The sequence below is a fragment of the Manis pentadactyla genome, chromosome 11 (assembly GCF_030020395.1).
Source record: "Manis pentadactyla isolate mManPen7 chromosome 11, mManPen7.hap1, whole genome shotgun sequence".
In the NCBI taxonomy this organism is placed as follows: Eukaryota; Metazoa; Chordata; class Mammalia; order Pholidota; family Manidae; genus Manis; species Manis pentadactyla.
The window spans coordinates 60541764-60664182 of record NC_080029.1 but is presented as its reverse complement, the minus strand read 5'-3'; the positions used below and the strand labels follow the sequence as shown (position 1 = coordinate 60664182).

At 37.1% G+C, this 122419-nt stretch overlaps 1 protein-coding gene across 2 annotated transcripts; it reads right to left on the bottom strand.

The window, feature by feature from the left end:
- Positions 1-44825: 44825 nt before the first annotated feature.
- Positions 44826-116758, bottom strand: SEC23A (SEC23 homolog A, COPII coat complex component). 2 transcript variants are annotated; one of them, XM_036881265.2, is made up of 20 exons: positions 116591-116758; positions 111876-112117; positions 110387-110444; positions 110087-110173; positions 100716-100952; positions 97860-97939; positions 96931-97075; positions 91221-91379; positions 90056-90171; positions 80156-80279; positions 78553-78633; positions 77485-77574; positions 76158-76264; positions 64700-64853; positions 58993-59070; positions 56484-56645; positions 54964-55050; positions 53609-53764; positions 51943-52008; positions 44826-46223 (listed from the first exon to the last, which is right to left on the bottom strand). In XM_036881265.2, exons 2-20 carry the CDS (start codon positions 112094-112096, stop codon positions 46134-46136), a joined length of 2298 nt encoding a protein of 765 aa, XP_036737160.2. In that variant the 5' UTR covers positions 112097-112117; positions 116591-116758; the 3' UTR covers positions 44826-46133. The 2 variants fall into 2 exon arrangements, with proteins under 2 accessions (XP_036737160.2, XP_036737158.2); XM_036881263.2 differs by having other exon boundaries at positions 116599-116757.
- Positions 116759-122419: the final 5661 nt, after the last annotated feature.

Sequence of the window (122419 nt, the reverse complement as noted above, 5' to 3'; positions counted from 1 at the left end):
AAAAGACACAGAGTAATAGAATGGATAAAAAAGCAAGATCCATCCATATGCTGCTTACAAGAGACTCACCTCAAACCCAAAGACGCACACAGACTTAAAGTCAAGGGATGGAAAAAGATATTTCAAGCAAACAACAGAGAGAAGAAAGCAGGTGTTGCAATTCTGGTATCAGACAAAACAGACTTCAAAATAAAGTAACAAAAGACAAAGAAGGACATTACATAATGATAAAGGGCTCAGTCCATCAAGAGGATATAACCATTATAAATATATATGCACCCAATACAGGAGCACCAACATACCTGAAACAAATATTAATAGAACTAAAGGAGGAAATAGAATGCAATGCATTCATTCTAGGAGACTTCAACACACCACTCACTCCAAAGGACAGATCCACCAGACAGAAAATAAGTAAGGACACAGAGGCACTGAACAACACATTAGAACAGATGGACCTAATAGACATCTACAGAACTCTACATCCAAAAGCAACAGGATACACATTCTTCTCAAGTGCACATGGAACATTCTCCAGAATAGACCACATACAAGGACACAAAAAGAGCCTCAGTAAATTCCAAAAGATTGAAACCCTACCAACCAACTTTTCAGACCACAAAGGCATTAAACTAGAAATAAACTGTTCAAAGAAAGCAAAAAGGCTCACAAACACATGGAGGCTAAACAACACGCTCTTAAATAATCAATGGATCAATGACCAAATCAAAATGGAGATCCAGCAATATATGGAAACAAATGACAACAATAACACTAAGCCCCAACTTCTGTGGGACACAGCAAAAGCAGTCTTAAGAGGAAAGTATATAGCAATCCAAGCATATTTAAAAAAGGAAGAGCAATCCCAAATGAACGGTCTAATGTCACAACAATCGAAATTGGAAAAAGAAGAACAAATGAGGCCTAAGGTCAGCAGAAGGAGGGACATAATAAAGATCAGAGAAGAAATAAATAAAATTGAGAAGAATAAAACAATAGAAAAAATCAATGAAACCAAGAGCTGGTTCTTCGAGAAAATAAACAAAATAGATAAGCCTCTAGACAGACTTATTAAGAGGAAAAGAGAGTCAACACAAATCAACAGTATCAGAAATGAGAAAGGAAAAATCACGACGGACCCCGAAGAAATACAAAGAATTATTAGAGAATACTATGAAAACCTATATGCTAACAAGCTGGGAAACCTAGGAGAAATGGACAACTTCCTAGAAAAATACAACCTTCCAAGACTGACCCAAAAAGAAACAGAAAATCTAAACAGACCAATTACCAGCAACGAAATTGAAGCGGTAATCAAAAAACTACCAAAGAACAAAACCCCCGGGCCAGATGGATTTACCTCGGAATTTTATCTGACATACAGGGAAGACATAATACCCATTGTCCTTAAAGTTTTCCAAGAAATAGAAGAGGAGGGGATACTCCCAAACTCATTCTATGAAGCTAACATCACCCAAATACCAAAACCAGGCAAAGACACCACCAAAAAAGAAAACTACAGACCAATATCCATGATGAACGTAGACGCAAAAATACTCAACAAAATTTTAGCAAACCGAATTCAAAAATACATCAAAACCATTGTACACCATGACCAAGTAGGATTCATCCCAGGGATGCAAGGATGGCACAACATTCGAAAGTCCATCAATATCATCCACCACATCAACAAAAAGAAAGACAAAAACTACATGATCATCTCCATACATGCTGAAAAAGCATTTGACAAAGTTCAACATCCATTCATGATAAAAACTCTCAGCAAAATGGGAATAGAGGGCATCTACCTCAACATAATAAAGGCCATCTATGAAAAACCAACAGCCAACATTATATTGAATAGCGAGAAGCTGAAAGCATTTCCGCTGAGATCGGGAACTAGACAGGGATGCCCACTCTCCCCACTGTTATTTAACATAGTACTGGAGGTCCTAGCCACGGCAATCAGACAAAACAAAAAAATACAAGGAATCCAGATTGGCAAAGAAGAAGTCAAACTGTCACTATTTGCAGATGACATGATACTGTACATAAAAAACCCTAAAGACTCCACCCCAGAACTACTAGAACTGATATCGGAATACAGAAAAGTTGCAGGATACAAAATCAACACACAGAAATCTGTGGCTTTCCTATATACCAACAATGAACCAACAGAAAGAGAAATCAGGAAAACAACTCCATTCACAATTGCATCAAAAAAAATAAAATACCTAGGAATAAACCTAACCAAAGAAGTGAAAGACTTATATTCTGAAAACTACAAGTCACTCTTAAAAGAAATTAAAGGGGACACTAACAGATGGAAACGCATCCCATGCTCATGGCTAGGAAGAATTAATATCATCAAAATGGCCATCCTGCCCAAAGCAATATACAGATTTGATGCAATCCCTATGAAACTACCAGCAACATTCTTCAATGAACTGGAACAAATAATCCAAAAATTCATATGGAACCACCAAAGACCCTGAATAGCCAAAGCAATCCTGAGAAAGAAGAGTAAAGTAGGGGGGATCTCACTCCCCAACTTCAAGCTCTATTATAAAGCCATAGTAATCAAGACAATTTGGTACTGGCACAAGAACAGAGCCATAGACCAATGGAACAGACCAGAGAATCCAGACATTAACCCAGACATATATGGTCAACTCATATTTGATAAAGGAGCCATGCACATACAATGGCGAAATGACAGTCTCTTCAACAGATGGTGCTGGCAAAACTGGACAGCTACATGTAGGAGAATGAAACTGGACCATTCTCTAACCCCATATACAAAAGTAAACTCAAAATGGATCAAAGACCTGAATGTAAGTCATGAAACCATTAAACTCTTGGACGAAAACATAGGCACAAACCTCTTAGACATTAACATGAGTGACCTCTTCTTGAACATATCTCCCCGGGCAAGGAAAACAACAGCAAATATCAACAAGTGGGACTATATTAAGCTGAAAAGCTTCTGTACAGCAAAAGACACCATCAATAGAACAAAAAGGAACCCTACAGTATGGGAGAATATCTTTGAAAATGACACATCCGATAAAGGCTTGACGTCCAGAATATATAAAGAGCTCACACGCCTCAACAAACAAAAAACAAATAACCCAATTAAAAAATGGGCAAAGGAACTGAACAGACGGTTCTCCAAAAAAGAAATACAGATGGCCAACAGACACATGAAAAGATGCTCCACATCGCTAATTATCAGAGAAATGCAAATTAAAACTACAATGAGGTATCACCTCACACCAGTAAGGATGGCTGCCATCCAAAAGACAAACAACAACAAATGTTGGCGAGGCTGTGGAGAAAGGGGAACCCTCCTACACTGCTGGTGGGAATGTAAACTTGTTCAACCATTGTGGAAAGCAGTATGGAGGTACATCAAAATGCTCAAAACAGACATACCATTTGACCCAGGAATTGCACTCCTAGGAATTTACCCTAAGAATGCAGCAATCAAGTATGAGAAAGACCAATGTACCCCTATGTTTATCGCAGCACTATTTACAATAGCCAAGAATTGGAAGCAACCTAAATGTCCATCGATAGATGAATGGATAAAGAAGATGTGGTACATATACACAATGGAATACTACTCAGCCATAAGAAAAGGGCAAATCCAACCATTTGCAGCAACATGGATGGAGCTGGAGGGTATTTTGCTCAGTGAAACAAGCCAAGCAGAGAAAGAGAAATACCAAATGATTTCACTCATCTGTGGAATATAAGAACAAAGGAAAAACTGAAGGAACAAAACAGCAGCAGAATCACAGAACTCAAGAATGGACTAACAGGTACCAAAGGGAAAGGGACTGGGGAGGATGGGTGGGTAGGGAGGGATAAGGGGGGGAGAAGTAGGGTGGTATTAAGATTAGCATCCATAGCGGGGTGGGAGAAAGGGGAGGGCTGTACAACACAGAGAAGACAAGTAGTGATTCTACAACAGGTTGCTACGCTGATGGACAGTGACTGTAAAGGAGTATATAGGGGGGACCTGGTATAGGGGAGAGCCTAGTAAACATAGTATTCGTCATGTAAGTGTAGATTAATGATTTAAAAAAAAATGCAGTTCTTATGTGGTGAACTCCAATGAGTTCTACACAATGATATAAAGGACATATAAAAGTGTAGGCAAAGGGTCTGTTTGTGTTTATACAGAGGATCAAAGCCTAATTTGGCTACCCCGAAAATGAACTAAGATACGATATGAAAAAGAACTTCCAACATCAGCACTCTCGGGAAGACTCATGACAGAAGATGATCAGAAAAAAAAAAAAAAAAAACTTCAACAAAGATCCACGCACTGTCACAGGTGTAGATGCACTCATCCCACCAGTTCCTGGACTTGCCATGGGAAAGATGAAGGAGATATCTAAGCTGGCCTGTGCATGCAGTAAAACAAAAATTGGACTGGATCTATACTGTTGGAACTCAACCAAGAATTAGGAGAAGTGCAAATTGTAGCACTCCAAAATCTTACAACCACAGACTATTTATCGTTAAAAGAACATATGGGATATGAACAGTCCCCAGGAATGGGGTGTTCTAGTTTATCTGAATTCTCTCACACTGTTTAAGTTCAGTCGGACAATATCCACCATATCATAGATAAGTTTTCACAAATGCCTAAGGTGCCTAACTGGTTTTCTTGGTTTCACTGGAGATGGCTGGTAATTACAGGTATGCTTTGGATAGGTAACTATATTCCTATTATGTTAATGTGTGTGCACAATTTAATTAGTCGTTTAAAACCTATCCATGCTGAAGTTACTCTACAAGAAGATATGTCAAAGAAATAATCAATCTTCCCAGGTTTTCTTCTGCCTGCTACTTCTGTAGCTTTTCTTCTTCCTACCTAATCACAACCTTTAAATAGAACTCATGCCACATGTCGAATTTACCGAGTATCATAATTCTTCCAAGTGGTAAAGACACCTCAAGACAAATGCTGGGCATAGAAGCCACAGGGCATAAATATGCAAAGAAGTAAAAAGCTAACCTTTTCAAACAATAAGGCTTCTCTCTCACTTACCAACTTAACATTTCCCTGTATGGCCCCGGAAGATGACTGGTTAGCCAGAGACGGGTAAGATTCCTCAAGGGAGGAACAACCTAAGACAGGCACAGTCGCAGGGGGCCATCTGGTGAGAAAATGGGGAGCAGCAGAGGTGAGGCTTAGAACCTCACCCCTCATGTTCTGAGAGAAATCTTCTGCATACATGGATGTTTACTGCCCTCGTCTAGCGCGGATTAACACATAGTCTACAGGCACACACCTGATCATCTACATTTGCTCTCTTACAACAGTAAACTCTGTTTTCTACCTTTATGTCGTATCTACCTACCACTTCAGCATTTTATTAAAAATAATAATAATAGAGAAATGTGGTATCCACATATAAATCAGGTTTAAAAATCAAATGAATATTCATATTTGAACTGACTGTGTATAGTTCATAATGCATTAACAAAACCGAAAGCTTCTGTGATGACTGCCCTTGCACTGTTCACCATGTAACTTATTCACTATGTAAGAATTTGTACTCCATGTAAGAATTTGTTCGTTATGCATCAGAAGATTGGAGACTGACGAAAATTGGGCTTGGGGTGGATTAATGATTGTGCATTGAGTATTGACCCCCCTATACAGAGATTTGTTGTGGTTAACAACTATTTGATCAATAAATATGAGAGATGCCCTCACAATATATATATATATATATATATATATATATATATATATATATATATATATATATATAACACACTTCCAATTGTAAAATAAATAAGTAACCGGGATGTAATGTATAGCATAAGGAATATAGTCAAAATATTGTAACAACTTGGTATGGTGATACCTGGTACCTAGAAATATCATGTATATAAATGTTGAGTCGCTGTGTTGTACACCTGAAACTAATGTAATGCAATGCTGTTGTCAACTACCCTTCAATTAAAAAAAAAAAAAAAAAAGTGTTTGAAGACAAATTTCACTGACCAACAGAATAGGCCTCAAAGAAGGTAAAAACGAGGAAGTAATAACATAGAAGGAAGAGCTCCAAAAATGATGCAAAGATTTAAATATTGTAGGAATAGATTAAGAAGGAAAACTAAACTAAAGCAACATCAAAACATTCCTAATTTTTTTTTTTACAATAATCTAGAAATTAAAACCAGATTGCATTAAGAAAACCTGGGTAGTTGAAGACAATGAGCAGTAAGAAGGTGCAAGGTAGGTTAAACTACTCTGGCATGGTAATCAAAATGTGGGTTTGTTCTTTAATGGTTAGAGAAATGTAAGTTAAAGAATGTTTTTGGAAATTTTGAAAATTAAGTCCACTAGCAGAATTTACATGTGAATATCTCTAGAAGTAGATAAAAGAAATGAAACCCATAGTTCAAAACAATGGAAATGCAAAGAAATAGGAAAACAAAACATGAAACAGTACAAGTAAAAACATATGTATTAAAGTCAAAGGGTTGCAGATTAAGCCCCAAACTGCTATTCAAAAGCCCCATCTAAAATAAAGTGACATAAATGGGGAAAAAAAAGTTAATGGAAAGGAAAATGTATGGAAGACAAAGTCAAACTAAAAAAAAGCAGCTATGAAAATACTAATATCAGAGGCGGAGCCAACATGGCGGCATGAGTAGGACAGTGGGAATCTCCTCCCAAAAACATATATACTTTTGAAAATACAACAAACACAACTAGCCCTAAAAGAGAGACCAGAAGACGCAGGACAGTGGCCAGACTGCAGCTACACCAGCGAGAACCCAGCGACTGGTGAAAGGGGTGAGATACAAGCCCCGGCCCGGCGGGACCCAAGCGCCCCTCCCCCCAGCTCCCGGCGGGAGAAGAATAGGCAGAGCGGGAGGGAGACGGAGCCCAGGACTGCCGAACACCCAGCCCCAGCCATCCGGGCCAGAGCGCAGACACAGTACGTGCCCAGGGGGCCCTGGATACTGGGGGAACAGGGAGTAAGACCTCTGAGTGGGTGCCGAAGCTGATGCCCCTGTGACAAAGAAAAGCGGGGGCTTTTTGAAAGTCTTAAAGGGACAGGGACTTAACAGCTTGACGGAAACAACCCAGGTCACAGTACAGCAGCTGGAAATTACAGGGAAAACCGGGTGCACTAACCCCCTGGGCAACAGCTCTGAGACCCCTCACGGAGGCAAACAGTCAAGCAGCCCCCCCCATCCATTACCCCACCGGGCGCTGCGAAAGCAGAGAAGCAGCCTGAGACAAATTCCGCCCACAGAAAAGGAAATTTCTCCCTTCTGGCCAGGCAAGACACAAAGACCCACTCTACACGCAATTACCCAACACAAGCCACTAGGGGTCGCAGTTGTCCCAGTAAAGAAAGGCCAGTAGCAAGTGAAAATTTTGGCCCTCCCAGCTGACAGTCAATAGCACCTGTCAACATGAAAAGGCAAAAAAATATGATCCAGACAAGACTAACCCAGACAGCTTCGGCATCTGCTACATCTTCCCCTGAGAAGGGATCTGGGGAGATAGATTTAGCCAGTCTTCCTGAAAAAGAATTCAAAACAAAAGTCATAACCATGCTGATGGACTTGCAGAGAAATATGCAAGAACTAGGAAGGAGAATTCAGAAATAAAACAAGCTCTGGAAGGACTTCAAAACAGAATGGACGAGATGCAAGAGACCATTAATGGACTAGAAAACAGAGAACAGGAACACAGAGAAGCTGATGCAGAGAGAGATAAAAGGATCTCCAGGAATGAAAGAATTTTAAGAGAGCTGAGTGACCAATTGAAAAGGAACAATATAAGAATCATAGGTATTCCAGAAGAAGTAGAGAGAGAAAAGGGGATAGAAAATGTCTTTGAAGAAATAATTGCTGAAAATTTCCCCAAACTAGGGGAAGAAATGGCCTCTCAGACCACAGAGGTACACAGAACTCCCATGACAAGGGATCCAAGGAGGGCAACACCAAGACACATAATAATTAAAATGGCAAAGATCAAAGACAAGGACAAAGTATTACAGACAGCCAGAGAGAAAAAAAAGGGTACCTACAAAGGAAAACCCATCAGGCTATCATCAGACTTCTCAACAGAAACCCTACAGGCCAGAAGAGAATGGCATGATATACTTAATGCAATGAAACAGAAGGGCCTCGAACCAAGACTACTGTATCCAGCACGAATATCATTTAAATATGAAGGAGGGATTAAACAATTCCCAGACAAGCAAAAGTTGAGGGAATTTGCCTCCCACAAACCACCTCTACAGGGCATCCTACAGGGACTGCTCTAGATGGGAGCACTCCTAAAAAGAGCACAGAACAAAACACCCAACATATGAAGAAGGGAGGAGGAGGAATAAGAAGGGAGAGAAATAAAGAATCATCAGACTGTGTTTATAATAGCTCAAAAAGCGAGTTAAGTTAGACAGTAAGATAGTAAAGAAGCTAACCCTAAACCTTTGGTAACCACAAACTTAAAGCCTGCAATGGCAATAAATTCATACCTTTCAATAATCACCCTAAATGTAAATGGACTGAATGCACCAATCAAAAGACACAGAGTAATAGAATGGATAAAAAAGCAAGATCCATCCATATGCTGCTTACAAGAGACTCACCTCAAACCCAAAGACGCACACAGACTTAAAGTCAAGGGATGGAAAAAGATATTTCAAGCAAACAACAGAGAGAAGAAAGCAGGTGTTGCAATTCTGGTATCAGACAAAACAGACTTCAAAATAAAGTAACAAAAGACAAAGAAGGACATTACATAATGATAAAGGGCTCAGTCCATCAAGAGGATATAACCATTATAAATATATATGCACCCAATACAGGAGCACCAACATACCTGAAACAAATATTAATAGAACTAAAGGAGGAAATAGAATGCAATGCATTCATTCTAGGAGACTTCAACACACCACTCACTCCAAAGGACAGATCCACCAGACAGAAAATAAGTAAGGACACAGAGGCACTGAACAACACATTAGAACAGATGGACCTAATAGACATCTACAGAACTCTACATCCAAAAGCAACAGGATACACATTCTTCTCAAGTGCACATGGAACATTCTCCAGAATAGACCACATACAAGGACACAAAAAGAGCCTCAGTAAATTCCAAAAGATTGAAACCCTACCAACCAACTTTTCAGACCACAAAGGCATTAAACTAGAAATAAACTGTTCAAAGAAAGCAAAAAGGCTCACAAACACATGGAGGCTAAACAACACGCTCTTAAATAATCAATGGATCAATGACCAAATCAAAATGGAGATCCAGCAATATATGGAAACAAATGACAACAATAACACTAAGCCCCAACTTCTGTGGGACACAGCAAAAGCAGTCTTAAGAGGAAAGTATATAGCAATCCAAGCATATTTAAAAAAGGAAGAGCAATCCCAAATGAACGGTCTAATGTCACAACAATCGAAATTGGAAAAAGAAGAACAAATGAGGCCTAAGGTCAGCAGAAGGAGGGACATAATAAAGATCAGAGAAGAAATAAATAAAATTGAGAAGAATAAAACAATAGAAAAAATCAATGAAACCAAGAGCTGGTTCTTCGAGAAAATAAACAAAATAGATAAGCCTCTAGACAGACTTATTAAGAGGAAAAGAGAGTCAACACAAATCAACAGTATCAGAAATGAGAAAGGAAAAATCACGACGGACCCCGAAGAAATACAAAGAATTATTAGAGAATACTATGAAAACCTATATGCTAACAAGCTGGGAAACCTAGGAGAAATGGACAACTTCCTAGAAAAATACAACCTTCCAAGACTGACCCAAAAAGAAACAGAAAATCTAAACAGACCAATTACCAGCAACGAAATTGAAGCGGTAATCAAAAAACTACCAAAGAACAAAACCCCCGGGCCAGATGGATTTACCTCGGAATTTTATCTGACATACAGGGAAGACATAATACCCATTGTCCTTAAAGTTTTCCAAGAAATAGAAGAGGAGGGGATACTCCCAAACTCATTCTATGAAGCTAACATCACCCAAATACCAAAACCAGGCAAAGACACCACCAAAAAAGAAAACTACAGACCAATATCCATGATGAACGTAGACGCAAAAATACTCAACAAAATTTTAGCAAACCGAATTCAAAAATACATCAAAACCATTGTACACCATGACCAAGTAGGATTCATCCCAGGGATGCAAGGATGGCACAACATTCGAAAGTCCATCAATATCATCCACCACATCAACAAAAAGAAAGACAAAAACTACATGATCATCTCCATACATGCTGAAAAAGCATTTGACAAAGTTCAACATCCATTCATGATAAAAACTCTCAGCAAAATGGGAATAGAGGGCATCTACCTCAACATAATAAAGGCCATCTATGAAAAACCAACAGCCAACATTATATTGAATAGCGAGAAGCTGAAAGCATTTCCGCTGAGATCGGGAACTAGACAGGGATGCCCACTCTCCCCACTGTTATTTAACATAGTACTGGAGGTCCTAGCCACGGCAATCAGACAAAACAAAAAAATACAAGGAATCCAGATTGGCAAAGAAGAAGTCAAACTGTCACTATTTGCAGATGACATGATACTGTACATAAAAAACCCTAAAGACTCCACCCCAGAACTACTAGAACTGATATCGGAATACAGAAAAGTTGCAGGATACAAAATCAACACACAGAAATCTGTGGCTTTCCTATATACCAACAATGAACCAACAGAAAGAGAAATCAGGAAAACAACTCCATTCACAATTGCATCAAAAAAAATAAAATACCTAGGAATAAACCTAACCAAAGAAGTGAAAGACTTATATTCTGAAAACTACAAGTCACTCTTAAAAGAAATTAAAGGGGACACTAACAGATGGAAACGCATCCCATGCTCATGGCTAGGAAGAATTAATATCATCAAAATGGCCATCCTGCCCAAAGCAATATACAGATTTGATGCAATCCCTATGAAACTACCAGCAACATTCTTCAATGAACTGGAACAAATAATCCAAAAATTCATATGGAACCACCAAAGACCCTGAATAGCCAAAGCAATCCTGAGAAAGAAGAGTAAAGTAGGGGGGATCTCACTCCCCAACTTCAAGCTCTATTATAAAGCCATAGTAATCAAGACAATTTGGTACTGGCACAAGAACAGAGCCATAGACCAATGGAACAGACCAGAGAATCCAGACATTAACCCAGACATATATGGTCAACTCATATTTGATAAAGGAGCCATGCACATACAATGGCGAAATGACAGTCTCTTCAACAGATGGTGCTGGCAAAACTGGACAGCTACATGTAGGAGAATGAAACTGGACCATTCTCTAACCCCATATACAAAAGTAAACTCAAAATGGATCAAAGACCTGAATGTAAGTCATGAAACCATTAAACTCTTGGACGAAAACATAGGCACAAACCTCTTAGACATTAACATGAGTGACCTCTTCTTGAACATATCTCCCCGGGCAAGGAAAACAACAGCAAATATCAACAAGTGGGACTATATTAAGCTGAAAAGCTTCTGTACAGCAAAAGACACCATCAATAGAACAAAAAGGAACCCTACAGTATGGGAGAATATCTTTGAAAATGACACATCCGATAAAGGCTTGACGTCCAGAATATATAAAGAGCTCACACGCCTCAACAAACAAAAAACAAATAACCCAATTAAAAAATGGGCAAAGGAACTGAACAGACGGTTCTCCAAAAAAGAAATACAGATGGCCAACAGACACATGAAAAGATGCTCCACATCGCTAATTATCAGAGAAATGCAAATTAAAACTACAATGAGGTATCACCTCACACCAGTAAGGATGGCTGCCATCCAAAAGACAAACAACAACAAATGTTGGCGAGGCTGTGGAGAAAGGGGAACCCTCCTACACTGCTGGTGGGAATGTAAACTTGTTCAACCATTGTGGAAAGCAGTATGGAGGTACATCAAAATGCTCAAAACAGACATACCATTTGACCCAGGAATTGCACTCCTAGGAATTTACCCTAAGAATGCAGCAATCAAGTATGAGAAAGACCAATGTACCCCTATGTTTATCGCAGCACTATTTACAATAGCCAAGAATTGGAAGCAACCTAAATGTCCATCGATAGATGAATGGATAAAGAAGATGTGGTACATATACACAATGGAATACTACTCAGCCATAAGAAAAGGGCAAATCCAACCATTTGCAGCAACATGGATGGAGCTGGAGGGTATTTTGCTCAGTGAAACAAGCCAAGCAGAGAAAGAGAAATACCAAATGATTTCACTCATCTGTGGAATATAAGAACAAAGGAAAAACTGAAGGAACAAAACAGCAGCAGAATCACAGAACTCAAGAATGGACTAACAGGTACCAAAGGGAAAGGGACTGGGGAGGATGGGTGGGTAGGGAGGGATAAGGGGGGGAGAAGTAGGGTGGTATTAAGATTAGCATCCATAGCGGGGTGGGAGAAAGGGGAGGGCTGTACAACACAGAGAAGACAAGTAGTGATTCTACAACAGGTTGCTACGCTGATGGACAGTGACTGTAAAGGAGTATATAGGGGGGACCTGGTATAGGGGAGAGCCTAGTAAACATAGTATTCGTCATGTAAGTGTAGATTAATGATTTAAAAAAAAATGCAGTTCTTATGTGGTGAACTCCAATGAGTTCTACACAATGATATAAAGGACATATAAAAGTGTAGGCAAAGGGTCTGTTTGTGTTTATACAGAGGATCAAAGCCTAATTTGGCTACCCCGAAAATGAACTAAGATACGATATGAAAAAGAACTTCCAACATCAGCACTCTCGGGAAGACTCATGACAGAAGATGATCAGAAAAAAAAAAAAAAAAAACTTCAACAAAGATCCACGCACTGTCACAGGTGTAGATGCACTCATCCCACCAGTTCCTGGACTTGCCATGGGAAAGATGAAGGAGATATCTAAGCTGGCCTGTGCATGCAGTAAAACAAAAATTGGACTGGATCTATACTGTTGGAACTCAACCAAGAATTAGGAGAAGTGCAAATTGTAGCACTCCAAAATCTTACAACCACAGACTATTTATCGTTAAAAGAACATATGGGATATGAACAGTCCCCAGGAATGGGGTGTTCTAGTTTATCTGAATTCTCTCACACTGTTTAAGTTCAGTCGGACAATATCCACCATATCATAGATAAGTTTTCACAAATGCCTAAGGTGCCTAACTGGTTTTCTTGGTTTCACTGGAGATGGCTGGTAATTACAGGTATGCTTTGGATAGGTAACTATATTCCTATTATGTTAATGTGTGTGCACAATTTAATTAGTCGTTTAAAACCTATCCATGCTGAAGTTACTCTACAAGAAGATATGTCAAAGAAATAATCAATCTTCCCAGGTTTTCTTCTGCCTGCTACTTCTGTAGCTTTTCTTCTTCCTACCTAATCACAACCTTTAAATAGAACTCATGCCACATGTCGAATTTACCGAGTATCATAATTCTTCCAAGTGGTAAAGACACCTCAAGACAAATGCTGGGCATAGAAGCCACAGGGCATAAATATGCAAAGAAGTAAAAAGCTAACCTTTTCAAACAATAAGGCTTCTCTCTCACTTACCAACTTAACATTTCCCTGTATGGCCCCGGAAGATGACTGGTTAGCCAGAGACGGGTAAGATTCCTCAAGGGAGGAACAACCTAAGACAGGCACAGTCGCAGGGGGCCATCTGGTGAGAAAATGGGGAGCAGCAGAGGTGAGGCTTAGAACCTCACCCCTCATGTTCTGAGAGAAATCTTCTGCATACATGGATGTTTACTGCCCTCGTCTAGCGCGGATTAACACATAGTCTACAGGCACACACCTGATCATCTACATTTGCTCTCTTACAACAGTAAACTCTGTTTTCTACCTTTATGTCGTATCTACCTACCACTTCAGCATTTTATTAAAAATAATAATAATAGAGAAATGTGGTATCCACATATAAATCAGGTTTAAAAATCAAATGAATATTCATATTTGAACTGACTGTGTATAGTTCATAATGCATTAACAAAACCGAAAGCTTCTGTGATGACTGCCCTTGCACTGTTCACCATGTAACTTATTCACTATGTAAGAATTTGTACTCCATGTAAGAATTTGTTCGTTATGCATCAGAAGATTGGAGACTGACGAAAATTGGGCTTGGGGTGGATTAATGATTGTGCATTGAGTATTGACCCCCCTATACAGAGATTTGTTGTGGTTAACAACTATTTGATCAATAAATATGAGAGATGCCCTCACAATATATATATATATATATATATATATATATATATATATATATATATATATATATATATAAACACACTTCCAATTGTAAAATAAATAAGTAACCGGGATGTAATGTATAGCATAAGGAATATAGTCAAAATATTGTAACAACTTGGTATGGTGATACCTGGTACCTAGAAATATCATGTATATAAATGTTGAGTCGCTGTGTTGTACACCTGAAACTAATGTAATGCAATGCTGTTGTCAACTACCCTTCAATTAAAAAAAAAAAAAAAAAAGTGTTTGAAGACAAATTTCACTGACCAACAGAATAGGCCTCAAAGAAGGTAAAAACGAGGAAGTAATAACATAGAAGGAAGAGCTCCAAAAATGATGCAAAGATTTAAATATTGTAGGAATAGATTAAGAAGGAAAACTAAACTAAAGCAACATCAAAACATTCCTAATTTTTTTTTTTACAATAATCTAGAAATTAAAACCAGATTGCATTAAGAAAACCTGGGTAGTTGAAGACAATGAGCAGTAAGAAGGTGCAAGGTAGGTTAAACTACTCTGGCATGGTAATCAAAATGTGGGTTTGTTCTTTAATGGTTAGAGAAATGTAAGTTAAAGAATGTTTTTGGAAATTTTGAAAATTAAGTCCACTAGCAGAATTTACATGTGAATATCTCTAGAAGTAGATAAAAGAAATGAAACCCATAGTTCAAAACAATGGAAATGCAAAGAAATAGGAAAACAAAACATGAAACAGTACAAGTAAAAACATATGTATTAAAGTCAAAGGGTTGCAGATTAAGCCCCAAACTGCTATTCAAAAGCCCCATCTAAAATAAAGTGACATAAATGGGGAAAAAAAAGTTAATGGAAAGGAAAATGTATGGAAGACAAAGTCAAACTAAAAAAAAGCAGCTATGAAAATACTAATATCAGAGGCGGAGCCAACATGGCGGCATGAGTAGGACAGTGGGAATCTCCTCCCAAAAACATATATACTTTTGAAAATACAACAAACACAACTAGCCCTAAAAGAGAGACCAGAAGACGCAGGACAGTGGCCAGACTGCAGCTACACCAGCGAGAACCCAGCGACTGGTGAAAGGGGTGAGATACAAGCCCCGGCCCGGCGGGACCCAAGCGCCCCTCCCCCCAGCTCCCGGCGGGAGAAGAATAGGCAGAGCGGGAGGGAGACGGAGCCCAGGACTGCCGAACACCCAGCCCCAGCCATCCGGGCCAGAGCGCAGACACAGTACGTGCCCAGGGGGCCCTGGATACTGGGGGAACAGGGAGTAAGACCTCTGAGTGGGTGCCGAAGCTGATGCCCCTGTGACAAAGAAAAGCGGGGGCTTTTTGAAAGTCTTAAAGGGACAGGGACTTAACAGCTTGACGGAAACAACCCAGGTCACAGTACAGCAGCTGGAAATTACAGGGAAAACCGGGTGCACTAACCCCCTGGGCAACAGCTCTGAGACCCCTCACGGAGGCAAACAGTCAAGCAGCCCCCCCCATCCATTACCCCACCGGGCGCTGCGAAAGCAGAGAAGCAGCCTGAGACAAATTCCGCCCACAGAAAAGGAAATTTCTCCCTTCTGGCCAGGCAAGACACAAAGACCCACTCTACACGCAATTACCCAACACAAGCCACTAGGGGTCGCAGTTGTCCCAGTAAAGAAAGGCCAGTAGCAAGTGAAAATTTTGGCCCTCCCAGCTGACAGTCAATAGCACCTGTCAACATGAAAAGGCAAAAAAATATGATCCAGACAAGACTAACCCAGACAGCTTCGGCATCTGCTACATCTTCCCCTGAGAAGGGATCTGGGGAGATAGATTTAGCCAGTCTTCCTGAAAAAGAATTCAAAACAAAAGTCATAACCATGCTGATGGACTTGCAGAGAAATATGCAAGAACTAGGAAGGAGAATTCAGAAATAAAACAAGCTCTGGAAGGACTTCAAAACAGAATGGACGAGATGCAAGAGACCATTAATGGACTAGAAAACAGAGAACAGGAACACAGAGAAGCTGATGCAGAGAGAGATAAAAGGATCTCCAGGAATGAAAGAATTTTAAGAGAGCTGAGTGACCAATTGAAAAGGAACAATATAAGAATCATAGGTATTCCAGAAGAAGTAGAGAGAGAAAAGGGGATAGAAAATGTCTTTGAAGAAATAATTGCTGAAAATTTCCCCAAACTAGGGGAAGAAATGGCCTCTCAGACCACAGAGGTACACAGAACTCCCATGACAAGGGATCCAAGGAGGGCAACACCAAGACACATAATAATTAAAATGGCAAAGATCAAAGACAAGGACAAAGTATTACAGACAGCCAGAGAGAAAAAAAAGGGTACCTACAAAGGAAAACCCATCAGGCTATCATCAGACTTCTCAACAGAAACCCTACAGGCCAGAAGAGAATGGCATGATATACTTAATGCAATGAAACAGAAGGGCCTCGAACCAAGACTACTGTATCCAGCACGAATATCATTTAAATATGAAGGAGGGATTAAACAATTCCCAGACAAGCAAAAGTTGAGGGAATTTGCCTCCCACAAACCACCTCTACAGGGCATCCTACAGGGACTGCTCTAGATGGGAGCACTCCTAAAAAGAGCACAGAACAAAACACCCAACATATGAAGAAGGGAGGAGGAGGAATAAGAAGGGAGAGAAATAAAGAATCATCAGACTGTGTTTATAATAGCTCAAAAAGCGAGTTAAGTTAGACAGTAAGATAGTAAAGAAGCTAACCCTAAACCTTTGGTAACCACAAACTTAAAGCCTGCAATGGCAATAAATTCATACCTTTCAATAATCACCCTAAATGTAAATGGACTGAATGCACCAATCAAAAGACACAGAGTAATAGAATGGATAAAAAAGCAAGATCCATCCATATGCTGCTTACAAGAGACTCACCTCAAACCCAAAGACGCACACAGACTTAAAGTCAAGGGATGGAAAAAGATATTTCAAGCAAACAACAGAGAGAAGAAAGCAGGTGTTGCAATTCTGGTATCAGACAAAACAGACTTCAAAATAAAGTAACAAAAGACAAAGAAGGACATTACATAATGATAAAGGGCTCAGTCCATCAAGAGGATATAACCATTATAAATATATATGCACCCAATACAGGAGCACCAACATACCTGAAACAAATATTAATAGAACTAAAGGAGGAAATAGAATGCAATGCATTCATTCTAGGAGACTTCAACACACCACTCACTCCAAAGGACAGATCCACCAGACAGAAAATAAGTAAGGACACAGAGGCACTGAACAACACATTAGAACAGATGGACCTAATAGACATCTACAGAACTCTACATCCAAAAGCAACAGGATACACATTCTTCTCAAGTGCACATGGAACATTCTCCAGAATAGACCACATACAAGGACACAAAAAGAGCCTCAGTAAATTCCAAAAGATTGAAACCCTACCAACCAACTTTTCAGACCACAAAGGCATTAAACTAGAAATAAACTGTTCAAAGAAAGCAAAAAGGCTCACAAACACATGGAGGCTAAACAACACGCTCTTAAATAATCAATGGATCAATGACCAAATCAAAATGGAGATCCAGCAATATATGGAAACAAATGACAACAATAACACTAAGCCCCAACTTCTGTGGGACACAGCAAAAGCAGTCTTAAGAGGAAAGTATATAGCAATCCAAGCATATTTAAAAAAGGAAGAGCAATCCCAAATGAACGGTCTAATGTCACAACAATCGAAATTGGAAAAAGAAGAACAAATGAGGCCTAAGGTCAGCAGAAGGAGGGACATAATAAAGATCAGAGAAGAAATAAATAAAATTGAGAAGAATAAAACAATAGAAAAAATCAATGAAACCAAGAGCTGGTTCTTCGAGAAAATAAACAAAATAGATAAGCCTCTAGACAGACTTATTAAGAGGAAAAGAGAGTCAACACAAATCAACAGTATCAGAAATGAGAAAGGAAAAATCACGACGGACCCCGAAGAAATACAAAGAATTATTAGAGAATACTATGAAAACCTATATGCTAACAAGCTGGGAAACCTAGGAGAAATGGACAACTTCCTAGAAAAATACAACCTTCCAAGACTGACCCAAAAAGAAACAGAAAATCTAAACAGACCAATTACCAGCAACGAAATTGAAGCGGTAATCAAAAAACTACCAAAGAACAAAACCCCCGGGCCAGATGGATTTACCTCGGAATTTTATCTGACATACAGGGAAGACATAATACCCATTGTCCTTAAAGTTTTCCAAGAAATAGAAGAGGAGGGGATACTCCCAAACTCATTCTATGAAGCTAACATCACCCAAATACCAAAACCAGGCAAAGACACCACCAAAAAAGAAAACTACAGACCAATATCCATGATGAACGTAGACGCAAAAATACTCAACAAAATTTTAGCAAACCGAATTCAAAAATACATCAAAACCATTGTACACCATGACCAAGTAGGATTCATCCCAGGGATGCAAGGATGGCACAACATTCGAAAGTCCATCAATATCATCCACCACATCAACAAAAAGAAAGACAAAAACCACATGATCATCTCCATACATGCTGAAAAAGCATTTGACAAAGTTCAACATCCATTCATGATAAAAACTCTCGGCAAAATGGGAATAGAGGGCATCTACCTCAACATAATAAAGGCCATCTATGAAAAACCAACAGCCAACATTATATTGAATAGCGAGAAGGTGAAAGCATTTCCGCTGAGATCGGGAACTAGACAGGGATGCCCACTCTCCCCACTGTTATTTAACATAGTACTGGAGGTCCTAGCCACGGCAATCAGACAAAACAAAAAAATACAAGGAATCCAGATTGGCAAAGAAGAAGTCAAACTGTCACTATTTGCAGATGACATGATACTGTACATAAAAACCCTAAAGACTCCACCCCAGAACTACTAGAACTGATATCGGAATACAGCAAAGTTGCAGGATACAAAATCAACACACAGAAATCTGTGGCTTTCCTATATACCAACAATGAACCAACAGAAAGAGAAATCAGGAAAACAACTCCATTCACAATTGCATCAAAAAAAATAAAATACCTAGGAATAAACCTAACCAAAGAAGTGAAAGACTTATATTCTGAAAACTACAAGTCACTCTTAAAAGAAATTAAAGGGGACACTAACAGATGGAAACGCATCCCATGCTCATGGCTAGGAAGAATTAATATCGTCAAAATGGCCATCCTGCCCAAAGCAATATACAGATTTGATGCAATCCCTACGAAACTACCAGCAACATTCTTCAATGAACTGGAACAAATAATCCAAAAATTCATATGGAACCACCAAAGACCCCGAATAGCCAAAGCAATCCTGAGAAAGAAGAGTAAAGTAGGGGGGATCTCACTCCCCAACTTCAAGCTCTATTATAAAGCCATAGTAATCAAGACAATTTGGTACTGGCACAAGAACAGAGCCATAGACCAATGGAACAGACCAGAGAATCCAGACATTAACCCAGACATATATGGTCAACTCATATTTGATAAAGGAGCCATGCACATACAATGGCGAAATGACAGTCTCTTCAACAGATGGTGCTGGCAAAACTGGACAGCTACATGTAGGAGAATGAAACTGGACCGTTCTCTAACCCCATATACAAAAGTAAACTCAAAATGGATCAAAGACCTGAATGTAAGTCATGAAACCATTAAACTCTTGGACGAAAACATAGGCACAAACCTCTTAGACATAAACATGAGTGACCTCTTCTTGAACATATCTCCCCGGGCAAGGAAAACAACAGCAAATATCAACAAGTGGGACTATATTAAGCTGAAAAGCTTCTGAACAGCAAAAGACACCATCAATAGAACAAAAAGGAACCCTACAGTATGTGAGAATATCTTTGAAAATGACACATCCGATAAAGGCTTGACGTCCAGAATATATAAAGAGCTCACACGCCTCAACAAACAAAAAAACAAATAACCCAATTAAAAAATGGGCAAAGGAACTGAACAGACGGTTCTCCAAAAAAGAAATACAGATGGCCAACAGACACATGAAAAGATGCTCCACATCACTAATTATCAGAGAAATGCAAATTAAAACTACAATGAGGTATCACCTCACACAAGTAAGGATGGCTGCCATCCAAAAGACAAACAACAACAAATCTTGGCGAGGCTGTGGAGAAAGGGGAACCCTCCTACACTGCTGGTGGGAATGTAAACTTGTTCAACCATTGTGGAAAGCAGTATGGAGGTACATCAAAACGCTCAAAACAGACTTACCATTTGACCCAGGAATTGCACTCCTAGGAATTTACCCTAAGAATGCAGCAATCAAGTATGAGAAAGACCAATGTACCCCTATGTTTATCGCAGCACTATTTACAATAGCCAAGAATTGGAAGCAACCTAAATGTCCATCGATAGATGAATGGATAAAGAAGATGTGGTACATATACACAATGGAATACTACTCAGCCATAAGAAAAGGGCAAATCCTATCATTTGCAGCAACATGGATGGAGATGGAGGGTATTATGCTCAGTGAAACAAGCCAAGCAAAGAAAGAGAAATACCAAATGATTTCACTCATCTGTGGAATATAAGAACAAAGGAAAAACTGAAGGAACAAAACAGCAGCAGAATCACAGAACTCAAGAATGGACTAACAGTTACCAAAGGGAAAGGGACTGGGAAGGATGGGTGGGTAGGGAGGGATAAGGGGGGGCAGAAAAAGAGGGGTATTAAGATTAGCATCCATAGCGGGGTGGGAGAAAGGGGAGGGCTGTACAACACAGAGAAGACAAGTAGTGATTCTACCACAGTTTGCTACGCTGATGGACAGTGACTGTAAAGGAGTATATAGGGGGGACCTGGTATAGGGGAGAGCCTAGTAAACAAAGTATTCGTCATGTAAGTGTAGATTAATGATTAAAAAACAAAAAAAAGCAGTTCCTATGTGGTGACCTCTAATGAGTTCTACACAATGATATAAAGGGCATATAAAAGTGTAGGCAAAGGGTCTGTTTGTTTTTATACAGAGGATCAAAGCCTAATTTGGCTACCCCGAAAATGAACTAAGATACGATATGAAAAAGAACTTCCAACATCAGCACTCTCGGGAAGACTCATGACAGAAGATGATCAGCAAAAAAAAAAAAACTCCAACAAAGATCCACGCACTGTCACAGGTGTAGATGCACTCATCCCACCAGCTCCTGGACTTGCCATGGGAATGAAGAAGGAGATATCTAAGCTGGCCTGTGCATACAGTAAAACAAAAATTGGACTGGATCTATACTGTTGGAACTCAACCAAGAATTTGGAGAAGTGCAAATTGTAGCACTCTAAAATCTTACAACCACAGACTATTTTTCGTTTAAAGAACATATGGGATATGAACAGTCCCCAGGAATGGGGTGTTCTAGTTTATCTGAATTCTCTCACACTGTTTAAGTTCAGTCGGACAATATCCACCATATCATAGATAAGTTTTCACAAATGCCTAAGGTACCTAACTGGTTTTCTTGGTTTCACTGGAGATGGCTGGTAATTACAGGTATGCTTTGGTTAGGTAACTATATTCCTATTACGTTAATGTGTGTGCACAATTTAATTAGTAGTTTAAAACCTATCCATGCTGAAGTTACTCTACAAGAAGATATGTCAAAGAAATAATCAATCTTCCCAGGTTTTCTTCTGCCTGCTACTTCTGTAGCTTTTCTTCTTCCTACCTAATCACAACCTTTAAATAGAACTCGTGCCACATGTCGAATTTACCGAGTATCATAATTCTTCCAAGTGGTAAAGACACCTCAAGACAAATGCTGGGCATAGAAGCCACAGGGCATAAATATGCAAAGAAGTAAAAAGCTAACCTTTTCAAACAATAAGGCTTCTCTCTCACTTACCAACTTAACATTTCCCTGTATGGCCCCGGAAGATGACTGGTTAGCCAGAGACGGGTAAGATTCCTCAAGGGAGGAACAACCTAAGACAGGCACAGTCGCAGGGGGCCATCTGGTGAGAAAATGGGGAGCAGCAGAGGTGAGGCTTAGAACCTCCCCCCTCATGTTCTGAGAGAAATCTTCTGCATACGTGGATGTTTATTGCCCTCGTCTAGCTCGGATTAACACATAGTCTACAGGCACACACCTGATCATCTACATTTGCTCTCTTACAACACTAAACTCTGTTTTCTACCTTTATCTCGTATCTACCTACCACTTCAGCATTTTATTAAAAATAATAATAATAGAGAAATGTTGTATCCACATATAAATCAAGTTTAAAGATCAAATGAATATTCATATTTCAACTGACTGTGTATAGTTCATAATGCATGAACAAAACCGAAAGCTTCTGTGATGACTTCCCTTGCACTGTTCACCATGTAACTTATTCACTATGTAAGAATTTGTACTCCATGTAAGAATTTGTTCGTTATGCATCAGAAGATTGGAGACTGACGAAAATTAGGCTTGGGGTTGATTAATGATTGTGCATTGAGTATTGACCCCCCTATACAGAAATTTATTGTGGTTAACAACTATTTGATCAATAAATATGAGAGATGCCCTCACAAAATATATATATATATATATATAAACACACTTCCAATTGTAAAATAAATAAGTAACCGGGATGTAATGTATAGCATAAGGAATATAGTCAAAATATTGTCACAACTTGGTATGGTGATACCTGGTACCTAGAATTATCATGTATATAAATGTTGAATCACTGTATTGTACACCTGAAACTAATGTAATGCAATACTGTTGTCAACTACCCTTCAAAAAAAAAAAAGTACTAATATCAAATTAAGAGGAATTTAAGTTCAAAAGCATTACACAGGGCAAAGAGGGTCATTTTATATTAGTAAGTAATATGGTCCTTCATGCCAGCATAATAGTCAAGTTGTTTTATGCTGTTCTAGGATGTACTGAAATACATACAGGAAATACATCCTTAGAAATACAAGAATACATTACCAGCAACTCGGTGGGAGAAGGGGACTTTGATGCAGTCTCTATCATGACAAAGCAAGTAGGTAAAAAATATACAAAGATCATATTTCAAAAAATAGATAAGATCAACTTAATGGATATATATATCAAATTGTGTAATCTCAAAACCAAACACCACCTCCTAAGAACTCCTAAGTAAAAGAAAGCTATCATTAGGATCAATTTAGAAATAACCAAAGGATATGACATCACCAGAGGCACTCAGAGGAAAATATTCAGAAACACTTTAAATATTAAGCAAGAAAGCATCAAAATAAATGAGCTGAGCACTTGTAAGAAAGCAATACAGCAAGTTAGGACAAACACAAGGAAAAAAGCAATAAAAGAAGAAACTGATGAATAAGAAAACAAAAATATTAGAATTGTTAAATAATCCCAAAGATGGTTTTCTGAAAGAACCAGTAAAATGGACAAAATTCGGTAGAATCTAATTAGCAAGCAAAAACAGGAAGTACTTGTAGAGGATCCAGAAGCAGTTAATTTAAATATAGAAAATTAAAAGCTTTGAAAATCTGATCAACAAAATACAGTTGAACATCAGTTAGTTTAGCAAAAATTATAAAAACCTGCAATAACGAGTGCCACCAACATGTGCTGAGCACCTGAGTCTGGACTTACGAGAGCTGCTTCAGTTTTGAGGTTGAGCAAGACTGGAGGCTTCACGAAGCTCAAGTTGCTTTTATTTTCGTCTGTTCCCAACAGAAAGTCAGTGCAAAGGGTGTCTAAGATGGAGGTGGGTGGATGCAGCTCCCCATCACCTCTCTTGCTTTTCATGGTGGCACACTGGAATTTTAGCTCGCCAGGCCAGAGAAGCTGAGAATGCAGGGATCCTTGATTTTTTAATACCCCCTGACACTTTTAATACTAAAATCCATAACCAACTTTTGCTACTCAAGAAGCCAAGTTGCCTGTGCCTCAGGTCCAGATTCCATGCGTGAGCCTCCGGTGGCACAGCTCTGGGCCACCGCCCTCATCTGCTTGCAGGAGCTACATGTTTTTCATCTCTGTCCACTCACGGCATGTCTGTACCAAGGCTTGGCCGTGATCTTTCACAGAGCAACACCCACTACCCTGATAGTTCTATTCATGTGCTTACTCATTCAACAAATATTTGATAGCTTTTTATGTACCAAGCAAAGTAATAAACACTGGGAATACAAAAACGCTGAGGAAAAAGAACTGCCCTCAAAAGAGACAGCACATTCTAGTGAGAAAGACAGAGACAGGTAAAGAAATGTATCATACTAAGTGCGTACAGGTAGCTATGGAAGCAAACCACATGGAGGAAGGCTTCACTGAAAGGTGTCTGAAAGAATAAGTATGAAGTATTTGTCTCTGTGTCGGGCTTATTTCACTTAGCATAACACCCTCCAGGTTCATTTACATTGTCATAAATGGCAGGATTTCTGTCTTTTATAAGGTTGAATGATAATCTTGTGTATGTGTGTGTAATATATATTGTGTTTTTTCATGTATAATATACATATATGTACATGTATTATATATTTTATAAGTATATACATAATTGCAATAATACTGTATTGTATACTTGAATTTTGCTAAGGGGACATACCTCAATTTAAATCTTCTCATTACACACACCCAAACACAAAATGCTAACTATGTAGAGACGATAGATGAGTCATTTAGCTTGATTGTGGTAATCTTTTCACGATCTCTCTATTTCGCTGTATATATATATATATATATACATACACACACACACAGATATATATATATATAAAATCAAGTTGCACAACTTGAACATGTACAATTTTTATATCTCAAGGATATCTCAATTAAGTTGTTAAAGAATATATGTGAACTTTCTAGCTAAAGTGAGATAACTCTGAGCAGAGGCTGCCTGTCTCCTCCCTTCCCACACCCATCTCCAGTCCTACCACTTCCACTATTCTCCTCCGAGCAGCCTTCTTGGCTGGATGGCCACAGGTCCCTCCCAGCTGCCCTCCGTGTCTGTCACATCCAGACTCACCACCCTTCAGACTTTTCCACTTGATCATACACCACCATGTGTACATCTCCCTCAGGAGCCTCACTGCTTTTAAGATAAAATCTGACTTGATTTGGAGCCAAGATGGCAGCGTGAGTAGAGCAGCAGAAATCTCCTCCCAAAACCACATATATCTATGAAAATATAACAAAGACAACTCTTCCTAGAATAAAGACCAGAAGACACAGGACACCATCCAGAACACATCCACACCTGAGAGAACCCAGTGCCTCATAAAGCGGGAATCCACCATTTTGGAGCAGCAGCCCGAGCCAGGCCACGCCCACAGCAACAGCGGAGATCAACTCCATAGCAGCCGGGCAGGAAGCAGAAGCCCTGTCTGCGCGCAGCTGCCCAGCACAAGCTACTAGAGGTCGCTGTTCTCCCAGGAGAGGAGGGCCACAAACCAACAAGAAGGGAAGTTCTTCCAGCCGTCAATCGTTCCAGCTCTGCAAACTATTCCTATCACCATGAAAAGGCAAAACAACAGGCAGACAAAGATCACAGAGACAACACCAGAGAAGGAGACAGATCTAACCAGTCTTCCTGACAAAGAATTCAAAATAAGAATCATAAACATGCTGACAGAGATGCAGAGAAATAGGCAAGAGATATGGGATGAAGTCCAGAGGGAGATTACAGATGCCAGAAAGGAGCTTACAGAAATGAAACAAACTCTGGAAGGGTTTATAAGCAGAATGGATAGGATGCAAGACGCCATTGATGGAATTGAAACCAGACAACAGGAACGCAGAGAAGCTGACATAGAGAGAGATAAAAGGATCTACAGGAATGAAACAATGTTAAGAGAACTGTGTGACCAATCCAAAAGGAACAATATCCATATTATAGAGGTACCAGAAGAAGAACAGAGAGGAAAAGGGATGGAAAGTATCTTGGAAGAAATAATTGCTGAAAACTTCCCCAAACTGGGGGAGGAAATAATCGAACAGACCATGGAAATACACAGAACCCCCAACAGACAGGATCCAAGGAGGACAACACCAAGACACATAATAATTAAAATGGCAAAGATCAAGGACAAGGAAAGAGTTTAAAAGGCAGCTAGAGAGAAAAAGGTCACCTATAAAGGAAAACCCATCAGGCTAACACCAGACTTCTCGACAGAAACCTTACAGGCCAGAAGAGAATGGCATGATATATTAAATGCAATGAAACAGAAGGGCCTTGAACCAAGGATACTGTATCCAGCACGACTATCATTCAAATATGATGGTGGGATTAAACAATTCCCAGACAAACAAAAGCTGAGGGAATTTGCTTCCCACAAACCACCTCTACAGGACATCTTACAGGGACTGCTCTAGATGGGAGCACTCCTAGGAAGAGCACAGAACAAAACACCCAATATATGAAGAATCGAGGAGGAGGAATAAGAAGGGAGAGAAGAAAAGAATCTCCAGACAGTGTATATAACAGCTCAATAAGTGAGCTAAGTTAGGCAGTAAGATACTAAAGAGGCTAACCTTGAACCTTTGGTAACCACGAATTTAAAGCCTGCAATGGTAATAAGTACATATCTTTCAATAGTCACCCTAAATGTTAATGGACTGAAAGCACCAATCAAAAGACACAGAGTAACAGAATGGATAAAAAAGCAAGACCCATCTATATGCTGCTTACAAGAAACTCACCTCAAACCCAAAGACATGCACAGACTAAAAGTCAAGGGATGGAAAAACATATCTCAGGCAAACAACAGCGAGAAGAAAGCAGGGGTTGCAGTACTAATATCAGACAAAATAGACTTCAAAACAAAGAAAGTAACAAGAGATAAAGAAGGACACTACATAATGATAAAGGGCTCAGTCCAACAAGACGATATAACCATTCTAAATATATATGCACCCAACACAGGAGCCCCAGCATATGTGAAACAAATACTAACAGAACTAAAGGGGGAAATAGAATGCAATGCATTCATTCTAGGAGACTTCAACACACCACTCACCCCAAAGGATAGATCCACCGGGCAGAAAAAAAGTAAGGACACAGAAGCACTGAACAACACAGTAGAGCAGATGGACCTAATAGACATCAATAGAACTCTACATCCAAAAGCAACAGGATATACATTCTTCTCAAGTGCACATGGAACATTCTCCAGAAGAGACCACATACTAGGCCACAAAAACAGCCTCAGAAAATACCAAATATTGAAATCTTACCAACCAACTTTTCAGACCACAAAGGCATAAAACTAGAAATAAACTGTACAAAGAAAGCAAAAATGTTCAAAAACACATGGAGGCTAAACATCACGCTCCTAAATAATCAATGGATCAATGACCAAATCAAAATGGAGATCCAGCAATATATGGAAACAAACGACAACAACAACACTAAGCCCCAACTTCTGTGGGACACAGCAAAAGCAGTCTTAAGAGGAAAGTATATTGAAATCCAAGCATATTTAAAAAAGGAAGAACAATCCCAAATGAATGGTCTAATGTCACAATTATCAAAATTGGAAAAAGAAGAACAAATGAGGCCTAAGGTCAGAAGAAGGAGGGACATAATAAAGATCAGAGAAGAAATAAATAAAATTGAGAAGAATAAAACAATAGAAAAAATCAATGAAACCAAGAGCTGGTTCTTCGAGAAAATAAACAAAATAGATAAGCCTCTAGACAGACTTATTAAGAGGAAAAGAGAGTCAACACAAATCAACAGTATCAGAAATGAGAAAGGAAAAATCACGACGGACCCCGAAGAAATACAAAGAATTATTAGAGAATACTATGAAAACCTATATGCTAACAAGCTGGGAAACCTAGGAGAAATGGACAACTTCCTAGAAAAATACAACCTTCCAAGACTGACCCAAAAAGAAACAGAAAATCTAAACAGACCAATTACCAGCAATGAAATTGAAGCGGTAATCAAAAAACTACCAAAGATCAAAACCCCCGGGCCAGATGGATTTACCTCGGAATTTTATCTGACATACAGGGAAGACATAATACCCATTGTCCTTAAAGTTTTCCAAGAAATAGAAGAGGAGGGGATACTCCCAAACTCATTCTATGAAGCTAACATCACCCAAATACCAAAACCAGGCAAAGACACCACCAAAAAAGAAAACTACAGACCAATATCCATGATGAACGTAGACGCAAAAATACTCAACAAAATATTAGCAAACAAAATTCAAAAATACATCAAAAGGATCATACACCATGACCAAGTGGGATTCATCCCAGGGATGCAAGGATGGTACAACATTTGAAAGTCCATCAACATCATCCACCACATCAACAAAAAGAAAGACGAAAACCACATGATCATCTCCATAGATGCTGAAAAAGCATTTGACAAAGTTCAACATCCATTAATGATAAAAACTCTCAGCAAAATGGGAATAGAGGGCAAGTACCTCAACATAATAAAGGTCATCTATGAAAAACCCACAGCCAACATTATATTGAACAGCGAGACACTGAAAGCATTTCCTCTGAGATCGGGAACTAGACAGGGATGCCCACTGTTCCCACTGTTATTTAACATAGTACTGGAGGTCCTAGCCACGGCAATCAGACAAAACAAAAAAATACAAGGAATCCAGATTGGCAAAGAAGAAGTTAAACTGTCACTATTTGCAGATGACATGATACTGTACATAAAAAACCCTAAAGACTCCACCCCAAAACTACTAGAACTGATATCGGAATACAGCAAAGTTGCAGGATACAAAATCAACACACAGAAATCTGTGGCTTTCCTATATACCAACAATGAACCAACAGAAAGAGAAATCAGGAAAACAACTCCATTCACAATTGCATCAAAAAAAATAAAATACCTAGGAATAAACCTAACCAAAGAAGTGAAAGACTTATACTCTGAAAACTACAAGTCACTCTTAAAAGAAATTAAAGGGGACACTAACAGATGGAAACTCATCCCATGCTCGTGGCTAGGAAGAATTAATATCGTCAAAATGGCCATCCTGCCCAAAGCAATATACAGATTTGATGCAATCCCTATGAAACTACCAGCAACATTCTTCAATGAACTAGAACAAATATTTCAAAAATTCATATGGAAACACCAAAGACCCCAAATAGCCAAAGCAATCCTGAGAAAGAAGAATAAAGTAGGGGGGATCTCACTCCCCAACTTCAAGCTCTATTATAAAGCCATAGTAATCAAGACAATTTGGTACTGGCACAAGAACAGAGCCATAGACCAATGGAACAGACCAGAGAATCCAGACATTAACCCAGACATATATGGTCAACTCACATTTGATAAAGGAGCCATGCACATACAATGGCGAAATGACAGTCTCTTCAACAGATGGTGCTGGCAAAACTGGACAGCTACATGTAGGAGAATGAAACTGGACCATTGTCTAACCCCATATACAAAAGTAAACTCAAAATGGATCAAAGACCTGAATGTAAGTCATGAAACCATTAAACTCTTGGAAGAAAACATAGGCACAAACCTCTTAGACATAAACATGAGTGACCTCTTCTTGAACAAATCTCCCCAGGCAAGGAAAACAACAGCAGAAATAAACAGGTAGGACTATATTAGTCTGAGAAGCTTCTGTACAGCAAAAGACACCATCAATAGAACAAAAAGGAACCCTACAGTATGGGAGAATATCTTTGAAAATGACACATCCGATAAAGGCTTGACGTCCAGAATATATAAAGAGCTCACACGCCTCAACAAACAAAAAAACGAATGACCCAATTAAAAAATGGGCAGAGGAACTGAACAGACAGTTCTCCAAAACAGAAATACAGATGGCCAACAGACACATGAAAAGATACTCCACATCGCTAATTATCAGAGAAATGCAAATTAAAACTACAATGAGGTATCACCTCACACAAGTAAGGATGGCTGCCATCCAAAAGACAAACAACAACAAATGTTGGCGAGGCTGTGGAGAAAGGGGAACCCTCCTACACTGCTGGTGGGAATGTAAATTAGTTCAACCATTGTGGAAAGCAGTATGGAGGTACATCAAAATGCTCAAAACAGACTTACCATTTGACCCAGGAATTGCACTCCTAGGAATTTACCCTAAGAATGCAGCAATCAAGGATGAGAAAGACCAGTGCACCCCTATGTTTATCGCAGCACTATTTACAATAGCCAAGAATTGGAAGCAACCTAAATGTCCATCGATAGATGAATGGATAAAGAAGATGTGGTACATATACACAATGGAATACTACTCAGCCATAAGAAAAGGGCAAATCCTACCATTTGCAGCAACATGGATGGAGCTGGAGGGTATTATGCTCAGTGAAACAAGCCAAGCGGAGAAAGAGAAATACCAAATGATTTCACTCATCTGTGGAATATAAGAACAAAGGAAAAACTGAAGGAACAAAACAGCAGCAGAATCACAGAACTCAAGAATGGACTAACAGGTACCAAAGGGAAAGGGACTGGGGAGGATGGTGGGTAGGGAGGGATAAGGGGGGCGGAGAAGAAGGGGGGTATTAAGATTAGCATGCATGGAGGGGTGGTAGAAAGGGGAGGGCTGTACATCACAGAGAAGGCAAGTAGTGATTCTACAACATTTGCTATGCTGATGGACAGTGACTGTAAAGGGGTTTATAGGGGGGACCTGGTATAGGGGAGAGCCTTGTGAACATAATATTCATCATGTAAGTGTAGATTAATGACAACAACAACAACAAAAAAAGGCAGTTCCTGTGTGGAGACCTCCAGTGAGTTCTACACAATGGTATAAAGGGCATATAAAAGTGTAGGCAAAGGGTCTGTTTGTGTTTATACAGAGGATCAAAGCCTAATTGGGCTACCCTGAAAATGAACTAAGATACGATATGAAAAAGAATTCCAACATCAGCACTCTATGGAAGACTCATGCCAGAAGATGATCATCAAAAAACCCCAACAAAGATCCATGCACTGCTACAGCTGTAGATGCACTCATCCCACCAGTTCCTGGACTTGCCATGGGAATGATGAAGGAGATATCTAAGCTGGCCTGTGCAGACAGTAAAACAGCAAATTTGACTGGATCTATACTGTTGGAACTCAACCAAGAATTAGGAGAAGTGCAAATTGTAGCGCTCCAAAATCTTACAACTACAGACTATTTACTGTTAAAAGAACATATGGGATGTGAACAGTCCCCAGGAATGGGTTGTTTTAATTTGTCTGATTTCTCTCAGACTGTTCAAGTTCAGTTGGACAATATCCACCATATCATAGATAAGTTTTCACAAATGCCTAAGGTGCCTAACTGGTTTTCTTAGTTTCACTGGAGATGGCTGATAATTACAGGTATGCTTTGGTTATGTAACTGTACTCCTATTATGTTAATGTGTGTGCGCAATTTAATTAGTAGTTTAAAACCAATACATGCTGAAGTTACTCTACAAGAAGTTATGTCAAAGAAATAATCAATCTTCCCATGTTTTCTGCTGCCTGCTACTTCTATAGCTTTTCTTCTTCCTTCCTAATTACAACCCTTAAATAGAATTCGTGCCTCATATCAAATTTACCGAGTATCATAATTCTTCCAAGTGGTAAAGATTCCTCGGGACAAATGCTGGGCATAGAAGCCACAGGGCATAAATATGCAAAGAAGTAAAAAGCTAACCTTTTCAAACAACAAGGCTTCTCTCTCACTTACCAACTTTACATTTCCCTGTATGGCCCCGGAAGATGACTGGGTAGCCAGAGACGGGTAAGATTCCTCAAGGGAGGAACAACCTAAGACAGGCACAGTCACAGGGGGGCCATCAGGTGAGAAATTGGGGATCAACATAGATGAGGCTTAGAACCTCACCCCCCCTGTTCTGAGAGAAATCTTCTGCATACGTGGATGTTTTATTGCCCTTGTCTAGCTCGGATTAACACATAGTCTACAGGCACACACCTGATCATCTACATTTGCTCTCTTACAACACTAAACTATGTTTTCTACCTTTATCTTGTATCTACCTACCACTTCAGCATTTTATTAAAAATAATAATAATAAAGGGAGATTTGTGGGATCCACATATAAATCAAGTATAAAAATCAAATGAGTATTCATATTTGAACTGTTTATATTCATAATGAATGAGCAAAACCAAAAGTTTCTGTGATGACTGCCCTTGTACTGCTCACCATGTAACTTATTCAATATGTAAGAATTTGTTCTCCATGTAAGAACTTGTTCATTATGCTTCAGAAGATTGGAGACTGACGAAAATTAGGCTTGGGGTGGATTAATGATTGTGCATTGAGCATTGACTCCCCTATACAGAATTTTATTGTTGTTAACAACTATTTGATCAATAAATATGAGAGATGCCCTCACAACAACAACAACAACAAAAAAAAGGTACACATTTCCAATTGTAAAATAAATAAGTAACTGGGATGTAATGTATAGCATAAGGAATATAGTCAAAATATGGTAACAACTTGGTATGGTGATAGCTGGTACCTAGAATTATCATGTGTATAAATGTTGAATCACTGTGTTGTACACCTGAAACTAATGTAATGTAATACTGTGTGTCAACTACCTTTCAATAAAAAATAATTATCTACAAAAAAAAATAAATAAATTCAAGGAACAACAAAGAAGAAATATTATTAGACATCAACCAATCTCAATATGTTGATATTTGGATTTTGATTCACACGAACTATTTAAAAATTATAACATTTGTGAAACAATTGCTAATATGAATAACAGTGTCTAAATATTTGGTATTATTTAAGAATTATTGTTAAATTTTCAGGTGTGTAATGGTATTGTTTTTATGTTTTTATAAAGAGTTGTTTCATTTTATAAATATATGTTGACTTATTTATGGATTAAAAAAAAAAATCTGACTTAACCTTGCTTCCATGACCCTTGGAGATCTGAATGAACCCCATCCTAGAGTACCAACTGGGAGAAGCAGATGTTACTCAATTGAAATGACCCCCTAGGCCCTTGCAAGTGAATTGCCTGTTAGATTTTCTTGCAGGTACCAACATTCTCTTTGCAACACATGACCAATATGATACCAGGACCTGGGAATGTGCTCTGTACTTTCAGTGATGTAACAATGCTGGTGGTAATGACGTGCTGGAAACAGCTTGTGTCTCCATTAAGAATAAGGAAATCAAGAGCCTCAGAAGACAGGGAGTGGAAAGTAGGAGACAGGTAGCAGCAAAAGGGAGATTTAGGATCTAAGTGTGAGGCCCTACTTCTCAATCCAACATCAAAATGCTTTGTGAAGGAGACAAGTAGTAGAGATTTCAGGTTAAGTGTAAAATCCCCGATCAAAAGGAGCTTGACTCTCTGTTGGTGTCCAGAGTTCTCTTCTAACAGGCAACCAGAGTTAAGTAGAGAGTGGTGTGGGGCAGGCAGGCAGAAGAGAACGCTGACTCACCCCCACTCAGGTGTACTTGGATGAGGGCAGGGAGCTGCAAAGAGCCACAAGAGGTTTCAAAACCCTTAATTAAAGGTGAAGAAGGTACTTGAAAATCAGCACACTAGGCCTGGAGGGGTAATGGACAGCCCATACAGCCAGGGGCCAGCATGCACGGGCTGAGTTTGGGAAGCGCAGCAGGACCGGTGTGAGCAGGTGTGGGAGCCTGGTCAGCAGGGGAACATGGCTGGGCTCTCCTGGAGCTTCACCAGGTGGAGCAGCCCACGAGTTACAGGAGCGGCAGACTGTCGGGGAGAGACTGATTGACAAACACCAAACAGCATAGCCTTCCAGCCAGGAGCCAGTGATGACCAAATGACCCTGTGTGGGCTGGTAAACTGACCACTGCACACAGAGGGCAAGGAGACAGAGGAAAGAGGAAGGCCACTCCAGATCGGTAGGTGGCAGGTTTCACAAGGGAACTTACTTCTGAGTCTTGTCATCCCAGGCTGCAGGATGGGTAGATTCCTGTGCCCACTCTCCAGGTGCACTCAGTCATGTATGCAGATGGTCTCAACAACACCTTCCTTTCTCAAGGCTATATCCTCAAGACAGCAACTCATGTGGGCATTGGGGGCCGGAAGTACCTTCCAAGGGCCAGGGAGCCTCCTGTTACGGGTACAGCTTGCAGGTCACCTGCAGCCACGTCCTCTGGTTGACCTCCTCCAACACCCTTCCCGATCTCAGAACCATGTACCCCAGGGAATTTCAATCACTCTCAGGGAAAAGAGGAATTTTAATCACATTGAGGGAAGAGAATAGAAAAGAGCATGGATTCTGGAGCAAACCACCTGGACTTGTACACCAAGTCCACTACTCAGTAGCTATATGATCCTGAGTTAGTTATTTAACTCCTTTTTGCATTAGTTTCCTCATTGGCAAAATGGTAGTAATAATAGTGCGTATCTCAGAGGTTCACCTTAGCACACATAACAGTGCCTGGCACAGAATGAACAATTCATGTTACCAATTACTATTTAATAATTTATTGAATTGTTTGTACTCTGTGGAGCATCCGTGTACTATCTGTACAGTACAGTCTGTGGGCTTTAATACCTCCCAGACTGGCAAGCTTTCATAAAGTGTTGAAGCCTTAGTTTCTGCATCTGTAAAAGGCAGATAATAATGCAGGGTGCCTAATAGATAATGAAGACTCAGAGAAGGGTAAGGCTTCCCATGGCAATGGCAGCCAACACTTACAGGGCAGTTAACAAGTGCTAGGCAGTGTTCTAAGCACATCACAAGCACTCAGTCATCCAATCTTCACACAACCCTATGAGGTAGGTACTATGATTAGGCCCATCCCACAGCTGAGGAAGCAGGGCCCTAGAAGTTAGAAAATGTGCCCAAAGCTGGGTACTGGCAACACTGCGATTTGAGCCCATGAAGTGTCCCAGGGTCCATGCTCCTCAACGCTTCACTCTGCCACCCTCTGCTCTCTGCATTTGTGCTTAAAAGTCAACATTGGGGGATGTTTTTTCCTTAAAAAATACAGGGCATCTCTGTTTTCCTCTCCTTGATAGGTGAAATAAACTTCATTATGATTCTTGAAAAAAAAGAAAAGAAAACATCTCTGTAAACTCCGTGAATGACTTCTACTGGAATAGCAAATGGTCAAACTTGATGCTTAAAAAAACTGAAATACCCCCCTGTTTCTAACATTTACCAAAGCTGTTTATCCCCATAGAAGATCTACAATTATATAATTCACTCAAGCATGGAAACTGAACAAGAGTGAGAGTATTTTTAACATTTTAGAATCTTCCACTAAATATAACTTTCTGACACAAATTTCCCTGTTTATGGTTATTGTGCTTCTGCTAAATAATGAGTATCATTGTATTTTAAATTTGTATTTCGGCTGTGACCAAAATGGAGCTGTGGCAAAAATATTAAACATTCTATAAGAAATTATAGGTAAAAGATGTGGGCACATCTGGAGATGCTAGGGTTATGTGCAACATCAAAATCTTGTTTCAGCCTCTTGTGCTATCAAGTCCAAAATTGCTACTTTTAAAAGAATTGATTTGCAGAGCAAATTTTTTAAGTTTCACGTATTTATAATTTTCTTCTTTGAACTCAGATTTTGCAAGCTTTTCATGCATGGTGTGGAGCTAAAGTCAAACTTTCCAATTTTGTACCCTTTCAACAAGCTATTTTTTTTTTGCTTTTGGGGCCCAATTATTTCAGACAGGAGAAGGGGTTAGCTTTCAAAAAGCAAACACTAGAGCTACGTGTGTTGATAGAAAAAAATCATGTAAATGAGAAAAATTTCCAGTTTTGTAGCAGCTACTGCCCCCACGAGGTCAAAAAGTGTTAGTGCCTTCAAGCTACATTTATCTCTTGATTGAAATTTAATTTATCCTTAGCATTTTCTAACATGCTTCTGAAATGCTTTCTTGTTATTTTTGCTATATTATTCTTTATTTTCTTCCTTTAGTCTTTCTCATCCTTGTTCACTGAAGGCTTAGTCATATAAAAAACCAGAGTGAGTTAAAATGTTCACTCAATTCAAAAGCTAGTTCAGCAATTCTACAAATAAGTAGAAAGTAAAAATAATTCAGAGAAATGTAGTTACACATCTCTTAACAGAAAAGAAGAGCATAGTATAATTTTTGTCTCTTGGTGAGTTTTGTTTCACAATTCTAAAATTTAATAGTAAAGAAGACTTGGCTAGAAATTAAAGGATATTAATTTTGTTAAATCACAAAATTCAGAAATAAAGGACAAATATATGAGCCATCTAACACATAGAAAATCTTTCACTGATTATTTGAAACAAAATCATAATTTTCTTTCCAGAGAGAATAAATGATTAAATACCTTCTGCCTCCCTCCCTGCAGATACCTGGTAGGTTAGTTCTATTTCTAACTTTCTAAAGTCATCATCCACTGATATTTTTAGCACAAGGCACTGCCCTGTAAGTCACAGACTATCCACACTTATCTAACCTACATACTATTGCATAAAAAGTGATTGAATGATAATATGTCTGAGCTCTTTTTTAGCTACAACTGCCAAGAAACACTGATGTTACACACAGGGACAGAGCTGTCCAATGGAGTGTCCACTTTTAGCTCAGACTCCAAGCCAGGAGGGACTCTAATCACCAAAACACCTTTCCAGAGGCTTCAGCCCATAGAGGATCCTCACCCAGCAGAGCAGACCCAGCACGCAGAGAAGAACATAACCACACAGCATTCTGCAGAAACTGCTGCAATAGTCACCATTTTCATTAACAAGAAAAGCAGGCAGATAGTCTTGTCCTGCATTTTAGACTCAAGCATAGCCTTTCACTAGAATTAGCTAATGAAGATTGGCTCTTAGGGTTTACTTTGAGCAGTTTATAAGTAAATCCTGTGACTCAGAATAAAGGTTACAACTGTGTATCATGGAGCAAACACTATGGAAGAAGGGTTAAGTGAATGGGACTCAGGAGAAATTCTCCAGGTCCTGGTCAAAGAATAGATCAGCGATCAGAACTATTCTCAAGACATCCTGATTGAGAAGTACCCTCAAGGAAAGAACCAGAGATTGACAATGGGATTCTCTGCATATGGATTTATATCTTCTGTGGATAAATATGTAACAGATGGCTTGGACTAAGTCAAGATAACATAAATAACAAGCAGATTCCAAAGTGAACTGGTAAGACAGACCACCACAAAGAAATGTAAATGAGATGATGCATGTTCCCACTAAGCACAGACCTGGCCATTGTTGAGTGGGACTTACATCTATGACTGAGAGTGATCTTAAATTCTATTAGGTAAGAGCGACCCTCAAATTATCAGCCTCCACAAAGCTTCAAGTGGTTGAAAGGTGGGAGCCTGCATGCACTGAAAAAGTTCAAAGGGACAGAGACAAGTAGCTTTTGTAATGATGGCTTGTGATTCCTACTCATCCAATGTACTGTGTACAAAAATGTAGAGTGAATGGTATTAACTCCCACTACTCACTGATATTAAGGCTTTGTGTTGTCTTCAGAAAGAAGATAAACCAGTTAGCTTAATGTTCTCATTAAAAACAGAGTTTTAGAATTAACCATACATGGTGGGATAATCCCTGCTCAGCAAATGAAGACTGTGTCTAACTCTGTGCTCCCTTCTTGCCTTATTAGCACTTAACAAATAATTAAGTAAAAGCAACCTCACCTAATCCCATAGTTTCAGCTATCAATTCTTTGCTTATGGTTCCCAAACCTGAGTCCCTTGATTCCTGAATGCACTTTTCCAACTAGCTGCTGGACTTCTTCCTTAATCCCAAAACGTGGTGAAAATATTACCTGTGGCTGAACTTGCTATTTAAACTGTGGCCCAGAAAGGAGTACTGGTTTCACCTGGAGCCTGTTAGTAATGCAACTGTTTCAAACTTACTTCAAAATCTGCTGTAACTCCAGGGAGAGGAAATCCCGGGGCAAAATACCTCTAAAACCGAAATCAGTCAAAGGGAGAAATAAAGTTTAAAACTCGTCACACTGCAGTGAGGCTGCCTTTTCTCTCTCCCGCTCTGGCAGAAGTAAGCAAGACCTCCCCAAAACCTCCCAGGTTCAGATAAGTGCTCGGTAACCAAGGTAATTATCCATTGATATGGAGATGATCTACTTCTCTCCACCCCTTAGGAACACCTGTTCATGTGGATATGCACTAAAGCCAGGAGAGAGATTCTGGAATATTATAATTTTACCCACATCTGCATTTTAGCTTAATCTCCAGGTGTTAACTCTGCATGTTCAAGTTTAAGAAGCACTGCTCTATGATGTTCTTATCTGTTGAATTTCACTTCTTCACAAATGTTTTCAAAAAAGCAAAATACTTGACCTATCAAGCATCTCACAAGAATTTTATGAAGATTAATTTTTAAACTACTGCTCATTGAGTTATTTTTAAATTGCCTCTAAGATAGACACTATCTGCTTTAAATCAATAAAGTGAAATGTGATCCTTCCTTGGAGTTTCTTTAATCAGACATGTATCACTTCAAAATGATATCTTTACTGTAATTCAAAAGTAATCTCGAGATTTGTTACTCTTAGAAAAATTTCTAACCCCTACAAAAGTTGTTGATTTTATGCATTTCAATGTTTTGCTAAAACAAACCATACAGTCCCCAGACCAAGTTAAATATATATATATATATATACACATAGGATCACTCTGTCACTGCTTTCTGTGTGAAGGCAGCTGAGCAGTATCTTGACACAGACCACAAAAAAAGCATCTTCCCCAGCAGAGCAGACACATTTCCCACAGGAAACAGATCCACCCCATCAGTCTTTGCAGTGTTCTCTACCTAAACACTCCGATCATTGCATTTGGGAAACACATAGTGCTCTGTTGGAAACCGGGGGCATGATGTCCTGCTTGGAAGACTTTTTCTAAATTGTCAAACTCCTCTTGCACCTCGGGCCACTCCACTCTCTTTTAATGACCATATCTGAGAGTGCCAGATGGCTTTGTAGGTCAATAATTGTAGTCCCTCAGAATGTGTTATGTAAAAAATTTAAATGCTGTCCATCAAATTCTGATCAAGGCTTATTTTGATACATTACATTATTAATCCTTCCCAACTCACTAGCATTATCTGTTCTCTAAAGTATAAGTCACTTGTAGCATTCAGCAATTTATAGCTGCCTTATTTCATTTGTCACTGAAAGTGTTCTACACAGGCCAGATGACCAACCAGCCAGCAGGGATAGTGTGAGAATTCTTGAACTGGGTAAGGAGTTAGGACTTAATGACCTCAATGGGCCCTTTTAACTCCAAAATTCCACAAATTCTCAACTATGTCACTTCTACATTCATGAGTGATAAGTATGTGATTGTAACATCAAGTATTTCCTCATTAGAGAAAAATTTTTGATGGCTTGGGCTTTAAACAACTCAATAATTATACTTCTTAATTGGCCTGAACAAAAATTTTTGAATATTCATTTAAGACTTCCATTAAAAACACACATATACACACACTATGCTGTTCAGAAGATGAGCTTATGAGACAGGGACCATGGGCTTAGACAGAATAGGGTGAGGGCCTCCGGGATAAAACAAGGCAGGATATTTACAGTCAGAACAATGTAACTACATGCAAGGAAACCCCCTACCAAAACTCAGTGTTAAACATTAAGCTCTAGATTCTTCAGTGAGGTCAGTTAATATTCCCGATAAAGAAGAGTAGCACATGTTTTATTAGGCTAATCATTTGTGATCATGTGTAAGATTCACTTTAGTATGCTAAAAGGCCCAGGCCTATGTGCTGTCTTTCCTCCTTCAGACCTGATGAGGTCATCTGCAAACTGGGCAACTACTTTAGCATGCAAGCCCAGCCATAAACAACATAGTAAAAGGCAGGAAGGATTCCACCTTAGAGGTAAGATTGCATTTTAAACACCCAGGATGTTTAAGAAGTAAGATTCTTAACTTACTCTTTAGCAAACAGACAAATAACTCAGCCCGCCTGGGAGGCTGGGCAGGTGGCCGTGTTTGATATGCTCCCGGACCAAGACGCTGGTATCCCAGGGAGAAATCAGAGCAGGAAATACCTTAATTCTAAATATTCAGGGACCACTTAACAAGGCCACACCCCTAAGCCTTTTGTCTCATTTTCAAAAATCCTCAACTGCCTATAAAACCCCTAGACAACGCATCTCTACGGACTCTCTTGTCTCCTTATGGCATGAGCCAGGAGCTTTCTTCTCTCACTGTATCTCTAAAGCCTCTCCCTGGCTCTCCTACCTTGACTGTTTGCTAAATTCATTCTTTGACTCCGCAGACAAGAACCCCGGCATCACATACTCATTATCTTCTTAGCTTTAGAAATGGGTTTATTTTATTAAGACTTTCAAGCTATTGTTCTTTTCTGTTTTATTAATTATCTCCATTGCTTTTTTTCTATCTCATTAAAAGTTTAATTCTATCATTATTATTTCCTTTCTCCTTTTCTTTAGATTTGTTACCCTTTTATTTTCTTGAGTTGAATGCAAAGTTCATTTATTTTCGGTCCTTGTTCTCCACTTGCATTTAAAACATTTATTCCTTTAATAGCCCTTTTTCCTATACCGGAAGTTTTGATATATAGTACAGTTCAGTTCTAAATATTTTTTCATTTAAATTTTTATATTTAAATTTTTTAGATATTTATTGTTCAGTTATATATTTTATAAGTTTCGACACTTTTTAATTCATGAGTAAATCAAACTAATTGTTTACTTTCCAAACACAGTAATGCAGTAAGAACAGAGCAAATAGGTTTAAGTTTTATCATCAGATGCTATCAATTCCAAAAAACGTCATGATAACATCACTCCAACCTGAAAAAAATGTTTCTTGGTCTAAAATCTATACAATTGCTATGGTTACTGATGAGCTTTAATAATCTGTGTAACTGTGGGTAAAATTGCAACATCCAGAATCTCTTGCCTGGCCTTAGTGCATTTCCTTATCAATAGGTGTTTCTAAGGGGTGGAGAAAAGTAGCATTTCCATATCAATTGGTAATCACAGAGGGGAGCAAGAGCATATATGGACCAGAGAGGTTGTCAAATGGGTTTCCTCCGCTTTATTTCTCCCTTTAACTGATTTCGATTTCAAATGTATTTTGCCCCAGGCTGGGAAGGTGTATTCCCCCCACCCCATGCCACACACCCAGAGTTACAGTAGCCTTCTAATTAGGACACTTTTATTACTTATCCTTTAGTAAACTTTGTGTTCCATACGGGACTCAATTCAGAGAACTCCCACTTATATAGTCCACAGTCCATATATCGTTCCACACTCAGATATCCTTTAATTTGGAAGGTTAAGTAACATTTTTGGAATCATTTCCGCTCCCTTGGGGCAAGTTTGTGGCTTCAATACCCATAGTATTAAATATGCTCATGTTTAAACAGTAAGTTCAAATAAACAATACTAGCACAGTACAAAAATGAAACAGTTCTCTCAATTTATGTGACCACTTGGAGTTTTTGTTGTGATTAAATTTCAAAACAGTGAAATAGTGTGAACTTTGAGGTGTAATTTTTTTTTGCAAGTGCAAATCTTAGTGCATATATGGAATCTTTTACTTAACTTGAGTATCTTCACAATTAAAATTTCTTTTTAAACTGTTTTAAAACCAAAGGACTATCAAGAAAATAAATCATTACATTAGTGGCACAATTTAGAAATGTTTCTTCGTGTGAAGTTTTAGATGATAATAAGAAGGCAAAGTTGCAGTCTAAATCAGACTTGAACAATGAATACAACTAAGTTTTAAAATTGTTCTTGAAGATCAACACAGAAATTATGGAGAAAGCTACTAACTATACAATAACAAATATAAGAAGATAGACTTATATTGAACAAATGATCAAATTTCAAAGAATGCCAGGAAAGCAACAAAAAAAGATGTTGGCCAGAAGAAATCAGAATACTCAAATGCCTTGATCACTTTCACTATAACGTTTGTTCTAACACAGTAAATCAAATAATGTCAATATTCACCACCATTTAGCCATTTGCTCTCATTTTGCAAAAGAAAAAAAACTTGGGTTTTACCAAAATGTAATAGAAATTTATCTTGAATTTTCTAGTTTATTGACCAAGAAGCTTTTGGAAACCACCAGAATCAATCCCAAATAAACCATTTTAAGAAGTTAGGAATTTATTGTGAAAATGAAATTTTAATGAATCTCTGTCAAACTTATCTTTTAAGAACTTTCCAATTTTTTATCTGTTGTTTCAAATAAAAAAACTTTTGAATAAAAAGTATTCTTCAATCATCTATGAACAAAGACTGACAAATTTGGCTATAGAGCACAGCTATGTGAAAAGATCAATTTTTATGAAGTCTAAGACAAATTTGCAGAAGATTCAAAAATAGTACATGTGATGTTATTGTTCATTACAGTGAAAGATCAATGAAGACATTCTTCCATTTTCATAAAATACACTAAAATGTATTAATTACTTTTTCCCCTTTTATCACACTTTCCTTTTGCTGCCTTTAAAATTTCGCTTGCCTTCTCTTCAAATTACTTTTATTGCTTCTTTTCCTACACTGGTTTGGATGTTACATATTCTAGTTTGAAAGTTATATATTCGTTTTGGTCTTTGTTATCCTTAACTTTTAAAAATAGAGTTAATTTATGTTGATCTAATGAAGTCTAAAGTTAATATTTCTATACATCTTCCAAATGCTTTAGATATTATTACCATTCATTTATTTTTTTCTGTTTCCTTAGGAGGGAAAAACATACAATTTCCCAGTACTACATCCTCAATCCAAATATGGGCTTTATGTCATATAATCCACAGAGAAGAAAAAATCTAAATTTATTTAGTAACGTAACTTCACTATCCTGTCTGGTATTGCCTATTATAGTCACCAGATAATAATACATTAAACCTAGACCAGCTGTTTTTCAATAATTAAACAATGGAGGAAGAATAAACATAACAAGAATGTTTTAATTTCCTAAGGTAAACTTAAAAAACAAGAGAAACATCTGTAGAATTACTTGATAAAATGTTCAAGATGAATACAAACCAAGCATATATAAGAATACAAAAAGTATGTATGCATGTACATTGGAAGCATGAAAAATTTAAATTAAAATGTAAAGATGAGCATTAAAAAGTAAATAATCCTAATTTGTCAGTATTGTTTGCAAAATAAATGAAAAAATGTTCATTTAAAATAAAATCAAATACAAAAAGCCACAGCATTTCATTTGTAATGGCCAATAATGTTTTTGTCACGATATTGATCCCAAACATCACCCCTAAGATAAATACAGAGACCCCCTGAGGTAGAAGCAGACACCCCTCTCCAATACTACCTTTTCAAAAGTGTCTTCCATACTATTTTTCTAGGGTACAGCTAGGATCCAATTTGATGTACAGGATGAAATGTTACCGGGTCAAAGTGTTTGGACTGTATTAAGAGGGCAAGAAAATGACATAATCAGATCTGTGTTTCAGTGAACTGAAGAAAGGGACAGAGAAAAGGCAACTGGGGAAAGCAGACTGGTTAGGAGACTGTTCTAGCAAACCAGGTGAGATATGATGAAGATTCTCATCTTACAGTAAGGTGGAGAACAGGAAATAAGACTAGGGAGATATCAGAATAGAATTGAATATGGTTACTAAAATGTTGAGCAGATTAAGAGTTGCAAGTGAGTCCTTGGCTTCTGGTCTGGACTGGACCACAAGCACATTCCTAAGATGTAGTGTCTGTGCTAGGGAATACGAGAGGGAAGTTTTATCAAGTGGAAAACTAGATGAGAAAATGTCAGCTCACTTTTGGAATCAGCTAATAAAAGAACAAATTTATCCTGTTACCCCAAAATGTAAGTGTACATAGATGAGGTCTAAAGTCATCTTAGAGATAAGGTCACTAGGTGTAGTAGGTTCAAGTATGAACTGAAAATACCAAAGCTTCTCAGTATTACTAGTGATTTGGCAAATATTCTTTATCTATTCTAAGTTCATTAAATGGGTTAAACAATTTTCCCTTCAACAGTCTATTTAAATAGCTAGCAATTTAATAATAGCTAAATTATACACAAAAATGATTCAGGGTGATTTCTTTCAAACAGTAAGCTAAAAGGGTATGATGATGTGTTTGTTCATTCTTACCCCTTAAATACAAAGGTACTTTAGCACCTTCAGCTGTAATTGACTTAGAAGTAGAGGACAGTTTAGGGGTAAGTACCAAATATCACTCAAGAGAAGAAATAACAATGCATTCTTACAGGGTATAAATTAAGGGGCCAAGCAAATTAAATATGTGTTATCATCAGAGTCTTTCCTCACTTCAGAACATGTGAACTCCAAAATACAATTTCCTTACAGCAAAAACAAGTATTTTGGGGGTGATGAAAATGCTCTAAAATTGATGTGGTGGTTACACAATTCAATATTCTAAAAACCATAGAGCTGTACAGTTTAAATGGTATGAGTCATATCTCAAAAACACATTTTAAAAAACGAATAATCCACTAAAAGCAGATTTTATAAATGCTAATTTTACATTAGGCTTCTCGGGCTTTACTAGATTTCAGAATAAGCAGGGAAACAGAGAAAGTATATTTTATTGGTACTTAGGCCTAGTTCAATTCAAATAAAATGAAACAGCAATTTATTTAATATAATTGAATATAATATATAAACAATTTTTTTAGTTTCTGTTTTACCATCATGATTGTGTTCATGCAAGTACAATCACCAAACTATCCTTCTAAGCACATATCATAGCACCACCTTTTATTTGCAGTACTTGATGTAAATTTCATTGTCAAACATCTGGCTTTAGCAATGTAAACATCTGCTACAAGTAAACTTTAAAAAGTAAAAGTGAATGATACTAATGAATAAATCAAAATGGAACTGAACATCACATGATACAATTCAAAAAATATATATATAATACTGTTTCAATAAGAACCACAATAAATTTCACAAAATAGAAGCAAAAACAAAACAAAACAGTAATGCGTAAGCTCCCAAAACAGTTTGTTAAAATACTAAAGGATATAATATAAAATTTACCTCAGAAAATCACAGGGAAACAACAAAAACATTCAGTGAAAACCAAACCTGGTCTAGTAGTTACCGGTCACTTTACTGCAAAGGCTTTCTAAAATGCACTCTGACAAATCCTTCACTGTTTATCTCCCTTTTTAAAAAAATGATCATGTTTAATCACATAGGTTGGTTACTTTGTGGGAATTTCACATTTATTGTCAGATGTGGGATTGTTACCCCCCCCCAAAAAAAACTTTTCCTCTCTATTTTTCCAAATGACCAAAAACATTAAATATCTTCATTAAAATTACCATACATAAAGTCAAATAATTCCTAAACAAATCATTATAAAAATAAATCTGCCTTAACAGAAAAAGTGTGTATATTAGTGCTGATAACACAGAAAAATATTCAAAGAATAGGCAAAAATGTTCATATCTATCATTACTACTAAGGACTTTGTTCACTTTCTGGTTAAAATTAAAAAACAAGTTTTCAAGAAGTCAGCAAGGACATTCAGTGCCACTTTAGATTTGCCTGCAATATACAAATGAGGCGTGTCTCTGTAGTACAAGGCAGACTGTCTTTACTCTTTAACATAATTAAGTTATAAAGATGTCAGATTTCTAAAATGAGTTATAATACTGTGGAAAGCAAAACAAATTTGTTCTTATTGCTCTTACATTCCAGCTTATTAATCAACAAATGTGAACATTTTTCCACATGTTGTCTCAAACCATACTAATATAAAAAGAGTCTAGAGAGCTATCTCTGATAGTTTCCACAGAAGAATAAAAGGCAAAAAAATGAAACTGAAATATGATTTCATCTTAAGTGTCCTTAATGTGTTTAGCACTTCAAGCAGCACTTGACACAGCAAGTTTCTTCAAGTGATCCATAAACACTTGTAAACTAACATCGTCTGTGAGAATAGGTGCTCCAGACTCCTAGAGGAAAAGAAAGATATTTGCTCTGATTAAAACATGGGATGACACCTTACAACATGTAAAGAAGGTACAAATGTTTAAAACAAATAAATCCTTTTAAGCAGAATAATGCCTATGTTCCTGCTGTATAATAAAGAATCTGATTGGCCTTTGTACCTATTCCTGAGAGGGAGACTACATCCTTGGAATTTCCTAACAGTAGTCTTTGTTATTCATGAGCCCCTCAGATCACACCTGAATTTATGCTATGAGATGACTCTGGATGGGGGCCAGTACCCAGAAAGGTCAACCATGTGATCAGAAGCTTGATGCTTTAAGACAGTCTGAGTTCCCAAAAGGAAAAGAGAGGGGGGAGCTAGAGAGTCAACTAATCATACCCATGTTAAGAAAGCAAAAACAAAAACAAAAACGCTAGATAACAAAGGTCAGCGGAGCTTCCTGTTTGATGCCTACACCAATATGTTGAGACGGTGATATACCCTGACTCCATGGGGAAAGACTCTGCATCTAGAACCCGCCCAGACCTCGCTCTCTGTCTCCTCATTTAGCTGGTCTAATTTATAACCTTCCTAATAAAACTATAATAAATAAATTATAATAAAAATACAATAAATGGACAGGGAGCCAAGATGGCAGCATGAGTAGAGCAGCGGAAATCTCCTCCCAAAACCACATATATTTATGAAAACATAACAAAGACAACTCTTCCTAGAATAGAGACCAGAGGATACAGGACAACATCCAGACCACATCCACACCTGTGGGAACCCAGCGCCTTGCGAAGGGGGTAAGATACAGGCCCCAGCCCTGCGGGACCCGAGTGCCCCTCACCCCAGCTCCAGGTGGGAGGAGAGTCGGAGCAGGGAGGGAGAGGGAGCCCAGGACTGCTAAACACCCAGCCCCAGCCACCCGCACCAGAGCACAGACACAGTGCATGCGTGGGTTCCTGGATACTAGGGAAACAGGACAGCAAGACCTGTGAGCGGGTCCCTGAGGCCAGCCCCCGGGAACAAAGAAAAGCAAGCAGCTTTTTTTTTTTTAATTATTTATTTAATTTTTTTTTGTGTGTGAGTGCTTTTTGGAAGTCTTAAAGGGACAGGGACCACTAAACTGGACGGAAGCATCCTGGGACACTTAGTCCAGCAGCAGGGAATCGGGGGAACTCTGGGCACTCTAACCCCCTGGGCAGCAGGGAGCATGGAGGCCCCTCAAGGAGATAAAAATACAATAAATGTAGGGCTTTCCTAAATTCCGCAAGTTGTTCTAGCAAACTATCAAACCTGAGCAGGTCATGGGAACCACTGCCACCCCCCCCACACACACACACACACAGCAGCTAGTTGGTCAGAAGTGTGAGTGCCTTGAGATTCCACTTGCAGCTGGCATCTGAACAGGGCGAAGTCTTACTGTGGCCCGTGTCCTTCAACTTGCGGAGCCTGCACTAATCCACAGAGGTCAGCATCAAATTTGTATTCCAGTTTAGGATAGCTCCATATCCAGCTTAATCTTTAAAGTAGTAAAGTGTTCATTTGTCTTGAATGAATTGATGCTTTAGCACTACTAAGGAGTAAGTTTTCATAGGTGAAATTATTTCTACCCATTTACTAAAATAAAATTTCAATTACACATATTTTAACAGAAATACCAGCTAGAAGGAAGCAAATTTACAGTATTTTTAAAAATAAGCTATATTTAAAATTTTTCATTCAAATCATTTTCATTAATTTCTGTGAGTTCTAAGTAATTAGCAAGAGTTAGGAAAACTCCTAACTTCTATTTTAATAAACTGTTGACAAAATAACCCTGGTAATTCAGTCCACTAATGGAATTTTATTGTAACATGAAAACATTTTTCTAGAAGATTTTATATCTGGATTTTAAAATTTTCACCTGATACTCAATTCTTACTTATCAGTAAATATAAAATATCAGTAAGTCTAAAACAAGGAAATTAGAGGAGATCAGCAAGTTAGTGGCAAAGATGAGAATTTATGGCTCTTGTGGTTCTAGTTTGGCATAGCCACAGACACACTGTAACCAATCCTGAACAAAGAAAAATCTATCATGTGTTTTCATGCTAATTTATAAAGACTTGGAATAACTGATAATGAGGAAAGACAACAGCACTGAAATTAAAAGTTTAGCATCTGGAGCCAGACTGCCTGGGTTCAAATCCTGGGTTTTACAAAGCCTTTGTGACTCTGAGAAAATTACTTAACCTCTCTGTGTCTTAGTTTCCTCATCTGTAAAATAAGGATAATAACAGGACCTGTTTCACATGGTTGTTGTAATGATCAAACATGTTATGTTGTGTAAAACAAACAGAAAAATACCTGGCACACAGTAGGCATACAAAATGTTTAAGCTATTATTATTATTATTACCTCTTGAAAATTCATTATTTTATAACACAAGTATTTTTCTTTATTCTACATTCGTAGTTGACACAAAGAAGCAAAGGTCTCAAAAATGTGACTTAAACTAATAACCTAGTAGCTCTTTTTACTTCCTATATAACTAAATCTGATTTTTTTTCATTTACACATCTTCCACCTCAACTGACCCAATCCAGAGCTACTACTAGTCAAACAAAATATATATGCATTTTCTCATTTATATACTGTCGAGGTCTTACTTGAATTATAAATACTAATGCACAATTCAATCTTACCGAAAATTTGCAGTTGACTTATCTCAGTATTTCAACTGCACCCTTTTTCTCTTTAAAATATCCCCAGGACTTAGGCAGAGAAGTCCAAGCTCTGTACCACATAAGTAAATGAAGCACTGTGGGGACAGAGGCATAAGCAGCATTCCAGGAGCACATGCTGCCCTCTTCAGGTCATCCAGGGGTAATACTTACGAGTCAGTGCCTCATTTGTGACAAAAACTAAGGTGTTCAAGTCCTCAATTTTTAGTAAAATTCTTGGCTACCAAGTTAACTCCCTAAATCACAATCATCAATTTAGGATACTGATTACAAATTCAGATTTTTGAGTCAGACTGTCTTAGGTTCAAATCCAGACTGCCACAGTTCAGCTATGTGACCTTGGGTAAGTTACTTAACCTACAAAAACCTCAATTTCCTCTTCTGAAAAGTAGTGTTAGTAGTAACCACCCCATAGGGATGTTTTAACAACTAAGTAGGAGTGCATAAAAAGCTTAGCATGGTGACTAAATGTACTATAGATTCAGTTTATTAGTTGTTATTATAATCATTATCTATAAAATTAACATTTCCTTCCAAAAACTGTAATACTTCTCCAGAAATTGTTAGTAAACAAAGCCATCCCTCACCACTACAGTAAAAGCCTTTTCTTCATTCTCTTTGGTTTTCTTATAGTCCTTATAGCTATTTTTCATCTTTTTTACTTTCTGGTCCTTAACCCCAGCATTTCTGACTCTTAGCAAAATACTGAAAAGACACAGGCTCTTATGAGCTCCAACTAAGCTTTCTCTCCACCTCAAAATCTTTGTCTTCATCCTTCTTACCACCCTTTGCTTCTGCAGAAGGGAATGTCTTGCCTCCGTACCACTGCTTAACTTCCACAGAGCATCTTGCAATCTACTGTCTCCTTTGAGGACCTTATGCACCAATAAGCTGTCCCTCTGTGTCTCCCTATAAGCTCCTTACACTTGGTCCACAAATAATTTCTGTGCCCACACACTAATTATAATCATCCCTCTATCCTACTATTCAACTCAGGCTAAGTTTGCAAGAGAATTACTTATACTTATGACCTCCACTTCCTTATCACCCTCTAATTCCTTACAATCTATCTTTTACTCAACCACGACGCTAAAACCGCTTATCAAAGGCCACAAATGACCTTAGTCGTCAAACTGATTCACCTTTTTAAAGCCTTTATCCTCCAAGTATTTTCCCTTCTTCCTACCATAAAGTCCTCCCTCACTTATTATGACAGTATTCTTTTCATTTTCCTTCTACCTCTCTGATTATTTTATTAAATACTCCTACCACTTGTACTTTCTCAGGGTTTTATCTCATCCTTCTTTTCCCTCTCTACTCTCTCCTTCAATAAGCTTCCATTGTGATGACTTTAAGTATCACTTGTCTATGATTAACTTTCACCTTCTTTCCCTGATCACCAAACTCAAATTTCCAATAGCCTGCCCAGCTTGGCTATCTACATGGTATTTCAAACTCAATGTGTCTAAAATCAAATACTTTCTCTCTGGTACATGTTCTCCTAGTTACCCAGACTCAAAAGCCCGCATTACCTTGTTCTCCCTCTACTATCTTTTAGAAATTCAAACCTACAGAAAAGTAGAGAGAAAAGTACAAGGAGCATTCATACACTCTAAAACTAAACTCACTGATTCACATTTTGCCACATTCATTTTATGTTTCCATAAATTTTTTCTTGAATCATTTCTGCAAATTGAAGACATCACAATGTTTTACTCCCAAACATCTCTCAAGATGAGAGACAATATCCTACCATTATCACACTCAAGAAATTCAATATTATACTAGTATCTGATATATAGTCCAAATTTAATAAATCATCCAATTACATTCCTCACAGCTGGTCTCCACCTCTAATCCAGAATCCAATCAGAATTCCAATTCTGCATATAGTTGTCTTGCCTTAAAGTAACTTTTACGTTCCTGCAACTTCTAACCAAACCTCAGTGAGTCTATTTCTGAAGTATCACCCAAATCTCTTCCTTTTCACCATCTTGCCTTCATTCCCTCTCACCTGGATTACTTCAACAGATAATAGTTTCAATCTACAAACTGGCTCCAACTAATCTGAAGATCCAACTATGTTATCTATAACTCAAATTCACTCCTCTATCCAAAAGCCTTCAATAACATTCTATTACTTACCAAAAAAAACAGCTCCTCAGTCCATAATCTGCATTCAGGATCCATTCAAAACATAGTTCGGCTGCACAATGTGTTTCCAGTTTATTGTCCTACTATTCATCCCTATATGTACTCTATACCTAAGTCCATACTGACCTCTGCCTAGAATTTCCTTGCTCATGTAATTTCTACTTACGGACATAACAACCATTCTAAAAGGAAATGTCCCTTTTTCTGAGCTTTTTAATGCTCTCATACCCTCTCTTGTTGCCACCACATGACCTCTTCCTCCTTCCTCTTCTAACCCCTGTAATACTTTATATCTAAAGCCCAGAGCCCTGTCTGCCTTGTGTTTTCATTACTTAGGTATGTATCTATCTCTCATACTAGTTGCAAGCTCCTCAAAGGCAAGAATGATGACTGCATATCATCCAGTACCAGTACAGAGCTCTGCATACTGGGCACTCAGTAAATGTTGATACATTTAACCAAGAGGAAGGATTTCTATCACACTAAAACATATTAATAATGATTTCCAAGCCTCTAGCCTTTCTTGCTCAACTAAAACCCCAGACCTCTCCCAGCTTATTGTGGCCTTTTGTGGTCCATGGCCTAGCAAGAAGCTTAAATCTCTTATATTACACACTTTATTGCTTTGTGTCTCAAGGGTGTGGTGCTAAACTTGGAATATAAAGGGGTTCTATCTATTTGATATGATCACTTTTTTATTTTCTATGGTGCCACCAAATGCTAATTCTATTTTCTACTCTTATTTTTTCATTACTTTTCCAAAAGAAATTATTACCAATATACGTAGTTCTCACTAAAATAACAAAATACAAATACACAAAAACATAATTTCCAAGATCTACTATTTACACTTACCTGTCCCCAGGCATACATATTATTATGAGTCTGTGAAGGGTTGACTTTTGAAAGCAGGAAACGGGCCTTAATAGCAAAGAAGAAATAACATTATCCATCAAAAAAAATATAACCTGAACAAATACATTATGCCATCTCAAATTAATTTTATTTAATACATTTTAGTAAAGCTAATTTTACCAAATGCAACTTTAAAAAAACCCTAAATTTTGAAATATGTAGGACACTATATGTCACAAATAGATAATAATAAATGCACCGTCTTCTCTCCATATCATACATTCATAATAATAAATTGAGTCTAAAACTCAGCATATAAAAATAATGTGTGCAATAATTATGACAAGTAGTTTGAAATTTACTAAACACTTGAACATCATCAGACGTTTGAAGTCCCAAAAAATGTTAAAAATAAAAATCATGAAAATCTAAATATTCTTTCACTTTAAACAGTGACTCTCAAACTTTTTTAAACTGCAGCCTATTCAGTAAGACAATGTACCCAACATCTTATCCATTTAGCCACTGTGCCTTATCATCATGAAAATAATAACTTGAATAAAAGAGGGAAACACATTGGAGGAACACAGGGAGTCACTTATTCTGAAATTTAGTACCATACAAAATCTTTTTCTATTCTACAAGTAACCAGTTCAACACAAGAGCACTGACTTTAGAGTCAGAACATCTGGATTCAAATTCCAGCTCCTCCATTTACTGTTCCCTTGGCTATAAGTGACCTAAGTCTCAGTTTTATTATTTGTAAAATGGAGATAACAGGACTGTTACATGAGGATCAAAGGAGATAAGACATGTAAAACATTATCAGCTTTGCAAATTCTTAATACATGGTAGCTCTTATTATAAATATAGTAAAACTCTAACAATTGCTATCATTTCTCAATAATAGATACTAGTATCTACTACCCACTTTGTAATACCATGCCAGGGATATACTAGGGATAGCCACTAGGAATACACAGCAATAAATGAAGCAAGGTCCCTACCTTCAAGGAGCAAGTGAAAACAAAGTATAATTAATTTACTGTAACTCTGACAAGAATAACAAGGGAGAAGTAAAAAGAGCGTCTGTTTAGGGGTCCTAACCTAGCCTTTTGAAAGGCACAAAAGGGCTGTGGGTATATGTACAAGAATCATACTTAATCCTCATAATTCTAAAAACCCCAAGGCCTTTTATAACGTCATAATGCTTTCCTATTACATGACATTTTCTAGAAAACTGAAATGACAGAATGAGGAAAACATAAAAAATTAAATTACCACAAACTTCATATTCACAGTCTTTATTAGTAAATAAACCAATTTTTAAAAAATACAGTAAATTATTCCCCAAGTCATTCACGTCTTCTAGCTCAACTAAAGCTGGCATACCACCCTAACACCATCTGGCTCTGTTATTAGAGCTGGTCTACAGGCAGAAGATGGGAGAAACGGCCACGCTTAGGCAACTAGTTGATAACCTTTTTGCTCTGCTCTCAAAGGTAAGGCAACAGGCAAGCATACCTTCCCCTTGGAACCTGCACGTGCCCATCCCCTTCCTCTTTCATTTGCCTACTGAAGCAGTCTACTCAAATTAAAGTCAGAAGGCAAGTAGGAATAACTCATTGCAAAATCAGCAATGAACACACAAATTAACAGCCCTTACCTGGCTGCCCCCATGTTCTGTGTCGATGTATCTTGGCATTGGAAATCTGGAGTGGAGAATCTCCTGTGCGTCATCCACTGGGGCTTGCAGAAGGTGGCGGAAATTTTCATATTCTGGCATGTCCTGATATCCTGACTTGCGCCACTGTGCTATGGTCTAATTTTAAAACAATTAAAGGAATTACTACTTTTAATTTCTTGCTCATCCAAAAATGTTGAGATTTTTTACCCAAAGGAAGTAATCTTCAGAAAGTAAGAAAATTCAAAACATTATTTCATTTATCTCAATTTTTTAAGTTAAGAATACTAATTTTGGTATTGAGTAAACAGATACAGAAATTAGGACATTTCTTCTCCTTTAAAAATAAAAAGAAATAATAATGAAGCCAGAAAATGTTTAAACACTATGCTGATCATAGTGATATTAGCTAAAAGCTACCTACCTTAGCTAATGATAAATGGGGGTAAATTTTTAACAGAAGTTCTCCCTGAGACTTCAAAATTAATGAACTACTATTATGAAGTCTTTACCACTGAAATTGCATTCTGGCAAGATATATAAACATTAAGGAAACCATTATTCTTTAAAAGTAAAGGGCATCAGTAACTGGTATCAATTAAAAATAATAGTAAGTCTTTAGAAGCCCTGGATAATATTACTTAAAATGATGTTATCAGTAACACTTTACTGTTGCAGTACAAATCAAAAATCATTTATAATGAAACAACTAGAAAAATAAATCTGCACAAGTTACTGGACTACTAGCCTATACGCTGGAGTGTGGGTCTATGAAAAAAGCATCTTGGTCTCGCAGGGGATCCAGAGAACAGTGCTTTCTCAGTCAGAGGAAGCACTTCAGTTCTGGCTGAATGCACAAATGCAGGCATGGGCAAGAGTTCTGCTAAATAACTGGACTAAAGCTTCATGGCTACCAAATATCCTGCTCTCTTCAATCATGTACCACTCCAATTAAGTTCTAAATTTTAATTCACTTAATGCTTTTTTAAGTGAGTTTTCAAGATCATGTGGAATATTTTTTAAGATACTTTAAATACTTCATGTGGAATACTTTTAAATGATGAAATAATGAAAAGGAAAGCCTCCCCACTGACAAAGGCTACCTTTTCCCCTCTCCATGTCTTCAGGCAAAACCCCAAAGTGTGATATGTCTATGTATACATCTATGCTCGCTCTTTCACACTATGCATTGTATAAAATCTATTTGTCCAACTGTGTGTGGAAATAAAAGTTTATCATAGAGGAAACACTAGCCATACAGTAAACCAGGGAAGCCGTCATGAGTAAAAGACCTTACTTCACCTGTATGCATAGCTTCAAATGCTGTGGAATCTTACCTCACCATGATAAATCAAAATCTGGAAGAATGTGTCCATGAGAAGAATACGATCTGCAAGAATGCTGCTGCTGTCGAGAAGCACCGGCTAACATTAAGAAAACAATGAGGGAACAGGAGGAAGGAAAAATAAATTACTTGAAGGCACAAAACAGATCTTTACAGGATATTTTTAAAATCTTAACTCTCAAAAATGAAATAACAGTTGAAAAATAGAACAGAGTCAAAGAAATCAGGGATGACTCCTAAGCCTGACAGTAACACCACTGAGTGACAGGGAGGTTTGCGGTACAGCAAATTTGGAGATGCAAAAAGAGTTCACAGTATGAAATGCAGGGTGTAGACAGAACTAATAACATAAATTTTGGTATTGTGCACAAAAATGGTAATGAAAGCTGTGTGATTAGACTGTACCACTTAAGGGAAGCCAGAGAAGAAGCCAGAGACTGAATCCTGGAGCAGCCCACACTTAGAGGACTGACAGGAGAAGCCAGCAAGAGGAGACTGAGAAGAAACAGGCAGTCAGCAGGAGGAAAACCAGTTGGTGGTGTAGGTGTCAGAGAAGCCTGGAGCAAAAGGCTCTCAAGGAGGATCTTCAATACATAAATACTGCTTAGAGTTCTGGCAAGATATTGGGCACTGGTAGCCTTGATAAGAGTGTTAGGTTGAGACTAATATAGGCTGAGAAGACAATGTGAAGTGAGAACATACAGAAAAGTCACTTTCTGAGTTTAGCTATGACTTGAATCAGAGAAATGCGGTGGCACTTAGAGAAAATGTAGAGTCCAGAGGTTTTTGTTTGTATGTTTTAATAAGGTGCTATTAAAGTTCTTATGTTAATGAGAATGATCCAGACGGAAAGTGATGATGCAGGAGAGAAAGAGGATAACTATAAAAGCCAACCCTTAGAAAACGGAGCTAACAGCACCCACAGAATAAATGGAAAGGCTGGAATCTGACAGAGGCAGAGGGTAGTGCTATGATGGGATTCCAGTTTTCTTCTGAACACTATTCTACATTTTCCAGATGTCTACAACTTACATATTATTACTCTGAAATAAAGAAAATTGGCCCTAAAATTTTCTGTCCTGATTCAAAAAACCATAAGACCAACTTAAAGCTCAACCAACATACTAAAAATATGTATTTTCTAGAAAAGTAAACAAATTACTAAACAAAACTGTAGTAACAAAATAAAACATTTACCCACTATTTTTTGCAAAATAGTAAATAAAGGCATCATGAGAGATAACTAATCAGTATATATATTAAATATTCTCTTTATACACTAAAGCATAAAGAGAACTTCCTAAAGTATTATTTTTAAAATATAGTCATTATACACTTTAAAGTGGTAAAACAGACAATTTTAATTACAGAATGAGAGAATATATGAAAAACAAGATAACTATTCTTGAGTTATTCTTTACTTAGTAACTACATTTCAAAAAAAACTTAGTGGTTTCCTCTTTTTTTATTGGGACACCACAGTAACAAAGCCAAATTTTTGCCCCTTTTTACCTCTGGTGGTCCACTAAAAGAATACGCATACAGAATAGGCTGAATCATGATTAGAGACTGGGTCAAATCTTGACGCATAAAATGGTGACGATAATATGAACTCTCATCAGGACTATTGTTAAAAACTTGCAAGAAAGGTGATCTTCTTAAATGAAACATAAACTATAAGGTAAAACATGAGATAGTTACCATCACAAAAGCATTTGATTACAACTGTTAGCACAATAAAACAAGTTACTATACAAACATTCTCAATTATATTCCTTAGAAAGAATCTTATTCATGATATTAATCAATCACTTAAAAATATAACTCAACAGCATTAAAAAAGGTAAAAGAGGTGACTCAGAAGGAAAACAAGAATAGAGACAAAATCCCATGCTCAGATCCAAGTTATTTTGAGGCTGATGCCAGGTGGTACGTTACTGGCATCCTTTGTTTTTATTCCCCATCTCTCCGGACACATCTCTGAAGGTTTTTTTAAATTACCATTCATTACCACCACCACCAAGACTCTACGAGAACATAAAAATAGATTAACAGATTTTGTTTTTTTATACCGTTCCCAAAAGTTGCTCTGGGAAGGATCTGCATTGTTTTTTTAAAAAGCACTTACATATACCCACTTGTTTCTTATCATTTAAGGTCTTCCTGATTCCTAAGAAACATTCTATTTCTTTCTCCTTTCACTTTCTCCCCTTCCACCCACTCCTCATAGGAAATAGATAAAAAAGGGGGTGTGTTAGACCTGAATAAAAGACAGCACACTGTCCTTTGTACTCTGATACAATCAAAAGGATCTGCTCCAAAGCACTCCCATTGTCTTTCAACTCCCTTCTGCCCTCAGGTCTGAAGTGCCTACATGCTGCTCCTGCCTGGGACTCCACGGTTCTCTGCCAATACATGGTATTCATTGAAATAATCTTTCCTTTTCTTTTTCAGTGATCCATAATTGAGAGGCTCTCTCATCCTTTACACTTGGACCATTCCTATTTACACACAGTAGTGTGTAACTAGTGAACTTCGGGGTAAATATTTTGGAAATGATGATCTCCCTTAAATTTAGTCTATGTCACCTTTTATAAGCAGACCTTGAAAACCTAAAGAAGAAGTATTTCTGAGTTCTCGTCTATTTCCAGTAGAGAAGAAAAGATGGGATGCCCAGATCTCTCAGATCTAAAAGCCTTAAGAGAAGGCTTGGAGTAGGGAGAGAAGAGAAAGTGTGGAGAATTTAGTGAAACGCTTAGCTTATACCCTCATTCCCTTCCCTATTAGTTTCTGCTACAAAGATTAGGCCTAAGCAGTACAGCATGGAGAAAACAAGTAATATAGACTCTACAGCATCGTACTACACTGATGGGCAGTGACTGCAATGGGGTGGAAGGGAACTTGATAATATGGGTGAATGCTGAAACCACAATGTTGCTCATGTGAAACTTTCATAAGTTTGTATGTCAATGATACTTAAAAAAAAAAAAAAGAACAAAGGTGAGGCCTAAGAATTGCCAAAACAGAAAGGGTTATCCCTGCCTTAAGACAAATAGACTCTGTGCTTTTCTCTAGTTCTCCAAAACCACAACCAGAGGTTTAGGGAAGTCTCCCTCTACAAACCTGGAGTTTCTAAGTTACTGATCAATAAAAGATTCTCAAGAAACTAAAGAATAGTTCTGAAAACAAAGTTGAAACTTTAAACAAAGTTTTCATGGGCAGAAATTTGAGTTTCCTCACCTCAATATTACTCATCCTTCCAGGCTAAGCTCAAACGCCACCTCTTCTCTAAAGACATATCAAACCATCCACTTGGAAGGATTCCTTGATCATTTCCTTTAAATTTTGTGAAATGCTCATAGCATTTCTCACTTCCCATTCTCTATTATTTATGTATATTTCAGATCTGAACCTTCAGACTGAAAGCTCCTTGAAAATGGGATCCATGTCAGTCTTATTCTCTTGCACATAGTACTAATTTGAAAAAATAGTATCTCTGTTACTCACCATATGAACAACCTACACATCTTAAAATATCTATCAAAACAACAGACAGATGACAGAATCCATATGCAAGTGGAAAAGTTTCTGTAAGATAAATGAAATTAGCTTCTTTTTCTATTTATCTGGTATGTCCTCAGGTGAGAAGCCCATGCTGTAAGACTAGCTGATAGGTAAAATTACTTTGGTACTACTGTAATTAGAACCTTTGCGTCAGATGGAAAGCTAGTTTGCCTCACGCTTAAGTCTACTCCACAGTAGGGTTCCAGTGTAAATTTCTGTTCACCACAAATGAATGACTATTTACAGGACCATCATAAAAATACAATATACATTTCACTGACTAGTCAAAGCCCAATTAATTTCTTACTTAGCCATCCCATAACTTAAAACCTAACCAAAAGAATAACCCAAAACCAAAGGACCTATAAGATGAGTAGTAAAAGACAAACAACAGGAAAAGTGAGATCCAATGCTACTTTCAACACTAAGAAAAGAACATGGCCCTTTTTCTACTCACCTGTGGATAAAGGGAGAAAGTTTCTGAAAATCTGAAGGAACTTGGATCATCTTTGTGATACTCTCCAAATTTCTGACACTAAGTTAAACAAAACATGTTAGTAATATATTCCCTGGCATAGACCTAAATCTGTTGCTTATACGTAATTTTTTTTTAAGTTACTGCTCTTTAGGAGGTAGACTCTTGATACAGGATAAAAGTAGAATAATTACTTAAAGAATTACCAAGAGAATGATTACAACTAAAGAAATACAACTGAATTTCAGAAGCAAACAATACATTACTCCAGTGCAGTAACAACTCATCTTAAAACGTTTGGGTTCTTTTAAACTAAGTGTCTCTGATAACAAATAAAGAGCTTTTATGTAATGACCAAAAGAAAACACCAAAGAAATGCTCAATATGTGCCCCCTAAGACTCTGCCTAAAAAAAGACAATACTGACAGAAATACACACAATTTAAAAATTCCACAGTGACTACAAAGAAAGTTGATAGTATAAAATTTGGTATACTCAAAACAGTAACAAAAAGAAAAGAAGAGTTGAGGAAAAGAAAATCCAAGTCCAACAGGTAAACTAGTAAACAAAGAAGAAACACACAGGCAAAAGTTAGAAGGAAATGAAGGAGACACATAACATTGGCACAAGAGAAGTAAGTCTTCTATGATAATGTAACAAAAGGCATCTAAATAACTGAGACAATATTCACGAAGAAGTCCTCAGCATCATGACTGACACTAAGCGCTCAGTAAGTGTTAGCTTCCTCTCTTGTTCTTGAGCAAAGCTTCTGACCTGAAAGGTTTTTCTAGTATGGATACAACTGATCTATGTCTGCAGTGTTTATCACTGCACTGCATACAATCAAGGCAAAATAGCAAACAAAAAATAACAAAGGGTTCACTACAAGTACAGCAGGACTTCTGCTGCCTAGAATATTCAACTGTATCATTTCTATAGTTATTTGTGCCTTAGAGAGCACATAAAAGGACTAGTTGGTTTGATCACATTTTTGGCTACCATGGAAAGTCACTTCAGAACCACAGTTATCCAAAGGGTAGAAAAAGCTATAGTGTAGAGCTAATCCTCAGAAAATAGATCTAGGAATAAGAGTGTTGCTGTCCTCAAAGCCCCCTAATAATATTTCACAGATGAAGTTTATTGATTAAGGATAATAATCTCCACTGTCCAATATGATAGGCACTAGCCACATGTCGTAATTTAGATTAGTTACAATTAAATAAAGATCCAGCTCCTCGGTTGCACTAGCCATATTTCAAGTGCTCAATAACCTCATGTGGGTAGTAGTTCCCTAATGAACAGTACAGATTATAGAACATTTCTACCATTGCAGAAAATTCTCCTAGACAGCGCTGAGCTAGAATATCAAATACATTTGAGAGCTAGAATATCAAATACACTGAAGACATTTTGAGAAAAAGACAATATATCACACATTGTTCAGAACTATCAATCACCTTATATTAAATATATACATTTAAATTTTGCCTAGAACTCTGTTAAAATAAAGCATTAGGCAAATCTTATATTATGATTAATGAGGGTAACAAAAGACTGTTCACTTTGCTTGGGTAACCAGGGTTGTCCAAGAGGCTGATTTCTTGAGTGGGACACATTTTGATATTTATGTCCAAACTTCTTGCTTTTCTTACAGTTTTTTCACATCATTAAACATAATCTTCATATAATCTACATATATTCTTCTTTATATACATAAACATAATCTACATATATTACTTCATATAGATGGCTGACTAGCATTCCAGTATATTGGTTTATTGCTATAACTACCTTAACCATTCCTTCATTACTAGCATTTACATTTATCCTATTATATCCTTACATCTTTAGGATAAATTCTTAGAGGTAAAATTTCCAAGTAAAAAGCAGTTTTTAAGTTTTCGATAGATGCCACCACCTCCTTTTATATATAAGGTTATATATACAGACGTATATAAAGGTTGTACAGATTCAATACCAAACCCACAAGCTATGAAGCAGTGCGCTTCCCTGAATACTAACCAACTCTAAGCATTCTCCTGTTTTCCTAACTCTTATCAGTTTGAAAGATAAAAACTGTTTTCTTGTTCTACTTTCCAACTTGGATTATAAATGAAATCGCTAGCTTCTTCACATGTTTATTGGCCACTTGCACTCATTTTGATAATTCTTTGTTCACGACTTTTGCTCGTTTTTTGCCCAAATCTTACTGATTTAAGAGCTCTTTTACATAAAAAAATCTACATTCTGTAATATACATATAAAATGTTGGCATTAAATTCTGCTAATGGTAATTCTTACCACACAGATTTTTTTGTTTCATTTTAGTGTACTAAAATCTTTTGATATTTTTTTTAATGGCTCCTGCTTTTTCTATCATGTTGAAAAGATTAAAGCATATAGGAGGTATTCAAAGACCCAGTGGTTGAGTCACTCAGAAGTAATAGGCCTGGGCAGATAAAGCAACACTAATACAATTTTCTTAAGAAAAATAACATTTGCAAGAAGTCTAGTACTGTCTTTATTTCAGTAATTATGCATAAAGGCAGCCACTTTAACAAGAGGGCCCTACAAGTCAAAGCCTAACCTCTATAAGAAAATGGTAATGACAAAAGTGGTTATCTTTAAAAACAACACAATTAAAGTGCCTGGTCCCCTGGTGTAGCAAGAAAAAAACCTGGCTGGGGTCAATTCTGCAAGGAAAGCCCAAGAGTCTTAAAAAGAGAGACTTTCTGGGCCAAGTCTAACCCAATGAACTTTTACCCATCATAGCAGCATAGCTAAGGCAGAATATAATTAGTGGGTAAGTGGTAAACCACAGGTCAAGGATGAACAAAATTCAAGGATCAATTTTACATTGTAAAAGCAGATGCCATTCAATAGAAAAGGTCAGGAGTCAAAAAGGAAAGGAACAGATCTGTGAGCTGGATATAAGAGACCAAAAACAGACAGAGAACAGAGGTAGTAAATTATGTACTGATACCAGTACCTTAAGTGATTCTGACCAAGGGGAGCGAGGACTTATATTAAAGGTGTCAGAAGCAAATGTGGAATAGCACTGATTTGGCCATACAATGTCTATTCGCTACAAAACAGTTTTTAAAAAGATGTCTATTTTTATTAAAACTGCTCTGAGTCATCAGGAAAAAATAAAGCAACTACATTCACTACACCAAAGTGAGGCAAAAAGAGTTTGCTTATTTCATAGATTTCTTCATAGAAAAAAGCTTATAAAAGGGTAGTATGAAAAGGTATAAATTTTGTGTTGCTATCATTGCTATATCTGAAAATTCAGCAGTGTAGAATCAGTACAAAAAATGAGGCTACCTTCTGTTAGTGACTTAGAACAGCCTCTGTACCTAAGGTTCTTTGTTACCACCTGAAGCTTCACATCAACAGTACGCTCACTTGATTCAATCAATTAAAGAAAATAATGTATAAATCACCTTCTCACAACTTTCATCCCACATGAGGGGCTCTTACTCCACCGGGTTTCTGTAAGAAACTATAATTTTTTAAAAATCGTTCTTTGAACCTTGCACACTATACAATGCCAGCCACAGTAATGGACAGCTTCCAAGTGAACCTGTTAGCAATTTCTTTAGGGAATCTTTCAATCCTACATGGCAACATGCAGTAGTAGGACTGTGGTCATTTGGATAGCTTCATTCTCAGTCCTTGACACAAGGTAAGTAAGGCCATGGATTACTGGTGAAAGTTGTTTTGCACAGAACACAGAGCAGCAGTCTGATAACATCAGCCTCTTCCAAACTACCTCCACCAACCTCCTCTTAGTTGCTTTCTGACTTACAGGAACAGACAAGGTACACTGGTGTGACAGAAGATCACAGTAAGATGTCATCATGCCATGACTCACCTGTGCTCTAGTCCCAGGAGCCTCGCTGCTGCTATAATTGCTGCAAACTGCAGAATACGTAGCTTACAAGTGAATTATAGTGTGAGGTTTTGTAATTTTGTACTTTTTTGTAACTGTGCCATTTATTTATTTATAGGCCATTCTGTTTTATATCTTATTAGTGTTTGTTTTTTATAAGCATGTCAAGCAATATGGCAGATTTAAAATGTTAGGTATGAGCTAGAAGAGAAAGGTTCTAGTCATAAGCCTACAGAGCATCTTGAAGAATTTCAATCTTCTGAGTCATTTCACACACTCATGCAACAAGGGAAACAGAAAAAAGTCCACCTTTACAATGAAAGCTACTTATCAGTGGCTTTCACATGGGCTGATAACCCAACTTGTACTATGTAATTTTGTGTCATATGATAATGTCCAAATGCACTACAAAACAGAAAAAGCATTTAACTACAAATCACAGCTATTTGACAAATAAAGGTGCTGCTTACTACAAACAGGTTTACAATCTCAAAACAATAAAATGTTTGCTAAAACAAAGTCACATTCAGTGAAAAGGCTCAAGAAGCAAGCTGTTACAGAGCACAACTTATTACCCAGAAAAGGAAAAGTCACAGTTGGTGAGAACCTAATAATATCAATAAGTAAAGTTACAGTAAAATGCCAGGACAAGATGCAGTCTGAGAAACTGAAAACATTCCATTTTAAAACAATATAATATGTGAATGCATAGATGACATGTCACATGATGCTGAAAAGGTTTGTATAAACAGCTGAAAAATAATAGCTTCTCTATTCAGGTTGATGAGTCAACAAATTTTACCAATAGGTCAATTTGCTAACTGATAAAATTCAAGAAAACTTTTTCGCTGCCTTAAACAAGCAGAGGTCAAAATATATTTAATGTTCTATCTTCCTATCTGGAAATAAAAGGTCATCTTGAAGGAACTGTGACAGCATTTGCATTGATGGTGTGCAATCAGCTATGAAAGGTTTTATGCTGCCTGTTTAAAAAAAGACAACACTGACATCCTAACACTGTCCTAAAAACACTCAGAGAGGAAATGAGAAAAAAAAAAAAGTTCTGGATTATGCTAGAAAAATGGCCAATTTAATTAAACAAAGACTAGTTCACTCAAGAATGAACTAGATTTCCTAGATTTTTAGCAGAGAAGAGTTCTCAACAGGGTGTCTCAAAGAGTGAACTGAAGAAGTACTTTCAAGGAAATAATAGGTCAGAATTTGCTGAGCAAAAACGGAACAGAACTTACACATCACAGTTCATAATGTAAGTAATGGTTTCCTGGCATGTTAAAAACCCAAGTAAATCATCATTATGAACAGCTTTACTAACATGCCCTTTGGTAATCTAGATCCAAGTAATAAAGACTTGTCTACATTTTTGTATGTTAATATGTGTAATTTTATATCCCAATTAATTTTTCTAAAAACACTCCATTAAAATGAAAATAGGAACTAAAACTATAGCAATGAAGAAAAATATGCAAAAAAGTAGTAAAACCAGGATTAAATTTGGAACTAATCTGATACCAGCTCAAAAAAAAAAACAAGAAAACTAGTAGTTTACGTAACTGTCACTTTCATTTTAGGAAAAAAGGTTATTTTACTTGACTAGAAGAGATATGTCTACTATTCATTACTATGCCCTTCTCAGCAGCTTGAATAGGAGGTCTCTCATATAGTCTTTTCAGTTACACTGTTAAGTACTTTGAAAGAGATTATCAGCAACAAATATTTACTACAAATAAAAGCATATGGACTTAAAAAAAAAAGAACACAGTGTCTACTTCTTACCAGCCGAATGAGCTGTCTGTCTAGCCATCTAAGAACATCTGGCCCTTCCTCTGTTTCTGCTCTATATATTGCCAGCCGGGCCATAAGAATGGCAGCTGCCTCCTGGTCAAAAGATGCAGCGATGTTTTGGATTTGAGTTTGAGCATCTGCCCAGCTAAAGACAAGAAGAAAAAACACAGAAATGCTGCTGAAGTATAATATTCATAAATCATAGTTGATTGTTATCACAGATTTAAATTAAAAACATATAGAAAATTATTTCAATATTTCAAAATTCCAATATTACCTAGAAAATACAGCATTTTCAAAAAAATCACTAATAGCAGTTTCAGAATTGCACTGTTTTTCAGAAAAATATATCCAAAACTAATAACATCCTCTAAAGTAACCATAAGATAGATTTCCAAATGCCTTCCTTAAAACTTGATTTCTTTAGGTAAACATAATAGCATAGGTATGTGTCCATGTGCACCTATATACCAGACGTGGAAAATTTACTTGCTCAGTTGGTAAAAGCAGAAATATGGAAATACAAAAATAAAGCTTTTTTCCCAGCCTGAGTAATTCTCATTTACTAAACTGGAAAATGAATGAAATATCAGAAGCTTTTTTCTCATTGGTCTTTAATTCAATTATTGTAATAAAACTTACATGACTAAAACTTCTATGTATTCTTTTCTCTCCATGTTAATACACAACTATAACCAATCAAAAGTTAGTAAATGAAAATTTTAGTCTAAGATATTAATTTGATGTTATGTATAAAATAGCAGTAATTTATTAAAGTCACATGTTCTATAAATCCAATCCTGTCAAATTATGCTGGGTAGACCCAGTAAGTTTTTGTTTGTTTAATGTTTTTCTGTAATATTCAGCTCATTTTAATTCTAAAATACCTGATCTTAAGCAAGTCTGGCAATACTTATAGACTTCTTGAAAGGATGGACCATTTGCATATAACTCAAAAATTTAAAAAGTGATCCCAAGGAAATTCAAATAGTAACATGTGGAAATTCAAACAGTAACATGTTCAAAATTCTCCTTCTTCCTCTATAGTTTTTCTCAAATATACAAATAATTTTTTAACATTTTCCAAATGACTGACAACTGTGAATAATCTCAGTCTAGTCAAATAGCAAAAGGCAAAAAAGAATGAGAATGGGTAAAAGAAATGATAATTTTGTTATTTTTAATGTAATTTAAACACTCAGTAATTACACTAATAGTTTACTTTTTTTCAATTTAAAAAAATTAAAGAACTAAAATCAAAATTGTTTAAATTAGCATTTGCCCAAGTTGGGAGACCATGACATTCACTTGCTTCAAACTGAAACATAAAGGTCACATTTTTCTTTTGAAAATGCAATGGCTCAGTACTGGAATTACATTAGCAACTAAGCACATACAAATTTACAAATTAATATCTTTTAAGCCCTAAATTAAAAAATGTACTCTTTAAATCAAGTTTAAAGGGCTTACACTATAAATAAAATTTATCTTCTGGGGGCGGAGCCAACATGGCGGTGTGAGTACAACAGTGGGAATCTCCTCCCAAAAACATATATATTTTTGAAAATACAACAAATACAACTAATCCTAAAAGAGAGACCAGAAGACACAGGACAACAGCCAGAATACATCCACACCTGCGAGAGCCCAGTGCCTGGTGAAAGGGGTAAGATACAAGCCCCAGCCCGGCGGAACCCAAGCGCCCCTCACCCCAGCTCCCAGCGGGAGGAGAGGACTCGGAGCGGGGAGGGAGAGGGAACCCAGGACTGCTAAACACCCAGCCCTAGCCATCCGCACCAGAGTGCAGACACAGTGCATGCGTGGAGGGCGGGAAACTAGGGAAACAGGACAGCAAGACCTCTGAGTGGGTCCCGAAGTTGATGCCCCTGTGACAAAGAAAAGTGAGTGCTGTTTGAAGGTCTTAAAGGGACAGGGGTGCAACAGCTGGACAGAAACAACCCAGCTCACAGTACAGCAGATGGAAACTCCAGGAAAACCCGGTCACACTAACCCCCTGGGTAACAGCTCTGAGACCCCTCACGGAGGTAAACAGCCTAACACCCCCCATCCATTACCCCTCTGGGGCGTGGCCAAAGCAGAGAAGCAGCCTGAGCCTGGCTACCCCCTCAGCAAGGGAGCTTCCTCCATACCGGCTGGGCAAGACACAAAGACCCAGTCTACACGCAATTGCCCAACACAAGCAACTAGGGGTTGCAGTTGTCCCAGTAAAGAAAGGCCAGTAGCAAGGGGAAAGTTTGGCTCTCCCAGCTGACAGTCAACAGCACTTATCAACATGAAAAGGAAAAAAAATTTGATCCAGACAAGAATAACCCAGACAGCTTTGGCATCTGCTACATCTTCCCCTGAGAAGGAACCTGGGGAGTTGATTTGAACAGCATTCCTGAAAGAGAATTCAAAACGAAAGTCATAACCATGCTGATGGACTTGCACAGAAATATGCAAGAACTAAGGAAGGAGAATACAGAAATAAAACAAGCTCTGGAAGGACTTCAAAACAGAATGGACGAGATGCAAGAGATCATTAATGGACTAGAAAACAGAGAACAGGAACGCAGAGAAGCTGATGCAGAGAGAGATAAAAGGATCTCCAGGAATGAAAGAATTCTAAGAGAGCTGAGTGACCAATCGAAACGGAAACGGAACAATATTCGCATTATAGGGGTACCAGAAGAAGAAGAGAGAGAAAAAGGGATAGAAAGTGCCTTTGAAGAAATAATTGCTGAAAACTTCCCCAAATTAGGGGAGGAAATGGCCTCTCAGACCACAGAGGTACACAGAACTCCCATGACAAGGGATCCAAAGAGGGCAACACCAAGACACATAATAATTAAAATGGCAAAGATCAAACACAAGAACAAAGTATTAAAGGCAGCCAGAGAGAAAAAAACAGCTCCCCTACAAAGGAAAATGCATCAGGCTATCATCAGACTTCTCAACAGAAACCCTACAGGCCAGAAGAGAATGGCATGATATACTTAATACAATGAAACAGAAGGGTCTCGAACCAAGACTACTATATCCAGCACAATTATCATTTAAATATGAAGGATGGATTAAACAATTCCCAGACAAGCAAAAGTTGAGGGAATTTGCCTCCCACAAACCACTTCTACAGGACATCTTACACGGACTGCTCTAGATGGGAGCACTCAGAAAAAGAGCACAGAACAAAACACCCAACATATGAAGAAGGGAGGAGAAGTAATAAGAAGGGAGAGAAATAAAGAATCATCAGACCATGTTTATAATGGCTCAACAAGTGAGTTAAGTCAGACAGTAAGATACTAAAAAAGCTAACCCTGAACCTTTGGTAACCACAAACTTAAAGCCTGCAATGGCAATAAGTACATATCTTTCAATAATCACCCTAAATGTAAATGGACTGAATGCACCAATAAAAAGACACAGAGCAATAGAATGGATAAAAAAGCAAGATTTATCCGTATGCTGCTTACAAGAGACTCACCTCAAACCCAAAGACATGCACAGGCTTAAAGTCAAGTGATGGAAAAAGATATTTCATGCAAACGACAGAGAGAAAAAAGCAGGTGTTGCAATACTAGTATCAGACAAAATAGACTTCAAAATAAAGAAAGTAATAAAAGATAAAGAAGGACATTACATAATGATAAAGGACTCAGTCCAACAAGAGGATATAACCATTATAAATATATATGCACCCAATACAGGAGCACCAACATATCTGAAACAAATACTAACAGAACTAAAGGAGGAAATAGAATGCAATGCACTCATTCTGGGAGACTTCAACACACCACTCACTCCAAAGGACAGATCCACCAGACAGAAAATAAGTAAGGACACAGAGGCACTGAACAACACACTAGAACAGATGGACCTAATAGACATATACAGAACTCTACATCCAAAAGCAACAGGATACACATTCTTCTCAAGTGCACATGGAACATTCTCCAGAATAGACCACATACTAGGCCACAAAAAGAGCCTCAGTAAATTCCAAAAGACTGAAATCCTACCATCCAACTTTTCAGACGACAAAGGCAAAAAACTAGAAATAAACTGAACAAAGAAAGCAAAAAGGCTCACAAACACATGGAGGCTTAATAACACGCTCCTAAATAATCAATGGATCAATGACCAAATCAAAATGGAGATCCAGCAATACATGGAAACAAATGACAACAACACAAAGCCCCAACTACTGTGGGATACTGCAAAAGCAGTCCTAAGAGGAAAGTATATAGCAATCCAGGCATACTTAAAGAAGGAAGAACAATCCCAAATGAATGGTCTAATGTCACAATTACCGAATTTGGAAAAAGAAGAACAAATGAGGCCTAAGGTCAGCAGAAGGAGGGACATAATAAAGATCAGAGAAGAATTAAATAAAATTGAGAAGAACAAAACAATAGCAAAAATCAATGAAACCAAGAGCTGGTTCTTCGAGAAAATAAACAAAATAGATAAGCCTCTAGCCAGATTTATTAAGAAGAAAAGAGAGTCAACACAAATCAACAGTATCAGAAACGAGAAAGGAAAAATCACGACGGACCCCACGGAAATGCAAAGAATTATTGGAGAATACTATGAAAACCTATATGCTAACAAGCTGGGAAACCTAGGAGAAATGGACAACTTCCTAGAAAAATACAACCTTCCAAGACTGATGCAGAAAGAAACAGAAAATCTAAACAGACCAATTAGCAGCAACGAAATTGAAGCGGTAATCAAAAAACTACCAAAGAACAAAACCCCTGGGCCAGATGGATTCACCTCAGAATTTTATCAGACATACAGGGAAGATATAATACCCATTCTCCTTAAAGTTTTCCAAAAAATAGAGGAGGAGGGGATACTCCCAAACTCATTCTATGAAACCAACATCACCCTAATTCCAAAACCAGGCAAAGACCCCACCAAAAAAGAAAACTACAGACCAATATCCCTGATGAACATAGATGCAAAAATACTCAACAAAATATTAGCAAACCGAATTCAAAAATACATCAAAAGGATCGTACACCATGACCAAGTGGGATTCATCCCAGGGATGCAAGGATGGTAGAACATTCGAAAATCCATCAACATCATCCACCACATCAACAAAAAGAAACACAAAAACCACATGATCATCTTCATAGATGCTGAAAAAGCATTTGACAAAATTCAACATCCACCCATGATAAAAACTCTTAGCAAAATGGGAATAGAGGGCAAGTACCTCAACATAATAAAGGCCATCTATGATAAGCCCACAGCCAACATTATACTGAACAGCAAGAAGCTGAAAGCTTTTCCTCTGAGATCGGGAACTAGACAGGGATGCCCACTCTCCCCACTGTTATTTAACATAGTACTGGAGGTCCTAGCCACAGGAATCAGACAAAACAAAGAAATACAAGGAATCCAGACTGGTAAAGAAGAAGTTAAACTGTCACTATTTGCAGATGACATGATATTGTACATAAAAAACACTAAGGAATCCACTCCAAAGCTACTAGAACTGATATTGGAATACAGCAAAGTTGCAGGATACAAAATTAACACACAGAAATCTGTGGCTTTCCTATACACTAACAATGAACCAACAGAAAGAGAAATCAGGAAAACAACTCCATTCACAATTGCATCAAAAAGAATAAAAAGTAGGAATAAACCTAACCAAATAAATGAAAGACACTAACAAATGGAAACTCATCCCATGCTCCTGGCTAGGAAGAATTAATATCTTCAAAATGGCCATCCTGCCCAAAGCAATATACAGATTTGGTGTAATCCCTATCAAACTACCAGCAACATTCTTCAACGAACTGGAACAAATAATTCAAAAATTCATACGGAAACACCAAAGACCCTGAATAGCCAAGGCAATCCTGAGAATGAAGAATAAAGTAGGGGGGATCTCACTCCCCAACTTCAAGCTCTACTATAAAGCCATAGTAATCAAGACAATTTGGTACTGGCACAAGAACAGAGCCACAGACCAGTGGAACAGTCTAGAGACTCCAGACATTAACCCAAACGTATATGGTCAATTAATATTTGATAAAGGAGCCATGGACATACAATGGCGAAATGACAGTCTCTTCAACAGATGGTGCTGGCAAAACTGGACAGCTACATGTAGGAGAATGAAACTGGACCATTGTCTAACCCCACATACAAAAGTAAACTCAAAATGGATCAAAGACCTGAATGTAAGTCATGAAACCATTAAATTCTTGGAAAAAAGCATAGGCAAAAACCTCTTAGACATAAACATGAGTGACCTCTTCTTGAACATATCTCCCCGGGCAAGGAAAACAACAGCAGAAATGAACAGGTGGGACTATATTAGTCTGAGAAGCTTCTGTACAGCAAAAGACACCATCAATAGAACAAAAAGGAACCCTACAGTATGGGAGAATATATTTGAAAATGACACATCCGATAAAGGCTTGACGTCCAGAATATATAAAGAGCTCACACGCCTCAACAAACAAAAAACAAATAACCCAATTAAAAAATGGGCAGAGGAACTGAACAGACAGTTCTCCAAAACAGAAATACAGATGGCCAACAGACACATGAAAAGATGCTCCACATCGCTAGTTATAAGAGAAATGCAAATTAAAACTACAATGAGGTATCACCTCACACAAGTAAGGATGGCTGCCATCCAAAAGACAAACAACAACAAATGTTGGCGAGGCTGTGGAGAAAGGGGAACCCTCCTACACTGCTGGTGGGAATGTAAATTAGTTTAACCATTGTGGAAAGCAGTATGGAGGTACATCAAAATGCTCAAAACGGACTTACCACTTGACCCAGGAATTGCACTCCTAGGAATTTACCCTAAGAATGCAGCAATCAAGTTTGAGAAAGACAGATGCACCCCTATGTTTATTGCCAACATTATTTACAATAGCCATGAATTGGAAGCAACCTAAATGTCCATCGGTAGATGAGTGGATAAAGGAGATGTGGTACATATACACAACGGAATACTACTCAGCCATAAGAAGAGGGCAAATCCTACCATTTGCAGCAACATTGATGGAGCTAGAGGGTATTATGCTCAGTGAAATAAGCCAAGAGGAGAAAGAGAAATACCAAATGATTTCACTCATCTGTGGAGTATAAGAACAAAGGAAAAACTGAAGGAACAAAACAGCAGCAGAATCATAGAACTCAAGAATGGACTAACAGGTACCAAAGGGAAAGGGACTGGGGAGGATGGGTGGGTAGGGAGGGATAAGGGGTGGGAAGAAGGGGAGTATTAAGATAAGCATGCATAATGGGTGGGGTGGGAGAAAGGGGAGGGCTGTACAACACAGAGAAGACAAGTAGTGATTCTACAACATTTTGCTATGTTGAAGGACAGTGACTGTAAAGGGGTTTATAGGGGGGACCTGGTATCAGGGAGAGCCTAGTAAACATAATATTCTTAATGTAAGTGTAGATTAACGATAACAAAAAAAAAAAAGGAAGAAAGAAAAGGGGGATTACTTCCTGATAGGATAAAACTAACTGTAAATCAATGATTAATGCATGCTTTAAATATCCTTAATTTTGATCACTTAAAGGGTGTCAGATGATCAGCTATAGAGGTACATTTTTCTGATAATAGTCCTTTTTCTTAAAAAAAGAAAAAAAAGCAGTTCCTGTGTGGTGACCTCCAGTGAGTTCTACACAATGGTATAAAGGGCATATCAAAGTGTGGGCAAAGGGTCTGTTTGTGTTTATACAGAGGATCAAAGCCTAATTGGGCTACCCCGAAAATGAACTAAGATACGATATGAAGAAGAACTTCCAACATCAGCACTCTCTGGAAGAGTCATACCAGAAGATGATCATCAAAAAACCTCAACAGAGATCCAGGCGCTGCTACAGGTGTAGATGCACTCATCCCACCGTTTCCTGGACTTGCCATGGGAATGAAGAAGGAGATATCTAAGCTGGCCTGTGCATACAGTAAAACAACAAATTTGACTGGATCCATACTGTTGGAACTCAACCAAGAATTTGGAGAAGTGCAAATTGTAGCGCTCCAAACTCTTACAACTACAGACTATTTACTGTTAAAAGAACATATGGCATGTGAACAGTCCCCAGGAATGGGTTGTTTTAATTTGTCTGATTTCTCTCAGACTGTTCAAGTACAGTTGGACAATATCCATCATATCATAGATAAATTTTCTCAAATGCTTAGGGTGCCTAACTGGTTTTCTTGGTTTCACTGGAGATGGCTGGTAACTATTAGATCTGCTTTGGTTATGTAACTGTATTCCTATTATGTTAATGTGTGTGCGCAATTTAATTAGTAGTTTAAAACCTATACATGCTTAAGTTACACTACAAGAAGATATGTCAAAGAAATAATCAATCTTCCCATGTTTTCTTCCGCCTGCTACTTCTATAGCTTTTCTTCTTCCTTCCTAATTACAACCCTTAAATAGAATTCGTGCCTCATATCGAATTTACTGAGTATCATAATTCCTCCAAGTGGTAAAGATACCTCAAGACAAATGCTGGGCATAGAAGCCACAGGGCCTAAATCTGCAAAAGAAGTAAAAATCTAACCTTTTCAAACAATATGGCTTCTCTCTCACTTACCAACTTTACATTTCCCTGTATGGCCCCGGAAGATGACTGGTTAGCCAGAGATGGGTAAGATTCCTCAAGGGAGGAACAACCTAAGACAGGCACAGTCGCAGGGGGGCCATCAGGTGAGAAATTGGGGATCAACAGAGGTGAGGCTTAGAACCTCACCCCCCACTGTTTTGAGAGAAATCTCCTGCATCTGTAGATGTTTTGTTGCCCTTGTCTAGCTTGGATTAACACATAGTCTACAGGCACACACCTGATCATCTACATTTGCTCTCTTACAACACTAAACTATGTTTTCTACCTTTATCTTGTATCTACCTACCACTTCAGCATTTTATTAAAAATAATAATAATAATAATAATAAAGGGAGAAATGTGGTATCCACATATAAATCAAGTATAAAAATCAAACGAATATTCATATTTGACCTGATTGTTTATAGTTCATAATGCGTGATCAAAACCGAAAGTTGCTGTGATGACTGCCCTTGTACTGTTCACCATGTAAGAACTTATTCACTATATAAGAATTTGTACACCATGTAAGAACTTGTTCGTTATGCTTCAGAAGATTGGAGACTGACGAGAATTAGGCTTGGGGTGGATTAATGATTGTGCATTGAGCATTGACTCCCCTATACAGAATTCTATTGTTGTTAGCAACCATTTCATCAATAAATATGAGAGATGCCCTCTCAAAAAAAAAAAAAAAAAAACTATCTTCTGCTTTTTCTATACGCCTGTACTGTGATTCTTAACAACTAGTTCAAACCAAATTTCCCAGATCAAAGTCATTTTCTGTATGAAAAATGGCAACTTTTGATGTACTCAGGAACTTGAGTTCTTTACTTTCACATGGCTTCCTCACTTAAATACACTTGCCTAGGTCCCTAAAATCATATTTCCAAAAAATAAAAATAAAATAAGCCCTGAGGATCATTGCAAATAGTCAGGATAAGTTAATTTGAAAAGATGGGTGCTTTGGTGAGACACAATGATATAACTGGCACTGTAACACACATCTCCACAAATAGCCTCATAAAGTCTGGTCCAGCAAACTGAAAATATATAAACCCAAGAAATTTCTAAGAAAGCTCCCTTTTGTCTTAGAAGATTAACCTTTTTAGAACTTCTCATTTTAAGAATATTTCAAACATAAAAGCTATGAGTAGAATAAACTCCTATATACCCATCACTTAAGTTTTATCCATTGTTAGGATGTTAATATATTGGCTTTATCATTCTCTTTTCCTTTATACACACACACACACACTTTTTCTTTTGCTGAACTTACAAGAATTAAGTTAGAAATATTATGACCCTCTCCCCTAAACACTTCAGTGTCTATCTCCTAAGAACAGGAAAACTTTCTTTATTCTCTTATATAGCCCCAATTAATCAAATTCATGAAATTAAACATGGGTATATTATTCTTACAGATCATATTCAAATTTTCCCAATTGTTCAACAATGTCCTCTATAGCAAAATTTTTCCTGAGACAGAATTTTATCCAGGATCACATATTAGCTTTGGTTGCAATGTCTCTTTAGTCTCATTCATCTGGACTAGTTACTAACATTTTCTTTGCCTTCTAAGACATTTTAAAGGATTCTAAGCCAGTGGCTTTGTAAACTATCCCCCAATTTAGCATGTCAGTTATTTCTTAAGTAAATGTTTTGAATGTCCCATTTAAGTTCCACATATGTGTATGCATGTGTTGAGGGAGCATAAATAAACTGAAATGTCTGCCCAGAATCAATACTTTCAAGCACCTGATCTGAAATCTGAACTCGCCTTTTTCTTCAAATTTATTTGACATTGGTACAGGATTTTAGTTCAAAGCAGGGTAATGAGCAGGACAATAAATTTATGTACAACCCTCTGCTAAGTAACAGATGCCCCAACACAACTAACATTCAGTTCAGACATTAGGCTCATGTCCATCACTCACCAGAACAGTCTCATGGTTCTCAGGGATGAAGCTACTGGTTAAATACTGCTCAATAAAATGAGAGTCTTAGATGCCTTCAGTGTCCATTTTCTAGGCCATGCCTAAATCATGTAAATTTATACTAATCAACACTCTCCCCTCAAGACAATCAAGTCTAGATAAACAGAAATAGACCAAAAAGCCTATTCAGTTCTAGACTGACCTCATCTAAGAATCCTTTATTGATGAACTTCTTTGCAAAATTACCTTCCTTTTATTTAACATTCCAAATACTTACATATAGAGGGATTATCAAAGTAGCTGAGAAACTATTTATTTCATTGTACTTAAGAAAAGCATTAGTCTCCAAAGAATTGGGGTTAAAAAAAAAGTGCCCCTTCACCACAGTTAGTTTGAGGACTGGTTTATCTCACAACATCATACAGCAGACCAAGCATGTTCAAGTCTTTCACATTCCACTCTCCCGCATAAGTAGTCCACATAGCAGACACTCAATAAAGGTTTGGTAAATGGAGTAAATGACTAATAACACTTAAAAATATATATAATGATAATAGTAGCTAAGAACTTTATCATCAGTTGAAAAATAATGCTATTAATTAGTGTTATATTATTACATACATATGTATAATGGATATGACATATCATTATTGCCTATTACAGAATTTTTTTTCCTCTCAGGGAAATAAGGTAAATAAAAGAATATTTTGAAGAATATGTCTTAGAAGTAGTTTTTTTTTAATTCCTTCACAGTGCTTAACAATGAATATATTAGCAAATAAGCTTGGTTAAGAAAGAAAATGTTCATTTTGTAGTCATAGATGTCACTCAAATTAGGAACCCAGCTTGGGAGCACAGCCGGAATAGTTTTATAAGTAAATTAAATCTCCAGCAAAACTTACTTCCTAGCAATAGTGGTCACTCGGATGCGTCTCTGCCCACTTGAATGCTGATACTGAGTCACAAACTGAATTGCACCACGCCCTCCTTGAGGAATTGGAGCATTATGCTGTTTAAAATAAGAGTAAACACTAAGCAAAATCTAAGACATACATTGCTGTCATACAGTCACTGCCTATCTTAGCACTAATAAAATTCATTCCAAAATCAATTAGAATACTTATTTCCAGTGCATACAAACAGTTGTGATTTGCCACATAAAAGAGAAATAGATTTGGGAGAGGGTAAAAATGAAAGATAAGAGCAATGATTCCAGCTAGGGAAACAATTTCAAATAATATATAATTTAGAGGGACATGAAAGAACAAAATGAAGAGGGAAGTATAAAGAAATTGAGTTAAGGAAAGGTCTAAGTGAGGCATGGCAATTTTTCCTAATAGTAATTGTATAAAGAGAAACTGAGCTATGTCCTCCTCTCCTAAATATATAAAATGAAAATGAAACTTTTTAGGAATATAATCACATGATGAATAGATGACCAATAGAAAACTATTAATGAGAAAAGACCAGTAGTAACATACAATAATGATCCTCAGAAAGAAATAGCAGTAGTCAATAGGGAAAATTTCTTCATGCCCCTTGACTATAGACTTTTTAAATTTGTTTTTCTGTTTTTGGGGGGTATTGTGGTTAATATGAGTCACTCTCTTTTTCACGTACTTTAATTGTTAAAAAAAATTCCTTCACCTGTCTTAGGAAAGCTATTAATATTTTGTGGTTCATTTTATGCCTAATAACTCCTAGTATATAAGTCAATAATTATACATTATATCATTCTTTAATATGATAACTTTCTCCTATATCAGAAAAAAAAATCTCTCCAAATATTAGAATCTTTACCAGCCAAACTTTTTTGGGATTTTGATATATTAAACATTCTTATAGGAGGGCTCATATACCATATATGCCTTGTGACAACTAGGAGAAGCTAGATAGCTAATTACAAAAATGCAGAGCTAGAACAGAATTTAAGATTTTATTTATGCTTCAATTTTATATTAAAGAAAAAAAGAACAGAGAAAATGGAGACTAAAAGTTGGGTTACCAAAGGTTGAGTATTTGCAGGTTTCCCTGACATATCTTTCTATTATAGTTTATCTTTTCCCCAAGGAGTTTAGCCTTGAGAAATAAAAAATGCCAAACAAAAACTCCAAAACATAATTAGCTTTGGTTCATATTTACTATTGGAAAAAGAAAAGAAATATTAATGGTCTACATTAAGGACTTGTTCAAATATACATTTCATTATTCAAATATAAAACATCATACCTGATTGACAACCTCAAAATATATGGCTAAGGTTGTAGTGGGACTGAGTCCACATATCTTCCACTGACAAGTGCCACCTGTTCCTATCTCCTGTAAAAAAAAAAAAACCAGTATGTTTGAAAGCTAGAGAATACAATTTACCACTATAATACATATTGAGGTGAAAAGGGAGATGAAAAACTCCAGTAAGAAAATATCTTTCTCAAGTTTCTAACATTCAGTGAATGTTAAAAGCTTAAATTTTTTAAGATCATATAAACATATCATAACAAATTTTTACACAATAAAATTACAATTCAAATTCTTGCTAAGTAAATTACAAAATACTGATACAAGTTCTTCTTACCATAAACCTTAAAAGTATATCCCATTTAATTACAACTAACATTATCCTCCTATCCCTTTGATCTGTGTAGAATATTGATTTAACATGTAATATACACACATATGAATACAGGTTCTCTGGATCAGGACTGCATAAGTTAAGCAGTCTGATTCCCAAGATAACTCCTTTAGGTATAAATTTTTGCCATGCAAACTGCTTAAAATTAACTTTTAAATGCTGTCATTTTAAAGATGATTACCTACTTTATTACTTGTCCCATCATCTTCTCAACAGCTATATGATTCTAGCATTTTAAATTGTATTGTATGCCCACTAAATGGGATAAGTTAAAAGGAACTGAAACTTAAATCTGGCTAACCTTGTTACTTTGTTGAAAATTCTACTAACAAAAAAAATTTCAGAATTAATTCAACTTTCACAAGTCTCCAAATATCCAAACCTGCTGTTTTTTAGGCACACGGGGGTAAGGAATAACTTAGGCATAAAAAATAGGAGACTGGTGACAGTACAAAAGTTTTAATTTAAGGGTAGATAGGAAAAGGGGTATGCAGAATGAGCAATCACAAATAGGGGCATACCGGTGGAAGATGAACCACATTCTACTGAAAAACTTGGCCCACACAATAATTATGATAGGAATGCTACAGGCTGCCACCCCAAGTTTCTCTTGGTTCTGCCCTGAAATTTAACTATATTTTGTTTTGAGAATAAAGATGACTTACATTTTCAGACACACAGGGTCCTTTAGAATTGAGAGACACACAGGGTCCAATAGCCCCTGAAATCTTTATTTCCCTTGAGGTCTGCAAAATAAGAATATAGTACACTTTGGTGTTCTCAAAGATAAGCTCAAACTTTCAGCTATGAGTATATAAAAATTAAGATATTCTCCCATATTTAAAACTCCAGAGTCAACGAAAACAAGATGTTAAACAATCAGTGGGCAATTCCATGCTGATAACTCCCAAATTTAAAATCTAGCCTCAACCTAACTTAAATCCTCAATTTCCAATGTGGGCATCTGGGAACCTCACTCTCAATTCAAAACAATACCATAACCAAAATTCGTATGTCCTAATCCAGAACTTTATACACCATCTTCTGTTTTTCCTCCCATAGAAAATCTGACACCAAGTTGGCTTCTTTACAATCTCTAATGACACCAAAATTAAAGCTATTTGTACCTTCTACCTAAAAAAATTAGAAAGCCTAACTCAGTTTTCTTAAGATTCTTTTTCCTGACGAATCCTGAATATCACTGTCAGATAAATCTTACCCAAAACACTATTCTTCCTTAATCTACAATGGCTTCTTCTGCCTACAGATACATCTCCAAACTAAAACCAACCCACAGAATTAAACTATTCCCTTACATTCCAATACAAACCATCTATTCTCACTGGGCAGTTTTGGCAAACATACCATGCTAACTGCCACCTCTGTGCCTCTACTCACGCTGGGCTCCTGAGTAAACTGCACTCTCCTTAACCAACTTAAATTCTCCTATCTTTCAAAAACCACTATAAGTCACTATAAAACCACTTACCTTCAAGGATAAACTATTATGCATATTTTCATTTTTCTTCCCTAAACCTTTATAGCAATTTTATAATCTGTTACTTCATTCTATCATGTGTTAATTTTGTCTTTCCATCAAGACTATTTCTTTATAAGACTTGTGCCTTAGATATCTCTTGAGAGCTCTACAATTTCCAAGTTTAATGTTGGATGTACAGCAGACATTCAATAAAATGACAAAATTAACAAGAAATATTTAATGAAAATTCAAAATCAGTATACTTGAGATACACTTGTAACTAACACTAAGCCTTTGGGTTTTTTAAATCTGAATTTGAAATGAATGATGGGACTCAATAATATCAACAACCAACCAACCTTAGAACAATTATCAATTATCCAAATGGAATAGAACAGGTTTCTCTTAAGTTAGGTATCAATTCCTGCAATTAAAAAATCTAGCACTAATGTAAGCAAATACAGCACTAAAAAAGATGCATACTTAAAAAGCTAAAGCTTATATAAATAAAAAATAGTTAAAGGAAATTTTACCTATATAATATCTTCTTTTCTAACAACTATTCAGAAATGCTCCAGTAAAATTTCATTGTACATTTAATGATGACACGTTTTTCTGGGAAACAAAATCTCTAACTCTAGTTTTCAATACAAAATAACCACTATTGTTAAAGCATAAAATGAATTTGAATAATGATATTTTAAAATAATATTTTAAAATGATACTCAAGCCTACAAATTTCTCTCTTGATAACATACCAGTAATACATCTCAACTTTTAGTTCTTACCTTTATTTCTAATGTACCACCAAAGCCCATTTTAAACTGCCCATGCATATCTTTGGTAAAGACTCTTTGAAAAGTCTGCTTGAATAAGGAAGTGTTGAAAGAGTCACCCATTACCATGTATCCTCTGTGTGGGAAGGACAAAGAACAATGTATGTGACACAAGTACTGGGTCTATGTGTTTAAATCAGAAAAATTAATTACCTCTCAATACTACAAACAAATTTTAAAAATACTTTCCAAATTAAGACTACATTAACATTAATTTTAAAAACTCAAATATTTAAGACTATATCCACCCTGCAAATAATCTCAATCTTGAGGGCACTGGCATGCCCCTAACACTTATCTTCAGTAATTTTTTTAATTCTTTCTTAAATAAGTAATATATCCACACATTATGAAATTCAAAAGGTATAAATGTGTCTCTCCCACCCCCACCACCCAGTTCTCCACACTGGTGAAGATACCAGCAAGTTACCTGTACATTCTCATTCTTAAAAAACATGTAGGTGTGTATGGTATACATGCATATAACATCTGTGTGTGTGTCACATCGAACTTACACCCGTGTGAATGAGAATAGAGGGAAGTTAAGCGAGTGTTTTCACCTTAAGCACATATGTAGTGTTTAATTTTTTTTTCAGTAAGCATGTACCTATTTTAAATGTTTTTAAGTTTTAAAACACATTAAATGTCTAATACAAACCATACTGAAATACCATTTCTTCAACAAAAATCACAGTTTGACAACATATTCTGTTGGTAAGGTTGTGGAAAAAGAGGCATGTTCATACACTGTTGATGGGAATGAAAAATGATGCAACCCCCGTGCAGGGGAACTTGACAATAACTAACAAAATGACATATGTATTTTGTCTTTAATCCAGCCACTCCACTATTAGGAATCTATCCCCTATCCCAAAGATGTTCTGACAAATCAAAAGTTATAAGCAGAATATATGCACAAGGCTATTCAATTAAGTTCTATTTGTAATAATTAAAGACTGGAAATAATCCAGATGACCATCTATAAATACTAACTGAATAAAAAATGGAACACCCACTCAATAGAGTAATGTGCTGCTATAGACCAATTTCCAGAATATAACTGAAAAGTGCCAAGTGGGGAAAGGTATATAGAATTTTCTGTTTGTATAAGAAGGGAGATACATACACCCATAAATATACATATATATAAATATTCGTATATTTGCTAATTTTTAAAATATCTTCAGTAGTTTTTAAGCACCAATAAAGTATAATTAAAAATTAAAATACGGAGGGGCAGAAGATGGCGGCGTGAGTAGAGCAGCGGAAATCTCCTCCCAAAACAACATATATCTATGAAAATATAACAAAGACAACCCTTCCTAGAATAAAGACCAGAGGACACAGGACAATATCCAGACCACATCCTCACCTGAGAGAACCCAGCGCCTCGCGAAGGGGGTAAGATACAAGACCCGGCCCCGCGGGAGCCGAGCGCCCCTCCCCCCAGCTCCCGGCGGGAGAAGAATAGGCAGAGCGGGAGGGAGACGGAGCCCAGGACTGCCGAACACCCAGCCCCAGCCATCCGGGCCAGAGTGCAGGGCGCTCGATACTAGGAAAACAGGGCAGCAAGAACAGTGAGCAGGCACTGGAGGCTGGGTGTTGGAGGACATAAGAAAAGCGCGCGACCATTTTTTTTTTGCTTTTTTGCTGTTTTGCTTTGGCGAGCGCTTTTTGGAAGTCTTAAAGGGATAGGGACCCCAATACTAGGGAAACAGGGCAGAAAGACCGGTGAGCAGAGGCCTGAGGCTGGCACCGCAGAATAAAGAAAAACGAACGAACACCTTTTTTTTTTTTAATTAAAAAAAATTTTTTTTTTTTTTTAATTAAAAAAAATTTTTTTCTTGTTTTTTTTTGTGGTCGTTGTTTTGTTTTGGCGGGTGCTTTTTGGAAGTCTTAAAGGGGCAGGGCGGGTCACTTAATCCAGAGGTAGGGAATCCGGGATCCCTGGGCACCCTAACCCCTGGGCTGCAGGGAGCAGGGAGGCCCCTTACGGAGATAAATAGCCTCCCAGCCGCTCCTGCTCCAACGCGACTCCACCATTTTGGAGTAGGTGCCCGAGCCAGGCCACGCCCACAGCAACAGCGGAGATTAACTCCATAGCAGCCGGGCAGGAAGCAGAAGCCCTGTCTGCGCGCAGCTGCGCAGCACAAGCCACTAGAGGCCGCTGTTCTCCCAGGAGAGGAGGGCCACAAACCAACAAGAAAGGAAGTCCTTCCAGCCGTCACTCGTCCCAGTTCTGCAGACTATTCCTATCACCATGAAAAGGCAAAGCTACAGGCAGACAAAGATCACAGAGACAACACCAGAGAAGGAGACAGACCTAACCAGTCTCCCTGAAAAAGAATTCAAAATAAGAATCATAAACATGCTGACAGAGATGCAGAGAAATACGCAAGAGAAATGGGATGAAGTTTGGAAGGAGATCACAGATGCCAGAAAGGAGATCGCAGAAATGAAACAAACTCTGGAAGGGTTTATAAGCAGAATGGATAGAATGCAAGAGGCCATTTAAGGAATTGAAATCAGAGAACAGGAACGCATGGAAGCTGACATAGAGAGAGACAAAAGGATCTCCAGGAATGAAACAATATTAAAAGAACTGTATGACCAACCCAAAAGGAACAATATCCGTATTACAGGGGTCCCAGAAGAAGAAGAGAGAGGAAAAGAGATGGAAAGTATCTTAGAAGAAATAATTGCTGAAAACTTCCCCACACTGGGGGAGGAAGTAATCGAACAGACCACGGAAATACACAGAACCCCCAACAGAAAGGATCCAAGAAGGGCAACACCAAGACACATAATAATTAAAATGGCAAAGATCAAGGACAAGGAAAGAGTGTTAAAGGCAGCTAGAGAGAAAAAGGTCACCTATAAAGGGAAACCCATCAGGCTAACGTCAGATTTCTCAACAGAAACCCTACAGGCCAGAAGAGAATGGCATGATATATTTAATACAATGAAACAGAAGGGCCTTGAACCAAGGATACTGTATCCAGCACGACAATCATTCAAATATGACAGTGGGATTAAACAATTCCCAGACAAACAAAAGCTGAGGGAATTTGCTTTCCACAAACCACCTCTACAGAACATCTTACAGGGACTGCTCTAGATGGGAGCACTCCTAGAAAGAGCACAGCACAAAACACCCAACATATGAAGAATCGAGGAGGAGGAACAAGAAGGGAGAGAAGAAAAGAATCTCCAGACAGTGTATATAACAGCTCAATAAGCGAGCTAAGTTAGGCAGTAAGATACTAAAGAGGCTAACCTTGAACCTTTGGTAACCACGAATTTAAAGCCTGCAATGGCAATAAGTACATATCTTTCAATAGTCACCCTAAATGTTAATGGGTTGAATGCACCAATCAAAAGACACAGAATAACAGAATGGATAAAAAAGCAAGACCCATCTATATGCTGCTTACAAGAAACTCACCTCAAACCCAAAGACATGTACAGACTAAAAGTCAAGGGATGGAAAAACATATTTCAAGCAAACAACAGTGAGAAGAAAGCAGGGGTTGCAGTACTAATATCAGACAAAATAGACTTCAAAACAAAGAAAGTAACAAGAGATAAAGAAGGACACTACATAATGATAAAGGGCTCAGTCAAACAAGAGGATATAACCATTCTAAATATATATGCACCCAACACAGGAGCACCAGCATATGTGAAACAAATACTAACAGAACTAAAGGGGGATATAGACTGTAATGCATTCATTCTAGGAGACTTCAACACACCACTCACCCCAAAGGATAGATCCACTGGGCAGAAAATAAGTAAAGACACGGAAGCACTGAACAACACAGTAGAGCAGATGGACCTAATAGACATCTATAGAACTCTACATCCAAAAGCATCGGGATATACATTCTTCTCAAGTGCACATGGAACATTCTCCAGAATAGACCACATACTAGGCCACAAAAAGAGCCTCAGAAAATTCCAAAAGATTGAAATCCTACCAACCAACTTTCAGACCACAAAGGCATAAAACTAGAAATAAACTGTACAAAGAAAGCAAAGAGGCTCACAAACACATGGAGGCTTAACAAAACGCTCCTAAATAATCAATGGATCAATGACCAAATCAAAATGGAGATCCAGCAATATATGGAAACAAATGACAACAACAACACTAAGCCCCAACTTCTGTGGGACACAGCAAAAGCAGTCTTAAGAGGAAAGTATATAGCAATCCAAGCATATTTAAAAAAGGAAGAGCAATCCCAAATGAATGGTCTAATGTCACAATTATCAAAATTGGAAAAAGAAGAACAGATGAGGCCTAAGGTCAGCAGAAGGAGGGACATAATAAAGATCAGAGAAGAAATAAATAAAATTGAGAAGAATAAAACAATAGCAAAAATCAATGAAACCAAGAGCTGGTTCTTCGAGAAAATAAACAAAATAGATAAGCCTCTAGCCAGACTTATTAAGAAGAAAAGAGAGTCAACACAAATCAACAGTATCAGAAACGAGAAAGGAAAAATCACGACGGACCCCACGGAAATGCAAAGAATTATTGGAGAATACTATGAAAACCTATATGCTAACAAGCTGGGAAACCTAGGAGAAATGGACAACTTCCTAGAAAAATATAACCTTCCAAGATTGACCCAGGAAGAAACAGAAAATCTAAACAGACCAATTACCAGCAACGAAATTGAAGCGGTAATCAAAAAACTACCAAAGAACAAAACCCCCGGGCCAGATGGATTTACCTCGGAATTTTATCAGACAAACAGGGAAGACATAATACCCATTCTCCTTAAAGTTTTCCAAAAAATAGAGGAGGAGGGGATACTCCCAAACTCATTCTATGAAGCTAACATCACCCTAATACCAAAACCAGGCAAAGACCCCACAAAAAAAGAAAACTACAGACCAATATCCCTGATGAACGTAGATGCAAAAATACTCAACAAAATATTAGCAAACCGAATTCAAAAATACATCAAAAGGATCATACACCATGACCAAGTGGGATTCATCCCAGGGATGCAAGGATGGTACAACATTCGAAAGTCCATCAACATCATCCACCACATCAACAAAAAGAAAGACAAAAACCACATGATCATCTCCATAGATGCTGAAAAAGCATTTGACAAAGTTCAACATCCATTCATGTTAAAAACTCTCAGCAAAATGGGAATAGAGGGCAACTACCTCAACATAATAAAGGCCATCTATGATAAACCCACAGCCAACATTATATTGAACAGCGAGAAGCTGAAAGCATTTCCTCTGAGATCGGGAACTAGACAGGGATGCCCACTCTCTCCACTGTTATTTAACAAAGTACTGGAAGTCCTAGCCACGGCAATCAGACAAAATAAAGAAATACAAGGAATCCAGATTGGTAAAGAAGAAGTTAAACTGTCACTATTTGCAGATGACATGATACTGTACATAAAAAACCCTAAAGACTCCACCCCAAAACTACTAGAACTGATATCGGAATACAGCAAAGTTGCAGGATACAAAATCAACACACAGAAATCTGTGGCTTTCCTATATACTAACAATGAACCAACAGAAAGAGAAATCAGGAAAACAACTCCATTCACAATTGCATCAAAAAAAATAAAATACCTAGGAATAAACCTAACCAAAGAAGTGAAAGACCTATACTCTGAAAACTACAAGTCACTCTTAAGAGAAATTAAAGGGGACACTAACAGATGGAAACTCATCCCATGCTCGTGGCTAGGAAGAATTAATATCGTTAAAATGGCCATACTGCCCAAAGCAATATACAGATTTGATGCAATCCCTATGAAACTACCAGCAACATTCTTCAATGAACTGGAACAAATAATTCAAAAATTCATATGGAAACACAAAAGACCCCGAATAGCCAAAGCAATCCTGAGAAAGAAGAATAAAGTAGGGGGGATCTCACTCCCCAACTTCAAGCTCTACTATAAAGCCATAGTAATCAAGACAATTTGGTACTGGCACAAGAGCAGAGCCACAGACCAATGGAACAGACTAGAGAATCCAGACATTAACCCAGACATATATGGTCAATTAATATTTGATAAAGGAGCCATGGACATACAATGGCGAAATGACAGTCTCTTCAACAGGTGGTGCTGGCAAAACTGGACAGCTACATGTAGGAGAATGAAACTGGACCATTGTCTAACCCCATATACAAAAGTAAACTCAAAATGGATCAAAGACCTGAATGTAAGCCATGAAACCATTAAACTCTTGGAAGAAAACATAGGCACAAACCTCTTAGACATAAACATGAGTGACCTCTTCTTGAACATATCTCCCCGGGCAAGGAAAACAACAGCAAAAATGAGTAAGTAGGACTATATTAAGCTGAAAAGCTTCTGTACACCAAAAGACACCATCAATAGAACAAGAAGGATCCCTACAGTATGGGAGAATATATTTGAAAATGACACATCCGATAAAGGCTTGACGTCCAGAATATATAAAGAGCTCACACGCCTCAACAAACAAAAAACAAATAACCCAATTAAAAAATGGGCAGAGGAACTGAACAGACAGTTCTCCAAAAAAGAAATACAGATGGCCAACAGACACATGAAAAGATGCTCCACATCGCTAATTATCAGAGAAATGCAAATTAAAACTACAATGAGGTATCACCTCACACCAGTAAGGATGGCTGCCATCCAAAAGACAAACAACAACAAATGTTGGTGAGGCTGTGGAGAAAGGGGAACCCTCCTACACTGCTGGTGGGAATGTAAACTAGTTCAACCATTGTGGAAAGCAGTATGGAGGTATATCAAAATGCTCAAAACAGACTTACCATTTGACCCAGGAATTGCACTCCTAGGAATTTACCCTAAGAACGCAGCAATCAAGTTTGAGAAAGACAGATGCACCCCTATGTTTATTGCAGCACTATTTACAATAGCCAAGAATTGGAAGCAACCTAAATGTCCATCAATAGATGAATGGATAAAGAAGATTTGGTACATATACACAATGGAATACTACTCAGCCATAAGAAAAGGGCAAATCCAATCATTTGCAGCAACATGGATGGAGCTGGAGGGTATTATGCTCAGTGAAACAAGCCAAGCGGAGAAAGAGAAATACCAAATGATTTCACTTATCTGTGGAATATAAGAACAAAGGGAAAACTGAAGGAACAAAACAGCAGCAGAATCACAGAACTCAAGAATGGACTAACAGGTACCAAAGGAAAAGGGACTGGGGAGGATGGGTGGGTAGGGAGGGATAAGGGGGGGAGAAGTAGGGGGGTATTAAGATTAACATACATGGGGGGGTAGGAGAAAAGGGAGGGCTGTACAACACAGAGAAGGCAAGTAGTGATTCTACAACATTTTGCTATGCTGATGGACAGTGACTGTAAAGGGGTTTATAGGGGAGACCTGGTATAGGGGAGAGCCTAGTAAACATAATATTCGTCATGTAAGTGTAGATTAGTGATACCAAAAACAAAGCAAAAAAAAAAAAAAAAAAAGGGCAGTTCCTGTGTGGTAACCTCCAACGAGTTCTACACAAGGGTATAAAGGGCATATAAAAGTGTAGGCAAAGGGTCTGTTTGTGTTTATACAGAGGATCAAAGCCTAATTGGGCTACCCCGAAAATGAACTAAGATACAATATGAAAAAGAACTTCCAACATCTGCACTCTCTGGAAGACTCATGCCAGAAGATGATCATCAAAAAACCCCAACAAAGATCCACGCACTGCTACAGCTGTAGATGCACTTATCCCACCAGTTCCTGGACTTGCCATGGGAATGAGGAAGGAGATATCTAAGCTGGCCTATGCATACAGTAAAACAACAAATTTGACTGGATCTATACTGTTGGAACTCAACCAAGAATTTGGAGAAGTGCAAATTGTAGCGCTCCAAACTCTTACAACTACAGACTATTTACTGTTAAAAGAACATATGGCATGTGAACAGTCCCCAGGAATGGGTTGTTTTAATTTGTCTGATTTCTCTCAGACTGTTCAAGTTCAGTTGGACAATATCCACCATATCATAGATAAGTTTTCACAAATGCCTAAGGTGCCTAACTGGTTTTCTTGTTTTCACTGGAGATGGCTGGTAATTTCAGATATGCTTTGGTTATGTAACTATACTCCTATTATGTTAATGTGTGTGTGCAATTTAAGTAGTAGCTTAAAACCTATACATGCTGAAGTTACTCTACAAGAAGATATATCAAAGAAATAATCAATCTTCCCATGTTTTCTTCCGCCTGCTACTTCTATAGCTTTTCTTCTTCCTTCCTAATTACAACCCTTAAATAGAATTCGTGCCTCATATCAAATTTACCGAGTATCATAACTCCTCCAAGTGGTAAAGATACCTCAAGACAAATGCTGGGCATAGAAGCCACAGGGCATAAATCTGCAAAGAAGTAAAAAGCTAACCATTTCAAACAATAAGGCTTCTCTCTCACTCACCAACTTTACATTTCCCTGTATGGCCCCGGAAGATGACTGGTTAGCCAGAGACGGGTAAGATTCCTCAAGGGAGGAACAACCTAAGACAGGCACAGTCACAGGGGGGCCATCAGGTGAGAAATTGGGGATCAACAGAGGTGAGGCTTAGAACCCCACCCCCCCTGTTCTGAGAGAAATCTTCTGCATTCGTGGATGTTTTATGGCCCTGGTCTAGCTTGGATTAACACATAGTCTACAGGCACACACCTGATCATCTACATTTGCTCTCTTACAACACTAAACTATGTTTTCTACCTTTATCTTGTATCTACCTACCACTTCAGCATTTTATTAAAAATAATAATAATAAAGAGAGAAATGTGGTATCCACATATAAATCAAGTATAAAAACCAAATGAGTATTCATATTTGATCTGACTGTTTAGAGTTCATAATACATGAGCAAAACCGAAAGTTTCTGTGATGACTCCCCTTGTACTGTTCACTATGTAACTTATTCATTATGTAAGAATTTGTTCTACATGTAAGAACTTGTTTGTTATGCCTCAGAAGATTGGAGACTGACCAAAATTAGGCTTGGGGTGGATTAATGATTGTGCATTGAGCATTGACTCCCCTATACAGAATTTTATTGTCTTTAACAACCATTTGATCAATAAATATGAGAGATGCCCTCACAAAAAAAAAAGAGGACAGACTTCCAATGGTAAAATAAATAAGTAACCGGGATGTAATGTATAGCATAAGGAATATAGTCAAGATATTGTAACAGCTTGGTAGGGTGATAGCTGGAACCTAGAATTATGTATATAAATGTTCTACCACTGTGTTGTACACTTGAAACTAATGTAATGTAATACTGTGCGTCAACTACCCTTCAATAAAAAATAATTATTAATAAAAAAAAAAAAACGTAGAACTAAAAAAAAAAAAAAAAATTAAAATAGGCAAAAGGATAAAACTGATGTAGTACTAATTAATTAATGATAATTTTATTTTTGATCCTGTTAAAGTCTTAATTTATGCTCTTATAGATATATATTTTTTTTTATTTAAGTATCACTGACATACAATCTTATGAAGGTTTCCCATGAACATTATGGTTTCAACACTTACCCATATTATCAATTATCAATTCCTCACCCCCCCCATTGCAGTCACTGTTTCAGATTCTATCTTTTTAAATTTTGTTTTCTACTTATGTGTTACTGGTATATAAACTATAGTTAAATTCTATACAATGACCTTCATCTAGAAGTCTTGACAATTTAACATATGAATTCTAACAGTTTATATTTAGATTTCAAATTTTTTTCCCTGAACTATAATTATTGGTTTAAATTGTAAACTGTCATTATTAGTTTATCATTGCAAAAATCATAAAAATGTAAAACATACCCAGTAAGGTTGGGACAGCACTTCATCTCCAGGAGACCCGTCTGATCTAACGCACATGCATAGATGTCAATAACATGACCAGTTGTAGCAGCTCGATTTGCCAATGCTTCAAAATGCTACAAAACATTCAAATCAAAGTAATATACAAACTTAATCATCCTATAAATCTTTCCCCATTAAAAGATCAAAATGACCTAAGAAATGCTAAAAGATTAATCCATAATTTAAATGTGATTTGTTATAATTTAATTTTCTATATTTCATAAAATGATAAAAAAAAACTTTTACAAGTATGACATTCTTCCCTTTTATAAAAAGCCATTCTTTCTAGATAAATTCCTAAATTAAACTAAACTTGAAGAAAGGTATACTGAATATGTTACTCTGTGTAAATCAACTACAGAACTCCTTCCTGGCTAAAGCCACACCACAATAACAAAGCCAGAGAGAAATGAAAACAGAAGATAAACAAATACACAATATTCTTTAGAACCCTAAGAAAAATTCCAAGCTAAAAATGGAATTAGGTGGCAGGAATAAAACATCCATTAGTATTGACAAAGGTTATTTGTTATTAATTACACTTTTAAAATATAATAAGTGACTGCCAAAAAGAAATATGATATAATACAGCACAAGTAAACTAAAATTGTGAATTCTAAAGAGGTTTTTAAAAAGGGAAGTTAACAAACAGAAACAATATCAGGGAGTCAAGAAGCGCCAATAAAAGACTAGCACTAACCCAAATTAGGTTACATGACCGAACACAACTCATAGAAAATAGTGGACTACTCAAACTGTGAACAATATACATATCTAAAGGAAAGCCTCTTAGAAATGAAAAACTGGAAAATGCAAGAAATTACTCCCGAAGGGAAAGACATCCCTCAACATGAATATTAAAGACACACAGGATTTCTCTAAGGAGTAATCTTCAAAGAGATACATATTGGTGCCTACTATTAAGTTTTTAAATATTAAACCCAAAAATATTACAACCTAAATTATCAGTAAAAAAAAAGGGACTATTTCTCCAATTCTGAATGGCAGTTACCATATCAGATTTCACACTGTAAGATTTCTTATTATAAAATACCTGTATCCTTCCTCTTCCATAAAATGGATTTTTTCTAATAAGGCAAAAAGACATAAAAAGCAAAATTACCTTAGTTCCCTTTTTAACATATTTGGCATTGTCTTTTTCAATGTCATGCCATGATCTTATAGGTGTCTTCAATTCATCTCCAACCACCATTCCAGGCCCCTGGGTGGCTGGACCGCCAATGAACATCATGATACGAGCACCAGTGTTGGGAAAAGTACACTATCAGAAAAAAGTAACTCATCAAAAGAATTTAAAGGAAAACATATGGATATCTGTTTCTGATAATGACTTTTGATAACTCTTACTAGAAAACAGGAAAATACACATTTTCTAAGAAATAACAAGGTCAAATGTTTAAAATGAAATTTAAAAACAAGGTGTTTGAATAACTTTCTTTTGAAATTCTATTCTAAATAATAGTGTCTTCTTAACCTCAAGGTAATCTGTAATCTTGATTCCTATAAGCAAAAGTGTTTTCCTGTTTAGTCCTAAACTGCAAGGAATAGACAAAGAGTTCTTCCTCTTTGCCTATATCCTGTTTAGCTGCAGCTGTTGTTTCATTTTTGTTTTCTATGTTTAAAACATAAGCATAGCCTATTTCTAGTTCAAGTTGGTAACTTCAATCCCCTTCCTCCCAGGATACCACTGAAATAAGAAAAAAGGTATTGTTTAGAAATAAGCAAATAAATAAAAAATAAGAAAAAGTTCTATCAGCAGACCAGAAATTTTGAGGAATCCAAACAACAAATTAGACTAGATTGACAAATGAGTAAAAAGGAAAACAAAGTCCAGATACCAAAGGTAAGTAAGCCAGGTCTTCCCAAAGTATCTTAAAACCTCTGTAAGTAGAATTAAAAAACCCAAAAAGCAGCAATGAATCAAAGAAGTGCAGTCAACTCCAGAAACAACCACTAATTACCCAGACCTCGCCACCAGCAATTCCTGGGAACTGCTCTCTGAGGAAAGCAGGCATCTGCCCAGTGAAGGTTCTTCACAAGGAAACTGGGGTTTGAACAATGAAGAACAGAGCACATTTTACAATGGACAGCACAACAGATGACAGCTCTCAGAAGACCCGGGAATTAAAATCACTGCAGAAATAAAATGCCTCAATGAACGGGCTGAAAAGCATGTCTGCAGACCAAGTTAGAGATATGGAAAATGAAATTGAGGAAATCTCCCAGAACAGGAATAAAGAAGGAAAATATGAGGGAAAAAATGAAGATATAAAGAAATACAGAGGTCCAGCATCAATTTAATGAGCACTGAATACCAAAGAAAATAATACAAAATTAGCTGAAGAATGATAGGGGCCTTCAAGATGAAAGGGCCTACAAAGAACAAAACATAACTAATGAAGAAAGACTCTAACCTCAACACAGCCTAATGAAATTTCAGAACACTAAGATTAAATTATAAAAATGTTCGGTGGGAAAAGCAAGTTTCCCAAAAAGAAATAATAATGAGACTGCATGAAATTATCGACAATCTGTTAAAATCCTAGAGCAGAATGGCTCAAAGATCCTACTGAAGATTATTTTGAACCTAAAATTCTATAGTCATCTGAAGTACAAATGAAATGAAAGGGAAAATAAAAAAACTTTAGATATGCAAGAACTCACCAACTTTGTAGGAAACAAAAGAAAAACTGAGGAAATGCAAAGAAAATAAGGGAATCTAAAAAACAAAAGGGCATTCTAAGACTTTGATACATGATTCTCCATCTACAGTAACAAAGGACTTCCATCTCCTTGACTATGTGTATAACCACTCTACTTTAGAAATGTTTTAATTTGTAATTTCTATAAGCACTTACTAGACAAAATACAGAGTGCATTTTTCAAGCCACATTATAGCTTCAGAAAGCAAATGATATAAATGTTGATATAAATTTTAAAACTGCATGATCAACAAATCTGGGCTAGAGCAAGAAAAGCTGCCTTCTACTTAACATTTTTACACATTCCTGGATACTGTTCGAATGTTTTTATGAGGCATAATGTTTCTACAACTTTCTTAAACTAGTTTAATGAACAAATAAAAATACTCTTTTCATGCTGGGTATCTGAGATAATAGCAGTCATGTAAAGCCAAAATACTGATGAAGAAGAACAAACAGAAGTATGCAAAACACACACCTTCTCAACTAGAACACAAAGAACACCCAGACTTCAAATTACTTATAAGTTAAAAAAATAAAGGGAATCCCAGTGAGCTATCTCCCATGTGAGCTTCCACACAGCAAGAGCAGTTCAGGGAGAAGGATATGGAGCAAGAGAGAAACTAACAACTGCCAGATTCAAATGAAAATTTAAAAGGGACCCTGAAGAAAAGCAAGAAAGTAACCAAGAGAATGAAAATGAAAGAAAGTAAAAGAGATCACAGATATAGTGGTTGAAATTGAAAACAAGCAAAGATCCAATTTATGTGTAATTGGAGTTCCTAATGATGATAAACAAAACAATGAACCAAAACTTAAAACCATAATCCAAGAAAACTTTATGGAAATAGAAGACCTGAATACACATATAGTGAAGGATCACCAGGCACTAGAGAAAACTAACCCACAAGACATTCCACTATTAGATTCTAGAGACAAAGAAAAATTCTTCAAGATCTCTAAGCAAAAGGATCAAATAATTCAGAAAGGCAAGATTTAGACTGGCATCAGCCTTCTCAAAAACCTCAAAGCAAGAGAACAATGGAGCAGCATTTTCAAAAAACTCTATGAAAGAAGTGAGAACCAAGGCTTTTTACATCCAACCAAGCTGTCCTTCAGAAAAACAATTTATAAACATTCAACAGATTAGGAAATTCTGCACTCTTAAGTCGTCTTAAGAAATTTACTAGATGATAAATTTCATCCAATAAAGGGACTGGGTGGAAATGTCACTGCTCTGAGTGTATCTTTTTTTATAACTCTAATTTGGAATGATGTTAATGTTTCACTACATGTACACACACATCCAAAGCAAGAATAGGATTTTTTTAAAAAGAAATTAGTGGAACATATAGCAAATGAAAAACATAACTATACAAGGGGGTGGAAGGTGTGGATAACCAACTCAGTTCACTTCTGAATACTGTATATTTTTTCTATATATATTCTCAGGATGTTGAACAAATATTGAACTCTAACACCTCAGCTTCTTTTTCACAGAGATATGAGCTAGAAATGCTGAAACTATTCTATGTGTATTCTAGCACTGAGCAAATAAGAAAATATATTTGAATAATGGGACCCAGTTTCTCATGGTCAGAGAAAGGAGTTACAAATATGGAAAATGGGAATAGAATAAACCCTGTTATTGAACTGAAATTAGGCATACCTGAAAGAACTCTTGGCTTTTAATATATAGTGTTTTGTGGTTTTGATAGATATATACATAGATGTATGCAAGAGCATACAGATGTACATGTACCTATGTGCACATACTTATATGAATGTGTATGTGTATATACATTTATAGATATGTACATATATATGCACATATATCCATCTTTTAACTCCATCCACTAGGATCTAGAAGCTAGATATGATAGAGCAAGAAAATGATATTCCAGTAACAATGAGCACAAGAAGCATCTAGATCTGCTTGGTGGAACCAAGGCTAACAGAATCAAGGCAGGGAATGTGCAAGACATGTCTTGAACATGTCATTGTACTAGAAAGCAAGGAAATATTCAAACAATGGTATGGACATATAATAAAGATCCAAGAGCCAGTTTAAAGGGCCTCCCACTGGCCAAATCTGACAAACCAGAGTTTCAAATAAATAATGATAATTAAATAATATAATCCATTGCACACGATAAGCATCCAAGAACCCACAGTAATATAAATATATAAATGGGGGAGAAGGGAAAGCTCTTCCTCAAGAAGAAAGCCAGCTAATAAGTGAAGAAGAAATGACAGAATTAGAAAGTCACTATTTGGCACCCATCACAATAATAATTCATCAAGCAAGAATCATGAATGGATGTTAAAGCGAGCAGGTAAAAGTTTGAGAGTACACAGGGTATCTCCCTTTAAAATACTCACAGTGGAAAAAAAAATGTAAAGAAACCTGACAAAACCTTAGCCACTTTATCAAAGCTAACTAACATCAGCGGTAATAAACCAAACAGACATTATAGACTTCCCTGTAAATTACACTAAGCAGAACACAAATCAATTCTGTAATATATATTCCTGCCAGAAGTGCATGACCTAAATCTACATAAAAGGAAAGATCAGGTAAACCCAAATTTAGAGTCATTCTACCAAAAAACTTAGCTATACTCTTAAAAATATACCACTATCAGGTAACACAAAGAAAAACTGAGGAACTAGTGCAGCTTGAAGGACACTGAAGAGAATGCAATGCATGATCGAGGATTTTCTTATGCCGTAAAAAGTATTATTGCAGTAGCTGATGAAATCTGAATCAAGTTCACAGATTAGAAAATAGTATTGTATCAATGTTAATTTCCTGATTTTAATTGAACTGCAGTTTTTTATGTAATCAAGAAATTCACACTGAAGTATTTAGAAATAAAGGGACATCACATTTGTGACCAACTCTCAAACGTTTTTGTAAAATTTATGTGTATGATATATAAATAGATCTATGTAAATATGGAGAGGATAAAGCAAATGTAATAAAATGTTAACATTTGAGGAATCTATGTGAAAGGTATAAGGGAATTCTTTGAACACTTCTTATAATGTCTATATGTTTGGAGTTGTGTCAAATTAGAAAGTTAAAAAAAAATGATAGTAACAGATTGTGTAAGATAGAAAACGATGAGTCTATAGTGAATTAATAAATAATTGAATGTTCCATGAAGAATTGGGTATTTGCATGGTTTCAAAGAATCTTCCTTTCTAATGTTTATTAATTACAAAGGGACAGGAAACAGGAGTAATTTTACAATGGAGACACCTGACAGACACAACCTTAATGTGTGATCAAAATGATGATCAATAGTAATGGAGCACATGAAAATCACGTCCCATCGGACAAGGTGCAATGAGAACACAGCATTACTTTGTGATATTCCTGCCAATGATGCAAAACCTGAGTCTCATTGTAAACATACATCAACACAAGCTTAACTTGAGAGACATCCTATAAAATAAATGGCCTGAATCTTTCAAAGTGTCAAAGTCATGAAAGTCAAGGAAAGGTGGAGGAACTGTTCTAGACTGAAGGAGACCAAGCACGTAAAACCACTGAATGCATAAAGAAACTACTGGGATAATTGGTAGAACTTGAATGAGGTCTGAGACTTAGATGGTAGTATTGTATCAAGGTTAATATTCTGATTTTAATATTTGTATTATCATTATATGGGAGATTATCCTGGTTTGTAGGAAACACAACTAAAGTATTCAAGAGGTTGGGAACATCATGTTAGCAACTTAAATCTCAAACAGCTCATGGAAAAAAGTTCTTTGCAACTTTTCTGTAAACATATTAATATTTGAAATTTTTTAAAATCTTTTTTTAAAGAACTCTCTTTTCTAATTCTAAAGCTAAGAGATGTGTTAAATTTTTTAATTCTCCTTAAAAGTAAAATTCTGTTTATCCTACCATTGCTAACATTTGGGTGAACACTGTTCCAGAGCCTCTCTACATACAAAAGGATATACCACAGATCAGACTTCAAATAAAATGACATACTTGCTGCCCTGTGACCCGATTTTCTCATTCAACACTATCTTGTATGTATCATTCTGTACACACACATACACATTTATAATCCAAAACAAAGCTATTGGCACTACCTCAAGTAGTCCTACAGCTATAGAAAGTGCCACCCCAGAGGAACGCAAAGGTCTCTTTCCCTGTGGTACAGGCCAAGGGTCTCGCTGCAGTTCTCCCAGCAGATCTGTGAGATTCATGTCTATTTTCTGTACTGGCTGCAAGAATCTACAAAGCAAAATTAAGTTAGAAGCCATTTATAAATGTTTGCAAGTAATGGTTTAACAAACAGTCTACTTTCTCAGAGAACATAGAGAAAAACAATTTGAATACATAGTAGACCAATGGTTCTCACTTTTATGTACATCAGAATTGGTGGGAGGGCTTGTTTTAACATAGATTGCTGGTTCTAGAGTTTTGTTTCAGTAGGTCTGAAGTGGCACCCAAAAACTGGTTTTTCAAACAAGTTCCCAGGTGATGCTGTCTGCTGGTCCAGGAACCACACTTTGAGTACAACTGCTATAAATGAAACACTCAAACTGAGTATTACTTTAGGACTGCATCTTTCATTTACCAATGTAGTAAGTTTTAAGGTTACTGAAATAATTATGAGATGATTCATCAACTCAATTTTAGTAATACCAACTCTGATTAGTAAGTTTAGAGAAAAAGCTACCTCTCAGGCTAAGAAGGTGAAAGGAAGAGCTTCTGAGGCTCTATTTTTAGCTTGGCTGCTCTCAGCCACAAAAATTAAGTTTTTCTGAACTGAAAGATAGAAAATTAGGAATATATCAAAACTAAAGTACTCCTTACACTGTAAAGATGAGAAACTAACCCTTTAAGTGATATGATTCTGCCTCAAGTCAGAAAGTATACTAATGCAATCTCTCTATATTCCTAAAAATACTTAACAGTATAGTATCACCAAATGTCTATGTTCAAGTTAAGGGTATAGGATGCTTAAAATAGCTGTATGAATTGTAAAATTCTCTTTATCATATGTAATTATTACCTATTGGAAGGAGGTGGCTGCTGTACCTGAGGACCACGTGTTGCTTGAGTAACAGGTACTTTAGAGAGCCCCAGCATTTCCTGTAAAGAGATTATTTCTGTGATATCCACTTAATTACTCCTAGAAAGATGTATCAACTATTTAGCATGTGCAAAGTGCTACTCAGCATTAGAAAAACAAAAATAAAGAACACAAAGTCTCTTTCCTCAGAAAGCAAAAGGCCCAGCTGGGGGATTATCAACTGATTAGTTGTAATATAATGTTGTAATATAAAAAAGTAAATGATAATATAATGAAATAATTATCATAAGACAGCAAAGTACAAGGTCTTATGTGAGCAAAAATGAGGGATACTAGCTCAGAAATACTTTAATAGTCAAAATAAGTTACTGTGTAACTTGAATGTCTATATTACTTAACTTGTATTCATTTATCCCTTCAGCAGCTCTATCTCAAGAACCTATGTGCTAGGTAACTAATAATATATGAAAAATATACATATAACATAATATGAAATTGTAATATATATGAAAAAATATACAGTCCCTGACCTTATGGAAATTTAAATCTGGTGAAACAGACAGGAATTAATTAAATCATTAGTTAAATAAATATAAAACCACAACTGTGATGTTATAAAGGAGAGGTACATGAAACTGTGTAAAGGGGGGTTCTAAGGCACACGCACTTTGTATGTCCATACTTGTTAAATGTCGATACTTCATGCCTAACCAAACTTAGTTTTGCTTTGAATTTTAGATGTGTGCACATTTCCTCTCCAGACACATGAAAATAATGTTATTTGACTAAAAGTTTCTTGAATATATAAATGCTTAGTCATGAAGTAACAGACTAAAAGGATTTAACAGAAAATCAAGTCTAAAGACTTGCAAAGAAAGAATTACTGAACTAATCCTGCAGTACTTCCTATTCTGCTGGCAAAACAGCAACTTTTTACCGAGGACTTACTATGTGCAAGATTTTGTGCTAAACTCTTTATATATACCTTTTCCTCATAAAATAATAATAGATTTCTTACTCCTTGTTTTACAAATGAAACTGCCATTCAGAAAAGCTAAGTAACTTGCATAACATTATACAACTAGCAAGTGGCAAGGCAAGATACTAATCCAGGTTTTGCTACAAAGCCCCATAAATTCACACTACATTGAGTGTTCTCACTTACATTATTTCATTTAGTGCTAATAATAAATTTGCAAAATAGTTACTGTTTATTCCTTTCCACAGAGATAGAGAAAACAAGCATAGAGATCAACCCAAGATCACACAATCAGAGAGTTTAAGATTTGAATACAGGACTAACTGGAGAGCAAAGACCAGGCTCTTTATACCATACAAATAGAGATGGAAGATAAAAACATTGTAAGAGAGAAAAATAATTTAGCCTGTAAACATTTACCGTCTATTGCAAAAAGGCAGATGTTTTATGTGTTACATATGTTTGACATAATTTAAGTAAAAATGCACTCTAAAATCAGAACTAACACTAAACCACTTTAAATAAACATACAATTTAAATATAATGAAAGCAAATACTTAAGGGTACAACCTATTTAATTTCCATGACCACCTTGTAAGGTAGATACTATTAATGTCTCCCTTTGTTTAGATGAAAAAATTACAGCATGAGATTAAAATCTGCCCACTTTCTCTCCTGTCTCATGGAAACACATGATCCTCCTCTCAGAAGCACTCTGCTTCCTGTGCTTCTATCATGTCTTCTGCAAACTCACTCTCATCTCACTCTTGCTTTCACTCAAACTCTTTTATAGTCTCTCTCGCTTCTATGTATAAACGCATTCAAGTAAGCTTAAGTAAACCCCCTAACTCACTTCCTTCTAATTCCCACATTATTGCCTCCTTTACCTTCAACAACAGACCTCTGGGAAGAACACAGACTCTGATTTTTCTCCACTTCCTTAGATCTCATTCGCTGCTCATTCACTGTCTTACTCACTTTTCACTCACCTCCCCATCCAAACCTGCAAATCCCTACAGTGTATTCTATTCTATCTTGGATAACCGGAGCACCAGCCCAGTCTGCCCAGCTTCAAATTAGAATTATCCCAAAAATCTTTGTTTTCACTTTGGGCTACCTAGATACCCCCAAAATCCGATTTCATGTCGGTTTACCGTACGCGAGACTTATCTATCATCTTCTAGGTTAACTGTTCCCAACTGGGGGTTGTATCATAATCAAAATACTTACATGAACAATTTTACCCTTCTAACCACTTCCCAATCCAAGCACATTTTCACTTGCTCTTCTCATGGTCTATCAAAAATCTCTGGGCAGAAAAAACATTTTGAAAAATATCCCCAGATGATCCCAGTAAGCTACACATGACTCCCGTGCTTTGGAAAACAAAGCTTCAATAGGCCCCAAGATAAAAATGTGAAAAATGTATACTCATTTCATTCTTAGTTACTCTCAAGCCTTAAAATATCTACCCTTGACAAACATAATAGAAGTGTTTAGTTCCTAAGTGAGATGTCAAGAAACAAAAGCAAATATTCCATGGTTGCTTTCTGTCTTCAGTATGACTCCTTTATCGGACCTTCAAATCTCTAATAAAATAGTTCCAATTTTCACTCTAAACTTTAAAAATGAGTAGTCTTTAATCTGTAAAACAATTTAAGACAAATCAAACTGAAACTTAAAGCTTTTGTTGTAATTTAACACTAAATTTAAACACTACATTTAAAGCTTTTGCTGTAATACAATTATATCAAATAATTCATAATGAGAATATTTTCTAGAAACTTATATCCAGAAGTCATTTATAGACATAAATAGAATGGCACTCAGGCTGAAATACGATTCTTGCTGCTTACTTGTAGCTGTTTGGCAGACAGATCTTTTGTTCCTCTGAAGACATAGCTTTTTGAAATGCCCTCACATCCAAGTTCATGAACCTGCACCATTCTCCCAAAAGTAATAAGGCCCACCAAAGCTGTAGGTGGTAAAAGACTTAATGACATCTGCATAGATTCTTTCAGGGCTTGCAAATCTTCATCTTCCATGCAAGTATCAACCACATAGAGAAATATCAAAGGCATCTGAGGACCACGCTTTAAAAAAAAAAATGTTGTAATAAGAAAATATTTTATTTCAAATGTATTAATACTTCAGCACAACATACAAGATATCAACAGAAGACTAATTAAATTACAGGACATTCAAAGGGATCCTAATAAAGCCATTTCAGAAATGAAACATAATAAATGCATGTAGAGCTGTTCAGCAAATAACAAATGAAAAGTTAAGTTTATAAAAATTATAGTTACATAGAGACTTTCACTTTTGATTTACTTAACTGCATGAGATTTCATTTCTTATAACAAGTTATTTCTTCTAAAATAAGAAAATAACTATAGAGCTTAAAAACAAAATGAGGTATTTTTTTTTTTTTTACATAATTATTTTTTATTGAAGGGTAGTTGACACACAGTATTACATTAGTTTCAGGTGTACAACACAGTGATTCAACATTTATATACATGATAATTCTAGGTACCAGCTATCACCATACCAAGTTGTTACAATATTTTGATTATATTTCTTATGCTATACATTATATCCCGGTTACTTATTTATTTCACAATTGGAAGTGTGTATATTTTTGTGTGTGTGTGTGTGTGAGGGCATCTCTCATATTTATTGATCAAATAGTTGTTAACAACAATAAAATTCTGTATAGGGAGGTCAATGCTCAATGCACAATCATTAATCCACCACAAGCCTAATTTTCATCAGTCTCCAATCTTCTGAAGCATAATGAACAAGTTCTTACATGGAGAACAAATTCTTACATAGTGAATAAGTTACATGGTGAACAGTACAAGGGCTGTCATCACAGAAGCTTTCGGTTTTGCTTATGCATTATGAACTATAAACAGTTCAAATATGAATACTCATTTGATTTTTATAGTTGATTTATATGTGGATACCACATTTCTCCCTTTATTATTATTATTATTATTATTTTTAATAAAATGCTGAAGTGGTAGGTAGATACAAGACAAAGGTAGAAAACATAGTTTAGTGTTGTAAGAGAGCAAATGTAGATGATCAGGTGTGTGCCTGTAGACTATGTGTTAATCCAAGCTAGACAAGGGCCATAAAACATCCACGTATGCAGAAGATTTCTCTCAGAACGGGGGGGGGGGGGGGGGGAGGTTCTAAGCCTCACCTCTGTTGATTCCCCTTTTTCTCACCTGATGGACCCCCTGCGACTGTGCCTGTCTTAGGTTGTTCCTCCCTTGAGGAATCTTACCCGTCTCTGGCTACCCAGTCATCTTCCGGGGCCATACAGGGAAATGTTAAGTTGGTAAGTGAGAGAGAAGCCTTATTGTTTGAAAAGGTTAGCTTTTTACTTCTTTGCAGATTTATGCCCTGTGGCTTCTATACCCAGCATTTGTCTTGAGGTGTCTTTACCACTTGGAAGAATTATGATACTCGGTAAATTTGATATGAGGCACAAATTCTATTTAAGGGTTGTAGTTAGGAAGGAAGAAGAAAAGCTATAGAAGTAGCAGGCAGCAGAAAACATGGGAAGATTGATTATTTCTTTGACATATCTTCTTGTAGAGTAATATCAACATGTATAGATTTTAAAATACTAATTAAATTGTGCAAACACATGAACATAATAGGAGTACAGTTACGTAACCAAAGCATACCTGTAATTACCAGCCATCTCCAGTGAAACCAAGAAAACCAGTTAGGCAACTTAGGCATTTGTGAAAACTTATCTATAATATGGTGGATATTGTCCAACTGAACTTGAACAGTCTGAGAGAAATCAGACAAATTAAAACAGTCCACTCCTGGGGACTATTCACATCCCATATGTTCTTTTAACAGTAAATAGTCTGTAGTTGTAAGATTTTGGAACGCTACAATTTGCACTTCTCCTAATTCTTGGTTGAGTTCCAACAGTATAGATCCAGTCAAATTTGTCATTTTACTGTATGCACAGGCCAGCTTAGGTATCTCCTTCTTCATTCCCATGGCAAGTCCAGGAACTGGTGGGATGAGTGCATCTACAGCTGTAGCAGTGTGAGGATCTTTGTTGGGGCTTTTGATGATCATCTTCTGGCATGAGCCTTCCTGAGAGTGCTGATGTTGGAAGTTCTTTTTCATATCATATCTTAGTTCATTTTCGGGGTAGCCAAATTAGGCTTTGATCCTCTGTATAAACACAAAAAGACACTTTGCCTACACTTTCACATGCCCTTTATATCATTGCGTAGAACTCATTGGAGGTCAACACACAGGAACTGCTTTTTTTTTTTTTTTATCATTAATCTACACTTACATGACGAATACTTTGTTTAATAGGCTCTCCCCTATATCAGGTCCCCCCTATATACCCCTTTACAGTCACTGTCCATCAGCGTAGCAAAATGTTGTAGAATCACTACTTGTCTTCTCTGTGTCGTACAGCCCTCCCCTCTCTCCCACCCCCCCATGCATGCTAATCTTAATACCCCCCCTTTTTCCCCCCACCTTATCCCTCCCTACCCACCCATCCTCCCCAGTCCCTTTCCCTTTGGTACCTGTTAGTCCATTCTTGAGTTCTATGATGCTGCTGCTGTTTTGTTCCTTCAGTTTTTCCTTTGTTCTTATACTCCACAGATGAGTGAAATCACTTGGTATTTCTCTTTCTCCGCTTGGCTTGTTTCACTGAGCATAATACCCTACAGCTCCATCCATGTTGCTGCAAATGGTAGGATTTGCCCTTTTCTTGTGGCTGAGTAGTATTCCATTGTGTATATGTACCACTTCTTCTTTATCCATTCATCTATCGATGGACATTTAGGTTGCTTCCAATTCTTGGCTATTGTAAATAGTGCTGCGATAAACATAGGGGTGCACTGGTCTTTCTCATTCTTGATTGCTGCATTCTTAGGGTAACTTCCTAGGAGTGCAATTCCTGGGTCAAATGGTAAGTCTGTTTTGAGCGTTTTGATGTACCTCCATACTGCTTTCCACAATGGTTGAACTAATTTACCTTCCCAACAGCAGTGTAGGAGGGTTCCCCTTTCTCCACAGCCTCGCCAACATTTGTTGTTGTTTGTCTTTTGGATGGCAGCCATCCTTACTGGTGTGAGGTGATACCTCATTGTAGTTTTAATTTGCATTTCTCTGATAATTAGCGATGTGGAGCATCTTTTCATGTGTCTGTTGGCCATCTGTATTTCTTTTTTGGAGAACTGTCTGTTCAGTTCCTCTGCCCATTTTTTAATTGGGTTCTTTGTTTTTTGTTTGTTGAGGCATGTGAGCTCTTTATATATTCTGGACGTCAAGCCTTTATCGGATGTGTCATTTTCAAATATATTATCCCATACTGTAGGGTCCCTTTTTGTTCTATTGATGGTGTCTTTTGCTGTACAGAAGCTTTTCAGCTTAATATAGTCCCACTTGTTCATTTTTGCTGTTGTTTTCCTTGCCCGGGGAGATATGTTCAAGAAGAGGTCACTCATGTTTATGTCTAAGAGGTTGTTGCCTATGTTTTTTTCCAAGAGTTTAATGGTTTCATGACTTACATTCAGGTCTTTGATCCATTCTTTTTTTTTTTTGTAGATAATTATTTTTTATTGAAGGGTAGTTGACACACAGTATTACATTAGTTTCAGGTGTACAACACAGTGATTCAACATTTATATACATGATAATTCTAGGTACCAGCTATCACCATACCAAGTTGTTACAATATTCTGACTATATTCCTTATGCTATATATTACAACCTGGTTACTTATTTATTTTACAATTGGAAGTGTGTACATTTTTTTTTGTTTTGTGAGGGCATCTCTCATATTTATTGATCAAATGGTTGTTAACAACGATAAAATTCTGTATAGGGGAGTCAATGCTCAATGCACAATCATCAATCCACCCCAAGCCTAATTTTCGTCAGTCTCCAATCTTCTGAGTCTTTGATCCATTTTGAGTTTACTTTTGTATATGGGGTTAGACAATGGTCCAGTTTCATTCTCCTACATGTAGCTGTCCAGTTTTGCCAGCACCATCTGTTGAAGAGACTGTCATTTCGCCATTGTATGTCCATGGCTCCTTTATCAAATATTAATTGACCATATATGTCTGGGTTAACGTCTGGATTCTCTAGTCTGTTCCATTGGTCTGTGGCTCTGTTCTTGTGCCAGTACCAAATTGTCTTGATTACTATGGCTTTATAATAGAACTTGAAGTTGGGGAGTGACATCCCCCCCTACTTTATTCTTCTTTCTCAGGATTGCTTTGGCTCTTCGGGGTCATTGGTGGTTCCATATGAATTTTTGAATTATTTGTTCCAGTTCATTGAATAATGTTCCAGGTAGTTTCATAGGGATTGCATCAAATCTGTATATTGCTTTGGGCAGGATGGCCATTTTGACGATATTAATTCTTCCTAGCCATGAGCATGGGATGCATTTCCATCTTAGTGTCCCCTTTAATTTTTCTTAAGAGTGACTTATAGTTCTCAGAGTATAAGTCTTTCACTTCTTTGGTTAGATTTATTCCTAGGTATTTTTTTTTTTTATGCAATTGTGAATGGAGTTGTTTTCCTGATTTCTCTTTCTGTTGGTTCATTGGTAGTGTATAGGAAAGCCACAGATTTCTGTGTGTTGATTTTGTATCCTGCAACTTTGCTGTATTCCGATATCAGTTCTAGTAGTTTTGGGGTGGAGTCTTTAGGGTTTTTTATGTACAGTATCATGTCATCTGCAAATAGTGACAGTTTAACTTCTTCTTTACCAATCTGGATTCCTTGTATTTTTTTGTTTTGTCTGATTGCCGTGGCTAGGACTTCCAGTACTATGTTAAATAACAGTGGGAACAGTGGGCATCCCTGTCTAGTTCTCGATCTCAGAGGAAAAGCTTTCAGCGTCTCGCTGTTCAATATAATGTTGGCTGCGGCTTTTTCATAGATGACCTTTATTATGTTGAGGTACTTGCCCTCTATTCCCATTTTGTTGAGAGTTTTTATCATTAATGGATGTTGAACTTTGTCAAATGCTTTTTCAGCATCTATGGAGATGATCATGTGGTTTTTGTCTTTCTTTTTGTTGATGTGGTGGATGATGTTGATGGACTTTCGAATGTTGTGCCATCCTTGCATCCCTGAGATGAATCCCACTTGGTCATGGTGTACGATCCTTTTGATGTATTTTTGAATTCGGTTTGCTAATATTTTGTTGAGTATTTTTGCATCTACGTTCATCAGGGATATTGGTCTGTAGTTTTCTTTTTTGGTGGGGTCTTTGCCTGGTTTTGGTATTAGGGTGATGTTAGCTTCATAGAATGAGTTTGGGAGTATCCCCTCCTCTTCTATTTCTTGGAAAACTTTAAGGACAATGGGTATTATATCTTCCCTGTATGTCTGATAAAATTCCGAGGTAAATCCATCTGGCCTGGGGGTTTTGTTCTTTGGTAGTTTTTTCATTACCGCTTCAATTTCGTTGCTGGTAATTGGTCTGTTTAGATTTTCTGTTCCTTTCTGGGTCAGTCTTGGAAGGTTGTATTTTTCTAGGAAGTTGTCCATTTCTGCTAGGTTTCCCAGCTTGTTAGCATATCAGTTTTCATAGTATTCTCTAATACTTCTTTGTATTTCTGTGGGGTCCATCGTGATTTTTCCTTTCTCGTTTCTGATACTGTTGATTTGTGTTGACTCTCTTTTCCTCAATAAGTCTGGCTAGAGGCTTATCTATTTTGTTTATTTTCTCGAAGAACCAGCTCTTGGTTTCATTGATTTTTGCTATTGTTTTATTCTTCTCAATTTTATTTATTTCTTCTCTGATCTTTATTATGTCCCTCCTTCTGCTGACCTTAGGCCTCATTTGTTCTTCTTTTTCCAATTTTGATAATTGTGACATTAGACCATTCATTTGGGATTGTTCTTCCTTTTTTAAATATGCTTGGATTGCTATATACTTTCCTCTTAAGACTGCTTTTGCTGTGTCTCACAGAAGTTGGGGCTTAGTGTTGTTGTTGTCGTTTGTTTCCATATATTGCTGGATCTCCATTTTGATTTGGTCATTGATCCATTGATTATTTAGGAGCGTGTTGTTAAGCCTCCATGTGTTTGTGAGCCTTTTTGCTTTCTTTGTACCGTTTATTTCTAGTTTTATGCCTTTGTCGTCTGAAAAGTTGGTTGGTAGGATTTCAATCTTTTGGAATTTACTGAGGCTCTTTTTGTGGCCTAGTATGTGGTCTATTCTGGAGAATGTCCCATGTGCACTTGAGAAGAATGTGTATCCTGTTGCTTTTGGATGCAGAGTTCGGTAGATGTCTATTAGGTCCATCTGTTCTAGTGTGTTGTTCAGTGCCTCTGTGTCCTTACTTATTTTCTGTCTGGTGGATCTGTCCTTTGGAGTGAGTGGTGTGTTGAAGTCTCCTAGAATGAATGCATTGCATTCTATTTCCTCCTTTAGTTCTGTTAATATTTGTTTCTGGTATGTTGGTGCTCCTGTATTGGGTGCATATATATTTATAATGGTTATATCCTCTTGTTGGACTGAACCCTTTATCATTATGTAATGTCCTTCTTTTTCTTTTGTTACTTTCTTTATTTTGAAGTCTGTTTTGTCTGATACCAGAATTGCAACACCTGCTTTTTTCTCTTTGTTGTTTGCATGAAATATCTTTTTCCATCCCTTGACTTTAAGTCTGTGCATGTCTTTGGGTTTGAGGTGATTCTCTTGTAAGCAGCATATGGATGGATCTTGCTTTTTTATCCATTCTATTACTCTTGTGTCTTTTGATTGGTGCATTCAGTCCATTTACATTTAGGGTGATTATTGAAAGGTATGAACTTATTGCCATTGCAGGCTTTAAGTTTGTGGTTACCAAAGGTTCAGTGTTAGCTTCTTTACTATGTTACTGTCTAACTTAACTCACTTGTTGAGCTATTATCAATGTGGTCTGATGATTCTTTATTTCTCTCCCTTCTTATTCCTCCTCCTCCCTTCTTCATATGTTGGGTGTTTTGTTCTGTGCTCTTTTTAGGAGTGCTCCCATCTAGAGCAGTCCCTGTAGGATGCCCTGTAGAGGTGGTTTGTGGGAGGCAAATTCCCTCAACTTTTGCTTGTCTGGGAATTGTTTAATCCCTCCTTCATATTTAAATCATATTCGTGCTGGATACAGTAGTCTTGGTTCAAGGCCCTTCTGTTTCATTGCATTAAGTATATCATGCCATTCTCTTCTGGCCTATAGGGTTTCTGTTGAGAAGTCTGATGATAGCCTGATGGGTTTTCCTTTGTAGGTGACCTTTTTTTTCTCTCTGGCTGCCTTTAATACTTTGTCCTTGTCTTTGATCTTTGCCTTTTTAATTATTATGTGTCTTGGTGTTGCCCTCCTTGGATCCCTTGTCATGGGAGTTCTGTGTACCTCTGTGGTCTGAGAGGCCATTTCTTCCCCTAGTTTGGGGAAGTTTTCGGCAATTATTTCTTCAAAGACACTTTCTATCCCTTTTTCTCTCTCTACTTCTTCTGGTATCCCTATAATGCGTATATTGTTCCTTTTCAATTGATCACTCAGCTCTCTTAAAATTCTTTCATTCCTGGAGATCCTTTTATCTCTCTCTGCATCAGCTTCTCTGTGTTCCTGTTCTCTGTTTTCTAGTCCATTAATGGTCTCTTGCATCTCATCCATTCTGTTTTGAAGTCCTTCCAGAGCTTGTTTTATTTCTGTATTCTCCTTCCTTAGTTCTTGCATATTTCTCTGCAAGTCCATCAGTATGGTTATGACTTTTGTTTTGAATTCTTTTTCAGGAAGACTGGCTAAATCTATCTCCCCAGGTTCCTTCTCAGGGGAAGATGTAGCAGATGCCAAAGCTGTCTGGGTTAGTCTTGTCTGGATCATATATTTTTGCCTTTTCATGTTGACAGGTGCTATTGACTGTCAGCTGCGAGGGCCAAACTTTTCATTTGCTACTGGCCTTTCTTTACTGAAACAACTGCGACCCCTAGTGGCTTGTGTTGGGTAATTGCGTGTAGGCTGGGTCTTTGTGTCCTGCCCGGCCGAAGTGTAGGAATTATCCTTTCTGTGGGCGTTTTGCCTTAGGCTGTTTCTCTGCTTTTGCAGCGCCTGGAGGGGTAATGGACAGGGGGGTTGTTTGGCTGTTTACCTCCGTGAGGGGTCTCAGAGATGTTGCCCAGGGGGTTAGTGCGCCCGGTTTTCCCTGTAATTTCCAGCCACTGGGCTGTGACCTGTGTTGTTTCCATCTAGCTGTTAAATCCCTGTCCCTTTAAGACTTTCAAAAAGCACTGGCTTTTCTTTGTCACAGGAGCATCAGCTTCGGCACCCGCTCAGAGGTCTTGCTGCCCTGTTTCCCTAATTTCCAGCCCTCCACGCATGCACTGTGTCTGTGCTCTGGTGCGGATGGCTGGGGCTGGGTGTTTAGCAGTCCTGGGCTCCCTCTCCCTCCCGCCGGGAGCTGGGGGTTGGTGTGCTCGGGTCCCACCAGGCCAGGGGTTGTATCTTACCCCTTTCACCAGGCTCTGGGCTCTCACACGTGTGGATGTAGTCAGGCTCTTCTGGTCTCTCTTTTAGGATTAGTTGTATTTGTTGTATTTTCAAAAATATGTATGTTTTTGGGAGGAGATTCCCACTGTCCTACTCATGCCACCATGTTGGCCAAAAATGAGGTATTTTTATAAAATATCTAAATGTAAATTGGATTATAAAAGCAACAGGAAACTAGCCAGGTTGGACAAATTAATGACTACCTCAATAAACTATATTGTACTTTCTCTACAACATTCATAAAGGATACTATTATTTTAACATTTAAATATGTAAACAACTATGTAAAGCTATTCAGAAAGGGAGGATAATTACTTTTATAACAAAGATCAGTGCAAGAGTAATTTCATTAATTAGACTTGGGGATATACCATCAGGCTCCAGCATCATACTGACCAAGTATTTGTGAACTGATCTTCCAACTACAAAACAAGAATGATACTTTGATCTACTCAGTAGAACATATCACACAACCCCAACCCAATATCCTAGCCACCCATCATGTCACTACAACAGTACCTTGCTCAAATTGACCTAGACAGTTCTTACCTTTGAAATGCTCCATCAATTCAATGTTAGAATCAAGAATGATGCTTTTTAAGTCAATTATTTTGGTATAAAGTAAATTACTGGATATTTAAAACTTGCTTAAAGATTTACTTTTATGTTCTTACCAGAACCACATATTCAATACTAGAAAACTGAGGTAAAAGTTCAGCAGGTTGATTCAGTTCAGATATACCAGCATAAGTAGGTGGAAACTACAGAAAGAAAAAAAACAAAAAACTTTAACAAGTTATTTGTCAGAAAGGTAATAAAATTTTAAAGTGAAAATAATTATTCCCTAATCATTTACTTATTTAAAAATAGGTATTTTCATATAAAAATTATTTCATTTTTTTTTTAAATAAACATTTCTCTGCATATTTAAACCAGTGTTACAGCATTAATATCTGCAGTGGGGATTTTCTTACCTGATTCCTTTGATAACAAAAGTTGCAAGCCCAGAGTTTTGCACGATAATCCACTTGACTGTTTCAAGAAAAGATACAATAGCTCATGTTTTAGTTCAATTATACAATGATCCTAATTTTAATAAAATTTCTTTCTAAAACATGAACATATCGAATTAATAATTAAAGTGATCTTTGAAAGCCATCTATTTTTAGATGCTGCCAATATCTAATTCATCCTCTTAACATACACAAATTCATCTAAATGAATAATTATAACTTTTAATATACAGCAAATATCAACAATAAAACTAACATAATTCTATTTGTTTCTTCAAATGACTTAATAATTTCTACACTCAGATCTAGACAATATTTATTCAATTCAGAACTATATTTGCTTAAGGCTTAATATGTACCAGCCATTATTCTAGTTGGCAGTGATACAGCAGTAAACAAGAGTGCAAAGGTCCCAGCTAACATGGACCTTATTCTCTAGAAGAAAAAGACAGATAATAGACAAGTAGATGCAAAACACAGAAGATACTTTTAGACAGGGATAATAAAGATTATAAAGATAACAAAGCAGGATGTGAGAATATGTTTGGGAGGGCTACTTTAAAGGAAGGCCTTCTTAAATAAACAATTGAAATGTGATCTAAATGAAAAGGAACCAGTCACAGGACTATCTGGGGGTAGAGCAGGCAGAATGTATAGCTATTGTGCAAGTACCAAAGTACAAGTAAGTTTGGTATAGTCAAGGATCAGAAAGATGAGGCATAATGTAGATGAGAATAAGGAAAGTTGATGATACAAATGAAAGCAGATGTATACAGAGGCTAGATCATGTAGGACTTTATAGATCTTAGTAAGTGGTTTGCATTTTTCATTTCAAGTGTATGAAGAAACTATTAAAGGATTTTAATAATCTGATATCCATTTGTAAAACTGAATTCTGGGTAGAGAATAGACTATTGAAAGACAAGAATAGAAACAGGGGGACCAGTTAGAAAGATAATCAAAAGTGCCCAGAAAAAAGACTGCATATCTTGAAGTAGAGTAAACTAGAAGAGATTGAATATGAGAGATACCGGTCATGCTCTGGAGGTAGAACTAACCAGATTTGCTAGTGGACTGGCTGAGGAGACAGGGAACAGAAAGAGGAATAAAAGATAATTCTTGAGATTCTGGCTTATGCAAGAAGAAATCATAACATTTTTAAGCTACCACACCACTTAATTATGACTTTTCTAATGACACAAAATGGATACACAGCCAACACCAGTATCTGGAAAATAGTGATAGAATCTAACAGTTTATACTGTGACAATTTTACATTTATCAACTCATTACATCTAAAATGATCCTAAAACATATGGCTTTTTGGATTTGACTATCCTAATTTTAAAAAATAGCTATAAACAAAAACAGACATTTTTATATAAATAAGTAAGAAACTACATTTTTTAGTCATATGGCCACATTCATTTTTTCCATATATTTTACTTACCATAAAGGATTCAAAACTGCACGACAAGTGGTCCTACTACACAGAACAGGTTCATATTGAATAGGTGGTAAATCAGGTCTCTCCTTAAGTGGTGTAAATAGGGCTGCTACTGGAACAACCATCCTTGTAGCTTCTAGTCGACTTGATGGCCAAACATTCCAACTAAATCGGACTCCATCTCGTTCTTCATTTTGTTGGATGAATTCCAAATAGGTTGTCATTGTAGAGCCTGATTCTTATTTCTGCAATAAAATTAAAAGTTTAAAAACTAAAAAATTAAAAATCTTAAGAAAATTCAAACTATATGTTTCGCACTTTCAACAATATTAACCCATTAGGAATCATGACCAAATGAAAATATTTATCTCAGAAAAAAAATTAGCAAGCAACAATAACCTCACTTATAACAAAATAATGAATGACTACAGAACCCAATGCCCATTAGGCCCAGTAAGAAGTATTTTATTCTTTTCTATTCATTCTTGAAGAAAACTATAATGAAAAAATGGTAAGTTATCCTCTTTTTTAAGGCTGTATAGGAAAGGCAAAAAATAGGGAAAATCTAAACCTTGTGTTCTGCATATGAGACTTGTAAATAACATTCTAATAAATAGATTATCAAAACATTAAATTATATCCAGAATTTTCTATCCAGAAAAATGAGACATTTCCACTGAACTTGCTACAAGCAAATGTTTAATGGTATACAACAGAAAGAATTTTTCTAAAACTGGGTACTTTTGTTTTAGACAGGTAATTTTTTTATAGCGCAAACACAAGACACTGTGACAATAAACAAAATGCTTGATAAGTTGTGTTCCCTATGACTTACATATTATTTAACCTCTTTTGCAGAAACTGAATTCAGAGTATTTTCAACATTCAAACTTACGAGAGATTTTAAACCCTAATTTGATATACAGAATTTCAACATAATCATTTAAATTTATTACCAGGGAAAGGGGAATACTACTCTGGCCCAGAATCAAGAGACACTGCCATCTTGTTACTCTCTAACTGCCTGTCTAGGATGCCAGCTTTTCCAGCCCTGGAAATAGTTCTATTTCATGCTCTCAAATTGGAACAGTGGTTAGTAATGGAAAGAAATTGCATAATGTAAAGGTCAGAGAGGATAGAGAATTTCAAGTGCTACATGGCTGGCCAAAAGATCTGTAAAAGAGATGAAGGACATCAAGAACTGAAGAAATACGAAGGTAGGGTGCCAAAAAAGCTAACATGGGTGGTGAAATTGTTAAGAACAATGATAGGATGAGAAATTGATTTTAAAATATGAGGGAAGGAAAGATACTACTTGAAAAATCTTTAGATATAATAATTCTAAAAATTTCTTAAATTTTTATAATACAAATTATAAAGAGTGAAGCTTAACAAATATATCTTAAGCAGCTAAGAACTTTCTTTTCTTTAAAAGAAATAAGAATGTTATATGTCAAGTACATCTCAACAAAAGAAAATAAAAATTAAACCTTATTTCCACCTATCGGAATCTCAAAAGACAACTGCAAAATTCTATGCTAATCAAAAGAGATAACAGATTTTTCAAAGTTGATGAGGGCTGAAGAGGAATACTAAAATAACTAAATTTGTTTAAAAACAGTTCTCTTGAAGTTAATATGTGAGATGGCTTTCAGAAGAATGGGTATGAGCTCTGAGGAAAAAGTGGCTGTTGAAAGACATTAATAAAACAAAGGTCTGGGATAGTCTGAGGGGAATTAGAAGATACTAACCTCAGTTTTAACACAAGAGACAGTAAGACAAGAAACAACCTCCTCTGGGAGAGAAACCCAGTTTTTAGCAACAGTGTCCATGCTACAGACATAACTAAATTCCAGGACTATGCAATCCCTCCCATTATTCTGAAGAATGTAAATCAAATGAAGTTTTATTACTTAATTGCCTCTATCATTTGACATGCATCTAAAATACATCACCAAAAAGCATTCAAATACCTACTAAAATATACTAGACCAATCAGGGTTGTTTATTTGAACCACAAAACACACAAAAAATGTTCTGAGTATTTTCTCAATTCTCCAAGAATGGCACATAACTAGTCCTAAGCATTTGGAATACATTTTCTCAAAAATGATCGAGTAAGCCTGTCACCTGGAAAACAACTGAGAGTACTTATTGACAATGAGAAAATTTGAGCTTTCCAGCAAGTATCAAAATCTGTGAAAACTTGTATCCACTACCGTAAGCATCACAGCTTCCTAATATGTGAAGATTTTTTTGATGAGATCAGTGGTGATATTGCAATTTTTTTATATTGTATAATGAAACATCAAGATTTGGAAGATACACATTATTCAGTGAAGAATCTCTAAATGATCAATTTATGATATGCTAGAAAAACATGCATGGGTAAATGATACATTCAAAGTGCAGGACAGACCAATGGGTTTTAATGCAATATAATACTTAAAGTTCACTTCTGAGGTTTCAGATTCCACTATTTTAACCCTTGATTTCTTAATTAATTAAAACTGCCAAGTTATGGTGTGGTATTAAAGAATATACACAATTACGTGAAAAAGTTATGAAAATACTCCTTTTTCCAACTACATATCTAAATGAGGACAGATTTCCTTCCTACAACTTAACCAAAACAACGTATCACAATAGATGGAACACAAAAGTAGATATGAAAATCCACGTTTTCTATTAAGCCAATATTTTTTCTTCTGGATCCTCAAAATAATGTTTAAGAGTGTAAAGAGGTCTTGGGAACCACCTCTCTAGAGCATTAGAGCTTAGTTTAGAGAGCCTAGTAGAGAAACGGTCTGAGAAACTTAGCAAGACATTTTACACACACACAATGGCCAGGTTTAAGTTTCTACAACAGGAAACAAGGCTGGATTGTAAGTCCATACCCTTACTTTTTGTGAAGACATACTAAGTGATATTTAAGCACAACTTCCCTCCTTCTTCCTCACTTTTTTCCTCTTAATCTGTCTGCTTGAAGACCGTAGTTGCTCACTAAATCACCTCTTTTATTTCCTACATTCTCACTTTTCAAGAGTAGTCTGAAAAAACATCCCACCTGTTTCTTAACTGTTCCAATTACATGACCATGCACAACACCTCCCTAACTTCCCTCACCTTTTCAAGGTAGGAATTGCTCAATTTTAAAATCACTAATTCTAGTACAAAATTTGCCAGCCTTGGTCCCACATCCAACAGTGTCATATGTGAAATAAAGTTCTTTTTTCAAACTAGCTTTTTATAAAATGGCATTGTTTGATAAGCACTCTCTCCCCTAATACTGTTTGCATAAAAGAATAAAACCAAATAAATATGATTCAGACACTATATTAGATGCAGATTTAACATATTAATCGTTACATTTTAAAAAGTGGTACAAAACACAAAAGCGCATTCTAAAGAAATGTCTCATTTTTCAGAACAAGTTACAGTCAATGAGTTACTTTAAATAATTCCTCATGATTTAACTAAAAGCAAAAAAAAAAAACCAAAGCCTTATGTCACTTGAACCTAGCATATCAAACACATGCTGACTACTTTTTAAGGCTTTTACATATTCAATAATAACTGGGAGTTTTTGCATATTCCAGTTTCAGTCCTTTCATAGATAAGAGAAAAACCATCCTAAATTACAAGTAAAATGTGAGTTCCTTCCAATCAGATGTATTTATTAAAAACTAAATGTGCCTCTCCACCTTTTATTGTAAAATCCTCAATGAAGTGTTTTCAACTACTTCCAATGACCAGCTTTACGATCTTAAATAACTTTCTCTCTGATCCTCAATTTCTCATCAGCAAGATGAAGGGTTTAGGCTAGATAACTACCAGGTCCCTTCTAACTCTAAAATTCTATGAGTCAATTAAAAATTGTAGGACTTCCAAAATATTAACTGAACTACTACTGGAAAAGGGAGAGAAGATTTAACATGTTACTTATGGTTAAATCTGTACAACCCTTTTTTTAAACCAAGTTAATATGGCTAGTTATCCACGGCTCTGAGGGTTAAGGAAGTTCACGCAAATTCAACATACTTCAGAGATGAGTATGTGGATTTACATGTGGCATTATTGCTTTTCCTTTCCCACCAAAATGGGAAAACACTATGGCCTAAGGAAGCACAGCAGGAAGACTGGTCCATCTGAAAACAACTGTAGTCAAGGCCCAAGGTGATGGCTTTACCTGGCACTGGTCTCCTTTCCCTAACACCCAAGGCCGAACTACGGGTGACGAAGCCACCTGGGTTCAAAGTCTAGGGCACTTCAGATCAGGCAAGAATAACCAAGAAGCCCAAGCGCCCAGAAGCTGCGACGGGCTGGGGTGGGGAAAGCAGACCGCCCCACAGGCGGGGGTGGCGTGCTGGGCAAGATGCGCGAACTGACACTTTCCATCCGACTCCCCATCTTTCGCACCTGAGCCGGAGGAGCTGGCTCGAGGGGGCCAGGCCCCCAGTCCCCGGGAGAACCAAGCAGAGGAAGATGGGTGAGAGGCTGATAGGTTCAGGGTTCAAGGTTGCCTCCACGAGCCCGGTCGCAACCCCGCGCGACCCGCCGGCCCCGAGGCACCAAGAGGGCAAAGCATCCCCACCCCGGAGACCCCAGCCCGCCGGACCCCGACCCGAGCTGCACAGCCGCCCCTCCCCCGCTTTCCTCTGAGAGCCCGCGGGCCCCAGAGGGAGCCCAGGGGAGGCAGCCCCGAGGTGGGCCGTTACCACAGTACCCGCGGCGAAACCTGCGCCTGTAGCAGCTACCGCCTCGCAAAATCAGTCCTCTCCACCGAGCTGGAGCCGCCACGGCGCGGTACTCAGGGCTGGCGCCGCCCCGCCCCCGGCCTCTGCGCAGAATCCTTCGGGGCCAACATGGCTGGTGCGGCCGCTGCCACGTCAAGGGGAGCGGGGAGGGGCGGGGCTGGGGAGGGGGAGGGGCGGGGCTGGAGAGGGGGGAGGGGCGGGAGCGACAGGGGCGGGGCGGGGCGGGAGCGACAGGGGCGGGGCGGGGAGGCCGCGCCGCGGAACGGACACGGGAGTTGGGGAAAGGACGGGGACAAAGCTTGAGAGGCCGAGCGACCGAGAGGAACTGGGCAGGGGGTCCGGGGACGGGCGCTGGAACCTTGCTGAGTTTAAGAGCGGGGCTCCGCGATGGAGCGTCTTTCCCTTGTCCCGGAAGCCACCGCGAATCCCACTCCCTGAGGACCGCAGACAAGGCGGGGAGCTTCTGTAGCCATTCAGACTCAGCTCGCTGAGAGAAATGGAGGCGTCCTCCAGGACATCCTCCTTTAGGGCCCTGGTTGAGACCTAGAACTGCAAATCACATCTCCCCAGAAAAAACAGTGAGAAGTTCGTTCTTTCACTTAGTGCAACAGATACTTAGTGAGCAATCTATATGCGTCAGGCACAATAGCAATGCTGGTGAGAAGACAGGCAAAACAGGTTAGAATTCCTGGCCTGGAAGAATTTACTTATATTTGATTTATGTATTCCTAGGCAGTATACCTCTTTTCTCTTACACTGCCTCTGCCACCGCCACCACCAGTACCACACACACACACATCCCGACCCCCCCACTACAATCTTTGGCTGATTAATCTTGATGCATTTTCTGCTTCTGTTTCCAAGAAAAGAGCTGAGCAAAAAGGGACAGACAGAAACAGGTTTGGAAAGATGTTTGAACTTGGTCTCAGGCAACCCCCTCCTTCAGTGAGGTGTTGCTCACAGACTTAATTCCAAATACAACACCTAAAATCCCGCAAAATTTATCCCTGTAAGCATTTTCAGAATCAAATCAAATCCTGGTTCTTCAAAGCTGACAGTTGTGAGCAATAAGATCCGCATCAAACACATATTTTTCTTTCATTATAATGTGTATGCTAAGGTTGTCTGTAAAGGAGAAGAAGGTGAGTTTACTTGTCAAATTTTAATACAATTCTGAAGAGGAAATGGGAATCAAAGGCCAAAATTCAGTGTAGACATACAAATAAAGTGGGCTCAGGGTGCTACCTTAATTAGGATTCTTGACTGAAAGCACAGCCAAGTAAATAGCGGTAGACAGTGGTATAAAAGTGGAATAAGGACATTCACAAAAAGAAACCAGATCCAAGAATAGGCAGGGTGTATGCACACAGATGAGAGGATCCACAGGCATCCTGGAATTCAGTGAGGAACAAACCAAAGCATAGCGTCTTTGGTAATTTCTCTCATTTATGGTTCCCAAAAGGGCATCTTTGCCATCCAGCCCAACCAAGTCTATAAAGTCCTAATTCCTTTGTTTGCAGTTGAACAAAAGCTTTTGTTTTCTAGTATAAGGAATTAGATGTTAAATTCATTTTTATCTGTTTTTATGTACTTTCAGGTGAATGAGTGAGCTTAACCTTCATATACATCATCAGGGTCTATTGGACCCATCTTTAGGTTCTGGGGTTTTCTTTTTTTTTGAGTTCTATTTATAAGAACTGATATTTCATGACTTTTATTCTTTCTTACAGAACTTCCAAAGAACAAATAGAATAAAACTCATTCTATTTGCAATTGTCACATGGGTCCATTGGACTTTTGTAAATCTAGGATATATCACGGGATCTTAGTAATCTTATTTATCCTGTATCTTGAAAAATTCTGTTATTTCATCATCCACGGAATTATTTACTCATCAGTTAATCCAAACTATGCTTTTAAAAGGACTAACACAATAAGAAAATGGAAGAATGATAGAATTACCTAAACAATACAAGAGTGAAATAAATCATCACTATTACATCATCCTTACAGTTCTCTTTTTCGCAATGCCCAAACTAGTAAAGCATCTTTCAGGATCCTCATACTATGTTTCTAATTTTCATGGAATATAGTTGAGAATCTAGAATTCAGAAAGTAAATGCAGAGAGACAGGGAACAGCACTCTAGATTCTAGCAATGATAGCAAAATCTTAGATTATGAATCTTTTTTATTTGAATTATCATTGATATACAATCTTATATTGGTTTCAAATATACAACACAGTAACAGTTACGCATATTATTAAATCCTTACCCCACTAAATGCAGTTACTATCTTAAACTATGAATCTTTAGTTGACTAGCTCCTAGATGGCTTTCTCAAACACAAAAATCAGTGAGTTAACGATATATTTCTAAGCATAAAGAGGAAACATGGTATTCTCATCCAGTTATTCATTCAAAAGGAATAACTACATTATACTATATTTTGCAACAAGAATCTGGATGGTCTCATTTTGCTAACAGCACATATAAATGGTATTCTTTCATCTTTTATGATGTTTATATGGATAAACTTACTTGATATAATTCTTGAACAGACAAATGCTAATGACAGTTGCATATACAAAGATGACAGGAAGGAAAGAGAAAACCGGGATATTAAAAATTGTTTGAGTTGATTATTTAAAAATTAAAAATGCAAATGTTTTGCAATTAAGAAGCAAGAGAGCTAGCTGTCCTCTCTTCAACAAAATTATAAGCTTTTAAAGGTTTCAAAAAAGTCTTCAAGTCTTGTGTTTTGATTATGCAAATGCAATAAGAACCAGAAGTAAAAATAAGCTAGAATATAGTAGTAATGTATTTGAAATCTGCAATCACTATTTACAAGATTGGTATGTTCCAGACTCATCTATTACTAGTATTAAGGAAGTAGTTGAATTCAGAGGACATTACCCATTTTGGATATATCTTCAAACCAGTAAAATATGGAATAAAAATTGGGGTCTGCTATGTTTAGATACTTACAGTTCCAATAAAATTATTTTCCATTACCCCTTTACTCTTTTTATATAACAGTTTTATTGAATATCCTTTTACTCTAATTTGTATTAATAATTCATGAAGTGACCTAATGAAATAAGTATTAAAAAGGGTTCATTGGACCCAAATGGTAATGTAAAGACTATATTTTTCTTGTATACTGAAAGTTAAGGGTTTTGATCTGAAGAAGAGTAGACAGAGAATGGAAAATTTCTTGAGTTCCTGAGAGAGACTAGGAATTGGAAAAAGGGGAGAATCTCCAAATACAACTTTCTCTGGTTTTCTAACAATCTATAGACATCCCTGGGCCATCGCATTTGAGAGCAATCTGTAACTCTGAAGAAAGTTTGTGAAACATTTACCAAGATGCAACTGATTATAATTTGTTTGCTTCAAATTACATGACTTTGTGCAGGTCCTGGCACAATATGGTTGTCCACTAAATATTCACAAATGAACACGAAAACTTAAAAAACTATAAAATAGTATCATCATAAAATTCATTTTTATATATGAGATAGACTATAAAAACACAAAATCTGACATAAACCTCCTGCCAATAAAAAGTCTTTTTTAAAAGCAAATACTCCTAAGATAATTACTTCCTCAAACCAACATTTTTCAAAATGCCAAGCATATTGAAAAGAGAGAAAGAGAGGTTCTGTGGTCAAATAAAGTTGCAAAACATCAGTTATAGTACATAAAATAGGTCTTTTGACCTGTCAGGGGTTTTAATATGCTAATACTCATTATGAATCTTTAAGAGTGAGATTTAAGTACATTTCCTAAAGATATTTGACCTGGGAACTTATTTTCCAGGGACTATGTAGGGCAAATATTCTAAACACCCTATGATTTTGTCTTCAGTCATTAATTACCTTAAATAATAGTTAATGCGTAACAGCCAGTATTTTCCTTCCTGCTTCTGAACCCTAGAAGTTTCAAAGTACCACACAGTAAGGTGAAGTGTGATAATGTAAATTCCTTGGAATTTTACATGGACACCACCAGATGGAGCTTTTACATCTAGTTGGGGTTTTTTTTGTTTTATTTTTGTCTTTGTTTTGTTTAATCCTTTAGAATGAATGAAGCATTTTTCAGTTTTTCCTAACTGGGGTTCTCTTCCATTTGTTCAGATGGTGACATTCTAAAACAATGACCAATACTCAGATCCTCTAACTTTGAATTTCCAACATCAATAGTGTGTAAAGTTTATACACATAGGATAATATCTGTGTGGTGTTCTAGTCTGCACGCCCAATGACAGCAATCACGTTAGATATAATAAATAAGGCTAATTAATAAATTACACGTGAGAGTTACAGAATTCTAAGCTCAAATAGAACTTAGTGACCATTTAGTCCAATGCCTGTACATGACAAATGAATGTGAGGGTAAGAGATTAGGTAGCATACCCGAGGTCAGGTCGCTGATGGCCATTTAAAACCTGCAAAACTGACTTCCATTTCATGCCTCTTTCCCCTTTAAATTCTGAAAAGACTTGCCATTAATCTTTCTAGCTCTTGTTCAAACAGCAATGTTTTTCTATTCCACAGAGTGCTCTACCATTAGAATTCCCCAATATCACTTCATTTTGCCACTCCGACCAGCTCTGGAATTATTACTAAACGTTCAGTCAAACTAAAGAAATGAAATCCTTTATCAGCTCTTAAACCATTTACAGTTGCCCTAAGAAAAAACATGGTTATCCACTGACAGCTTTTTTTTTCTTTTTTTTTAATCTAATGTTTATTTGATTTGTAAAGAACCTAAGAATTACTAAAACCCACGTAGCAAAGAAGGGAAGTCCTACTTCAAAAAGGAGATAGATTTGTATCTTTACTTGAAGAGCAAGGTTCTGGCTTTGTTTTTGTGGTCTATAATTAAACTAGACCTTGCCTCGATTTTCTGATATTGTCAGCTTTCTAGTCCTCTTTGTGGATCTGGACCCACAAAGTCTGAGGACAGCATTCTTAAAGAGACTATTCATGCCCAGAAGGTATGTACAAAAACTAGAATGTCCTTGCATCAGTCTTCATTGCCTCTCTCTAATCTATGATCAGTAGGTCATAAAGGCTCTTATTTAGCTACTTATTTTTACTGAGCTGCATCTTGTGAAGCACAATGATTCAGAGCAATCACTCGTAAATCTGCCCACCCAGGACAGAATCTCAACTCCATCCATTTCTTAGCTGTGTAACCTAGGCATATTGCATAACGTCTTCTGAGCCATAGTTGCATCATCTGAAAATGAAGATACCAATAGTAACGGCCACTTAGGATAACAATATACTGTGAAGATAAAAGGAGGTAATCTATATAAAACATTTAGCCCTGAGAAAGAGAAGAGCTACCTCTGAGAGCCTGATATTCCCTTGGCTCTGTGAGTTGGGCCAGCTGTTCTTACTAGCTGCCCTGACACTCACAGCTATTTCACAGAACACCAGCATTATTCAAAAAGATACACACACCCTTATGTTTATCACCACACTATTTGCAATAGCCAAGATATGAAAACAACCTATGTTTCCATCAATAGATGAATGGGTAAAGAAGATGTGATACATATATACAATGAAAATTATTCAGCCGTAAAAAAGAAAGAAATCCTGCCACTTGCAACAACATGGATGGGCCTAGAAGGTATTATGCTCAGTGAAATAAGCCAGGAGGAGAAAGGCAAATACCACATGATTTCCCTTATTTGTGGAATCTAAAAAAACAGTATGAACAAAACAGCTGTAGATTCAGAGACAGAGAAGTGACTAGTGGTTATCACAGGGGAGA

Coding starts and splice junctions, on each gene's coding strand:
- SEC23A (XM_036881265.2), bottom strand. CDS start 112,096: ATGACAACCTATTTGGAATTCATCCAACAAAATGAAGAACGAGATGGA. Junction 78,634..80,155: donor GTGGTACATTAGAAATAAAG/GTAAGAACTAAA, acceptor CTTATTTTGCAG/ACCTCAAGGGAAATAAAGAT. Junction 53,765..54,963: donor TTTTGATTTATCATGGTGAG/GTAAGATTCCAC, acceptor TTTTAAAATTAG/ACCATAGCACAGTGGCGCAA.